The sequence below is a fragment of the Strix aluco genome, chromosome 5 (genome assembly GCF_031877795.1).
Source record: "Strix aluco isolate bStrAlu1 chromosome 5, bStrAlu1.hap1, whole genome shotgun sequence".
In the NCBI taxonomy this organism is placed as follows: domain Eukaryota; kingdom Metazoa; phylum Chordata; class Aves; order Strigiformes; family Strigidae; genus Strix; species Strix aluco.
In genome coordinates this window covers 33,001,444-33,115,075 of record NC_133935.1, presented here as the reverse complement: position 1 = coordinate 33,115,075, position 113,632 = coordinate 33,001,444, and the positions used below count along the sequence as shown (strand labels likewise).

At 39.8% G+C, this 113,632-nt stretch overlaps 3 protein-coding genes and 1 non-coding gene across 7 annotated transcripts; all 4 read left to right on the top strand.

The window, feature by feature from the left end:
* The first annotated feature begins 12,346 nt into the window (after positions 1-12,346).
* UBN2 (ubinuclein 2) lies at positions 12,347-67,469 on the top strand. The gene is made up of 17 exons (XM_074826833.1): positions 12,347-12,832; positions 17,462-17,554; positions 21,684-21,785; positions 32,995-33,132; positions 34,349-34,461; positions 35,473-35,971; positions 40,253-40,323; positions 41,059-41,188; positions 42,328-42,446; positions 43,093-43,206; positions 44,543-44,686; positions 48,443-48,493; positions 49,877-49,919; positions 50,552-52,090; positions 56,123-56,369; positions 57,105-57,194; positions 58,134-67,469. Exons 1-17 carry the CDS (start codon positions 12,365-12,367, stop codon positions 58,181-58,183), a joined length of 4,011 nt encoding a protein of 1,336 aa, XP_074682934.1. The 5' UTR covers positions 12,347-12,364; the 3' UTR covers positions 58,184-67,469.
* Positions 67,470-67,841: 372 nt separating this feature from the next.
* Positions 67,842-67,914, top strand: TRNAR-CCU (transfer RNA arginine (anticodon CCU)). Its single transcript has one exon. It is a non-coding gene; the product is annotated as a tRNA-Arg (tRNA).
* Positions 67,915-68,363: 449 nt separating this feature from the next.
* On the top strand, positions 68,364-69,016 carry FMC1 (formation of mitochondrial complex V assembly factor 1 homolog). Its single transcript, XM_074826832.1, has 2 exons — positions 68,364-68,609; positions 68,765-69,016. The coding sequence occupies exons 1-2, from the start codon at positions 68,472-68,474 to the stop codon at positions 68,957-68,959; spliced, it is 333 nt and encodes a 110-aa protein (XP_074682933.1). The 5' UTR covers positions 68,364-68,471; the 3' UTR covers positions 68,960-69,016.
* Positions 69,017-71,808: 2,792 nt separating this feature from the next.
* On the top strand, positions 71,809-107,219 carry LUC7L2 (LUC7 like 2, pre-mRNA splicing factor). 4 transcript variants are annotated; one of them, XM_074826830.1, is made up of 12 exons: positions 71,812-72,169; positions 80,288-80,358; positions 81,509-81,614; positions 82,038-82,132; positions 93,035-93,133; positions 93,997-94,107; positions 94,772-94,915; positions 95,975-96,151; positions 98,401-98,492; positions 99,351-99,380; positions 100,274-100,468; positions 106,279-107,219. In XM_074826830.1, exons 5-12 carry the CDS (start codon positions 93,038-93,040, stop codon positions 106,469-106,471), a joined length of 1,038 nt encoding a protein of 345 aa, XP_074682931.1. In that variant the 5' UTR covers positions 71,812-72,169; positions 80,288-80,358; positions 81,509-81,614; positions 82,038-82,132; positions 93,035-93,037; the 3' UTR covers positions 106,472-107,219. The 4 variants fall into 4 exon arrangements, with proteins under 4 accessions (XP_074682930.1, XP_074682929.1, XP_074682931.1 ...); XM_074826831.1 differs by lacking the exon at positions 81,509-81,614 and having other exon boundaries at positions 72,079-72,169; XM_074826829.1 differs by lacking the exons at positions 80,288-80,358; positions 81,509-81,614; positions 106,279-107,219 and adding an exon at positions 100,807-106,271 and having other exon boundaries at positions 71,809-72,169.
* Positions 107,220-113,632: the final 6,413 nt, after the last annotated feature.

Below are 113,632 nucleotides of genomic sequence, written 5' to 3'. Positions count from 1 at the left end.
GGGAAGTTAATAAAGAGTTTCTAAAGCTGTTTCTCCAGTAGAGTTAACAAAATCTTATCCCTGTCCATTTCCATATTTCCTTGAACTGTGGATATTTAAGGAGTCAAGGTACTCTAAATAGGACAGGTAGGAGTAAAGGTAGATGTGGAGAACAACAACAAAAGTGACCTATACAGAACGAGCAGGCAGTGAAGAATGCATGTGCAGAGTCAGGGAAACAGGTAAGTTTATTGTGTTGGGAGTAAGTGAATATAAAAGTGAAACAGTTGCATTTCAGATGTAGCGGAGGAAGAGACTAAGGCAGAAAGAAATTGCTGCATCATTAGAATTTCAGGGAAGAGCATGGAAAATACAGTTATTTCTTTTACTCTAAATAAGCATCTGATTCTGGAAGATAAGCTACAGAGAATCACAGAAGGTACTGTGCTAGCAGTCGTATCATAATACTGACTGGTAGAGAAAACCAAACCCAAACCAGCATATAACTGCTTTTAGTTGGGCGCTGACCCACTCCTGTTAGGTAAGGAGGGTGACCCTTAATTAAACTTGGTAATACCTGAACAACATTTATGCCAATAATATGTAAGAGAATTACACTGCAGGGGAGGCTGTTTATCTTGTCTGTTGCTGCAGGTGAGTTCCAGGATAATATCTGCTTTGACCAGCATCTGAATTGATCCAATATAGCAGCTTGGATTAATTCTGGAATCCAGCATATAACTTCTACATCTATCCAGCATGGATTAAAACAGCTGGAGCCAAGTAGCATACTAAACTGGAGGTGGCAAGTTCATTGTGAAGGAGAAGTCATGTCATGTTCCAACTCTGTGGACTGTAGCAGGCATTTAGGTTTATGCGGTTCCCTCAGCTTGAAGGTTGCTCATTGCTCTTCATAAGAGGGTTGTCTAAGGTTGAATAAGGAACTTGGCCATTGGCCACAAAATAAACAACTACATATATAACTGTTGTTACATGTAGCTTCGCTGCATGGGACCTATACATCCGTTGAGGAACACGTCTGTGTTTTGCCCATTGGTTTACTCTTCAACCAAATTTTCCCTGTATTATCTCTGGAATTTCCAGTCACTCTTTTCTGAGTTTCATTTCCAGACTTCCCTCTCCCCAATTCATCTGTTCATATGATCACTGATTAAGTAGATAATTGCATGGAAGTGTCACCAGTAACCATTAAAATCAAGTCATTAATCACATATTAGATAATCTAGCCTGACCCGACATAGCGCAAAATGGTGGATTTCATTGGCTAATCATTGTGCTGAATCCAATCCCTAACTTGGCTTTCCATAAAAATATTTGCCAGAAAAAATAAGAGTCTTAATTTGAAGGAGAATGAACAATGCATAGTTTTACTTTGCATTTTGTTCAGATGGTTAAATCACCAAATGGTTAAATCACAAAATTTGTTCACATGGTTAATTCTAAATTCAGCTTGTTTGGCCTTGTTTTCTAATATTTGATTCTTCCAATGTCCATCTTTTCCGTTAGTCATTAAAGCCTAGCATTCTTTGGTTTGGTTTGGTTTTTTGGTGGGTGCTTTTTTTCCGTCTTTAAGTATGCATAAACTGCAAGCAAGTCATTTCTGTCTGTATTAAAGACAGCATCCCTTGTAAGGATGTTTTTCAGGCTGGAAAACTGGTAATCGGTTTGTGAACAGATTTTTTTTTTTTTTTTTTTAAATGGGCCATGTAGCACTGGGCATAATTTATCACTGTATGTGACACTATGCTCCTCCATACTGCTGCTTACTATTCTCCTTCATGTGTACTCAAAGACTGCATTCACCCTTTTTGCCATATTATCACAGGGGGAGTTTGCATTAAATTGCTTCTTGACTGTGACATGACAACTAGGGTTTTTCCAGAATTGGTATTTTCAAGGATACGGTCTACCCTTCAGAAGAGACAGCCTATCTTTAGTTCTACAAAAAAATATAGTTTGTTCGAATGAGCTCACTTTTCCAGCTTATGCAGATCACTCTGTGTGACTGTCTTATCCTCACTGATTACCAGTCTTTCTCTGCAGCCTTGTATTAGTGCTGTTTTACATCTATATCTGGATCATCAAGGGATATGTTGGATCCTCCATCCTTCCAGGACCCTACTAAAGTAAACCCCCAAAACATTATATTAATGGTGATTGCTGGCTACTTTTCACTATTTGTTAATCTCAATTTATTTAACATGTACCTTACAGATACTGTATTATGCTATTCTTTTAAATTGGTATATGACATTAGAAATGTATGTATTGTATTTGTATAACTGCAATATTGTTGTATTCAGCTACACTTGTAAAAGACCCACGTCATGGGAGCTAGTACTTCCCATTCGTTCTTTATTAGATGAACTTTACAGCATCCCAGAAAGATTGATGGAGTCCAGTTACTCAAGACTGCTTTCAAAATTTGAAATGGGTTTTTTTTCCCCTATAATCACATTTAGAAGCCACACACTAAAAGTTTACTTTTGACTTTGTACAGTTTAACTTTAATTTGGAACAAATAAAGCAGGCATTTCACATCTCTGGGCAGGGGACAATTCCTAAATTCCTTACAGGTCTCGCTTAATTGATGAATTACACTAGCATCTATTTATAGATTTAAAAATAAAAATCTGTATTTAGTAACAGCTGTGACCTTTGAGACAAAACAGTGTATTCTTCAAATAAGCGAACTTCTGTTTCAGTTCACACTTACACATTGTATTGTGCTTAATTGCTCCACATTACATTATTCTTAGTAAATCCTTAAGAGAATTTAAAATAATGAATACAGTAAAATAAGTGATGGTCTTTAAAATGTTTTTGCAAGTAGATCTTCAAAGATGGTTGGACTGGATGATCTTCAAGGTCTTTTTCCAACATAGACAATTCTGTGATTCTATGATTCTGCGATTCAAGAACCTGGGACTTAAGTTATTTTGACAGGAACTATGCTATGGGATATTTTGTAGCAATTCTCAGATACAGCTAAATCTTAACTGAAAAGTGGGATGCTACCTGTGCTGTTGTCTCTGGATTGCACTTCCATGGACCTAGGAATTGCATTGCTTTTTTGGAATCCTCAAACCACAGTTAAAGCTGGTCCTTAACTAGGGAAGAGTGATGAGCCTCAGACTCCACCATCTGTCCCTTGATCACTGAAGCAGCTTCCGTGTGGTCAGTTCTGTGAAAAACCACACAGAACAATGCAGAATTATGTAACATACAATAATATATTTTAAGAATACATACAATAGTGTTGAGATGGTTTATGTCATGTAGAAAAGAACCACGCTTCAATTCTAACGGTTACATTGCACATTGTAACAGCTACAATTTTCTTTTGACAATTTTGTCCTTCCTAAGCATGATGGGATCATTATGCCCATCTACTCTAAAGCTATTGGTAATCTTTTTCTTGCCTCACATCAGTAAGTGGGGCCATTATATAGGTAGCTTTGCAGAACTGGTGAATTAATTCATACCGCATGAAGTAAATGTGTCCCTTGAATATCAATCCATGTGTGATAGGTGCGTTTAAGAAAACTTTATAAAAATTAAATTACAAAAAAAAAAAAAGATAAACCAGGTTTTAAACTGCCTGATATATTCCCAGTACTGATTATCATAATAGTGTGCTACAAGTTCAGTCTTACTTTTGTCTGACTTATTCGTGATGCCACATGTGCTGAACTTAGTCATTACTTAGCAAACTGGGAAGTTATTAGTTTATATAAAACAATGGTGGTTTTCCCCAACATTTAAAGGCAGAACAGCTATTTTCAGGTCACAGCAAAGTAATTTCTGAGGCAAGCTTTACAAGACTTCCCACTTAGTTTAGCTAGTTATTCCCAAACAGGTTCTATCGCTGTGTCCGCTTTTCACTTCTGCACATTCTCCTTCACTACTGAGTGTTTTCCCTTCCCATCTATCCACTACCGTGACTAGCCTTACAGGACTACCACAAAGTACTGCCAAAAGTACTGCTGTTTTCTACATATCTCTTCCTCCCCACCTCTGAGCATTACTTGTCTCGCTCTGCTTCACAGGCATTCAAGGCAAGATTTGTTCAGATTTGTAAAATATGCTAAGTCCTATAGAGGAGTAGAAATGAGCACGACACTAAGAAATAACTCAATCTCTTAAAACAGCGAGGAAGTATTCAGATAAGCACTCAATATAAGTTAAATCTGACTGCAAAATTACTTATCAGTGTAAGGGGTTTAAGGCTAGGAAAGTGGCATTGGAAATAGAGCTGTCATACAGAAAATGTACCTTGTTTTCACAAGCATTTCTTATGTGTAGCATCCACTTTATTCTTAAAATCGTCACTGCTATTGCTGCTATTCTGCACTTGTTTTAATATGCTCAGAAATCTTTAAATTTCATATGTCTTCTTAAAATACAACTTGAGGTGGAAAGAAAACAATAAAATTCCATTTGTCTATTTAAATTATTCATGTATGGAAAATCGTTTTTTAGTAAGTAATTTTTCAGATGCTATTTTTAATGCTGTGGCAACTCAGAAGCAGCTTTGTGTTGAATCTGCAAGCTCGGTATGTAGTTAATTCTCAGTGATGAATATGTGCTTTGCTTTTTGAAGGCAATTTGGCTTGGAAATAAAATCATGGAAGTATGAAAATGCTGAACAGCACATGCAAAGTATGCTTCTGACTATTCTGATCGTAAGCTTGTATGAATGTTAAAAATGTGGTAATTTGTTTATGCAATCACCCTCAGCTGTCTGTGATAATGTGCACTTATTTAGATATAGAACTTTTTATAAGTAAAAGCAGTTTCCAAAGTGCTGAGAGGCATTGAAAAAAAATGGTTAGGAAATTGGAGTTTTTGTAAAATCAGTCTGAAAGTCAAAAGCAGGAACCAGAGAAAAAATAAAGAAAATTTCTCCAACGTCACAGCCAAATATTATGTTGTATGTCTTCATGATTCCTAGAAGATTGCTTTGCAATCTACATATGTATTATATGTGAGTCTCCTTTTTGGGAGGGTGAACATTGCTTGACAGTTGTTTCCTGAACAGTAACTATACTCATCTTTAATATATTACAGTATCTAATAAATTAAATACATTTCTGATGATTATTAAAATATTTGTATTTCACTAAAAACCAGAAAATATCACAGTGGTGAGTGATCAAGGCTAGTCTGGCCTGCACTCTGACTGGCTCGGTTTTCATGGGCACTGAGGGCGTGTTTGTCTTGTCCTAGGTCAGCACTTGCAAGAGAAACCCTCAGCAAGAGCAAATCTATGGCACATTAGCTTTTGTATTGCTGGAATTACTTCCAGACCCTTCTACCTCATTAAACAGCATTACTACTGCTTTTAGTCTAGAAATTGCCATTCAAGCTGAGAATTCCCTACACCGCCAATTCTTCTTATTCACGTTACAGGTGGGTGGGGTAGCTGCTTGAAATTGTGACTCATATATTCTTGTGTGTTTTTAATTGGAAAAATAAAACCAGCAGACAACAATACAGAGATAAGACAATAACCTGACTCCAAAATTTCAGACAGTCTGGTAATCTTCGGCTGCCTCCAGGGGTGCTGGCCTGATGGAACAGGCTTTTCATCTGAGATAAGCATCCCATACTCCAAGTACCTTTAAAGAAATGGTGCAAATGAGGAAGAAAAATGAGGGACAGCTCCCCAGAGCACATAATCCCTCTCCATCTCTGTAAATATCTAGGTGTTTTTACACTGTCAAATGAGTAGGTGTGAATCATAAAAGACATACCATTAAGGAAATCTATTCTTCCCAAAGGCAGCTCCTCTTCAATTTTAAACTCGGCTTAAGTATGGTCTAAGTGACATTGTTAGTCACAGTCCATTGTTAGTCACAGTCAACAGGTGACAGACATGCTCCTCAGTTTAAATTTCTTCAACAGTGAAAAATCTGGTCCCTTTCTGTACATTTGTATTTTTGATGAAAAAAGCTTTTTTGTGTGTGTTACCAGGTACTCCTCTACAAAATCTCTTCTGTGTTTGATGTACCCCTTCTTGCTATTCTTTGTATCTACAAGAAAAATCCAGGATTTTTGCTAAGAGGCTATTTTATCTTTGGTAATTCAGTGGTTTTAATGTTCTTGTGACTGCTTAGAAGGTATCTAATTTTTTTTGCCTCTATTTCCTCCTCCTTCTTAGAAAAGTAAAGGGTAAACCTGCAAAGAGGAATTTCCTAGTGATTTTAGACCTCAAACTAATCTTCACTGCTTGGCAGAGGAAACCTCTCAGATGCTGACATTCCCAAATTAATTTCAGTTAAGACACAGAGTCCACACACCACTTCACCTAGAATCATTACTCCTGAACAAGTTTACAGTTTGTCAGCCGCAGCTGAGTTCACCCTTAACATTAGGAAAGCTTAAAGATGAATGTCGCATGCTTGCTCCAGCAAGAAATCTTGACATCAGAAGCAGAAATAATTATTAACAATTAAGTAAAAAATAAGATGTAACTAGAAAAGTGTTCTTATCTGATTAGTTACAACTGATTTTGCTACCGTTATCTGAGGGAACAAATTACTCACGTTTTGCTTGGTAAATGCACCCACTTAAGAGCTGTTGTTTAACGTCTTAATATCTCACCTCCTCTCCAGAATCGAAAGCTGTTCCCAACAGCAGCTTGTTCAAGCAGCTTGCTCTTCCTTGGCCACGATGTAGTTCTTCTTTCTGTTTTCTCTCATCCCTTTTTCTTCCTAACCTGTTATTCCATGTAAACTCAGCACTTGAGGCTTTGAATTTTCTCTGAGGTTCCTTTAACAATCGTACTCTATTTATTAGCTTAAAGAATGTCACAATGTTCTGTAGAGCATAAAAATCACCAGACATACAGAAGTTGTGTCAGTTTTGAAATTGCATGTGAACAGCACAGATGATAGATAACACACCCACCTTTGATTAAGGAACTCACATTGCCATGACACACACACTCCTGTAAATGCCTTCACTCTTTTAGCATGAAGATTTGCCCTGGTTTCTAGCTTATTGTTAATGTGAGATAAAAGCCAACATTCTGTTTTCGTCAGCTACCTACCAGATACCTAGTAGTGCCATTTATGTTGTCCTGGAACTCAACATGGTATTGGAAGACCATTCCTTATTTCAGGAAGTGAACAAAAGATGTACCTAAATCCACTTCTAAAGGCAAAAAGTGTTTCTAGTTCAGGAGCAGTAACTACCTTTTGCATAAAAATTGTTGCTACCCTTAAAACTTCTTATTGTTATTGAAACCTTGAACTTTTGATCAGGTTTGTTCAAAGCTTTCCTTGAAGTCTTGAAAGGAGTCCAGTGTCTCATAGGCTTCAACTTTCATTCTCCAAGAAGTAAGGTTTGACCAGTTCACAGGGACCAATATACCAATGCATGGGATAAAGTTCACAGTCCTGGTTCCTCTGCCTTGAAACTGTGATAAATGAGTATTACTGCCCTGGTAAAGTATATCCTAATTACCTGAAGGTAATGCACACTTTCTAGTCCCAACATCTGGCATTTCTCTACCTGCCTACAGTCCTAAACCACTGTTTACTTCACTGAATAGAGTTCTTTGGACTTTTTAAGGATGAGGCAGAGCAGCTGGTAAGTACATGTGCCTGAGGAGAGAAAGCTAGAGGTATGTTCTGCAGGAAACAGTATTTTTAATTAAATTAATTTAAAAAAAAAAAAAATGAGGGGGAAGGATCCTGTAGATAAAAGAAATTAGTTCTACAAATGGTTTGCAGGGCATTGGTGCTTGGTTTTGGAAAGAGGGGGGGTTTTATTCCTTGATTCTGGATCTGGCAGGAAGCAGCTTAGTAAAACTGTAGGAGGGAAGACAAGTTCAATAAAATGCACACTTGAATTCGGAGAGCCTCATTAAATAGAAAACCAGCAATGCCAGCCACATTGTTGGTGCAGTGGATTCTTGTGATGCAGCAGCAGTTCTAGTAAAAGCTACACAAACACCATCCTACCTGCAGCTGTATCACCCCCTGACACGGCAATGGAAGCTGCAGCTGCTGTGGCAGCAGTTTCAGTGAAAGGACCATGAGAATCAACAAGATGCATGGTTGGACCATAAGAAACCAAGATACCGGGAGGATATAGTGAGGAAGTAACCCATGGAAAATTAGGATATTCTCACAAAAAAAACAAAGCCCAAACCTGGTAGAAGTATCTCTTTGAGACATTTGAGTGGCTGATCTGACTGGCACAGGCATCAGCTGGCTACCCAATATAGCTCCTACCTCAATGTAGGTCCCAGTGCTCACCTTAAGCAAAGCAAAAGACAAACTGTCATCCTGTGCCACCTAAGCTTGAGTGGGGAAACTTATTATTGACATAAGCAGAACATGTTTTCCCCCACATTCCCATCCTAGGGCAACAGCCTCACAGCTCATGGAAGTAAAGTATTCAGCCTTTGAAACTGAAAGCAAGCTCCCCGGAGATAGACACGACTGATCATAAGGACAGCTCTGCCTTCTGATGGGACCCTGGGCCTGCTGCTATGGGGTGCCCAGCCCAGAGGAAGCTGTGCAGGCAGAACAACGGCTTCCATTAGGTCCAGGAGAGCAGCTAGCACTGGTCTGTAACAAAACAGGGTACGGCTTAACACAACAAACATTACCGACCCAAAAGGAAGAGAGAGTGCTAGAGGTTTGTCTCCCAGATAGAGAAGCCATCCCAAGGCAGAGCAGGAGGATCCCAGCTGCACCAGGGTAGAGGCCTCTGGTGGCTTACTGGGCTGTCTCCATCGTTTTCTGTATTTGAAACTGTCAGGTCAAGAAACTTCCTCTCACTGATGTGGCTGTAGCATGTATAGTTCTGAGCATCCACTTTGTATGATTTGCTCATACTGGCTTTCACCAATGAAATAAAAAGTTTCAAAATCACCTCAAAATTACTCTCTTTCTGCAGTTGTTACATTTTCTTTAAACTCTTAGTGTGCCTCTTTCAAGAGAAGCTTTCATTATTAAGTGTCCTTCATGTAACATACAAAAGGAAGAAATCTATATTCTATATTGAACTAATTTAGCATGGTCATATCCTCTGAGAGAATGCAAAATAATTGGTAAAACATATCTAATTACTTTTTTTTTTTTTAATATTGTGCTCCACTGACAAGTGCAGCACATTATACTATGTACAAACAATACCTGAGACAGAGCTTAACTCCAAAGAACAGAACAGGTAGCAGAACAGAAAAACAATGATGAAAAAAATACAAATCTAACTCCTCCTGAAACTGTTTGATATGGCACAAGCCTGGAACTCTTCTGGTGCCTTCTAAACTAAATCCCTGGAGAATTTAAGATCTAGTGGATTTGGTTTGTTTCTCGGGAGTCTTTCCTGACTGCTTCCAGTCTCTTAGACCAGATGTAATGATAACATATTACAGTAACTGCTACGCTTGGATCTGCTGCCAAGTTTCTTTCTGATTTAGTTCAGATACTCGGATCCAGAGCAAGCTGTCTTTAGTAACTTCACTTTAAATTCAAAGATCCAGAACTACTGCTTGTCTAGTTGCATAAACCAACATTGAACCTCATAAAAAAAGATGTGTGCTCCAAGATGCTCAGAGGTTAGATAACATATAAATATGAGGGTTTATTTGTCTAATTAAACTCCCAGAAGAGAGAGATGAAGAGGGGGTATATAAACAAATCAGTAAATATCTACGAAAACCTTAGATGTGAAAGACTGCTTCTACTATCAAAGTCTGCAATCTCATAACTTAGAACAAATGACTACCTGAAACTATTTCCAAGAACTACTTCTGTTTTTCTCTGTAACCCTATCATAGGTCAGATGAGTTATTCCTATCCAGCTTATTTTTTTCCTACTTAAAAGCGTGTTAAAAATCTGACCAGGAGGTGCTTCCATGTGTATCTACACTACAACTAAGAGAATTTAAAATACCAAATACAGATACTTGCAAAACTTGTTTTCTTGTGGAGCACCTGTCCTAAATTCATTACTTCTGAACATGTATCTTAGGGGACTGAAAGACAGAACTGAGTTTTAGGTTGGATACTTAAAATGCACAGCTTATCTTCACCCCTTTCCATGGATATGTCCAAGTATTACCTGAGAACAAAAACTGTTGTATTCCTGTTATTTTAATGTCTAGTCTCCCATCTGATAATGGAAAACAAGTATTCGGCAGAGCTGCAGAAGAGTCCATGGCTTCCACGTAAGGCTTTGTGTTTGCTAGGCAATAAATCGCTCTTTTGCTGAGGAAAGCCCCCTTTCTACCATCACAAGGTTTAATGGCATAGACTATATAGAAACTTTGATGAGAACTAGAATCTTCCTGGCAGGATCTGTAGGTCTGGAGCATAGCGATACTCAGAAATACATTGCTTATTATGTGCATCACCAGACAGCTGTAAGAAATTCTCAACGGGAGAACAAGTGGGATTTCCAAATAATTTTATTATGACGCTGAAAAGTAAAAACATATTTGAGGAATACCTCTCCCGAGCTTGCTAGTCATACTAGAACATGCAAGGTTTTAAGATAAAACAAATCCCTTTGACTATAAAGCTCAACAAAGCCTTTCAAGCTTCAAAAGGAGACAGCCTATGTTTCTCAGATCAGGTCAGTCATTCCACTAACTTCCTCCTGCAAGCAGTATTCTGGAACGTCCTCCACTCCCTGTTAGTGAAATCATAGCTTTCAATAACACTAGTGTCACAGATCTTCTCTGGAGTCTAGATGAAAGTAAGCAGTCAAGGCTAAAGACTTCATATGCAATGAGAGGAAAACATCAAGCACTGTGATGAATGCAGTGTGGAAAGTGAAGTGCTGCACAGAATGGCCTGCTACAATCATGCAAAATAATACACATATGCAAATTATGTTTGCTTTGCATAACATGAGTACATTTTTAAAAAGAGAACAAAACCCCTTCTACCTAGTATTTTTGAGGCTAAAAAAGAGCCAAAAAAGGGTCTTTCTCTCTGCTCCAATGAAGCTGGAGAATACAATGCACATGAAGATGTTCATAGCTTCCTGAAACTCAGCAGTGCCTTGGTGGCACACCTCCATCTGGAAATACCAGCCATCAGCCTGTCAAAGTAGGTGGTGACAGACTGAAGAAACACTTGCACTCTTTGCAGGCAGCTCTTGCTCATGAAGGAAGTGTCGCTGCTGCTCGTACCCTGCCTTCCTTGCGTTGTCCCCTGTCTCGAGGACAACTCTTCCTCACCAGTCCACAGCTGCTCCCTGCAACCAGGACTGGTGTCCTGCGAAGCAGGCATGGCCGCAGAACCAGCCACCTCTGCTCAGAGGGCAGCCGGGCGGCCAGGGCAGCGGCTGCTGTTCTGCGGGAGCAGGCTCTTCCCGGAGCAATGCTGTCAAACCCTGATCTTCCCAGCTGATCCCGCAGCGCTTCAGACAGGGCGTGTGTTGATGCCACTGTGACAGGATGCGTTCATACCGTCGCCCTTGCAGCCTCGAAGCAGTCAGTCTCCCCCGCAACCGAACTCTCGTTTAGGATTTAGGGGTGTTTTTTTTCTGGTGACTGACCTACAGCTGCTGAATTCAAGAGGCCTCAGAGCACCTTCCTCTAAGCAGGCCCGCGGCCCCGGCAGCCATCCCACGCCGCCCCGAGAGTACGAGCGTTGCACAGCCCCATCGACACCCGCTGCGGGCGGCGGGGGCAGCCCCGGTCCCGCCGAAGGCTCCCGCCGCCCCGTCAGCACGAAGCAGCCTGGGCCGGGGCTGCCCCTTCCGCCCCTGCCGCCTCAGCGGGGCCGCGCCGCGCCTCAGGGGAGAGGCGGAGGGGGGGGGGATATCCCCGCCGAGGCCGCTCCCCTGGCGCCCACGGCCGTCCTCGGGCAGCCGCGAGGTGGAGAGAGAGGGGGGCGGGCAGGCGGCGCGGCCGCCATTGCCCCGCGCCGCTGTGCCGGCGGGTGGGGGCGCCCCGGCGGGTGGCGGTCGGCCCGGCGGGCCGCGGGCCCTTTAAGGCGCCGACGGCGGGCAGCGTGCACATCGCCAAGGCAACTGGGGGCGGGCGCCGGCGGCCGCGGCGTGTAGGCGCCGGCGGCCGCGCTGACGTCGGGGGAAGCTGAGCAATAACAACAGCGACGCGGGGCGGCGCGCCGGCGTCGGCGGCCGCGGTGCGCCTGCGCGGCCTGCGGGCCTGCTTCTATTTATGTGGGGGGGCGCCAAGATGGCGGGGGTGGAGGCGGCGAGGAGAACGTAGGGGGCAGCTCCGACCGGGCGGCGGAGGGGGGGGGAGGGGAGAGGGAGGAGGAGGAGGAGCCGGTGGGAGGGAGCGCAGAGAGCGGTGTCACCGAACGCGTGAGGCGGGGGCCGGCGGACGGCGGGCGGGCGGGGGGTGGGTGGGGGGGGGCGGCGGAGGATGGCGGAGCCGCGCCGGGTGCCGTTCATTAGCCTGTCACCCGTGAGGCGCCGCGAGGGCGAGAGCCCGGCGCTGGAGCGGGAGGCGGGGGGCCGCGAGCCGGAGCCGCCACCGGCGGGCCGCGAGGCGCCGCTGTTGGCGCCGCCGGAGCCGCCGCACGAGCTCTCCCGGCCGGAGCCGCCGCCGCCGCCGCCCCGCGAGAGCACCGCCCGCCTGGAGCCGCCCCGCGAGCCCGGCCGGCCCGAGCAGCCGCCGCAGCGGGAGCCCCCCCGGCCCGAGCCGCCGCCGCTGCCGCCGCCGCAGCTACCGCCGCCGCCGCGCCAGAGCAGCCGGCAGGAGCCGCCGCCGCCGCAGGAGGCGCTCCCGCTCCGCCAGACGGTCCGCCTGGAGGTGGTGCTGAAGGACCCCACCGAGGAGGGCTGCGTGGAGTTCAGCTACCCGGAGCTGCTGCTGTGCGGGGACTCGCGGGTACGGGACCTCCCCTTCCCCCTCCCCCTCCCCTCCCGCCGGCCGGGCCCCGCCGCGCTTCTTCCTCCTCCTCCTCCTCCCCCGCCCCTTCCCCCCCCCTCCCTGCGGCGGGCAGTCCCCGGCCTCGCCGATAACGTTATCGAGTGGCCCCGTGCTGCTCGGGGGTGGTCCCGGCCCGGCGGGGCGGCGCCCTGGAGGGAAGTCCGGCGGCGTCGCCGTCGCTCCGGGCTCCTCCTGGTGCTGAGGCTGCGCTTGTGCTCACGGGGGGAAGGGGAGGCTTCGCACTTGTCCCTGAGCCGGCCGAGGGCTCCCGGGTGGTTTTTCCGGGAGCTCCTGGCATTTGCTGCGAGCAGGGGCGGGGGAGCGCCAGTGCCTTGTGCCCTGCTTACCCCAGCTGCCCTCCCTCCCGTTTGCCTGCCCGGGCAGCGGTAGTGTCGCATCCTCCCTTCCTGAGAGCTTTTTCCGGCAGCTGAACGAAACTGTTACCGTGCCGGTCTGTTTTCCGGATTGTCTGTAGGCTGTGTGCAGGTAAATCGAAGAGTTATTGGCCCGGCTCTGCTACAAGCCTTGAGAAGCAGTGAAGTGAGCGTTAGCAGACTCATTAGAGATGAGTTTCAGCAGCCTTGGCGGGGCAGGGATGAATGAGAGTTAATGTTGTGGAAACTATAACCTCACCTGTAACTGTTAAGAACTTAAAGAAAAAAAAAAAGCACTTTCCCTTTTCCTGTTCCTCCCAACCAGAAAATATTTGGTACTCCAACTGCTTTGGTTTTTGAGGAGAAAAAGTTCTCTGCATAAGCTTAAGAAGCAAGCAGCGTTAGCCAATCAACAGGACCCACTGTTCAAGTAGGAAGGAGAGACGCATGTCCTTAAGCTGATCACATTTAAGCCACTCAGTGAGTTGAGGATACCAGTGAAGTTGCACTTGATTTAAATAGTTGTGGTTCCTCTTAATTCTGATATACAGACAATTGTAGAGGAGGTTTATTTCTTGTTGGTAAGGGCAGGGGGCAAGGAAGTAACTACTGCAGAGGAGGCTGTGGTAGTTGTGGTGATAAAAGCGAATCTCAAGTACCAGTACTGATATTGCCATTGGATTTTTCATCCAGCACAAACTCGAGAATGGTTAAAACTGGTTTTACAAACCAAAATGTTTCTAGGTGATGATGATGCTGTAACTATATTTGGCAGCCTGCTCACTTTCTGTTCTGTAGTAGGAGGGATGTATACACTGGGTTGTGTTCAAATGTGGAAGACAGAAAAATCAATGACCAACTGTAATCCCTCTGAGATTTTCTCATGCAAGTTAAAAGGTTCCTTCTGTTCATCCTGTCCTACAACTGTTGTGGACAAACAGTGCCAGTTAATGACTCCTCTGAGTTGGTGTAGCATAAGCACGCTGCTCTGTGAAATGCCATCTTTCTGAGCAGTTCGTGTATGAAAGTGAAAACTGTGTTAGTAGTGTTTTAGAAGTGGCTTAAGTATGTGGAGGTTGACTTTTCCCTTTGGCAGTTCCCAGTTCCATAACTGCCTTTTTTTCTGTAGGCTGGTAGTATGTTAATTGCATAATTGGGGGAAAATGGCTTTTTATGTAGTTCTGATGCAAATTCCATGTCTTCTGGGGGGTAGCAGTGATTTAGGGGATTTTTGGTACAGTTGGGATCAGAGACTTTTTAAGGTAGAAATAGTGGTAGAAATACTTTAGAAGAAATTGTGTATGTTTTTCAGCTCTCTGTAGAGGCCATGATGGATTCTTGGATCCATCCATGGATGGATCATAATGGCCTGTCTATTACTGGACTGTGTAGAACAATCAGCTGATTATAAAGTGTCATAAATTGTCATCCTTTTAAAGTGATTCTGGACTCTTATTCTTGTTTAAAAACTGATGTGTACTTGGCCCTGGCCCTGTCAGTTTAACTTCTTGCTTGCTATATGGTAGAAGCTGGAAAAGCTACTCTGATATGGGAGGGAGAATTTAAAATCTTGTATGAATTGACATGAAGAGAGGGGAAACACGTGTTATCCAGCAACAAAATTAGCGCATGCTGGTTCCTTCACAGTTAAAGCAAATACAAGAGGAGAATTTGCTCTGCACAGTGCAGGAGGCTTAGGAAGACAGAAGTCTGACTTTTACCCTGGTATGTAACCTGTTCCAAGTCCTACAATAAAAAAAAGTGAAAGGAAAACTGATCCTGCTTGTGGAGTAGAATAGCTATGGTGATTTATATCAGTTAACGCAACAGAGAAAACTACCTTGTTAAAATGAAGCTTGACCAAGAAGCGCCTTGCCCTCTACCACTTTTCTGGAGATTCTGAGATTTGCTTTAAGTAGGTAGTATCTAGTTAGCAGTTGATGCTGTGGTTTTAAGTGGAGTTTTAGAATTCCAAATTTGTTGTTTTAGTAATGATTCAGTTTTAAATGAACAGTTCACATGAACTTAGCTATGCAAACTGTTTTTGTAGGGTGAAGATTGATTGGGTTTTCTGAAAGCTGTTGTTGACTCCTTATCCCTTATAAGAAGTAGCTCGACTTCCTTATAACTCTTCCCATTAAAATTCAACATTACAAAATTAGGAGCTTGTCCTGTAGCGTTGCTTGGAACTGGAGCAACCAAAAAAGGTTCTCCAGTGGCAGACTGTTCTGAGGAAGGCAAGGACTGGTGCCCAGGAATAACTTCAAACATTGCTTTAATAGGTCTCTTAATGAAACGGTAGAGAATCCCAGAATGTATTTGACAGGATGAGTGCAACTTCTTTTTTTTTTTTTTTTTTATTCCAAATTTGGGTTCCTAGCCTGAATCAGAAGCTAGTGGAAATATTAGAAACTTGTGCTGTCCTTGTCCTGCTCTTTTTGCCTTGATAAAGAACATCCTTTGATAGGGTTGTTGGTAGAGTTCATCTTTTGGAAGGAATTATTTATATAAGGTTTTTGGATGGGACTAATAAGAGTGTGGTTGAAGAGTTTATTTGCCTCTTAAAAACTGGCAGAAGTGAAAGCGCACTCCCTTTTCTGTTGGTGTAATTGAAGCTTGGTGCATAAAACTGAACTCAGAGCAGATGAGCCAGAAGCCCAAGCTGGCTTCTGTCAAGCAGGCTGTAAAGGTGCTGAAGTAATAATGTCTTAAAGTTACTGCAAAATCTAAGAGTTGTCTATGAGAGCCCTTGGAAACCATCAACACTAAAACTTGCTTGAATTCAAGATTTCAATAGTGCTTAACTGATCAAAGTGATAGTGAGCTACAGCTTTGAGGATTTGGTGAAGAGAGGCAAGTTAACACTTCAGTACTAAATTTTCCTTGACCTCTGGCTTCAACCTTGTCTCGTTTCACAGTTTAAAAAACTCACATTCGCCTAGCAGATGATGTGGAATAGGTTTTTGCAGCTAAAAATGGAGAAAATGGTGTTGCATGAACTGAACAGTATTTTATATTTAATTATGCATGCAGGAAATATGTATGTAACTTAAACTTATGTTTTAGGATTAACTATAACCTCTATTAATTTTTTCTCTAAATACTCAGTTTAGAAAATGTAAGATAATTATGTGGTGTTTGCAGTTTTGCTCAGCTTACCTTCCTCATTATACTGGTCTTGATACTATTGAGCTAGTCTGTTGTTATTTGGTCACCATTTAGTCAATATATTGGCTTTTCATACTGTGGAGGCAGAATCTTGCTTTTCTGAATTTAGTGTTGTGCTTTTGTTCTGTCTTAGTCTACCATAAGTCTTCATTTATTCATTGATGAGTGGTCCATGTGCAGTGAAGTTAGTTGCCATCCATAAAGTTCCATAAAATGGAACCCCATTCTACCATATTTTAGCATCCTAGTACCTTCCCCCGCTTCCAACAATTACTGTATTTTGTGTGAACTCTAATTTGAAGAAGTTAGCCCTGTTTTTCTGTCATACCTTATTTTCAAAAGAAAAGCACTTAATTGATTCTGTGTCAGTGAAAACCTCTTTCTCAAAAAAAACAAAAGGGGGGGGGGGGTACTTCCTGCTTATTTGTACAGCTGGGATATATAATCTCTGTTGTCCTCATGGCTGCCATAGTGGCAATTTTGTAGAATTCATGCTATGATTACTGAAATTATCTGAAGAAAAAAGTAACAGTACAGGAGTTAAAGGAGTTACATTAGTTATGGTTGTAACTTACTGAGGTTTTTGACTGGCTGCTTCCCTGCTGATTAGCATAGCAGGTACATCTTGTATCTAGATGTATTGTATCTGGAAGGATCACAGCACAAATAAGAGGCACCAGTGGAAGCAGGAATGAAAGGAGTTGTATTTAGAGAGAGTTCTTTCTCTTCAAACCTCAGATAGCCATAGTTCTCTCTTATGCTTATACTTTCAGTTGAGGTTGTAGTGGAATGCTTGGGAAAATATAAATCTGAGTCTTTCTGTTTGTGTTCTCATTAACTTTTCTGTTTGTGTTCTCATTAGAGGAAAAGTAACAATGATAATTGAACAGGTCAAACTAATTTTTAGAGAATAAAGTACTTGGACTCAGCATAAATTCCGAGTACTTAGTCATCAAAGCATTGTTTATCAACATTTAATAGGTTTTTATTAGATGCACTCTGTATGTTTCTTACGGAATGAATATTTAACTTCTGCATTTTTCAGAAGAAATCGGTTCACTCAGAAGATCCATTTAATGATGAACAACGTGAGCGGCATGAAGTAGAAATGCTAGCCAAGAAGTTCGAGGCAAAATACGTGAGTTACTGTACCTGTATTAAAATAACAAATATTTAATAGTGATGCTGTAGAGATGTTAACATCAGGGTTTTTTCCTGAATAGGGTTGCTAATGTGTTGTCAAATGACTTCTGTACACTTCAGAGCTGACTGTCTCATTATTTCATTTAAGCTGCTTGAAGCTGCTACAGGCTTATTAGACAAGTGTGCTAAATAGATTTGTCTAAAGGATGATATAGCATGTGAAGCTATTCTTGGAAAAGCTTCCTATATAAATACAACTGAGTAATAGATGCAGGTCAATATTCATGATAAATACTGTGCCAGAGGAAAGATTTTTATGTAATGCTGTGGTGCACTATTGAACAGCTTTTCTGTTTGGGCTAAATACTGATGAATCTTCATGAATTTCTGACTGGTTTGGAATGCTTCCATAGGAAGTTATTGTTGAATAATAAGTCATTGCTTGATGAGTTTATCTTGTAGCTGCCAGCTGCCTAAAGTTACTCTGCTGACTCCTGGAAGTGTAGCATGAATGACTTGAACAACACTAGGTAGTAACATAAAAAGGCTTTCACTAATAAATGAAGGTAGAAATTGGAAAATGTTGACTAAAACCACACCCAAACAGGTCTCTAAGAATTCATATGGGTAGGGTTGGATGATTAATTCTGAGCTGGCTATCAAAACCCATCATCATGCTTAGGCATGTTGATATTCTGGATTACAAATGGAGCACCTCAATAATAAAGAAGGGAAATGAGCAGTCATTTGTATCTTTTGCTATTAATATACATATTAAAATCTTTCTTGTCTGACTTGGGGTTTTTTTTACTGGCAAAGGCAGATTTTTCTGAGTACCCAGTCTACGCATTCTGTAGAACTAATTGCTATTTCAGGGCATGTTTGCTGTGATACATAACAAAAGAAACCCTTAAACTGAACAGAATCATTTTCATCTTTTGGAGGGATTGGTGGAACCAGTGAATTGAGAAGGCAGTTCCAGAATACTGTTTGCTTTTCATTTGAATGATAAATTATTTTTTGACCATGAGAGAAAAATGTTTCAACTGTACTTTTCTAGAAAACTCATTTCCATAACACAAGTTAAGGATTTTATAATGTCCCAGAACAAGTTGCTCAACTGCAGCAGATGAAAGTCAGAGTAGAGCATGTAAAGCAATATATGTAGGAGGGAGTGGTAGTGGAAGCAATCTAATTTTACATACACATTTAAGCATACATCAAAGCTAAACATGTACATTTATGGACAAAACATGGTGTTATTAGACTTTCAAAAACTTGAGTTCAGTGCTCAGTAGCCATAAAAAGGGGCAAATAGATACTTTTAACTGTTAGAAAGCAGTAAGTAACAAAAACTATAATTTTACAACAATGCCACACTTGTATCTTGATTACTATTTGCACTTCTGATTTCTTGCCTTTCTCTCATTCTCTGTCATAGCTTATGTCCTTCAGCCTACAAAATTCCTGGAAGGGGAATGTCTTCTGTATAAAGAATAACTTACTAGGTTAGGGCCGCTAGCATGGAGAGCAGCAAGGGATTAATAGTTCTTGTGTTAGATACTCCCTGTCCTTTCTCTCTTCTAGTGAGAACAATCAGTCTCTACTTACCATCCATGCTCAGAGGAATTGCATCTCTGTACAGTGACCCAGTACAATTGCTTGTGTTCTGACAACATCCAGCCATCTTCTGATTCTTGTAGTGAGATGTTTGCTCCTTAGCTTAAACTAGAACAGGGACCCCATGAAGTAGATACCCATTCTCTTCTCTTTAACAGTGGTTTGTAACAGTGTAAAAGTAATCACTGGTGGTATGAAAAAGTAGTAGAGGGTTTTTTCAGGTTTGCAGGAAGTATTAGATATTACTTATCTATATCCATTTAAAATGGAGTTGAACAATCTGTTTAATCATAGCATGTGTGGCAGTACTTCTCAAAAAATTGGTGCATGAAGAACAGTCTTCATTGAAGACTTTCTCCTTTTCAGATGAATTCCTGTAGTCATAATCAAATCAGTACAATACTGGATATATCTTGCAGATACTAAGAAAAAGCCTATGAATAAATACATTTTCATAAAACAAGATGCATAAAGTTAACGTACCATTTGTTTACTTGATTATTCAGAAATTTTTTGCAATTGCTGTACATTTTAAACACCAGCATAAAAATCTGTTCCAAATGGTTCCCACTTTCATTCTTTTGATTACTGTTATTCTCTAGATGAAATCAAACACTGTGTTGTAAAAACATAATATTAAATCTTGGATGATACTGTACATAACGTAAGAATTTTTACTGGAACAAAACAAAGGTCCATCTAATGGATGGTAGCCTAGTCGTCTGACACTAGTGGAATCTCACTCATACTTGAAAGTATAACATAGTAAGCGTTCATTGATATTACTTCACTGTGCCTGTCTAGCAATTTGGCTTAATTTCTCCCAAAGCCAAAGGCTGTGTGTTTAACTACCCTTTGTGTAGCTTTCTGCCATAAATTTGCCAGATCATTTTGAGTTCACTGAATTTCACATTGTGTTCATGGCACCGAGTACCATGATGATTATGTTGTATGAAAACATACCTTGTGTTTAAACCTGATGAGTTCACTTGGTGCTCTGTAGTTTCTGTATTGTAAAAAACAGAAAAATATTTCCTGTTCTTCTGCATGCTGCATGTGATTCTGATGCTATCATCTAAATTCAGCCTTTTTGCTCCTCAGGTGAAGTGTCTTAACATTCTGTTATTGCACAGAAGCAGTGTTTTTTACCTTTAAACATCCTTGTTGGCTTACCATTCCCTCTTTTTGTTCTAATTTCTTTCTTTAAATGAAAGGATATTAATGGTAGGGTGCCCTAATTTATCGGTGACATAATGATGACTTCTGGTTTTGTTCTCTGTTCCTTTTTTCATAAGTCCCAATTCTTTTCCTTTTTGACAACTCTTGGTTGTTGAGCAAATGTCATAGAACTGTGTGTAACAACTCCAGTGCTTCCTGAGCAGCATAACAAATTGGGAGCACCCTGTATTTTTTTCTCGTTTTGGTTGCACTTCCTTTATGTGGATTACCTTGCTTTTATTGATAGTGAATTCAACTGATGATTTATCATACAAAGTTCAGAGTAACTGTGAGGTCTTCCAGTGATTCTTCAGTTGTCTTTTTATTTACTATCCTGAGTAATTTGTCATATCACACCCCACCCCACCACACTGTTAGCCCTCTCTGTTGCTTCTAGAGACAAATGAATACACATTCCTTGGTGATTTCACTGCTCACTTTCTCTGCCAGAATTAAATATTTATTCCTATCCTTTCTTTCCTAGCCTTAAACTAGACATTAATTTGAGTAGACCTTCCCTCTTATCCCATGATAGTTTCTTGTCTTTAAAGATCTTTGGACCTTTTTTAAAGCATTTGAAGTATTGCTTCTTTCTACCAAAATTCTTTCCTGCTCTGGAATGTGTATTCTTGTGCCTGTTGGTTCTGTTCTATATCACTTCTATTAACTTGCCCAATACAGAGGTCAGGTTTACTGGTTTATAGACTCTGCTGTGGCCCTTGAAAAATTCTTCAAAAATTGGCATTGTATTTGCCACCTAGTCCTGTTGGGCAAAGGTTGTTTAAACCTTAGGTTACATGCCACAGTTAATTTGTGGAACTCATATTTGAGTTTTCTGAATACTTGCATGAGTACTATTTGCAGCCTCAGGAACTAGACATCTTAATTGTTGTAGTATCATGACTGCTTATGTTCTGGGACAAAGGTTGGAGGAACTCTATTGGGAAAGGTGAAAAGCTTCAGTAAACACTGATGCAGATAATCCCTTCCATTCTTCTGCTGTGTCCTTGCATCCTCAAGGAAGATCTCGGTCATGCAGAAACCAGGTGGCTAGTGAATACCTTTCAGGGATGATTCTGGTGAGGCTATAGTAAAGCATGTTTGACAGAACTCATTCCTGTGTGAAAGTTTTCATTAGTCATCAAACCATCTTCAGGGAAGCACCCAAGAAAGCAAAACTGTTAATTCCTTGACTGACCATCATCCCTCCAATGCCTTATGTTTTGTGGACTTTAGTACATTGGTTCCCCATTTCCCAAATGATATGATGCTTGCTTTGTTTTCAGGGTGGAAAGCCCCACAAACATCGGAAGGATCGCCTGCAGGATCTAATTGATATAGGTTATGGTTATGATGAAACAGACCCTTTCATTGATAATTCTGAAGCGGTAAGTCTCACCAAAGCAGCAAGAAGAAATAAGACAATACCTTTTTTTTTTGTTGAAGAGGAAAGGTAAGGGAAAATACTTTGTGCCCGTGTATAACTGGTATGGAGCTAAAGGGCATACTATGTTGGGAATCCCATGAATGATTGTATTTGTAATCTCATTCAGATATCATTATGCACTGCAAGAATTAAGAAAACTATTGCTATATCACATAATTTTCCAGCTTTAGAAATGAAATTATTTTTATTTGCGCCCTTCACTTACTGTAGACTGAAATTACACCAGCTCTGTTTAGTTTCTTGTACTAGCTATCTGGATTACTAGTAGATTACTGGTGTTAAATTTCCTGCATTAGATCAGGAAGGTATTCTGCTCTTAAAACCCAGTAAGAATAGGATGGTTATTCTAAACATTCACCAAATGTGCCTGAAAAATTGGAGATAAAACAGTTTGGTTAAACAGTAGGATATTACAGCTTATTTTGACTGAATATTTTTCAGAAATGAAAACACATCTTGAAGTAAAAGAAAAAGGTATTAGGTGCAGGCAACATCAGGAAGTTTATAAGAGGCATTTGAAGATATTTTAGAGGGGATATATGAAATTATAAAAATGAAGAAGTGAGTGGGTGATAAAAAAAGCTTGGAGAGCTCCTATAATTCTCCTTTATTAGATGTCAGCAATAAGTAGGTGTCCCGTTTAGTCAAGTAAAAATGAACAAAAACACCCAACAAAAAACACCTGACACTTTAGCCAGCCTTCAGTTTCTTCCACTGCTGAGTGACACTGGGCAAAGCAGCAATGATCTGCTACTCTGAAGAGGAGAGAGGTAAAAGTCTGAGTGGGAGAAGAAAGATGATGAAAAGGAGTTGTGAGAAAAGAGTAAGAAAAACACAGAAGTGCATTGCTTAGCATACATTATGTCAAGCCTCCTTTTGAATGTGGTAGTAGATCTGGGAAATTATAAAACTTTGTAAAGAGTTTCTGTGAACAGTGAGCTGTGAGGTTTCTAGCATATAGATGTTGCAATGAATATTAAGAACTGTATGAGGTGCACAGAAGGTGTACTGCAGAGCTGACACCTTGAGCGAAAGAAGTTCAGCTGTTGACCACAGTGGATAGCAGGCTGAGCTCAACTGTGTGTTGTTAGTTTTTGAAGTAGGTCTGAAAGCACGTGAACAAGTTGCGTGAAAAGTGAGTTTGCTGTAAATGCTTATTGTAGCTTGTATCAATTTGTCCTTTTTCTTGGTCTAGATTAAAATTTCAGTTGAACTTGCCAATATTAAACTGTCCTATCATTATCCCTCTACTTTTGGTTGTGCTGCTGGAACAATATTGAGGCCTAAGCCTTGGTATGCCCTTTCCAAAGGTCAGTAAGAACGTGCTTCACTCCTGCCGAAAAACCACTTGAGCCTATAGGCTTACCTAGTTTCTCACTGTTGTTTAAGCTAACCATCCTCGGTTTTGAAATTTTACAGACCCAAGTTGTATCTTGTTTTTTCTGGACTTATTGTGACCTATTACAGATCAGATACGTGCTTTGGATAACTTTCAGTACTCCATAGTACGGGTCTCTGTCAAAGATGTATGTGAGTCTAGCAGGGTTGAACACTCACTGGTGTGTTAGTACTTCTCATACTGTGCCTTCTTCCAGTGCTGTTCTTGTTACCAGCAGCAGATCTGTTAAGTTTGCAGGAGCATTTACTTCTGATATCTCTTGCCAGACTCCTTGCAAGAACATACAAAAGGCAGTTGTTAGAGGACCAGATGGTTGCATCATGTGGTAGCTGTGGAAGCTACTGGGGAGAATGGTGTATTCTCTAAAGATTGCTCTCCTGAGCAAATCATTATGCCTTGTGTCTGTTACAAATACAGACTAGTGAGAGGCCATCTCTGTTTTGCTTTTATCCTCGTTTCTGTATAGAAAAGAAAAAAAAAAATGCACTGTGTGCCAGCTGCAGTCTAAGTTACTGTTGCAGAGCTTAAGGGTCCTGTAATGTAGGAGTTAAGTTCAACAAAATCTCTCATTCCATCTCAGATGCAAATGGGAAGTGTTCAGAAAGAAAATCTATGTGTCTGACTTGCCCATCTTCTGTGTGGCCAGCTATTAAATCACCATGTACCCTGAGAAATGTCAGAACCAGGCCCAGCCTGGACTGACTTTCTTTTGGAATATACACTTTCTTACACAGAAAGGTATAATATCCTGGACACAAACACTTGAAAAATGAGTATGAGTGCCTCTTGAATTGCTCCAGGATTGGTGTCCTGTTGTCTTCCTCTGTATCCCAGAAAAAAATAATTGAAAGCTTTCTTACAATTTTAGTCCATTTTCTTGTCACAGGTGTGAAAGAAATACTGAGCTCTTTGGCACTGAAACAGATTTGTTCCATAGCTTTAGAGATATTTTCCTTCTAAAAACATATTTTGAGGTAATGCAATCAAATATTATTCAAGAAATCAAACAAATAAAACACTATGCCTGTTTTTAGCAGATATTGTAATTGAGTTAAGGAATCATGCTTCCTTTGGATCCGTTTCCAACTAAGCAATTTTGTACATATAACATAGGTGCATATATAACAAATAGCATATGTAACATTGTATTTGGGTCCTTCAAAGATCAAGGAAGGCAGTTGTTCTGCTTGTTTCCTTGAGGGCAGATATCAGGGTCAAGAGCAGGGAATCTGCTAATGGTGTAATTCTCAGGTAATGGATTTTAATGGGGCCGGAGTACAGACAGGTACAGAATATGTGTTTCTGGAGGAAAGTGCTGATAGAAGGGACCTTCTCCTAAGCAAAGAGATTTTTTTTTTCTGTCAGACTCCTCAAAGGGCACTGGTACTTGCCCTCATGAAGCAGTGTTAATTTGGGGCTGCTTAGTAGGTTAGATTGCCATTGTTTACCTTCTGTGAAAATGAAAACCATGCATGAGATTCTTAGATTTGCTTTTCATTGTTTACTCTGGAAAGAATTAGTACTTTCCTACAGCATAGTAAAGACTTCAGCAGCACGACTGCGTGAAGACCATCAAAGACCTTGTGGCTGCTGAAACACAGAAAAGTAAGGGCTCCTGAAGAGCAATTCAGTGAACTCAGACGTGAAGCCAACGAGAGGAAAATATTGCAGAAAGGTTCTTGGGTACTTTTTATCCCAAGTGACACTGTCAGTTCCTACCTCCCATCTTCCTTCAGACTTGTCTCCTGTTACAAGTACCTAGTTAAAGGTTGCTGTTTGCTTTGCATGTATCTGGTGTATATGCTGTTCACTTTTTAACCTTGCTGTCCTTAGAAAATTTTTAGCTGGTCCTGTTCGGAAGAAGTGGCTTTTCCTCTCTGAATTGAATTGCAGACAAGTGGGAAATCCATGCTTCAGTCTATACAGTGGATATTTTTGGATTGAGCATTTTGACTGTAGTCAGTGGGTTGTGAACTCTTCATTCCAGAAAAAAATGTAAATGAAGACCATCTTACTATTGTTTCTAACCTCTATGTAGTGGTTAGTCTGATGGCAAGTCCTAATGTTTGCTTATCTTAATGGACCTCTGTGGTAATAATACACACAATGTTCATAATCTGAAAAGAACATTATCCCTCCTCAGTGCTTCCACTGCTTTGGTGGTTTTGCTGTAGTGTAAACTGTCCAGAACTACATTCTTTTTTGAATGGCATTCCTGTAGATTTCTGCTCCCCCTCTATTTTTCCTGCATGCACATATATGCGTATACGTGCACATTGGCCTGGATTGGCTGGACTACTTGCTCTTGTGATGACCTCTGAATATTTGGTTGGTTGAATACCTTCCTGACAATGTAAGCTTTATATAGATAAGAGATTCCAGGGGAATACAGTGCATTCTGAGCTTTCTGCTATGTAATATAGAACAGGGATCTGAAGTAATACATGATGCTTAGTGAAAAAGTGGGCAGTTTTCTTATACTCGGAGGTAACAAGACTTGCACATCCAAAATAAAGACCAGTTAGCACCTTTCCCCATGTTGGGTAGATAAATGCTGAGGGAGAACCATCCACCTAGAAATCTGTAAGCAGTGCAAGCTGTCTTTTGAAGCAGTGATATCAGGTAGCCACACTGACAGGAACTGAAGCAAAACATGAATGCTAAGAGCAATGAGAAGCATGCAGTTCAGTACTTCAGACACCCAGGGCTGTATTTCAATATTTAATCCAGTCTACAATATTCATGGTTCCACAGCAGCCTTCTAAATACTGGTGTAAGAGGCCTGTGCTGCTGGGAAGAGAAAACTAGCCTACAAATGGTTTCTCATACATGGAAAGTTTCTCCAAAGCAGGTGCTTCAGCGTAAAGGAAAACCTTATTTTTCTTTAGCTACATCTTGCCTCAAGAGCTCAGACCTTCCTAAAAGACAGGCTTTCAATGGTTGTATGTTGATTCTAGTAATTCTAAACACAATGGTCAGCGTTGCTCTCTTTCTATCTGGGTTCCCTAGAATACTTTCTGTAGTTTAAGGGCTTAGTCTTTGCAAAATTTCTATGTCATGATACAGTTTTCATGATAAATTTCATTTACTTAATTTTGTAATCTCCAAGATTATTAAAGATGTGATAGATTTAATATCCTCTTCTCTCCCACCCTGGCTTCCCCTCAAATGTTCCTGCTGTTGTGATCTAAAACTTAAAGCTGATGGATTCCCAGTAACAGCATCTTGCTCAAGACTCTTGAGTATCTGGGATGCTTTTTCCCAGTGAGAATGGTATCTATTTGGGGAATGGCAGAGCTCAGTGTGCTGATGGTAATTTTTACTTTTTTTGTGGGGTTCTGGGCCAGATAATGTTTTAGGCCAACTTGATGTTTTTCTTTCATCCTTCCTCCTTAAAGGAGCTTGTTTTACGCATAGCTATGGAGACAGTGATGTTGAGAAAGATAAATGTCTCTTAAAGCAAAACAAAAAAACCCCTATCAACCTGCCAGTGTCTGAGGTGTATACAGAAAAATGCTACATAGGATCCATTATTAAACATGCTTTTCATGTTGGATTGAGAGATAAATTTAACACTGCTGCATTTTTCATGTGGAAAGAGCTGGCTTTGTAGACTTCTATCACAAACCTCATCCACACTGAGTACATGAGGATGCATTAAAGCTTCTTTTAAGAGATTCACTTACTAGCTGTTTCATTGGCTATGTATTTGTATGTTTATATTACTGGTCTGTCGTCTTTGTTCATGTCACTTTGCCCAGTCTTAGAAGTTCTATGGCTGGGGAATAGTGCTCACTTAGCTGAGTGCACCATGTCACCTTTAATAAAAGATGTCATGAATGCTTCTCAGGTGTCTTCAGGGTAGATCTGCTGGTTGGCACCTGACATGTCATATGCATTCAAGTGAATACAAGGGCAAATTTCAGTTAGGATATTCTTTCTTTGCTTTTTACCCCTTGTCACCCTAAGGTAAATAAGTAAAGGAGTACCAAAACAAATAAAGAAGGTACTGTTCTGTTAATGTAGAACAGTCGTGTTAAAACTATATATTCAGCAGTCCTCAAGTATGACTACCATTGTTTAGATTAGCATGCATCAAGAATGTAGGAGTAAGAAATAATTAAATAATAATGATAATAGCAACTTCTTGCTTTTTGATAAATTCATTTTTTTAAAGAGCACAAAATCACTTTTCAAAGTAATCTGAGCTACTAGAGGGGTAGATTATGGCCTAGGATCAACTATTCTTTATGAGTAGTTGAATTTACTTAAGCAGCACAAGGTACTTAAATGTTTTCCAAAAAATATACAAACAATATGATTATTAATATAAAAGGGGGGTTTATAACATGCCAAAATAACAGATCTTTGATAAAGCATTTGTCTTAAATGTCATATATGGTAAGTCTGCTCTTCATGTTAAATGAATGGAAAAGGAAAGTGTAACTCTTTTTTACAGAATCTTCTAGTGATTCTGTTACATGAAACCTGGAGAGGTTAAGTAATACATTGCATACTTATTTGTAATAAAAACACTGAACTATATTTTCAGTGTGGGTCTGAGCTCAATCTCTAAAAGAACTGAGTTGAACAGTTAAAGGTGGTCACATGAGCGGTCATATATTTTATAACTTAAGCTGAAATATTTTCAAGGCAATGACAATGTCACCTCTTTGCACTGAAGGTCGCTTAAGCTAATAGCCTGACTCTGGTGACTGGTGGAAGGGTATAAAAGGTGGTGGTCATGGTGAGAACAAAATAGGGCAATATATATACATATATATATCTATGTACTTTTCTCAAGGTGCTCTGGTAGGTTGACGGATAACAGTATACTGACTACCAAACTAGGATTCTCCTAGGAGACCATACTATGCTAGTCTAGACTACCCTGAGTCAGGTGGTATATCTTTATTTAATATTTATTTATAATTTATAAATATTTATTTTTTCTGTTGTGTTTTGTCAGCAGTCCTTTGCCCCAAAAAAACAAAACCAAAAACTTGCCTGTTCATTTTGGAAGAGGAACCTTCTTTACCATGGGAAGGCTCTTTCTGCATGCTTTTTGATGTCGTTTTGGATTAGAAAAGGAATGTATTGTTCCCCCTTAACCTTGGTCAGGAGTTCATTGCATATTCTCTTATGCTATTTTTTGGAAGGATAGTTCTGTTACTTTGTTTGAAAACTTATAAAGGATAGCAAAGCCAAAGAGTGCATTTCAGTTCTTTGTGTCTTTAAGAAGCATTCATTGAGATCAATCAACTATGTTTGTGTGAAGTATCTTGAAGTATGTAGTGAACTGTAGGGATATTCAGTCCATTTGACTGAAGCAGCCATATTTTACATAACTTCAGTAGCTTGACTTCATTCAGTGAGCTAATGATGATGACAAATAGCTCCCCACCCCTCCCAAGCTGGTTAGAGCTATCTCAAAATAAACTGAACAAGGAACAAAAATGATCCCTGCTTATCTTTTATCTAAATAATACCAGTTTGAGAACAAATAATGTTCAGGATACATTTTCTTAAAACACTTGGATGTATTTGCAGCAAATATCACTTCCAGAATTTAATACAGAAGTGTTAAAAAGTGTTGTCACGTGTGTACTTTTATAGTATGCGTTGTTCTCTGGAAGGGAGCTGAATGAGGAGAATCATGGTCAGAATATCTGAACACGAGAGTAGACAATGCAAGATACTGCTATGTACTGTGGATCTGGATTTCAGAACTAAATTGGTATAATCCATAAAATTTCACTGTTCTTGGTATAATAATGAAGTTGAAACTGGTTAACTTATTTTTGAGAGAACCTACATTCTTTCACACCTAAACATTTAATTAAATTAATGGCACTAGAAGCACAGTAATGTAGCTCAAGGACAATAGTTGAAAATAACTTAATGATCTGCTTTTAGATCATCAGACAATATATCAGTCTTATTTTGTTATCTGCAGAATGATTCCATAATCTTCCATGGGACAAATCCATGTTCATCGGAGTCAATCATATATGAAGTCCTGTCTGCTTGTACTTCTGAGAATTTTAATTCTCAACCTTGGAATGTACAAGGAAGAGCAGAACACTCTAAAGGGCTTACTGTTTTCCTTAATAGGATAATTTCTGTGATTTCATATGCCGAATAGCTAGTGCAAAGCAAAAGTCTTGAAACCGATTCGTCAGAAGATTTAGAAGTTGCAAGAGCAATGTTCCCTTTAACTGAGAGTCCTGAAGAAACTTTAAAATGAAGTTTAATCTAGCTGTTGGCAATATCTTATACAATCATATTCAAATTTTCTGTTCAATTAGCACACTAGTAAGCTTACCTTGAAGAAGGGGGTACTAGGTACATTGTGATCTGCAGGCCCCAGTTTTAGGTAAGTTGAAAATGAAATGAAACATTGAGTTATAAGTTAGACCTTGTTCAGTAGGCTGAGGATAAACCAAATTTTGGTAGGGAAAAGTAAACTCTCTCAAGGGTTAAGGAGAACTGAATGTCAAATAGGTTTTCAAATGTCTGACTAAACTCATAGTCCTCAGCAGAAGCTGTTGAAATCTCAACTGGTAAGTCGCACATTCACATCTTGCTGACTGTTTGCCTGCCAACTGTTACGGGATAGTTCATTCATCCGTATATTGAATGAATTCTGTATTTCTGGTTGCCTTGTTCGTATGGATCTGTACCACATAGCATGTTGATCATTCTAATAATCTGTTGTGATTTATGGCTTCCTCACTTGTGGACTGTCTTTAATACTTACTTTTTTTCTTGTGTGTTCTCTAGGACTTCCTTTACTGCTCTCCAGCCAAGTCTTTACTGTGTTTCCTTTTACTTGTTCTTCACTTATTAGATAATGGTCCCAGGTTTGACTGTGTGCTTTCTCCTTCAAACTTGGCAACTACTGTATTCATCTGTTTTGATCCTGTACTGCCCCAACCTCACCAATTCAGTTCACACCCTGCTTGGTTTATTAAGCACTGTGGATAATAATTTATTTTCTTTCCCTTTGATCTTCCTTGTACATAATGAAGCTGGTTCTTAGAGCTGTGGAAAAATATCAGATTTCTCTGAAATTCTTACCCAGCCTCCACTCTCAAGTTTACTTTGCACCTCCTACTTTGTGTGATTGTCCTGGTCTCTTAAGATTAATGACAAGTCCAAAACTAAGCCACTTTGCTTTCATTTTGTCCAATTAATAGATTCTCCTGCTTTTTTGTGCTAGTCTCTCATATGATCTTTCATAGATCCTGTCAACACTTTCCCTTTCTGTCTTTCTGTACTGCTTGTTAAGCCTTACATTCCAGGAAGATAAAAGGTGATGACTCGTGGATATTTCTAACTAATTATTCAGATCAAATCCTCATAGTTCTCCAGTTCTGGCTGTTTCACCAGCTTCCTTGTTGAAGTATACATTCACTGTTTTGCTTTCCTGGATAACTCTTCTTCCTGTCTTAATGCTTTTGTTAGCCCAGACTTTTTGGTTCTTAAACCATTTTATCTTAAGTATATTTTGCATGGTGTGCAGGGGGGAATGAAATAAGCTGGTAGCTGACGGTGTGTTCCCTTCATGTAAGTGATCTCAAGTCTTCAGTTAATGTTTGTGGCAGTTAAAACTGTCTACTAATTTATTCAGCCTGTTGAATTCTGTCTTAATAGACATGCAGTGGAAGGCTTGCAGGTTCAAACTTCAAAATAACAAACATATTGTTACCTTCTCAAGTATCTTAATTCTTAATTGTTTGGCTGTGCTACCAAACATTTACTGCTTGCAGCTGTAACTCAGAATTGACTCTTTCTTCTGCCAGAGTGCATAGCTCTGAGGTGTGTCAAAATCCTACCCTTTCTTTCAGAAGAAGGGCAGAAATGGATTCTTAATCATTGCACTGTTATTGTGTCTTTCTGGTACTTTTGTAACACTTTTCAGGTCCTGTAAGTGTTTTCTCCTTATCTTTGCTGGCAGGTATGTGTCTCAGGCTTCCAAGCAGACTAGCTTCCAGAATTGTATTTGTTGCTTTTTAAGTGCACCATCTTACAATTTTCAGTATGGTATTTGGAGTAGTTAAGGACAACATTGTCTTTTTGTGTAGTGATAACACCATTGTCAAGGCAACCATCCCTCAGTTCTCTTGCAAACACTTCCATGACTTGCTGCTTTGATACTTAAGCATAGAGCTAGAATGAATCTATTTATCCTCCCAGCCTTCTTGAGAGTTTGCTGTTAACAAGATATTTCTTAGAGATTGACAGTTTTCTGGTAATACTTGGGGAATAATATCATTCTGAGGAGGCTGCTGGGCATGAAATAATAGAAGTATTGTCTTCCACTATACTTAATGTTGACCACTTCTCCTACATGTTTGGATTTCAGTATTTTTGAGATACGACTTTGTAATTCTAACTTGGAAATTCCTTCATAAATAGTAAATGCTTTTCAAAATAAAGTATGTATAAGTGTTTGAAACCTTTTATGGTTTTCAAAACGCTCCAAACAGAAGTAGAATGTATGTGACTTTCAGTGAAACGAGTCTCCTGGATTTGTTGTATTTGTATAAGAGGCAGTGTCATATTCAACACCTAAAAATGGAAATAAGCTAACAGATACTGTGGCCAAGTTTGTCGTGTCTGGGATAGCATTTTTAACAAAAGAAAATTTCAGAGAATTTAAAAGTAGTTTTTTGAGCAGGGCACTGTGATTGGAGTTGGTACTGAATGTGGCATGTGTTGGAAGGTCTGAACATGTCAAGTGCACCATAGAGATTGGTATTAATGAAAACTGTGGCAATCTTAATGAAACAAAGTATATAACCTGAAAAGTTTTTCATTATTAATTTACATCTCTACTATCTAAAAAAAAATCTCTACTATCTTCAGTCCTATTTCCTGGATATAACATCCAGTTCTGTAAACTTCTGATACAGATTAGGCTTCTTCCACTAAAATATAGTGATTGTTCAGACTGTCATCTTTTTTGAAAATATGAAAGAAATAGGTTCCGGAAATAACTGTAGCTATCACTAACAGGTAGCTTAAAGGGCCTGTGATAAGTGTGTGTGACTGAGAAGGTTATTTGACCTACACATTGTCTCATAAAATTGAAGGGTATTCAATACAAGTATGAAACTTAAAATTTAAAATTGATAGAGGCAGCGTTTGTTGGTTTGTTTTGGGGTTTTTTTTACAAAATGTTTTCCACCAGTGATGCTGCTGGTATGCCTGTAAGGCTGTCATAGATGAAACCAATAAATCACTATGTGCCTGCCTACTTCCTGGACAAAAACAACCAGGGAACAATCAAGTGTAGTTGCTCATAGGCAGGTGGGGTATCATTGTTCATATGGCTTATGTATCTTGAGATTTAATGTCTAGCATAATGTAACATACTCTGAGACAGAATATTGGGGGAAAAATAGTTGAAAAGATTTTGGGCCTTTTTTTCCTCAGGGGTAGGGGGGAAGCCTCTGTGCCCATCCTCATTTCCTTCAGAAAGCAGTACTTTTAATGCTGTAACCCTGTCTTTTCTTCTTAAAAAAAAAAAAGCATTGTTTTGAAAGTAGAAAGGTCATTCTGTGATATTAATGTTCTGTGCCTTGACCAGTAAGTTTTCAACAACATAACTATCCTGTTTCTATTCTAGCAAGCTGTGCTGTGTACTTGTATATAATTTTTCATGTGTAAGGACTGGTAAATTAGTAAACTACATACTCATTTCATTAAGAAACACTGATAAACTCCTCTTCTTTTTCCTGTCCAGTATGATGAATTGGTTCCTGCATCTCTGACAACCAAATATGGAGGGTTTTATATCAACACTGGTACACTGCAGTTCCGCCAGGCATCTGACTCGGAGGATGAAGACTTTGCAGAAGACAAAAAGCATAGGCCACCTAAAGTGAGTGATCTTAATTATGGTTTTTATACAGAACTTACAGCTAGGTGGACGTTGGGAAATACTTGATACACTTAGAATGGCTCAGATGAAGAGGCTGAAAGCAGAATGATGCACGGTATTGTTTCACTGCATTATCTGTTTTGTGGCTCATGTACTAGCATTCTTGAAATAACTCAGGATGTCCACAGGCTGTCCAGTCTTATAAAACTAACCATCTGTTTAGGCAAGCTAACAATACGTGTCCATTTGTCATGAAGTCAAAGATGATTCAGTAATTTTATAAGAATTTTATTATGAGATGAGAACTTAAATTCTCCAACACTGCTTTTATGATTTTGAACAAAGCTTGCATGATTTGAAATTGTTCCCAGTATTCAGAATAACACTTAAAATATCTGTTAAAATAAACTCAGTGTGTAAGAATAGCTATATTAAAAACTATGCATACAGTCTTTCCCAAACAGTATGCTGTTCTGTGTACTTGGACAAGTTATGATCAATGCAAACATAATTGCTTGCATGTGATATTGACAAGTTCCATGCCATTCCAAGAACTTCCTGCTTTCTGATGTCCTTTCCTGCTCTATAATACTTTAAATTTTAACATAATTTTAAGGTTCTTGTATTGTGTCTGACTGGGATGGAGTTAACTTTCTTCATAGCAGCCCTTGTGGTGCTACGATTTGGATTTGTGACTAAAATAGTGTTGATAACACACCAAAGCTTTGTCTGCTGCTGAATAATGTTTGCACAGTGTGAAGGCTTTCTTTATCCCTGTGCTGCACCAGCAGATAAGCTAGGGATCAGCATGAACTTGGGAGGGAAGACAGCTGATCTGAATTGGCCAAAAAGATACTTCATACTATGTAACTTTATACTCAGCAATGAAACTGTGGTAGCAGAAGGAGGTGGTGGGATTCAGTCTTCCAAGGCAGCCATTGCTTATTCTGGCTGGACATCAGTCTGCATGTGCCTTCAGAGTTTTCAGCAAGAAAAATACTTTAATTCAGTAACTGTTTAAAAACTATTAATGATTGAGACTTGTCAGAAACTGCAATTGCTGCTAGGAATCCAGTGGTACTGTTTGCCTTTATGCACATTGAGGTATTTCATTCTGGCTTTGAATTGGAAAATGTAAGGAAAACTAAATGTTTCTTGCTGTAAAAGTCTTTTAGGGTAAAAGAATCATTGTCCTTTATTTGATCTCTTTGTCTAGATAGCAAAGTTAAAAGAAAGTGAAGATCGTGGAATGAAGAAGCGCAAGAGGAAAGATGAAGGCACAGAAAAGGAGAAGAAGCCTCGGAAAATGAAAGTTCCTAAGCAGTTGGGGTAGGTTTTTTTTCTTTAGATGAACCCTTGAAATCTACTTGAGGCTTGGTTTCAAGATTGTGTGCCATAGCAAGATTATCACAGCTGTTTAGAATATTGTATCTGTAAACTATAATAGCTAATAGATTTTGGGTTTAGAATTTGTGAGGGTTTTTGCATAAATAAGTCCTACAAACTAATTTTTTTGTCCTCCAAAATTTTGAACAAGGAATAATAAGGCATGACAAATTATAGAAAGAAATTTTGAGTCTATGATGAATAGCATTATCCATCATTGTTCTACCCAGTCTTACATAGCACTAAGAATTACATCTTCTAATGAAAAATAATTTTCTTCCTATCCCTTGGTTTCTCATCTGGAAAACTATAAGCATAGCTTAATTATTGTGCATGTTTCTTACTAACTTTGTGTGTGCTTTCCTGAGTTCTGAGTCTAGCATGGAAGGATTAAGGTGGTAGGTTTTATAATTGGCTTCTAGAAAACTGTCACTGGGTGAAAGTTGTGTTATGAATATTTGAGTAGGTATTGAGAATTTATTGATAGTATTTTTCATCCAGGTGATGAATTGGCAGAAAAATCCATGTAGATGTTGAGCCTGAATGTCAAAATTCTTAGCAGTGAAGATAATTTTTTTTAATGTACACAGTGTGCTTAAACTTAAAACAACCTGCCACCATTCAGGAGTCTGAAAGGCAAGTTTTTTAGTAGCATAGACCAGCTACGAGTTTAACAACTGTGCTGCCTTCTCCATAAATACATTGAGAAGTCAAAAGTAAATAACCTTTGCCTCAATGTGTACAAAACTTAACAAATCAGTTGGAGAGCATGAAATCACGTGAACAGCAAAGGTTTATGGTAATTGATAGAGTAGTCTGAAGATGGAAGCACAGACTATTTTCTTCTTCCCCCTGATAATTTTTTAATTGTACTAAACTCCCAGATTTTTGTTAAAGGTTGCTAAGGCCTCAAAAGTCATATGCATTCTAATGAAGGATTTCTTTTCTCTACAGAGTAATGGCCTTAAATTCACACAAGTCTGAAAAAAAGAAAAAGAAATTGTATAAAGACTCACTCTCTCTGGCTGCCATGATCCGTAAATTCCAAAAGGAGAAGGAAGCCATGAGGAAGAAGGAATCTAGTCCAAAACCTCCAGTGACTGTTGCAACCTCTACCCCTAGTAAAATTCCTTCCTCCTCTCTCAGTGCAGGAAATGATATCTCTGACTTGAATCTTAGGATCAATGATCCTGTCCTCTCCATTTTTGGTAGCACAAATGAAGGTGAGCTCCTGCAAGAAGCTGAAAGTGCCCTGGAGATGCTGGGAGACATTGACTTTGACAAGTTGCTTGATGGCACTTCTGATGGCAGCCCGGTATCTGAGCTGTCAGGAGAAAATGGCAATGTCACTCAGGCAACCTACACCTCTCAGGTCATGACACCCAAGCAGGTGCCTGCCCTCCCAGAAGGTCTGCCTATGCTACTTGAAAAGCGCATTGGAGACCTTCGAACAGTAAGTATGAATTCACTGGTAAGGGATTGCATTCAAGAATCTGAGAGAATGAGGAAGAATAATTAGGGCCTAAGTTGTCATCCTTGAATTGCAGGCTGAAACTCTAAAAAATGGTAGAAGTGATCTTAATGTCAGTCTTAATGGCTGTATTGTACTCAAATGAAAATGGGCACAGAGATGATGCAGGTCAGTTGTTAAAGCAGTGTTTGTTTCACGGTGGAGACAAGGTTTTCTAAATCTGCTGTGTACAAAAACTTGTAATGTTTGGGTTTTTCCATAATGGAAATATTAGTGTTACTCTAACTTGAATTATTAGTTTGTGAAATGGATGGGTGTTTTCTTACTTTGGAGGAAGAAACCTGAAATATGACTGCAGCTTACAAATCAATGTCTTGAATTTTTGTCTTTAACATAAATGCTAACTTGCCAGTTTTAAAAAAAAAAAAAGGGCAGCAAAAAAAACCCCACCAGAAACCACCCAACTACAAAGGAAAACCCCAAACACAGCCAACCACAAAACTGAGTATTTTTCTTTGAAAGGTTAGTATGGCGTCCAAACTCATCAAAAATATTAATGAAAAGTTTTAAATCCACAGGTTACAAACATCACAACAGCTTACTGAAAGGGATCAGAGCTACTAAGATGTTATATGCCCCTTGTTTCAGTTGTGGATGTTAACTTAAGTTGAGAATAAATTTGTTTGGTTGTCCAGATTCTGATATTAAAGCTTTTCCTTACTCGGGACACAGTGCAACTTTTCCTTACTCAGAGTAGGTTCTGAAAAAGCAGTTCAAGGTACTACCTTTTTTGGAAAAAAACTAAACAGTAGCAGAGCTTGCTTTGCTACAGGTTAGGGTAATGAAAAAACATGATGCTTATCTGTATGTAAATGTCTCAGTGTTCTTAGTTTTTTTTTAATATACTAAGCTAAATACAGCCAAGGGGTTAATATTTACTAAAGTGAGAGATACGATTTTTGTCTACCTTTGAATATTCAGGTTAATTTTGCTATGAATCAACAATAAGCGTCTAGCAAAACTGCAGAATGACTACATTAGGCCGAAAGTCAGGAAGTGTTAGTGGCCTGCCCCAAATTCATGCTGCTCCACTGTATAACAAGCCCCACCCAGTTGGAAGAAAGCTTTAATTCAGTGGCTCTTGGAAAACCTAACTCTTCTATCTTCTGCTTTTGATGTTTTCTGGAAGTTTGATGCTGGCTGAGCAGAGCAAGTCTACCCATATACTTGGGGAAAGCTAGACTGTGTGTCGACTTTAAAGATTGCAACTTCCTTAACTTCTGCAAATTGCAATCAACTGACACATCATCAGTGGGGAAAACATCTTCTAAAAAGCAGGAAAAAAGAAATGGGTCTTGACACATGCTTACCAGGCTCACAGCTTTAGTGCTCTTTAGTGCAAAGAACACTAAGAAATTTATAAAGCTGTAGGGAAAAGGCTATGTTCCGTGAACAGAGTATGATATATCTAGATTTAAAAAATACATATTTAGAAAGCCATTGACTAAATACAATAAAAACTTCTTGACTTCCTTTTGTAGATTAATGTCTTCTAGTTCCTTAAGTGGGCAATTCTGAACTACCATGACAGAAGACAGTATTATACATAAGCAGGAAAGTAATAAAATGGCTTTTTTCTGTTGTTAAGGTGACTGTCAAGATAATCTGTGGAAAAAAAGCCCCACACTTCAGTGATGGCGATGCAGTTTTTGAATCTGCCAATATCGTTCTCTTTAAAAGCCAGCAACACTATACAATATGACAATATAATGCTGAAATAGCCTTTTAAGGTCTACCAGGGTCTGAAATGTCAAAGCATAGCTTTCCTTCCACTTTATATAAACCAGAAGATGATGATGATCCTTGTGTTGATTATGCTTGAAGATACTGGATTTAAGATTTTCAAACTTGTCTTTTTGGTATCCTATCACTTGTAAGCATCTATAACCTTTCTAATTTTTTTTTTAGCAGGACAAATGCTTCAGTATTCTTAAACAGGTAGCACCATCCCCTCAGCAGCTGAATTTACAGTAGAAGGTAGTGAGCAGAATGCAGTCCTTACAGGAACTTAAACTCTGGTATCAATGTTTGACTGAAGTGGTAGAGCATTCAGACAATGGGCTACCTTATGGTTTCTGATAGCGTATCAGACTCCTATTTTCCTGTGCAGTGTAGAGTTCACAATTCCAGAAAATACTTTTCTTTCAAACTTAAATGGGTCAGTTACAAAAAGCAAGAACAGTAAGTATTTCATAGTAATAAATTTTATCAAGTTTACACTTGCATTTGAGCAACCTGGTCTAGTGGAAGGTGTCCCTGCCCATGGCAGGGGGGTTGGAACTAGCTGTTCTTTTTAATAAGGTCCCTTCCAACCCAAACCATTCTGTGATTCTACGTTGTTACAAGTCGCTAAAAATTTTAAAAGGCAGAATTAGAGATTTTTGATTTATTTGAATATTCAGCCTTGTAGCATGTTGGCTGCCTCTAATGTTTGCCAGCCACTATAATGATACCACACTTGTCTACTTTTCTGCATGCATATCCTTTTCTAGCTCCTTTAAGTATTTGCTGTGTGGTCCGAGTGACAGAATATAAGATGACAGTAGGCCTCTAAAAATTTTTAATTTTTTTTTCTTCCGTAAATCTGCAGAGTGGATGAACACTAGAGAGGTCTTACTGATTTTTGTAGAATGGTGCAGGGAATTCGCTTTCTCCTACAGGCTGTCATTGTTTGTCAAAATAAGAATCTAGGTGGTAAGAACAAAGATAAAGGGTAAAAGGATAAAGCAAAAACTTCTAATAAAAGGAAGTATGTATAAGAATAAGGCTTCCCCCCCCCCCCCCCCCCCCCCCCACTCCAAACACACTCAGGAAGAAACCAGCCCAAAATATTAGAGATACAGTCTAAACATGGTGAGAACATGGGACAACACCAGAAAAGAGGGATGAGGTACATAATCCCTTTGTAGGAATTGCAATGAAGGATTGAGATGGATTGAAGAAGGCTGGGAAGTTGTAACTGGGTGAGGCACATAAGAGGTAGAAAAGGAGTCTTTCATAGATTGAGAGTAAAATGTGTTGATGCTCTTGCCTGTTTGATTTGTCAGGCAGTGCTCCTCTTTTTAAACCAAGCAGTTGTAGTAGACTGTTGCTGATGGCGAGGCAATGAAACATCTCTACCATTTTCTTTCTTCATGGTTATTAAAAGATGAACATGTTAATATCAGTGATCCAAGTAGATTCTAAATAGAATGATTGTTTGCCCTAGAGCAAGGACTTTTTGAGTTAAGGGAGAAGCTGCTGCCCGAGCATTCACATACCAGTGAGGGAGTTGCATGCATACCACCCAAGACTTTAACTGCTAGGACTGGACTCCCTTTGCAGGGAGTTAGTCCAGGGAGCTGATGGGTGCACCTTTTGATTCCTCTCACACTCACAGTTCAGTACTTCTTCCCTCAGGCTCAACCCTAGGTTCCCCAAAGCAGAATCTCTAGTCAAGGCTTTAAAAATAAAAAGTGTAATTTATTTTCTCTATGGTGGACTAATTTAGACAGCTCAAGTTGGGTGCCTCGGAGAGGGACCCCAAACACTAAAGTCCCTGGGCAATTACACCCTTACAATCTAAGTTCTCATCCATCACACCATAGTCTGGTCCAATAGTAATATTTGAATCTGGGGTTGTCTTCTCTCTCACTGGGTCCTTTTTCTCCTCTCTAGGCAGGTTCTTTCTCTTTTCTGTTTTTTAGGCTAGTGGTTACTATGTCTCCTTATCCTGGCTCAAAGGGGCTCTGAGGCTTTCTGAATCTTATTCCTCCAATCACAGAATAGGTCAGCATTAAGCAAAAGCATTAAGCAAGCTATGAGTTCTGCTTTGTCATGATTGACTACTTTCAAGTGGCTAAACAAAGTCCTTAAAGCCTTCCAAAACATATTAACAGCCTCTATAACTTGTATACATTCCTGTGCTATTGTAGCTTCACAGTCCTACTCCATTATTGCCATGTGCTGTTTATGTCTTGTTCAGGTGTGGTCCACAGGCTCATGTAGCTCAGTTTTGCCCCCTTCCATAGCAGAGTATAGTAATAACAATCCTCACCTTTTTTTTTTTTTTGAACAGCTGAGTATAGTTTGGTTTTATTTTTTCCAAGTGATGCTGTTATCTGGAAAATAATATGTGATACAACTGTAAAAGTAAAGATACAAAGGTTGTTGGGATAAAATGCTCTATGAACTTTCGGATACTCTTTATTGCTGTATTTTCAGGCTGCCAAGATGTTTGATGAAGAAGGCAGGAAGAAGTTTTTCACACAAGACATGAATAATATTCTGCTGGAGTAAGTGCTTATCTGTACAACCTTCCCTTTTTGGAAAGGGGGTGAAAGGAAAAGTACAGAAGAGGAAATAATATTGAGGTTGTTCCAACAAAGCCCTTAAAAGTCAATGAAGGTAGATCAGTCTAAGCTAGTTATTAGCTAAAGAGATTTATATATGAATACAATTCTTGTCATGACTATCTGTCTGTCTTTATTCAGTGTAAAGTGTTTTGTAGTGCCCTGTGTCCTTGACTTCATGTGCAAAATTCAACAAAACTACCATTATTTCTTCCTGTCTCCCACTTTAATAACTCAAAACACCTTCAGCTTTCATGAAGGAAAATGCCATCTCCTTCTACTCTGTAATCCTTCAACTAAGAGTTTAATATAGAAGGTTCTATGTTTGTGTTCTAAGAAGCAAAAAGTAATCTCTAGAAGTCTGTAGCAGTCAAAATTGTATCAAGATTGATGTGCAATGGTGGGAGTAAATGAAATTTGAATGATCATGTTCAGCATTGCTGGAGAAGTATGTATATGAATGGTTTCATGCCATTGATTAAGACTACTTCCTTTTGTAAAAAAGCTTATCTGAAAATGTCCCAAACTGCTATTTTTAGCATGCTATTTTCTAGATTCTATTTTAGCTGCTGTTTTCTAGAATGTGTTATGAATACAAAGCTTCCTTAGGTTCTTGTTCAGTTGTCATCTTCATTTTAGAGTGCCTCACTGGTTGACTGTCTCTTGTTTATTTGTCAGTATTGAGCTACAGTTACAGGAGATAAATCCTGCCATCCGCAATGGAGTGTACTCTCACCTTGAGGCTTTTGTGCCATGCAATAAGGACACACTGATAAAGCGTCTGAAGAAGTTACACCTCAATGTTCAGGTAATGACAAAGGGATTAGCTCCAGCATGAGTCAATTATGTAACAGTGGTGAGGACAGAATGCAGGAGAGTAGAGCAACAGACACACAGTCTCCAATAAAGCAAAAGAGTTTGGATCAGTTGCTAGATCCGCTTAAAAGCTTTTCTTTTCCTGTGTACCTGCTATTGTCACTACTTTAGGAACAAATATTTTAAGTATTTCAGACCCTTTATTTGAGAATGAAGTGCTTTCATCTTGAAAGCTGGGTACAGGGTAGGTCTTACAAATACTTTATATATAGTCACTTGCAGTTGCTTTTCTCTTAAAGAATATGTTTTCCTATTGAATAAAAAAATTATCTGTCATCAGAAATATTCTGACCCGCTTCTTTTAGATGAAATCCAAGATTAAATCTTGCAGAGGATCTGAGGATCATGAATGCAGAGATCTCGGAACTTGCTAAGAAAGCAAACACATTCATATGCTATTTCTAAGCAGTAAGACATAGTAGCACATAATCTTAGTTCTTCTCAGTAAGCAGTTATGATGCAGAATGTAAAGTTAGAAGATGTAGGAAGATAAAACATGTAGGGAAGGATACAGTATGTTAATGTTTGAAGTTCTTAATATTTGGAGATAATTGGAGATAATAGCTCTTACCTTTTGAGGTACATAATTTACATATAATTATCTAATACATATATTTTGTTTATTACCTAGGATGTTTTTGTACCACAGAGTTTTTGGAGGCTTGATTAATTTGGATACTTATTTACAAGTGTTGAGATACTCATCGGTCAAGTCATCTTGCTTTTTCCCCTGAGGTTTTCTTCCTTTCCCTATTTTGATTAAATAATGCTTTTTAATGAGATCATGACATAATGTTTTGGGATATTCATGATATGTTTCCTTGTGACTATCTTTCATTATTTCTGCTCTCAAGACCTACATGAGTTGTATGAGGAATTTCAAGTATGTGCATTTCTATAATGCTGTTGCACCTGACAGGATTCAAGTGCCATGTAGGAAATGGCTGTTGCAGTCAATAGTTAGTACTGGGAATACTGCCTCTGTTAGCGGGAAATAGTTTCACAAAAATTATCTGAAACACTCTTTACATTGCATCTAATGGGACTGCTTTGGTGTTTCTCTCTTCACAGGATGACCGCTTGAGAGAACCGCTGCAAAAGCTGAAACTGGCTGTCAGTAATGTCATGCCTGAACAGTTATGCAAGTATCAAGAGGACTGTCAGGCCCGCAATCAAGCCAAGAATGCCAAGTAGGTATTTGGAGTCTGTGCATGCCCGTTCTAGAGTCCAGCTGGAAGTCTGTCTCCATGTTGTTCTTTCCCTCAGCTCAGCAAAAGTACTCTGCTTCAATTTACAGGTGTTTGTAAGTTTTGAATTGTACAAAGTACTTAGTTTTATGTAAGTGATGTTATCATCTGACTCTAGAAAGAAATTCCGTTAATTGAATGAAATAGGTCTTTAGAGAAAGAAATTGTAAACTCTGAGGGTACTGGAGATCCTCAAAATGCTTAATGGAGGAGGATGTTGTGTTCAGGTTATCAGGTTGATATATTTTTGTCCTTGTTCATTGTAATTGTTTCCCTCATAGTTAACTAATTTTAGACTTGGAGAAGCATTAATAGATTGATAAGCATCCTGCCATTTTCCAGTAGAGGCACTACATGAAGCTTATAGCCAGCATCCTTGATAGCATCCATACCTTTTCACTTGTCTCTGAGGACCATGAAGTGTTGGGGAGAGGAAGATGAACTATTTACTCTTTCAGGAAGGGTATAATGAGAATCTGAAGACAGGTCACTTTTTTTTTCCCGTAATACCTAAAATGACACTTCTTTCTCAAGGAAACATTTTGTCTGTGTTTTATACCTATAAACAAAACAATCATCCTAACTGTAGGTCGCAAGCGGAAGATGAACGAGAGAAAAATGGATCAGAGGAAGATGACGATGAGAAACCTGGAAAGAGGGTTGTGGGACCCAGAAAGAAGTTTCATTGGGATGACACAGTGAGGTGAGGCAAAACTACCTTTTCCACCAAGAATTTTCTCTGACTTCATAAAGGGATCTCCAACAGAATGTTATTACTTGATACTCTTTAATAATCATTCTTAGAAAGACACCTCAGAATTTTTGGAGAGTGGCGTTTAAATAAGCAAGCTAGAATGCCACAATGGTAAAACACCCTTTTCTTTAAGCTGAAAGGCAAGATCTTCCTATGTCCAACACATTTTTTCACTGCTTGTTTATCTGCTCTATCCAAATACATGACAGTTTTCCTGGTCCTAGGACTTAGAGCTTCTTTAAGCAAAGAACAGAAGTGTAAGCAGAGTTATACCTGCTTCCCACCATTCTAGGAATATGTCACAAAACACTGTCACCCAATGAGTGGTAAAGATTTCTGCCACAATAGGGCAAACCGCCAAAATCGGTGATGCTGGCTTGGCAAGCCTCCCAGTCCTTGGGCAAGCCAGGATCTAGAATGTGTGAATCTTAACCCCTCCCATCCCCTCTGAACACAAATTCTATGTTATCTCTCAAGAGCAACACAGATTCTTGTCTGAAATTATGAATTCTCACTGTTCTGCTTCCTAGAATAGATTTTACTGAAAACTGAGATTACTGTTATTTAAATAATGTAGACAGGCTTTTAAGCAAGCAGATTCTTCTAAACTAGTAATTTCCCATGGAAGACCTAAGCTAATTTTAGTACAAGTATACATATTAAAAAGTGTTGGTGGACTTCTCGTGATGAGACTTTTTAGTATGTTAAGACAACAGGGAAGCAAGCTTCATGGAATATATACAACCAGTATAGCTTGGACTGACCTGGAGGGAGCCATACTGAAGAAGAGATATTTAAATCTGTTGTTTTCGTTGTTCAAGAGGCTCTGAAAGTCCAGTGTTACTTAACTGTGTGCACTTTATATTTTTAAGGACAGTAAAAGACAGCATATCCCTGTCAGAAAGAATCTTCTGTTGAAATACTTAGTGTAGAATGTATTTCACTTGCTTTCAGACATTCTCCATCTTAAATGAGATAGAGGTCACTGAGCAAGGTGAGAGTAGATGTTTCAGCTCCGATGAAACCACAAAGAAAATGTAAAACCAATTACAAAATGATAGTAAGGATGAAAGAGACATACAGTCCATTGAAAATGGAGAAGTGACAGTGGCAGATTATATCAGTTTTAGCAAACTTGTGCGGTGGCAAACTTCCAAAAAACACATTTGAAACTGAGCTCTTGTTGCAGCAGCTGTATGGCATCAGTGCTTCCATTTCTCAGCCTTTTTCTGCTGAGCTTTTTAAGGGATTGTTTCTTTCAATATAGTTCTGTTTGTTTCTGCAGGTCTCTGTTGTGTAACCTTGTCAAGATCAAGCTGGGATGCTATGAGCTAGAGCCAAATAGAAGTCAGTCTGCTGAAGATTACCTCAAAACCTTTATGGAAACCGAAGTGAAACCACTTTGGCCTAAAGGCTGGATGCAGGCAAGGTAAGATACCGGCTCTATATATGTATTCATTTTGCTGTTAACTATTTCTTGGATCTTATTTCTTGTCATACATTTGACTCAACCATGTACTATTAATATTGGTTAAAACTTCAAAATCTATCAGTAGAATTGGAATATTTTAGAAGACTGCATGTTTTTCAGAAGTTAATTTTCTGTCTTGTTTGCAAATCTGACAGCTAAAAAACCCACTGTGTTCCTTGGAGAACTATGTGCTTTTGCTTGAATTAAAGTTCATAACACAGTGCATGATGCTTCATTTGAGGGGGAAGTGTGAGGCAGGGGGTAACTGCTTGGGAAGTTCTTTCTGTAGTATAGGAAGTGGTAGTGATATAGAAAACAGTTTTGCTGATGGAAGTAGTCTGATAATGCAGTGTGACACAGACTTAGAAAGCTGAAATTTCAACACCAGAGTTAGCAAAACACTAAGGTTGTGCTCTTTATTTCCTGTATACAGTTGGGATGCTCTGTGATGCTGCAGTTAAAAATATACCAGTTTCTTAATGGAAACTTACACTTGCTTCCTACTGACTTATTAAGTGGAAGCAACCACACAAAGGGGAAAAAAATAAAATGAGAGCAATAGTAATCATTGTGAAATACAAATTTGTCAAAGTTTTCAAACACTTTGAAGTGGAAGAAGAGAAGCAAATATAGATGACATGAGTTCTTTCCTTCTGTAGCACTCATTGCACAAGACAATTTCCCATCAAATCTTGACCTAACTGTAAATGCTAGATGGTACAACAGTGCTTATCAATTTGCTTAAGAATACCTTGATTGTAGATTAGTCAAATCTGTATCAAGCTGTAAAAATAACTGTACTGAGGTATTTCCTAGAATAGTCAGTGTAGAAAGTGAGGGTGTAACAAACTGCTTGTGAAATAGTACTGAAAGGAACAAATGAAACTTTACACTTCTTGGTATGTAGCTGACTTATTTCTAGTCAGAAACTATGGATCTAGTTCTGTATAGTAAGTGTGCTGGTGAGTGAGATGTTATCTCTTGTGAAGATTTAGCTGAAGTAGACAAGGCAAGGAGTACCAGTTTAGCTTAAGAACAGATATGGAGATCACTGCTGATAGTGGTGAAACAGTCAACTGATAGTGTGAGGTCATCCAAGAATACATAGAAGTGAAGCATGTTAGTACTTCGTGTTTGATAGCCATATAACATATATGGTTCTCTCCTTTCCATATAAGTGTGCTGAAAATTTCCATAAGCTCTTAAACTATCTATAAAAGTGGTTTCAATAAAAAGACAACCCCAAACCAAACAAAAACCAAAACAACCCCTCCCCCTCCAAAAACAAAAACCTGAAACCAACCAAACAAAACCCACCAACAAACCAAATAAACATCAAGAGCTGTCTGATCATAACTTCCTGTTGACCAGCAAGACCTCACTTATCAACTGGGCAGTTTTGGTACCACAATGATTTACAAGTTGTCCTGTATTTATGGGGAGGTGCTTTCCTGCTTTCTATTTAGGAAGTGATGTATTATAATTTGTAGGGAAACAGTTATGCATGGAAAGAGGAAAAGCAAGTATTTCCTGGAGTCTGACAGTGATAACTCCTAATATAGCATGCTACTCATATGCTGGATGCTCATCTTGTTCGCGTGTTAGGGTAGGGATTATCATGCTGAAGGCTTAAAATTATTTTTACCTTTGTATGTGGCCTCAAGTGAGAAGGAGCTATGTAAACTGGAAAAAAATTTTAGGCATTTAATGTTAAAAATGGCCTACTGACTGTTTTCATAAGGAATTCTTACTAAACAGAGTAGGTCAATGGTACCAAAACTTTGTGGGTTCAGCCCGGAGGAAAAAATTCTTGCTTTTTAAAAGTTAACTACATCTAATATTCCTTATAGCTTAGTATGGAAGCATGAAGTAGGGTATCAATCATAACTTTAAATTGCACCTCATTCATTTGTCCATGTGTATCACAACTACCTTTGTCACATGAATTTTCTATGTGTGTAACTTCCATGTTCTGCATCAGAAAGTTGCTTTATTAATATTCATGGATGTAGAGAAATACTTTTTGTCCTAAAGGATCCCAAAGCCTTTTCAAATAATGTAATCCACTTTTTTGTAACTGGGTTGCATATTAATTCCATGTATGTCTGAAAAAAGCATGCAACCTAAATATGTGTTTGTCAAAAAAGAAGTGTAAGGAACAGGAAGTCAATTTCCTTTAATTCCAAGAGTTTCATAATCTTTGGAGGTGGTCATGCATGTAGGCTTGCAGCACACTTATTTTGCACAGGTCAAACAACATGCTTGGCTTGAAATCATGATCAGAGAGAAACAATCTCATACTGATCTCTCTCATCAACTTTCACATCTAAACATATATGCAATGGTGGGATTGTTTTCCAAGCACGTTCTTGCTTTGGAACATGTACTGCACTGTCCTTCCTTTGTACTAACTTCTGTTTCTGTAGTAGTTACACTTTTGTCTTGAACCCTTAAGGATGATACTACAAATTATGACAAATTACTACAAATTACTGGGGCCTGGGATTAATTTTGGATTTTAATTTCCAAATGAAAAAGATTAAGGAATAGACAAAGCACCAGGAAGGAGGTGAGAGGGAAATGTTCTGGAGAAGCTGGGTAGGTCAAAAAGTGGCACATTGAACTTGCAATGAGGAACGTTCCTTTTGCTCCGTGATGTTCTTCGTAGGCATTCAGTAGTCTCTGGGGAGCAATGTAATACTGATTTGGAGATTAGTATGGTGAAGAAAATGTGAAGATGGATCTGAGATGTCAGGTATTGGAACTGTAGCGAGAGGATGTCAGTGTTTTCTTACCAGATCACATGAGATTTGTGGATACTTGGATTTTTCATAACTGCTTCAGCTCTACAGGATGTGTTATCAGTGGTGAAAAGCTCTTGTTTAGACAGCTGTTCATGATGTGGCCAGTGTTAGTGTGATGGCAATGGTGTAGGAAAACCTCGTCTGTTCTAGTTTGCCTACCAGGAAACAGGGAAGGGGACCAAGTTTTTATTAATGGTCTATTTGTAACTGCATTTGGGTAGCAAGCTGTAGTACAGGTCAGGAGTTGTTTTCACTTCCCATTTGTCAGCTCAGGAGTTGATAACATGGAAATAAAAAGCATGTGAAGTGTTGAGATTTGTCATACAAACTCTTTCCATTCATTCTCTGTAGTAAAATGTATGTGTAAGTCCAGTGTAATTGAAGTCACAGAAATGGTACACAATGGTCTATACAAAATACTGAAGAAAATTAGAAACAAGCTCGGCTACTGTATTTTGACTTTTTTCCTCTGTGCTTTAAAAAAATCCCAAACAACAGACTAACCACAAAACCCAAACCTATGATTGATGTGTGGACACATAGTGTGAAGAGTTTACAATAATCCTTAATCTAGTATTTAAAATATTTTGTTAGCCTTTGAGGAGAAGAGTATTCAAAAAGTGTTTCTTCTGTCCAGCTGAAGGAGGTAATATTCCATTATGCTGACTTCTGCTTGGCCATTTACTGAGGTGTTTTGAATGTAAACTTGAAATGCAGTATTTTTTTAGCATTCTGTTGTTTATGGCTGCCTGAAACTACATCATGATAGCAATACAGACAAGCTATCTACTAGCTGCTTTGTGGACAGATAATCAAAGGGTTCTTCTGAAAATTCAAGGTTACTTGTCTATTTGGTCATACACTGCCCCTGTAGAATCACCTTGTATTTCTTTTCTTGCCACTCTTTTAGGATGCTCTTTAAAGAAAGCCGAAGTGTTCACAATCACCTCACTTCTGCTCCGTGAGTATAATATTGACAACTTTAGGTTGTTCATAGCATCTTTTCCCATCTTCATGATACCTTTTTTTGGACAGAGAGGAGGAAAGGGAGATATTTTGGGATTTATTTGAAGAAACTTGCAATGTTGGGGGTTTTTTTGATGCTTTAATTCAGGCACATAACTGTAATGTTCTTGTGGCATTGTATTTTAACTCAGTTATGAAGTGGCTAGATAACTCAAGTGGATATTCATTCTTGGATTAATGCCTTTTACTCGAAGTATTTCAATGCACTATATGCTGCCTAAATTTTGCTGTGCAGCATATTAAATTGAACTCTAAGACTCCAGTACTTCCTGCTCTTTTCTTTTTCTCATATCTCTGTAACCACAGAGGGCTGTGTATCTTAGCAGAATTTTACCACCTTGATTTGCAGACAATGCTGTGTCACTCTCAGGAGCTGCCTGTGTTCAGCCAGAATTCAAATAAACAATTATGATTTTGAGTAACACCCAAATTGCAACCTTTGTGATAAATATGATTAACGTAGGATATTTTTCTACATAATAGCAAAACTGAGTCATGGTCCACCTACAGTAAGGTCTTTTTTTAACCAGACATATTTCTAGTTGCTTAGGAAAGGATAATAAATGACCTATAAGATGTAAATCTGCTGAACCTCCTGAAGAAATACAAATGAGAAGAGGTGTGAAATGCTTAAGTTCTAAGTTGAAGGTGGTGACTGATAATCTTCAGTGCTGTCCTTGCTCATGTAACTGCAGTTGGTGCTATGGTGTTCGTTTATACTGCAAAAGTACCTGGAAGTTTTGTTAAATTGTGTCCTGCAACTAACAAGTTAGATACAACTATTTTATAGTTGATAAGCAACAAAATGCTTTTTTTGGGGGGAAAAAAAGCAACTGTTTTTATGTAGTTTGAAATATAAATGAGAAGACGAAGTATACTCAGTGACAAAAACATCAACGTAAAGTGAAATTACATATAACTATTATATAACTGTATAGGTGACCAGTTCAGACAAAGCTCTGCTAAGCACACAAACTCTCAAGATTATAAGAGGCTGAAATGACTTGATGTTTTGAAGTTTCTCTAAATCAGAAAAGTAAATAAATAGCTCTCCTGATATATATCAGGTTATATCAGCAGTTCAGTGCATTTTGCATCTAACTTACTTAGAGATACATGACAAGAAAATGAATGAAAATTGTGCTTGTTCTCTTCCCTCTTTATATTTTAAGCCATTTACTATTTCAAGGATGTTCTATTATTAAAGCTGGACTCCAGTAGTCTTCCTCCTAGTGGGATATAATCAGGGTAGCAGTTAAAACTAAAATTACTTGTCTGTCTTTTGTCTTCTGATGCATGTGCATCTCCTCTGTTTCAGGGCAAAGAAGAAGGTAATTCTGGCCCCTAAACCCAAAGTGAAGGTAAATGCCTATTTAGATATCTGAATTTTATGACCATCTGATACAACCTCTTTCCAGCCTCTGATCCAGAAAAATTCTGGCAGAAGGGTTCCATCAGAAAATGCTATAAGAGCTTATTGACTTGGTGGTGTATTACTTTAGTACAAGACTTAATGTGTAGCTTTGTAACTTTAAGATATACTAGTTTTTTGAAAATTGACTACAAAGAGGTACTAGTAACATTTCACTTTTTTGTGTGTGTGCTTTGTGTTTGTTTTCAGCTTGTATTAAATTTGGCAACACTGGAAAAATGTATGATTGGGAGGATAACGTAGTTGATAGAGGTTCTTGTTAGTCTTAGTTCAGTAGCAATTTTACCTAACGATCTGATTAGCTATCCTGTTCTTCACAGCATTGATTATTAACTGGGGCACTTTTATGTGGAGCAACAGCACTAAGCTTTTAACTACAAATACTGAATTAGCACACAGGACTGCAACACCTAGACCTCATAGATATCTTAATATGAAAATTTCAACAGTAGATCTTCAGTTCATTTGAATTTACAGAAAAATAATATTGCACTAAAGAAAACTTTAGATCTACTCCAGCAAGGCTATTAAACCTGTCTTTTCTTATCTCTCCATTCTCAGGACTCCAGTCCAAAGAAAGAACAGAAAACCTGTATGTCTTCAGTCAATTCAAACTGTGCTACTGTACTGAGTTCCAGCACACCTGTCTGCACCCCAGCCAGCTCTAGCTGCACACCAGCGCCAGAGACGATCTGCTTGGATGACTCACTGGATGAAGATCTCTCTTTCCACCCACCCTCACTGGACTCTATTTCTGATGCTCTGGCTGTTATCAATAATGGTGCCAAGGGATCGCCTCTTGGGTCCACCATAGACACACCAACATCCAGACCTCGCCCGGGGCTGAGGGAAGAGAAACTAGCAAGCATTATGAGTAAGTTGCCCCTGGCAACTTCAAAGAAAGTAGAGCCCACTCAAACACCCCATTCATCAAGTCTTATTGCTGGTCACACAGGGCCAGTACCAAAGAAACCCCAGGACCTAGTTCACACTGGTATCTCTTCAGGCCTTATTGCTGGATCTTCAATTCAAAATCCTAAGGTTTCCTTAGAGCCGTTGCCAGCCAAACTACTTCAGCAAGGACTACAGAGGTCAAGCCAGATCCAAGCTGCTTCCTCTTCTTCACAGACTCATGTTTCTTCCTCTAAGACCCAAGCAGCTATTTCCACCTCCTCTCAAAGAACCAAGGATGCTAATATCCTGGTATCATCTTCTGAGGCTCAGGGTGGTTCTTCCTCAACATCACAAGTGACAAAGGTGCACCAGCATTCAGCTGTACAGCAGAAATACGTTTCTCCCTTACAAGCAACTATTAGTAAATCACAGACCAATCCAGTGGTGAAATTGAGTAGTAATCCCAAACTGTCTTGCTCATCACCAGTCATCAAGGCTCAAGATAAGTCTGTAGTATATCGCCTGCCTTTGTCTAATCCCTCATCTGGAAGCGGCTCTCAAGTGTCTCACCCACTGGTTTCTCGGACAACATCCAGCACCTCTACCTCTAGTAACTATTTAGCCAAGGCTATGGTGTCACAAGTTTCTTCCCAGGGTTTCAAGCCTCCCTTCTCCATGGCTGCCTCTCCCAAACCTGCTGCCTCTCCCAAGCCCACTGCATCTAAGCCCTCTGTGACACCCAAGCCCAATGCATCACCTAAATTTTCATCCAAGTCCACCTCATCCCCCAGGCCTGCAACAACACCCAGTTCTTCCAGTTCAAGTGCACTAGTTTCCCAGAGTAGTCACTCCAGCAACAACCCCCTTCACAAACAGACCAGTGGTGTAAATATCAGTAGGCAGTCTCCCACAATGAATTTGCTGCCCTCTAATCGCACCTCAGGCCTTCAGCCTGCAAAGAACCCTCAGGCTTCTTCAAAATTGCCCAACTCTTCTCCTTCTGGAACTGTTGGTAAAAATAATTTGGGTGGAGTTGGAATGAATGTACCTGCCAGCAGAGGCAGTAACCTTAACTCAAGTGGAGCTAGTAGGACTAGTCTGTCTGGGGGAGCAGGAAGTGGAACACAGGGTGCTACTAAACAATTGTCAACTCCACACAGACCATCTTCTGCCTCAGGGTCTCCAGTTGTAGCAGCCAGTGTGCAGGTATGCATCTAATGAGTTTATGTTGAAACCTTACATTAATATTTATCACATTTATTTTGTAAACATTATTTCTTGCAATGTCTTGGTTAGAAAATGTGTCAAAAGTTTAACGTTTATACTAAGCATAAATGCTAATACTGATGAAACTTTTGCACTAGTGAATAGGTATTTCTAGCTGATGTGAAATGCAAGGAACAGTGTGGAACAAATCCTCACTATAAAATGTTGGTTGGTCTATACTGTGGAACAGAATTCACTTTTGTTTCCTTTTTTTTAAGAGCACTAGAAGAGGTAAGCTTTGTGTGACCATATTTTCAGGGGATGTGGTATTCTCTTGCATTATTGGATTTGTGCATTCTTGCGTATCTACTTATTTGTAATGATGGTGGTCATATGAAAGGGTGTCGTGGTACATTTGTTGCCAAGCTTCATGAAGAACTTGCAAAACTAGAGTTCAGTTGCTTGTGGTTGGAGTATAATGCAAGACTTGTATTTAAAATTAACACTTGCAAGGGCTTTTCTTTAGTATTTGTGATTATGTATTTTATTTTGTAGGACCTAGTCAAACTGAATGAGACCTCATTAATATAAAAATATTCTAGAAATTGTTTGAGAGAGCACTTATGCAGAATTTTACCACTGGAGATAAAACAAGTGATACAAATCAAATATTTTGAAAAATATGTTGTTCTAAAACCCATGCAAACCTATTATTTACTCAGAAGACAACCTGCTTTTCCAAGTTGTCTGTTCTTGTTACTGAGAAAGATTTAATTACTGAGATGATTTGAGGTCTTCCTCTGTATTGCTCTCTCTATCCTGAAGTCTTCACTACTTAAGTAAAGTTAAGAAAAACAATATTGCTGTAAATCAGAGTCTTGGTGTACAGTAAATGGAAAAGCTTTGTATTTTTCTGAACAATATACATAGCTATTGCATGGCAGTGATGTACTCAGCTTTTAGCAATGGTTTACAATCTTTTAGCTTGCTATCAAATTTTTCTTAATGCAACTGAAAAACAGGAAGATAGTTTTTACAGGGCATTTTTGTGGTCTTTCATCCTACTGTATCTTAAGTCTATGTCTGTTACAGTGAACAACAAATGTTTGGCAGGCTCTGACACAGCCTTCTCATTATTTTGGGTACTTTGAATGGAAAAAAAAAAAATAAACCAACCAACCCATATGCTGTGCAAGGGCCACTGAGGCACCACATAGGGCTTAGAGAAGAGCTGAGCTAGATACAGTGCAGTTTCAGTACTCTGGAAGGTGCCTGGAGGAGACAAAAAGGCTACAGTGAATGGACTGGGAACAGAGTTGTTTCTTCCTGGTGCAGTCAACAGAATCCAGTGGATACAATTGCTGCAATATAGAAGAAAATGTGAAGTGGGTGTGGTAGTCCTTAAAGATGACGGATGAGGGAAGTAAGTAGTATTTTGTTGGATGATGAGATGAATTCTGGCAAACCTTTCTGTAGTTAAAGGCAAGTAATTTTTTTTAGAAACACTGGTCACGTGGGGAGCAAAATGGATTTTGGCAGGCAGTGATGTTGAAGAGGACTGGAGGGGGTGTGGTGGATAATCAAGTAAAATGAGTACATACTGTAATACAGCAAAATAAGGTGTGTTGGTATATAGAAGGGCATAAATCAGCTAGAGGTACTGAGCAGCATATGGTATCACTACAATAATTATTGTGACTTTTCATGTGGGTTTTTTCGACACTTCAGAAGTTACTTTGATAACCTAGAAATGGTTCAGAAGAATGGTGCAAGGAAGATAAACCGTGGAATAAGGCTGTTGCTACTGTGCAGACTGAGGCTTAGTCAGTGGAGTATGTTAAAGGGAAGATTAGAATCATATTACCTCCCAGTCCAAGTACACTGAAGGGGAAGAGATTTGTGATGAGAGGGCTTTATTTAGCCTTAAAGATCTAATGGCTGGCTGCTGACATGAATCAATTCCAGACTAGTTGTTAGGTACAATGTACTAAGGAGTTAGTTAGCCCTCTTAAAACTTTGCATAAGACTGAAAGTGAATCTCTTTTCCATTAAGGGTTTAGAGATTTAATTCCTATCTGAGATGCTATTAATCAGTCAGAAGATGAGAATGGTACCTGAGTTGCTCAGTAGAATATACTGGTCTTCTTACATTGAAGATCAGGCTAGATGATTTCATGTGATAATAAAGATGTTCCTTACTAGTAGGAGTTTCCAAATAGTGTTTCCCTCCTTTCCCCTTTTTGTTTGACACAGTTATTTACCAGAATATAAGCTTACATCTGCTGTAGCTGCACAGAAATTTTACTCTGAAATACTCTAAAGTTACATCTTAAGAACCTAAAGCCAAAGTAGACTAAAATTCAGCAATTATCACATGTGATTTCCTTAAATAGCTCTACCTGCCTTGAGCAGAATCTGGTTTAGACTTTTAAGGATCTTAGTGACTCAGACTTACATGAGCAGGATGAACCCTTTTATGAAGCGTTATCATAGGTGAGATAAATAGAAACATCTGAAATGCAATTTTTTTAGGGCATTCTCTGTAACTCTTTCCATCACTGAACTTCTCTCTCCTCCTTTTTGAGAGAGTAAGCAAGGTGTTGCCAGAGCACATTACAAAGCTGCTTTCTGTTCTCAGGCGTTTTACAAATCCACAATTGCAAGAGATTACTGTATGGCTTTTTTCTTGCATGGTAAAAATTGCATAGCCAGTGAACAGCTGTCACTTTTTATACATAGGCTTATTGTGAAATTAGTACTTTTAAAGGCAAAAGAGAATAATCATGTATGTTGAAGTTTTTAATCCTTTTTTTTTACTTGTGGGATGGAGTATGTCTTACAAGCTGTCACTCCTAAAATGACGAATACAAACACTTGCTGCAAATATCGCATCTGTGGTTGTTTACACTTACAGGGTTATTGTTTTCAAATTTTGTGTTTTCTTGTAAGCAACAACTAACCTTCCTTCAGCTGCTTTCATCTGAACACCTTAAGACCAAAACTTGTAATAGAAACTTTATCCCTGCTAGGAGTTTTCATCACTTTGCTGTTTCTGTAAATTGATGTTACAGAACTTAAGGAGCTTTCATTTTCATTTTAAGCTCATATGTTCATTAAAATGATTCTAAGTTTTCATTTTAGTTAAGGCTTACTTGTATAGATGCACAGGTTTGAAGTCCTCTTCAGTCTGAGTCTTAAGTATCTAAAATATCTGAGCTTGAGTCTGATTCAAAATGCTTTCTATACCAGCTGTTTTGTAGTAGATCATTAGAGAATTGAACAGTAGCATAGAAAATTACTATATGCGTAATGAAGGAAAGATTTTTAAACAAGAATGAGCTGTTCTAACATTAGAGGAATTGATGCAATTTGGGAAATGTTGTAGCTAGAATGTTCTGGCTAATCTTGCATTTTCATTTTTAAACTACAGTGAATTTAACTTCACTGTGACACATGTAGAGTGGAGAGATTGTTTTCCTTTGCCTTTTGCTTTGACATGTGCGTACACACCTATACATACATATGTATGTCTACATCTTCACTCGAACTGTGGGGGTTGTTATTTATTAATCCTAATTTTCAAAAATCATTGTTTCTGAGTAATCTGTTTAGAAATAAAGTTAGTGTTCAGTGAAGACCCTGATTTGGAGAGGGGAGAGTAATATTGTGCTTTTAAAGAACTTCAGAGCTGGATCTGATAATTTCATATTATTAATCTAATAGAATAAATTGCATTAGATTTTGACTGTAGACCCAGTTCATAATTAGAAAGGAGATGGAGGAAATGACCTACAAGGCTGATGAGAAAAACATGAGATGAACCATACTGTCATGTCTGAATTTGAGATATAATTGTACTTGCTTAACAGATGAACAGTGGGAAGACCTCCTAGGTGGATAAGTGGATATTTATTAACAGTTTAATACACTTCTTAATAGGGCCACAGTTAACAGAAAATAGTTGATTCTTATCTCCTTAAAGAATACAACTCAAAGCTTTAAAATCTTGAAGTACTCCTTTTCTTTGTACAGTCAACAGCAGGAGCATCATTACTGGCTAACGCCTCACCTCTGACTCTCATGGCATCACCCCTGTCTGTAACCAGTCAGAACGTGACGTCTGCACCATTAACTCCTTTTGGGATGCTGGGTGGCCTTGTTCCTGTGACCGTGCCCTTCCAGTTTCCCTTGGAGCTGCTTGGCTTTGGGACGGACACAGCTGGAGTGACAACCACCTCGGGATCTACCTCAGCGGCTTTCCACCACAGCCTAACTCAGAGTGAGTGGTATTAGTTATCACACTGAAAATAGAAATTAAGAAGGGAAGCAATAAAGTTCTGAGAAACTCAGGTTTGGTTCATGAAAATTCTTACAGGAGAGTAAATGTGATTTATTTACTGGTAAAACTTTGTTTATATAATTATCCAAATGTTATGAATCACCTTTGATAAGATTAACTTAATTGTTACATTCACAGTATATACTTACTTTCAAACATGCTTTTCTGGGTTAACTTGCAATGCCTTAGCTTTGAAAGGAGTATAGCTTAAAAGTCTCCAAATGTCACAACACAAATAAGAGACTTAATATGGTAATTCCTCAAAATATCCTTAGCTCAGTAATCTCAGATATCAAACACTTCTCTTACGAGGAAGTATCAACCAAGATGGCATTTATTTTTTCCGATTGCTTAAAAAGAAATTCTTCAGGTTTTTAACCTATATCAATTTTTGATATTTCTACTGAAGGAAATAATACAAAGAGTTGCATCTGAATAGTGAGGCATGGTCCTTGCTCAGACTTTTGGTTAATTATATCTGAATCGGTCTGACGTATTCCAGCCATGAGAATGCTATCAGGCATTTTTTTGTTGTTGAGATGCATCTTCAGAAATCTGTGCAAATTAGTATGCTGCTATAGCTACACTAAAATTAAAACAACTTCCTGTTTCACAAAGGCTGCCTTTGTTCTTAAGATTTATTTTTCATCTTTGTTGCTCTCCTTTTTGTCCCAGACTTACTGAAGGGTTTACAGCCAGGTGCTCAGCACGCAGCAACGCTGTCTCACTCACCTCTGCCTGCTCACTTGCAGCAAGCTTATACAGGTAAAGACATAAATTCAAAAATTCCAGTACTTCATTGCAGCAGTTCTAGAAACCAAAGTGTACAATTTCAGCTAGTGGGGTTAAAAAGGAATACTACTTACTGGATGCTAACATGATTGTTTACAGGCTTCATAAAGTTTGTATTGGCAAGATTGTTTTTTTCCCACTCAATTTTAATTTCTCCTTTGGAGGAGAAACTGACCTTCCAGCCAGGAGCTTCTTCATGTTTCCTGTAAGTGTATACATGTGCGAACAGTGTGATGGTTTCCTAATGGAAGATCTCCCTTCCCTGGGAATTTTATCCTTGGTAGGGGTTGCATATTTTGATTGAGAAGAGAGAACCCGGAAGTAGAACATCTCCTTTTTCTGTTTGTAAGGTGTAGAGCTGAAAATCTATCATAAGGCTTTAGAAGGTGCAGTTTAGAGTGTACTCCTTTCTTTGCCACCTGTATGTTTGGGTTTTTTTGCCAGGAGAAGGAACAGAAAGGGTGGCAGTGGCTTGGTGGGGGTTCTTCATCCTGTTTTCAGAGTCCTCAGCACCAAAAAAACTGGGCAGTGTTGCTTTAAGAGGCTATGAAAACAACCCAATTGGCTATATTTGGTACAGCCTTAATTTTCTGTCACAGTGAGTGCCATGGGTTGAATACTAAAAATTCTTTATTAAAATGTAATTTTTTCAGTATTCCAAGCTGCAACTTAATCTTTAGAAAGAAGATAGTTTTTGATATGAAGCCTGATATCTCAGGTTTCAACAGTGCTATTTCTAATAAATGAAGAACAGAGAAGATGCAAAGTCTTCTACCCTGTAAAGACAATGTACTTTTTGGTGATGCTAAAGCTGAACGTGCCAAATTCCTGTCTCTTTTGCTGTAAGTTATTAAAATAAAAGTTCACTCATGCTTTTAATCTTCCTTTTCTTTTCCTGTCTCTAAACTACAGATGGAGGCCAAAGTAAAGGGGACACTAAGTTACAGCGGAAAAACCAGTGACTTCTGGACAAGCAAGGGAGCTGAAGCAGTTCTGGTTGGCTGACAGAATCTGCCCAGTTGGGAAAGTGCTTATTGTCACAGGGCTGCTGTTTCTGTCGATGTTTACATATTCTGATCCCAAGCACTGTGGTGAGAGGAAGAAGAAAAATAAAACAATACTTGATCAAAGAGAGAAGGAAAAGGAGGACTGGTCCTCCTGGTCATGCAGACTGGTCATAGTTTGATCTTGCCTAAAGAAACAAGCTTTTTTTTATTGCTCTGATTGGCTTTTAAAAGAAATTGATCGTCAAACCCACAGCAGCACAAACATTTTTTTTTTTTTCTGGGTGATGTCCAATGAAGAGTTGAAAGCATGAGAGGAGCTAGAATAGGTTTCTCCATCCATTGTGTAAGGTGGAATCATCCACTTCATTAGTGCTCAAAGTGCCCAGTATAAGATAATGTGTAGGTCCTGAGTGTACTACATGGTTGTGGACCAAAGGTTATGTAGAGTAGAGATGGTGCTGGGATACTTTGCATTATAATTAAACCCTTACACAAATACAGTTTCTGATATGGGCATTTTTCCAGCTTTACAAGGCTGTTTGGCTTTAGGGAGCCTACAGATGTATGCAGTCTCATTGGAGTTGTCTTCAAAAACAGATCTCCTGGTACATTGAGATGTGAGACACAGACTACTGGGAAATACCTTCCTCCTTGTTTGATTTTTTTTTTTAATATAAAGATTCTTATTTAAGGGAGGAAGGAGATGGAAATTTCTCAATTTACATGAAAAGGAAACCCACATTTTATTGGTCAGACTAGCATTTCTTTCCCACATCTTTTTTTTTTAAAGGCGCACTGATTTTTTTCAGTCCTCTGATTTGTTAAACTTTCTTTTTCCTTTGCCTTGTGCTTATCCGCTACTGAAATTAAGTAATGTTCTACTCATGTCTTCTATAAAACACAACCAGTTCTTTACTCATTCTAGATCTTCCTCATCTTTCATCTAACTCCTCCCAAAAGTCATGCATTACATTGATTTGCTAGTTAAAGAAAGCTGATTGTGACCTGTTCCAGAGCCAGGTTAATACTACTTCAGGCGTTAGCCAAAGAGGAGTCGTTCAAAAGCGACCAGAGGTGCCTTCTCTTCTGGGGGCTGAATGGGTTGTCTCCAGCATTTCCAGCCCCTGCTAGCCTGGGGAGTTCCTGACCTGAACTCTTCCTTACATGGTAGCACAAGACTGCAAAGCTGGCTTTTTAAATTTTTTTTTTAGATAGCAATACATCGACCAGTTCATTTGTAAGGTTAGGAAGTATCCAGCACGTGTTGCACTTTCGACACTAGGACGGAACTTTGCTGTTGAGTCCCTTGTACTGTCAGATGAAAAGTGAGAATGGCAGAAACTGAAATAAGTCATAGGAGAAAGGAGCAAATAAAATAGTATGATGCCCTTCTTCAGCCCCGAAACATTCCTTTGATCAGAGATGCTGAAATTCCTAGTAACTAGTCTTTCCAGTAGTTTGATTTGGGATTGAACCAGTGACTACTGGTTATCTCACACCTTCCAGAGAGACTTTGACCCATGGATAATGAATCTTCAATGGTTTTTGCTAGATTAACTTATAGCTTTCAGGTTTCTTTTACATGTGATTTATTTTTCTTAGACCAGACAACAATTTCTTTTCTATTTAGAGCTCATTTTAATTTTATATAAATATATATACGTGAATTTAAAATAATATATATTGTGTATTTAGTATAAAAATGTTGGGTTGAGCTCAGCAATAAATGTTTTTGCACAACACTTCTGTGAAAGACAGATTGAATTAAAATAAGATGCATTAGTTCATTAATTTCACTCCACAGCATCTGCCAATTAAATGCTTTTTAGCTAGTGCTAATGTTTTGTATGTGGTGTGTTGATTAGATAAGCTTGCATCTCCATCAGCGAGGTTATTTAGGGTTGAAACATACAGCTACATAGACTCTGGCATTCTTAATACTGTGCAAACGCTGTCAAAATACCATAAACTATTTAGAATGCAAGCTTTATCTGATTTTTTTTTTTTCTCAAGGAAGGGTTGAAGGAAGACAACTTTTGGTTTTTGAGGCCTAACAGTTCTGGCAGGATGCTAGTTCTCTGAACTGTGTCTAACCTGATACTTTTAAACAATGCATGTAGCTAAGGGAGCTGCAGCAGGGAGCCATCAAGCAGCAATATATTTAAAAGACCCTATCCTGAGAGTTCTACCTCTTCTATGTTTTCCTCATCAAGGCATCTCATTCAAATTGCCATCTTTTGTCTTCATACTTAATGAAATTTTAGATTGGGAGATTTGGAGCCCTTTATCTACAGCACAAATTGCCTTTCAGCATTCCTCTCTTCCTGGAAGTATGCCTCATCTTCAGTCGAGGAGTATCTTCTCTAAATCTTAAGGAGGGTAGGAGTAGTTCTGTCTGTGTGGCCTATTGAGCTTCTCAGTCTTGGGGAAACAAGTAAACTAATACTTACTGTGGAAATAGGTAGTAGGATGATGAGAATAAAGACAACCATACATTGTTTGTGAAGCCAGTTCAAACAGCCCCCCAGAGGGTAACTGTTTTCAGTCATTACATTCCTGAGCTTCTTTGGAATCGGCAGCATAGCAATGAAAGGGTGTACCTTCCCTGTTCCCTATTCTCTGATTAAACCTAGCAAGGCCAGATCAAAGGAAATAATAGGGTGGCTCCCAGAGACCTTTGCAGGTAGCATAAACTGGATGGGGAAGTGAAAGATTTCTGCAACGTCCAAATGCAAATTAGGTTAATGTTTTACTATTTTCTGCACAGCAGCTCTTCTAAAGATGTTCTCCCCTAAGTTTTTACTACTTTTTAAGGGCCTTTGTTAATAAATAAACTGTAGTTGTACATACTAAATAACCCTCAGTATTCACAAGCAATAAGAAAGCCAAGTAGAGCTGTCTTTTCCAGGCAGCAGGGCTGACCTTGGTTTGGGGACTGTATATGAGCTAACATGTGAAGCTCACCGAAAGCCCCGAACAAATGCAAGCAATAATTTCAAACACAGGTTTTAGATGTTAAAACCGTCTGGGTAATATTTTCTGCTACATGATCCAAAGTCCCAAAAGTCATGGTAGCTATTTTAAATCCTTGCGAGACACTTGCAAAGAGAGAAAGCAGGCTAGATTAAAAACAGGCTGCAAAGTTTCCTGGTACCTTGGACTATAACTGCAGTGTTCTCCCACTCCAAGATGCAAATGGCCAAATCACTTTGTCCAGCCTTCTCTGTTGATTTGAGATACATGACTAATACAGATAACTAAGTCACAAGTGTGGATGCTGTGGGTTTCACATCTGTTTTCTGCTAATCAGAAGTAACTTTTAATTACTTGGGTTCTGCTTCTTGTTTGAATCCGATCAAAGTTGTCTGATGCACAGATTTGGGGGTGGGACAGGTGTCAAGAGCCTGTTTCCTTCCTGCAGTCCCATCACCTGACCCTTCCTCCACACTCCTTCTCCACTTGGTGCAAGACCCTTGAGGACATGAAAACAGAGAAATCCTGCAACTCTCCCAAGCTGCCATCAGTTGTGTGAACCATTAACCCTCTGGGAGTCATCTTGGACTCCGGTTAACTTTATCACATTTGCTGCTACATTCATAAAATGAACTTTTGGCTGTATTTATTAGCAAATTTTAATCTAGTTTACAATTTTTTGTTTTCTTTTGAGTAGTTTTTGCCCACAGATGGTTTAGAAGTGTTGGGGTGTTTGGGTTGGGGTTTTTTTTGTTTTGGGGGTTGGGGGTTTTTTTTGAGTGAATTGGTGAAGGCACAGTGGTCCCTCTTCTGCTTTTGTTTTGGATTTTGAAGATGGCATTGCAGGGGAAACCTGCAGCCAAGCCAAGCTGTGGAAGGCTTCCTCCCACACCTAACTTTCATCTTTTGCTGAATTTGGGGGGAAATCATTAAAGGGACACTTGCTTTTTGTTTGGGTTTGGTGTTTTTTTTTTTTCCATAAAATGAACCAGAAGGTGAAAGCAGTAGGTAAATGACTGATTAATTAACACTTTATGCAATTTTAATTTTATAGAAATTAAAAAAAGGTTGGTAGATTTTGATTGGTCCTAGCTCTGGTGAAATGGCTGTTACCCTCCATGACTTACTTGATTCAGGCCTTTGTCCTTTGTTTAAGTGCCTTTTTTTTTTTAATTTTATTTCCCTACCCTCTTTAAACTGTTCTCAGAGATCCTGAAGTGCTGGAAGGCATTTTGGAAGAAATCTTAAGCTTGCCAAGATGGCTTTATGCTGTTATACTATTTTTTTCCCTTTTGTAAAGAAAAAGTGTGTAACGCGTGTAACTTCATAGCTGCTGTACCATGGCGTTGGTTCTGTGTGCTTGTGCATTCTTTCTCTCTCACACTCACACACGTGCACACACACACATACAGCAATATTCCTGAGAAACCTCTTCATCCTTCTACATTCTGCTGTCTCTGTTAAACACTTAAAAGGTGAACATTTGTGCAAAGATGGCAGTACAATAAAAGAGTGTGTGTGTGAGTGTGCGTAAATGTGTATGAGAGAAATGAAGTGGCTAGTGGGAATGAAACTTCTTGCATTTTTCTCTGAAGGTTTTAGATTTGGATATTAATTAGATTATGAGTAAAACATTATGGGCCTTGTCTGGCAACCTTATTAAATACTGGACCACTTCACACAGTTACTGAGTCTGAGGCAAAGACGTGTGGCTGACAACCCCAAGGAGGTGGGGGGAAAATAAGGTTAAAATAGCAGCTTGCAACAAGTTTGAGTTGAGATGAATTGCAAGGAATCTTGTGTGCAGCTAGTCACATCTGCTTGACACCAGTTATTGCAAGGATTCTCACATTTACCAAAGCTGTCACTTTCTACCATGCATCATATGTAAGAAGGAATTTGGTAAAACCTGCAAGAGTGCAGCTGCTAATTGAAGTTAAACCTGGCTGTGCTTCACATGCTGCCTAAATCATTCACCATTAAGTACTTTTCTAGTTGTACTTTTTCTCAATTCATTTAGATTTCATTAACGGTTTGTTCTCTTAATATAAAACAAACAGTAAGTTCATGTGTTGTTAGCTGCAAGTGAGCCATCATAATATGTCTGCTTGTTTCCTTGTTATCTAGCAAAATTAGCAATCTGCAATAGATCATCTAGTGATTTTTAACAATCTGTGCCTAGGATCTAACTTATTATAAACATGCATACCTGAAATTAGGAATTCACTTGTTGGCCAAGTGTTAAACTTAAGGTAATGTATGTATGTGTCATTAGACTGTGCTAGTTCTGTGGTGTGCTTCCCCTGGGAAAGATCTAATTTTGAGTTGCAATATGAAAAGGAAGCATTTACTTTCTAGAATGGGAATGGAATGAGAAGTCCTTCATAGGTGGAGAACCCATCTAGAGAGCAGAATATAAGATATCAAATACAACATGTTCCCGCGGCAGAGAACAGCATAACTATTTCAGTTCTTAGCTTGTCTTCACATGTTTGAGTGAACCTGTTTATGTAAACTAGGCCATAGGCGGATTTCTTCTACGAATCTAATGGTGCCAGTTAAAGATAGGATTATTGCTGGTAGCTCAGCCAGTTGGAGTGATGGTGAGGGTGCTTCTTAATCTGCCTTAGGTGCATCAGTGACGTTACTTCAGTGGAGTTTGCCACATCCACCTGTGGCAGTCAGCTGAGCTAACTTGGCTCTTCTGTTGCTGTTTAATTCATTTTGGGCACACATGCTCTTTATCCTAGGCTGATCTGTGAGATAGGGAATCTGCAGCTGGTGATGATGGTTGACTGTTGCAGTCTTTTTTTACCAAATTCAGCTGTTGTGAAAATCTGTCTCTGTCTACTGCTTAAGAAATCACTGCCAAAATAAGCAGCCAGAAGTATGCTTACTGGGCCACTGGAAAGATAACCATTGTGTAGGGAAATGCTTTGTTTGTGGAAACTTCTGGTGTGGCTTCATCATCCTTTTTCTATGACCTGGTGATCCCTTGCTGCTGTAATAGCCTTTTGGGGCCATAGAAAGCCCTGCTGCTGCTATGAGTTATGCTGAGAGATCAGCATGGCCTGGAACTGGCCCAAAACTGGGGAAGTACAAAGATTCCCTACAGCTGTTTTTGCACACTCCTCATAAATAAAACTGTGCTAATCTTGTCAGTAGTCAAGGATATAGGTCTGTATTTTGTAGCCATTTTTGACAGCTATAATTCTACAGAGCAACTCTGGAAAAAAAATAATACATGTTTCGTATCTAGAAGCGAATTTCAGTCTCTTCCCTTGCCGTCATCTCCTGCTTAAATAATGACCATTAACTAGTAAGTTTTTCTTTATGGTGAAGTAATCCAAAGCAAGCAGTGTACACTGTTTGACTCCTATCATGCTCAATACTAAGGGGTTTCGGGTTGCGGGTTTTTTTTCTGCCCAGCAGATGTATTTTATCAACAGATAGTTATGATTGTTACTGTCTAGTACCAAGAGAAGAAGGGAGGGAGAGAATCAACCAAAACTAGTCAGGAGATACCACCATCGTAGGCCAAACCAAGTAGCTGCTAAGGCAGCCAGAGTTTTTTTTGAGACTTACCAGATTTCACGAGAGGAGCGGGGAGTGGGGGAAGAAACTTTCTTGTGTTCTCAGCTTTTTCCAGATAAGGCCTTAGTTTGATTAGTAGTCACTAATATCAACTATGCAGATAAGTATTTACGTGTTTCAGTGTTACATGCATTCCTTCCCCCAGCTACCCCTCTTAACACGTTGGAAGTTTTACCCAAAGAAAATGGAATATTTTTTGAATGTCTGTACTGCAGAAGTCTTTTTTGCTAATGTGAAGAAAGAAATTTGTATTTAAAAAAAAAAAAACCCTTTCACTGGTACAACACCTAGGGTCAAGTGTCATGAAGTTGCTTCAAGAGGGAAACTAAAATCACTTCTTGTGACAGGTTTTACTCTGAGAGTTTTTTAGAATATTCAGCTCTCAAAAATGGGTTAAGAAGCCGCAGCAATGTTTTGGGGTTTTTTTAATGTACAGATTGGATTTGGGGAGAAACTAATGAGACATGCCAGGTTTCCTTCCGGTATCAGAAGTGAATTAAATCAATTTCTCACTTAAATGAAGTTGCTTCTAAACAAGGGGAGTTATCAGCTACACCGTAGCTGGATCTTTAAATAAAAGCTAAATCGTGATCCCCAGGTATTTCTCGCTGATCTTTTTAGTCTTGTTGTATGTAACTACAAATGACAATTTAGCTCAGAGGTGAGAACTGTAGTGTGTGTTTTATTGCCGGTGATTCCATCATGTAGCAATTAGTACCATGTTCTTGCATAGTTCTCAAGATCCATACTGAAAATAGATGAAGAAATTTTTATTTTTGGACTACTGCTTAAAAAACCTACAAAATTAACTACTAGTTTTTACCCCAAAAGTCTACTGAGCAGCATTATATTTTAGCAGTTAAACTAGTACCCTTGTTATGTGATTTGTCTCTTGTAGTCGTCTTTTACTGAGGGTTAGAAGCATTTCATAAGTAATCCTTAAAATGTTGGCATTCTCTATAAGTCAAATGCTTGTAATAAAAGGGCATCTGTGATAACTTCTGATGTTACAAAAGCACTATGTTCAGAATATTTCATTGGGAAAACAACCAGGTGTGGGTGCAAGTCCCTTTAGTTCTGCCTGATAGGCTCAGTCAAGAGCAGAGCTTCCAAATACCTGCCTGCACAGCTAATGGTAGTGGGCGTCATCCCCTCGACAGGAGTTTGGCCTCAGTATCCTTTGTTTGATGTCACTTTTAGTATATATACATATGTATTTTAGCAAGTTTGGATATAGCCAGCTTAACTGTACCTGACTTGCTGTGATCCCCAAGACAATGAAAGGCTGAGAAACAGTTGGACAAAGTGTTCTCCTGCCTTTCACTAGGTAGCTCAGAACAAAGAGCTGGCCAAGTCTTTAGTTATAAACGTTAAGTCACAGCTAGAATTCTTTGCATTCCTCAGCTTCAAGCAAAGGAGTGCACAGTTACTACAAGATGGCAAACCTGTTTGAGTTGGTGATTCCTGTGATGCTTTTACTCAGTCCAGCATGAATTTGTACAAGGTCACCTTCCTCTTTTTAATACTCACGTATTTCAGATCATAGGGCTTAGTGATGGAGAGAGGATCTTAACAGCCGTGTGCTTACCTGATGAGCTCTCCAGAGAAACTCCCCTGTGAAATGCTTCCCTCTTGTGACAACAAGCCTGAGCAACCAAATGCAGCTACATTTGGGTGGTTAACACCACTTTCATTTGAATTTTTAGGGAGGTATGTTCCAATAACTTCAAGGGATACTGTGTTTTAAATGTGTGATTTCTTTCCTCTCTCCTTATAAAACTGGACCTGAACACAAGTTTTGAGTTGTTGGGTTTTTTTGTAATAATCTCAGGACCTGAAAGATTGTAGCATTTAGTGTGTCTTAAAAATGATGTACTGTACCAGCCATGGATTTTGTAAATACACCTGTCTCCCTTTTTTGTATTTTAATTTTTTAAAAGTGTGTAAGGCTCATTGCCAGAGGAACTGGTGCCTGCTTAATTTCCATCCTGAACTGAAGCAGGAAAAGGAAGAAGCTGCTGCCACAAAAGCCTGCATCAGTTCCAAATGTGTATATTGTTCTGGTCAGTTTAATGGCTGTTAGTCTTTTGTTAGCTGGGAAGCTGGTCTGTTCCCCTGCACGTTCCAGTTGTGGCTAGCAGAGCCCTATCAGGGAGACTAGTTTTAACTCTCTTCCATGTGACTACTTGATGTTTTCACTCCTTCCAGATACTCAGGTTTGCTATCCCTGAGAAGTCTGATGTTTTCAGAGGTCAGGACTATTTGCCCTCTGCAAGAATAGCTGGAGAGCATTTCTCGTTTTATCAGTGCTTTGGTCCAAACACAGTCATAGGATTTTTATCCTGTGAACCCTGCAGATAACGCCGCCTCCACCTGTTCCGAGAGGGACTTGCCCTTTTTATTTTCTGCTTTCCTGAAAGGAGTGCAAAGATTTTTTTGGCAGCAGACTTTGCTCTGGGATCCAACCTTGCTGGCAGACCCCTGTTCTGCAGTAGGAGCCTTACTCAATTCGGCGTAGCTGTTCCCTGTCCCTAACTGCGACAGGCTTTTTCATGAGTGTACTTTTTTTTATGTGTCATGTGTCTGTGCTGTATTAAATAAAGAGGAATGTACATATTAGCTCCATCTCTGTGATTTCTCACAAAAATAAAGATGCAAAAAGGTTTCAGTTGAAGGGTTGTCGCTTGGGGCTTTTTGTTGGGTTTTTCACTGTGTTTTGGGGGTGGGGGTGGTGAGGTGCTGGCTTTCTTCAGTCAGGGTGACCATACAGGCAAGGGCAGTACTGTGACAAGGAGCAGCACTTCAAAGCTATCAGAGGAGTAGCACAGAAGGGAGCTTTTCCCTTTCGGAGTGCGTTATTCCAAGGCACAGTCTGGCGCCCAGGCCGCGCTCCCTCCCCGCACTCCCAGTGGGCCACGCGGCAGGAGCCTTCCGGCCCGCGCGTGGGGAGGCGCTGCCCAGTTCGCGGCCTCCGATGCTTTCCATAAAAGGAAGCGGGGCGGGGACAGCAGAGAAGTACCAACACAGAAAAACCTCTCTCGCGGCAGCCCCAGTGGCCTAATGGATAAGGCATTGGCCTCCTAAGCCAGGGATTGTGGGTTCGAGTCCCATCTGGGGTGGGCGTTTTTTTTTCACCTTGTCCCGCTGAGCCGAGACGGCCGCGACCCCCCAGCGGCTCTGCAACGCTCAAACCGCGCCGGCTTTCCTGAGCCGCGGGTCTGCGTCTCCTGGGGTTTCTGAGCGTCCCCCGTTGGTTCTAAGGAGCTGCAGATCGTTTTAAGACCGGAGGCCTCAGAAACAAGCGTGGTACGGGAAGGGCCCACGGCCCAATTCGGCTTGCCGCAGCGGGACGGGCCCGTCGGGGGCGCAGGCCGCTGGCGGGTCGCTCCTCCCCTCCTAGCGCGAGGCGGGGGGCCGGGGCGCGCGCACGGCCGCCGGCGGTCGACCTCCGGCACTTGACCTCCACTGATGGCGGGGGAAGAGGAGCCGGCGATCGTTCGACTCGGCGCTCGACTGCCCGCGCTGGCGGAGCCGCGCCCTGAGGGAGCGTGCGCAGCCTCGCGCCCCCCGGCCGAGGGCGTGCGGACGAAGGCGGCTCGCGCCGGCCGCTTCGTTATTGGCCGTCGCAAGCGAGGCGGCGGCGCTCGATTGGTCGGCGGACGGGTAGGGGCGGAAGATGGCGGCGCTGGGCTCTCCGCTGCGGACCTTGCGCGGGCTCCTGCGGGAGCTCCGCCACGCCAGCGGCCGGGCGGGCCGCCCCTACCGCGACACGGCCGCCTACCAGCACATTGTCGCGGCCTTCCGCGCCCACCGGGTACGCGCGAGCTCCCCCGCCCCTCCCGTCTGACACCCCATGGGGAGGTGAGGCGAGGCGGGGGCGCCTCTACCGCGGCCGCGCAAGCGCAGCGCGGGAGCCCGTGGCTTCGGCGGGAGGTGAACTCTCCGGGGCTTGTTCCCTTCTCTCGGCAGGTCACCAGCGAGAAGCTGTGCCGGGCCCAGCAGGAGCTGCACTTCCAGGCTGCCACCTACCTCTGCCTGCTCCGCAGCGTCCGGGAGCACACTGCCCTTCATCAGGAGTATCACGGCAAGGGCGAGCGCTCGCCTGAGGAGGTCGCCGGCCTGGTGGGCTTCAGGCTGCCTCAGCAGCCGGGAGGGAAGGGTTGAGATGATTCTGCTGCGTTACCTATTTATTCCTGAATAAACATCTTAGAATTATCGGAACGGGGTGGGTTTTCCAGCTTGTGTTTTCTGTCAGTTTGAGGTTGCCAGTATGGTGTGAAAGAGCCATAACTGGGAATCCCTCTCAGTTTATCAAGCATACCAGACCCAGCCCGTTGATCTGGACGTGTGGTATGACAGGCAGCCTCCACGGAGTGAGAGAAAGGCTGTAGTGGAAAAACGTGACAGCCTTCACTGCTAAACTAAGAAGTTGCAAGGGTTCTTGGTTTCCCCCCTCAAAATCTGTAGGTAAGAGAATTTGCCCATTTAATGTAGGATTTTTCCAGCCACATTCTGTATGTGGGGAATTTTCTACTTCCCAAGAGCAAAGACACTTTCTTTGGAACGTTCTGGCAAGCACTGCAGTAGCACAAATCTCTTTCATGTTGAAGGGTGTTTTTTTTTTTTCCATGGCAGTGAGCTAGTAGTAACAGCAGAGATGAATACTACTTAAGGAATTAATTACATGTTTCTCAGCATCTCTGAGCAGTTGACTCTGTGACTGTAGGCTTCCTGTGCTGTTCTTACACACTGTGAATGTCAGAAAAATTTAATTAGGCAGTGAACTGATTACTGCCAGTTACGCTAGATATACAAAGCAGGCTGCCATTTTCTTGCTTGTCATGCAATCTGGAACAGCAAGAAAAGAAATACTGGCTTGAATTGTTGGTGCTCTCTTCTCAGAGATGCAAGATATGTGAGAAAGCTGTAATAAGGATGACTTAATAGTAGCTAAAAATGTGAGGCTTGTTTACATGGAGGAGGAGCTATAAGCAAGGCTAACAAAAGAGTGCTTGTTTGGGTTTTTTTTCTAGCAGGGAAAACAAAGTATTCTGTCAGAAAAGCACTGCAAATATAATTATTTTATCTAAATTTATACATTTTCCTTCCCCTGTATTTAAAACTCAGGGATAGCTTAATCCCCAAAGTATAGTGGATAGGCACAATAGCTCCTTAAAACTGGGGAGATCTGGGCTACTTAGGTAAAGCAAGGAGATGTGAACTACAAGTTTTAAGATACTGTAGACCAAAAATCTGGTTTGCAATTCTTGCAGTGTCTCACTTGTTAAACTGGTGAGGTTTTGGAAAAGTGTTGGTATCACAGATGGGAAAGTACCAACCTATTTGCAGCTCAGTAGATGAAAGTTATGGGAAGTCACCATACCCTGAGAATGGCTGTGACGTATTTGTTGTTCTGAGTTATTTAGTCCAGCTGCTATATTCTGCAGTTTACTTTCCAGATCAGCTAGATGTTGGCTCCATCCAAAGCCTGTAGTATATTGCTCCAGAAGAAAAATAAATGGCTCACTGAAACCAGTTCTGGAAAAACTGAAATTTGGCCAGAAATAGATGGAAAAAGCAATCTTTGTTCTTTAGAAAGTACCTAGAGCTAAATGTTGTATGGCATGGGTACAAATAATAGCTAAAATGTTTCCATAGAGAAAGTTTTAATCTGTATCTGTATCTCTTCCAGTTACTTCCCCTACAATCCAAAGTAACGTAATGACTAACAAAAGTAAATTTAAATGCTAAAGAAAAAACAAAGCCAGGACATGTTCTGAATGGCTGAGGAGCACTGGATAGGGTATCTTTTCCTGAACTTGTTAGCGAAGATTCCTGTCTGAGCATTGCATCTTCCCTTGTGAAATCGAGATAATTGAGGGAGATTGTTGGGGGGGGGGTTAATGGCTTTTTACGTTGCCTTTTCTCTCTCATGTTAAGCTCACCTTAAAAGTTGAACATGACCCTGGGTGTGGACAGCTAGATCTGATTCTTTTGACAGTCATTGACAGCTTTTGGGCACTAGATGGCAACACGGTGGTTAAGAAAGGGATAGTCACAAAATGTAGGAGTTGGGATAGAAAATTGTGAAAATATTTTTTCTGAGACTGGATCTTGGTGCTCTGTAAGTTGGATTAGCTACAACACGTTAACAGTAACTTCAATTTGAAGGCAGGTTCTCTAAAAAGCGGGTATTAAAGTAGCTTTTCTCACCAGTGCAACCATAACTGCACTTGACAGTTTAAGACGAGAACGCAGCCATTAAAATGGTGCTGAATGTCAGTCAGATAAAGGGAATTGTGTTTTAAAAAGCGTATCCCATCCGTGCTGGCTCAGACGCACATATCCACTCACGCCTGTGTCTGCCTAGCCCTGATGTGTTCGTGCCCTCACACGTTTAATAACTCGCTGCTGTCGCTCAGCAAGCGTCCCAGTGAAGAGAAGACGTGCCTGTCCCGGGATTAAGTAAGCGGGACCAGGCTGCTGGGCCGGGGGTAACACATCCGTTACACGGCCCAGGTTGCCTTTCTGCTTTGTATTAATTTGAGCTCAGCCACGTGCTTTGGCACGTTAGAATTAACCGTCCTGAAGCTGTTCCGGTTGGGTTTCCCCTCAGAGGCAAGAACCCGGGACGGACCCACCGGACCGGGTGCTGCCCGACTTCTTCCTGGGAGCGGAGCGGAGTGGGGTCCCCACCGCCACCTCCCGGAGCGCCCCGCCCGGCTCCGGGCAGGCGCAGCCACTGCGCACCAGGCCGCGACGCCACCGCCGCTGACCCGGAGACCGGGACGTCACGGTGGCTCCGCGGGGCCGCCCGACCAATCAGCGCGCCCCAGGGACCCAGCCCGGCGAAAGGCTGGACGGCCCAATCAGGGGCCCCGCTGCGCCGTGCGTCACCGGCCGAACGCCGCACGCCGTGGCCAATCAGCGGTCGGCAAGGCGCTGACGTCGCGGAGCGGACGAGAGGGTGTAGGGCGCGTGCGCGTGGGTTTCCGTTACCGCTGGCGCGCGCGCGTGGCAGGCGTGAGAGGAAGCGGGAGGAGCGGAGGGGGGAGGGGAGGCGGCGGCGGCAGCAGCAGCAGCAGCACCACCACCGAGGCCGGCGCGAGGCAGGTTTCCCGCTCCACCTTCCACCGGGAGCGCGAGACAGAGGCAGCGCCCGCTTTACCCCCCCCGCGGCGTCGGGGAGCGGCTCCGCCCGGGCCCGCCAGTGACGCGAGGGGGAGGGCTGAGCGCCGCGCCGGGCCTCGGGCCTTGTAGGCCGCTGTCGGCGTGACTCGGCCGGGCCGGGCCGGCCCTCCCGCGCGCTCAAGATGTCGGCGCAGGCCCAGATGCGCGCCATGCTGGACCAGCTCATGGGCACGTCCCGGGACGGTAAGTGCCCCCCAGCCGGGGCGGGGGAGGGAAGGAGGGGGTGGAGCCGCCGAAGCCCCTGAGGTCACGTCGGTACCGGGCAGGCCGGCCAGCCGTTCACCGTGATTGGCAGGGCTGGGGCCCGCTCCCTGCGCGGGGTTGGGCCTGCCGAGGCCGTAGGTCAACGGCAGGGTGAGGGCTTTCGGCGCTGCCGCCCCCGGGGCTCGGAGGAGCCGGGCTCCGCCTCCCCCCGCGGAGCTGCCAGCGCCAGCCGTTGTGCGGGCGGCAGGAGGCCGTGCTGCTGTTTCAGCTGCTGTTTAAGGGCTCGCAGCGGAACTGCGCCGCTAAAGGCGCGCTGGCGGAGCCTTCCCGCGCGGATCACCTCTGAGGGAGGCAGCAGTTGACTAAGATTCAGGTCATGGAGGGGAACAAACCAAAAAATCCCCCCAAACCAACAGCGGCTTCAGTAGAGCAGGGTTTTTTTGTGTGCTATTACAGTTTTGTCTAAAGTCTGACCCAAACCATCATTTCAGTCAGCAGGTGGGTATGGCTGTTGCTTTCAGAAAGAGTGTAGTTAACTCGAGTGGATGAACTCTTTTAAAAACAAACAAGCCCCGAACAGCTAACTAAAAACTTAACACCTAGAGGCAGTAATCCCGAGAGGGAGATACTAGATGTACTGTGAGGTTTCAGATCACTCTGCGGTCGCATAGTGAACTGAAGATTATCGCTGCGTAAAGCTGCTCAGAATTTTTATCAGGGTGTGTGGTGATCAACGTGAAAGTTTGAACTGGTAGTTGCCCATAAATCCATGTGGTTTGAGGGCTGCTAGAAAAGAGCAGTTCCTGTTGTGCTGTGTAGTATTTTATTTACAAACAAGAGAATACTGCACCTGAGGGAAGACAGCAATTAGAGATTATTTAAATGTTCTGCATGTTGTACTCCCTCTTACAGATGTGTTACATGTTTGTTTAAGCTTCATGATGAATTAATGGTTACCTGTTTTCCCATGCACTGAGTAGGATGTATGAGCTGGGTTGTACCTTGTATGTACCGGTTATCTGTTGGTACAGGGTAACGTGATCTGAGAGCTTTTTTTAGTACAATGTAGGATTTTAAGTAAATGTAACTACTTTTCACGTACCCAGTATATCATGAATGCTTTCTACTAAATGCCTGTAGTTGTTTTAAACAGGGATGTGATAATCTCATTGGAAAATTACTGGTTTTTCAGAGCAAGGCTGCTTAGGTAGCAGTCATTGTGCAGGATCTGACTTAGGGTGTTTTTGTCTTGCCCCGGAAGATTTTTGAATACCTCCTGTTGTGGCTGCACATGTCGAAGTGCTTGGCAAAGTAACATTGTGCTCATGAAACTAGGGTTTCCCGGTGTTGGCACCTAGATTGCTGCCTCAGAGCTGCCAAAGACTACACAGAAGGTTTACAGCAGGGGGCTGTTTCAATTTGTAAATGTATTTTGTATTGGGTTGTGGGAGAAGAGTGTGATTTACCTGTGACAGCTGCTTAAAAATGATAAGTGGCTAAGATCTAAACCAGGAAAAGCAATTTCGTACTAGATTTCCATTAGCTTTGTGAAAAAGCAGTTATTTTATTGATAATTATATTCCCCCCTTCCACCTGCCCAGTAATTCCCAAACCACATGTGCTGAACTGTTTAGAAACTGTCTAGAGAGGAGGCATTTAAACAAAATTGGCAGGATGGGGAAGAATAAGGAGAAATTACTGCAAAACTGGCTTCCGTTATTGGATTAAGTGGGGAACTGAGGGTGTCAGTGTAACACTATTCTAGGTTTTTTTAAAAATTTAAAATCCAGTGGGGCATTATTTAAATTGAAGTGTGAACAGGGATTGAAAAATCATCCTTTTCTCTAGAGCTGGTACTTATTAAATTCAAGGCCAGGCTCAAGGTCATTGAAATACTGTTAACATTGAGAGCAGTGGGGATTGGGGTCGTTTGGTTTTTTTATGTTCCTATCACCTTTGACAAATTATTCTATTTCTAGTAATATGCAAATAGTTGCTTTTCATTAGAAAGTGGCATTTTTTTAATTTCTTGGTAGATCGTAAGTCTCATTTCACCACTTGTCCCCATTGCCTTTGGTTTTGCTCTGCCAGGCAGCAGAACAGAGTTTAAAACGTTTGTAAAAAAAAAAAAAAAAAAAAAATAATCTTTCTTGGGTGATGTTTGTGTTTTATATTGTTGAGAATTACCAAAGTGCTTTTTAATTTCCTGATTACAGTATTTTATACTTTACACAGTTTGGGGTTTTTTGTTTGGTGGGGGTTTTTTTGGAGGAGCCTAGAACGTGCAAGTTGAAAATTCTTACCTATATTAAACGCAGATCAAACATTTGATCTTTTAAGTGGGAATAGAACAAACACAGAGGTAAATTCAAAATCAGTGGTGGTGCCTGAACATGTAGTCTGTATTGTTCGGAATTTACAGTATTATTTGTAGAGAACAGAAATGTGGTCTAAAAATGGCTTTGAAAATTTTGCAATGAGATGCTCAAGTATGGCTTTAGGAGATGAGCTGTAGGTTGTAATTTGTGCACACTCATAACTGGTGTCTCAGGGGCCAGAATGGAGAAGCTCAGAGGGCATAGTTATAAAATGTTTTTATGGATTTGCCGTTAAGCACTGAGAACACCTAGAAAGCACAGTTCTGTATTGGTCAAATTGATTCAGAAAATACCCACTGAGCTGTAGGAATATTTATGATAAATAAGCTCTGTTAGTAAGGTGCCTTCTAATATCAAACGGGGTTGCCCAACATGTGGCTGTCTGGAAGTAGGTATGTGGCTCCTGGCCTACCCCTTCCTCTATCCTTTCCCAGAGGGCCCTATGCCTGCAGGCAAGGAGAACTGAGAGCTTTGTGACTTGCTTTGGCAACCTGCTTCCTCCTTTGTCTGAATTTTGGCGGTGGGATTGGTGCACTTGTAGTCGCACACTCAGCGGGTGATGAACTGCTGCCTGGTACCTGCCAGGCTGTGATGTTCAGGCGGCACAGTGCCGTGCTGCTCTGTGCTTGTCTTTGCTTATGTGACAGACACCTGACAGAGAAGTGAAACAGAAGGGACTGGGCAGATACTCTTCAGCAGTTTCCAGTGAGTTGCAGTTCTTAGAATTCATATGGGATATATAAAAATCAGTTGTATTGTTTATGTCAATACAATGAAATCATTCTGAAAATGGCAGGTATAGTCCTGTTACACACCTGGAAGAGCACATTATTTAAAAACAAGTGTTTTTTTTAAAAATGTTAAATATACCTAACTTAAACTACTCTTGCATGCTTCTCTGATGATAGATGGAAAACCAGATTGGATGTGGACCATGCCAAAAATGAAAAAAAAAAAAAGTGGCTTAAATTTTGATGTTAGTAAAAAGCTGGACTAATTTAATATAGTCATGACTGCAGATTGAAAAAAAATCTTCTCTGAAGTATGCTATGCCAAGTACTGATAACCTGACATACTTAGAGAGGCTTAAATATAAACTACTGCATACACAGCGTGGGTTTCCCAAATACTGAGAAATAAGGAGTGCTGAAGACCGGGTGATATTCTTATGTACTTACATACGAATGTTTTCGTCATCCTGTTTTTTTTAATGTCAGCAGTTAAACTAAAGGACTTTTTATTACACATATCAATAGTTAAAAGTTTAGTTCGAGTTGTATTTATTGTTGATGACCAGAGCTGTGGGAACTGTTGCTCAGAAGTATTAGGAATAAGCTGATAGAAAAGTATGATTTTTATTTTTTAAAATACTGGTTTTCAACTGTAAAATTGATTAAACATTTTTTTATAGTATGCTTATGTAAGCCCCGTTTTTTTGCCATCCCTATTCTGTAGAAAACAGGAGTGATCCTTACAAATAGGATCATGACTGTTTTAAATAGATAGTCATTTGCAAATTGAAAGGTTAACAATTGATATTAGTACCCCAGGAATTTTTCTTTTTTTGGAATGTAGCTGAAATGAGCAAAGATCACCAAGTTTTCTTTAAAAGGCCTGATTGTAAAGATTCCGTTTTATCTTAAATCAGCTTATCTTGTTCAGCTGGTTCATTTTCTGCCAGGTCAGTTACCTGCTCTGCCTTGCCGCATGAGTGCTAGAGTCAGTGTGAAGAATCGGTTAGAAGCAGAAGGTGGAGCAGGATCATTACTTCTGACAGTAGTGCAGACACAGAGCAGGTCCAAATGGGCCTGGAACAACACAGCCTCTTGAAACTGCTGAGTTGATTGTTGCAAAGAAATGTGGTGGTGGTTTTGGTGGTGTTTAGTAATTGCCACTACATCAAAATCAGGTTATAGTCAAGAAATGTGGGAAGAAAAAAAAGAAAGCGCAAAGTTAATTACATTGTTCTTAAGGGGGGTACATTTGTGCCTGCTTCTGAGACTTACATGTCATGAAAACGTATTTCCAAGCTTCCTAACAAATATTATGCTCTGTTACTAGCAGAAAAATCTTTGGATGCTTTAGATACACAGAACCCTTATGTATGAAGTGCCAATCAGCACCTCTTTCGCTTCACCTGCTGGCTTTTTGAGTTGAACTGCTGCATTTGGAGTCTTTAACTCAGTTCCTTAGCTGTTACTAGTAAAGCACTTTTCTTGTTGTAGATCATCATCTTCTGGCATTGAAACTTAAAATATCCTTTTTGCATCTATTCATGTCTTAATCAGTTCTTCTGTTTTATACTAGCCACTTCAGTTATCTTCAGTAGTGGTTACTAATGTGTGGCTTTTCTGTCCTTGTTTTGAAGTGACGCCCCTGTGCTTATCTTAGTCATCCCGTGTTTGGTGACATGCTTTATATGGTAACATAGGTGTAATCTAGAATTTGTAACCCATTTTTTAATTTCTTTGTTTCCATGTAGGATTATTGAAGAGTTCTCTGTGTACTTGAGGATGGGTGCTGGGTTGATGTTGGTATTTTAAGGGTACATAGATTTTGTTTTCTGCTTTGCTTTATGCTTGGAGGTGGAAGGTAGCATGTGCTTTTGAAGTTCCGATATGTTGTTGTCCATTACTGGAGGACTGCTAGCCGTTTGGGTAGCTTCAGGCTGAGAGGCAGCTTAGGGAACCAAGAGCTTCCTTTGGGAGCTCTTCTTTCAAATATGGATCAGCAGCAAAATAAAGGCAGAAGAAACTACCTTGTATACATGAATTTCTGCAAAACCTACCCAGATTGTTGAATTGATAGCAGCTCAGAAATCTGAAAATAGTAGCAACACTTAAACTTCATGAAAAGATTCTTTGTTTGTCAATTAGGAATGATCAGAAGGCTTTAAGAGCAATGATCATGTTTAGTGAATTGTGTATATTTGCTGGCTTCATTACAAAGTTCTGGTACTTTAGCCCTTAAAAATGAGAAGAACAGTGAAGGACTTGAGGAATTTTTCTACTCTAGATTTGGGACACTGTCTGAAGTGGCATTTATGAAGAAGCAAGTGGGCATATTCATACCTCATAGAAAATCATCCCTGTATTTGTTCCACTTGTAATCCATTATCTAAAAAATGGTTTCATTATATTCTGCATTCACAAGTGTTAATTCAGTCAGTGTAAACCAGAAGCAATTCTGCTTAGAAATGTGTTACTCTAAAGGTGTTGTGGTAAAGATGTGTCCAGTATTAGTGAGAAGAATATCAGAATTAGCTGCTAGTTCAGTGTGCAGCAGGAACAGGATCTTCTGTGACTGCATAACCCTCAATTAATGATATTGAATACTTGTTATACAGGGCTTTCTTTGCTGGTGAAATTTGATATGCAGTCTTTAACCTGATATTCCACCTAGTTAGTAGCTCTTCATGAGGAAAGCTTTCAGAGTCCCTTGCCAGCATGTTGGGACTCCTGCTTCAAAAATTTGGAGGAAAGCTAACCGGTTTTGGTTGATGTAGATTAATGCAGGAAGTCAACAGCATGAAAATGAAAATACACCTTGTTGTCTTTGCATGGATTGCACCATTAGTATGCGACTAGAGGTTACAGTTGGATTATAAAGGGTAATTCTCATCAATGCACTGGAATTGTTGTTAGTAGTGTATTAGGATACATCAGAATAGTAGATGCTGGATCAAATAAGTCATTGTTATAAGTATGTTATAATGCTAAGCATTGTTGATACATAAGTGTTCATTCTGCTGGTTTGTGATTAAAATATACTGAACAGGAATGATGACATTGTGGAGGCTTGCTAATAGGTTAGACTTGGGAGTTCAAAGTGAGCTGTGTAGTACAAGTGCACATTGTGAGCTTAACCTCTGGATGTTCCTTAATCAGCAGTATGCATTGGTCTTGAATATTGATGTTACTTCTGTAGTCAGCATGTTTAATACAAACTAGAAAACTTCCTTTAGAAAACTTACATTACTGCTGTCATCTCTTTAGTATTTGTGTCTCTAGCGTGCATTTGTCTTATGCTTATAAAGGATATAAGATGTGCAAATGTAGAAATTTCCATGATTTTTTTTTTGCTTGAATGGTTTTGATTCTGTTTCAAAGTTCTCCATTCGTCTGGAAAGTAATCTTTTACAGAAATGTGGTTTGGGCCAGGTACTTTAAGTAAAACTAAAGCTGCTGCTGCTTGAGGAAAAATTATTTTTTCTGTATCTCCATATAAATTTTATCAACCATGATTTTTTTTTTAATGGAGAAAATCTAATTGGAAACACAGGGATGACTTACAGTAATAGATGTTGACTCCTGTAATGCCCTGGTAAATTACTTTGATTTCTTTAATGAGCATGAGTCCTAAGGGTCAAGTAGTTGAATACTCTGCTGTTCTTCAGAGGCAGGGTTAAATAAGTTGCTATTCTGAGCTAATTTAGTTATTTACCTATTAAAATAGAACTTGTAATAAGGTATAAAATATCAGTGATAGTGTCCCCTTTATAAATGTTTAAGGATACTTCTGAAATTTAGATGACTGCAGCTACTTGGTACCTAGATGTATTATCTCCTTACAGAATACATAAAGCCTTTTTTTTTTAAAAATACTCATTAATATTGTTTACATTCACTTGATTGTTTAACCATACAAAGAATGTATCAACCTAAGTACAGTTTGACAAAGAAGTAGCATCTTGGTTATCTGAGATACCACTGAAGTCCTCAGCTTAACACAACTACTTGTGTTTTAATTCTTAGAAGGCATCTGCAAAAGCTTCTTTTGCTCTAGGCTGGATGTCAGGTATATAGTGGATCCATAGATTTTATTCTGCCTTCCCCTCCTATGTAGACCCCAGGTCATCACCTACTCAAGATGATTCATCTGTAGGTCAGCAGCAGAATGCATCTTCTGTCTTTGCCGACAGGTCTGCACTGTTTATGGTCATTGGAGCTCACAAAATTCATGAAGAAATAAAATCATTTTCTTCTGAGGCTGTCAAGAGGGACACAAAATTCACTCATTATTAGGACATAGTGTGTGACACCTTTTCTTTTTGATAAACCTCTCCTTCTGAAACAGCATAAATTAAAAAGAAATGAAAATGTATGAAACTGCTTTTCATAGGAAGGAAAAGGTAAATATCTGAATGTTCTGTGTATGGGGAGCCTTTCTGAAAGTCTCTTAAATCCTAGACCAAAGGCACAGTGCAGAAAGAATAAACGTTTAAAATGTAAATGTGGAACGTGTTCTTGAGGCTGTCCTTGATCGGTTTTGCTGCTTTTTTCCTCCCCCACCCGCTTTCTTTTCCCCTATGTTGTTTTATCTCAGGTTGGTAATTGTGATTATCATGCTAGCCAATTAGATGAGAAGGAACTGATGCTACAGCTGCAATACAGTCTTAGTTGTGGTAGAGGTGTGAAAAAAGCTACGTCTAGATGTTGAGGTAACGTCTGTGAAAGTACTACTTGCCAATTTTACTTAAGGAACCATGCGTCTTTCAGCAATTTTCTGGTCTTAATAACTCCTTGACTCCTGATAGGTTAGTGTTATTAGGCCATCAGCTGTATTTTTTTAAAATACTTTTCTTGGTTTTGTTCATGTGTCTTTATATAGAAGAATCTTTACAGTCAACATGTATTTCTAGATGCTGTGTTAAAATTGCTGGCAGAGTCTATTATTCTATACAAACTGAACAATCTGGCCCCTTGTTTTATTTATAAAGGTTCAATGTATCTTTGCCTGCCTACATCAATCTGCAAGGGAGTGTCAGAAAGGCCCCGCATTCGCCGAGCCGTGAGTTATCAATAACTTTTCAGATGTGTTAATGAATGTGGAACAAACGCAGTTATGTGTTTAAAAAAAAAAAATATGGATCCACCTCCTAAAAAGAAAAGCGAAACTCAAAACTCTTTACTCCAGTAGCAGGCATGATTATAAAGGGATTGCTCTAAATTTTTAGTAGTGTGAGTATAACTAAGCAGTAAGGTCACCCTCTAGAAAACCTATTGTTGAACTGCTTTGAAGCTGTCTTTACCCTGTGGATTACAGGTTTTAACAGTTGTATCTTGCAGGCAAATTAAGCATGTGATGTTTTTGAAAACTTTTGTTTGATTAATAATCTGAAACTTGGCCCATCTGAAAATGTTATATATTAGCATTGTATGCATGGAACTGATATTTAAAAATCTGATTGCATAATAGTAAGAAAGGCTTGACTAATAAGATATGGGTTTTTTATTCCCCTCTGTTGTAGTTACCTCAGTAATGAATTTGGCTTCTTGAATTGTTTAATAGATTCAAAATTCTGTGTTTCAGGTCATGAAGCCATAAAATAACTCTAATAATGGCAAAATGTATCTATACTCTTTAAAATATTTGATGAAATGGAAAAGGCTGCCATCTGAACTCATTTTATGTCTTTTTTTAACTCCAGCAGCCCTCCTTGCTTCAGTAATTCACCAGTAGGTTTTCAGTCATTAGAGATCTTAACAAGTTGTTGTGTTTTAAAAAATTAGTAAATAGATACATCCTGAGAGAGATTAAGGTGTTTTATCATGCCTGTGTCTTAACAACAAGAGAGCCATAGCAGTGATCTCTCTTCCAAATCTCAAATAGTGATAATTGTGTTATGACTCAAAGGAAAACATATTCCTGCCCTCATCCCCAAAACAGCAGCTGGTTACTTTGTTACGAAGACTTCAGGTCTTGCTTCAAGATGGGGTTATTTAAACTTGCAATTGGACCTCAGTGTGTGGGCAGGTTGATGCTTCTGCTGATGCAGGAACTACAACCTGCCATGATGAAGATGTAATTAAGATGTTCCTAGCCCAATAAACAGCATGTAGAAAAAAAAAATATGGCTTATGATACGGAGATATGCAAACATCTGTAAAATAATTTTGCATATAGGCTATGTCCATATGTTTGACTGACTTTTTTTCAGGTTTGTAAGCATTTCAAAACATTCTTCTGCCAACTCTTTGTGCTACTCCCATGAGAAGTAAGAGGGTGCATTGCATCCAAGAGCAAAATCATAAAATGAGTATCAGGTGGGATTCGGTGAAGACTCTATGTGTATCATTTTGTGTTTATGAGGCTGCTTTTATATGCTAATTGTTGCATACAAATACATCAGTATTTCATGCAAAATCTGAATAGAACATTATATAGTTCATTTAACAAATGCTGTTGTAGTTTTTAAGCTAATGCTGTCTTTCTGGTTTCAAGCACTTTTCATGCTGCATTTTTGAAGGGGAAGTGTGCGAGGATTTTTAAATAACATTATAGAGCATTAAAACATGTATTTGTGTTTTTGGTGTTATTTGGCAAAGAAGCATACAGTGTTTTAAATTCTAGTTTCCATAGACCTTTACTGTGTGACAGGGCAGTGTTAATATTTTGCATGTAACCTGCAGAACATGTCTGGCTTCCCCAGATTTCTAACCTGGAATGTGCTGATTTCTATATTGCAGGTGACACAACCCGTCAGCGAATCAAATTCAGTGATGACAGAGTGTGCAAGAGCCACCTTCTCAACTGCTGCCCTCATGATGTGCTCTCTGGAACTGTATGTAGCTAAATCTTATGTTTTATTTAGATAAGAATGGAGAAATTGAATTATATTTCTTCTTTGCAATATCTTAGTTGCAAGGTTTTCAGCAAGTATCTAGTGCTCTCTGGCAGTTCAGAGGAACTCATATAAACAAATAATTCATGGGTTATGAAGTTAATTCCTAGAAGCTTCCTGCTCTGTATGCTAATTATTACTTATAAATTCAACATTGTTTGCTATAACATAAAAAATTAAATAATTAAATAAAATACATAATGTTACCTATGTGAATTGCACTATAGCAAAGCGGTTTTAAGCTGGTACAGTTGCAACTAGTAGAAAAAAGGAAATATAATTTATGCATAAATTATGAAGTTACTTTCTTAAAACTTTTATGTTTTAGTGACAAAGTACGCCACACAAATATTTGTACAGGGAAGAGAGGTGATTTTTCTTTGGATATACTTTAGTGAAAGCACTTGAAAGTTCAAATAACTACATTTCTAGAAACTGAGATGTATTTAACATGATAGTGACACTTACTGTACAATATGCAGTTACTGTGCTGTTTTCACAAATTCTAAGGCAATTTGAAAATCTCCGTTTGTGACATGTTAGTAACTTGTTTGACTTGTGTTTTTGTGTACTCTATAGTAGAGGTTCCTCTGTCTGAGCATAGCAAACAAGGGGCTTTGACACATGCCAGTAGCTTTGTGAGTGTGCTGTGCTTTACCTTGTGTTGCCTGAGTAAGGTACCTTATGCTTTGTGAAACGCAGGTGAGTTACACTGCATTGATTATTTAACCTACTGTTCCATGGTGTTAGAATAATTAACAGTAGAGAGATGTAGTATGATGATGTGCAGAGTCTTGTGTGCCTGCCATTCTTAATACTGCAGTTGGGTAGCTTTTCTTACTCACGTTGGCATGTTTTCTTACCCTGTGGTAGAGGGGAAAATAAGTGCTGGAAAACCTGTCTTAAGGATTATTTGAAGCATTATTGGTTCTCTGTGCTGTATCATTCCAAACGGCTAACTTGACTGGAGCCTTTAATGAAATACAGAATGAAATTAATTTGCAAAATGGAAAACTGGAATATATATACTTGGTAACTGACTCACCTGTCACCTGGCCTCTAATACGCTTTCCAAGTAGCTATGATTTTTAAATTACCAGAACTTTTTTGGTTGATTAAAGGACTTCAAACGTGCATGCACACACTAATTTTGTTTATTAATTTTGGTGTTTGTGCTGACAGACCAACAGTTAAAAGTCTGTCCTTCCCTCTTGAGTCCCTGCAAAAATAGGCGCAACTGTAATTGCTAAGAAGCACAGGAAGAAGAGGCAAAAAAAATAGTAGAACTGAACTAGAGAACTTAACATTTGTCTTAATAAAAAAGGCAATGGAATAGAAAAGGTCTGTTTGAGCTTCTTCGTAAGTCTTGTGGCCTCCTAAATTTTTTTCTGTCTCCTTAAATACACTCTTTCCTTTTTCTTTTGTATCACAAAGTATCGTGCAATGATGCCTTGTGTGCAGACCAAGCATATAGGTTGGGCCTGCTTACCCAGTTCATTAAGTCCTTATTGAGAGTTCTCATCTGTCTCATACAGGATTCTGCTGCTGCTCTTGGAGTACTGTACTAAACTTACTCAGTGAATATCAATCTCCTTTTTTTTTTTTTTCCTTCCTCATAATGCAGTTAGTCATCATACCACAAAATATGTTCCTTCTTTCAGTGGGAGTAGTAGAAAGGGACTCATAAGAGACAGGCTATGTCTGACCATGTGATGTTCTGCTGTTTACCTAGTCATGGGTCTGAAGAAATGGACTTTCTCTCTTAATAGCACAGTTTTTAAAAGGGCAAGAAGCATGTAGTGTGACTAAACAGTTGATTTGGGAAATGGCTGTGGAGTTTTCTCCAGAGTTTTGATAGGAAAGTTTTGATGCATCTTTGTTCAAGATCTGTAGGTAATAAAGATTGAGTGACTTTTTTTTTTTTAATTCAAATCCAGAATCGTATGCTTCTGAAAGAATAGGTTCTCTGGTGACATTTTACAAGGTTCGATCTTCTGACTAGATTATCAGTAAAATATTAGACATGAATTGCCTTTTTTTGTGTGTCACAAGATAATCTGTGCAATTCTTATGAACTGCATATTACCGTTCCCATCTGCAAACTGCAGACTTCTATGCTATTCCAATCCACCCACTCTTTCATAAGCACTCAAGGAGGACGTTCACAGATAACACAAGACAAACAAAATGACTCATATGAGTAGGCTCTCTTAATTTACTGTGTTCTTTTCCTTAATGGCCAAATACCCAAAAATCTGACAAGGAATTGATTTCCCTTGACAATAAAATCATGTTCCCCAGGCTACAGTATGTATAGGTAAAAGCAGTGTGTGTATACTTTTCTTAGAAGATTGGAGACTTTGTTGTCCAGATTTCTGTGTATGTTCTCTTCTCTTGTTAAAGTGTGTGCTTCTTTTTAAGAATACTCTATGAAGTCTTTTTGTTATTTCTAGACTTCTCCAGAACACTTGCAGTAGGTAACTTCTGCAAGTTTCTTTGATCAGATTTGTCTTTTGGTAAACATTAGAAACGTTTCAGGAAAAAAGCATCCATACAAATTCGTAAAGTTTTGAGTTTTACTAGGAAACTTCCATTGTCTAGATTGGCAACAGTGCACAGCTTCCTACTTTTCTGAGCTTTCTTTTGCACTTCCCAGTGTCTTGTTTCCTCAGAGTAGTTTATATTTAAAGGAACAATAAAGTTGTCTTTAAAGGAACCCTAAATATTTTACTTAGGAGTGTAAAGCCATAAGAATTAGCTGTATTTTGAAATTCAATTCTTTCTTATGGCTGCTGTTGCCAACTGAACAGTTTGTTCTGTATCAGCTTCCCTCTTCTTCCACCTTTTTGGATAGACTTGTCTAAAAATCAGGAGATTTTGATTACATTCTGATTTTATTTAGTTTCATTTTATTTAGAGGTGTTTTTCTGATACTAGGTTTCTGGTTTTGTAGACTTGAAAATTCTAAGTCAAGTAGTTGGGTGTCAGTGTCTGCAGGAGATGATTTTGTGTCACTTTTTGGGGAGAGACAGGGAGACTATAGGTTTTGATTTTTTTTTTTTTTTGTGGTCTGCTTCTAAGGGCAATGGGAATAATGGGCTATGTGGAAGACAGAATAGTGAGTCTCAAGAGCAAAAATGTAAACAAAGATAAAATTGTAGCATCTTCTTTCAGTTTATTAAATTTAATTCCAAATCTGTTGTGCTCTGTGATTATCTTTTTATATGAAATTTGTTTTGAAGTTTGTGTGAGGCACACAGTAAAACTAATTGTTAAGATTACAGAAGTGACATTGTATTAAAGGTTGTAGAACAGTGTCTGTTTTGAACCTGCTTTTGACAGTGCCTCTCACTTTTAACTGACATTTTTTCATGTTTTCCTGCTCTGCTTTTTCATAATGATCACTTGGGCACTGGTTCACATGCATAAGTCAGTGGTTTAAAATTTCGTTTCAAGTTGAGAATTTTATAATGAGAGATTAAGATTTTTGTAAACCCTGGCTATTGGGATACTGAATAATTTACCACTTAAAGTCAGCAATTTGTATTCAAATTTGTCTTAAAGGGCTAACACTTTAGGTTTTTTATCCTTAATAGTCACTGATGATCAGGCTTGGGGATTTGGTTTGTGGGTTTTTTTTCCAAACTGTGGTTCTCGAGTTATTTTTCATTAGCATTACAAAAATGTTTGTTTATATTTAATGATACTATGAGGACTGAAGCTGCATATGTAGGAGTCAGATGACTCCCCTGTAATGGTACAAACCTATTAAGCAATGTTCTCTGTATGCAAGCTCTGTGCTGTCTCCAGCAGGTTTTACAAGCTGTATAAGAATGTGTTTTCTCTGTCTTTGTATATTTCTGAATGAATAGCTGAGACTAATGAAAATGACAAGGTGGGAAGATTTAAAGCAAGTACCTTTTAATAAGGTTAAAAGTAGTAATGTCCTGAATATTTATATTAACTCACTAGCTCTCTTTGAAGAGCCCAAGCAGTTCAACACTTATGCAGCAATCTGGCTTTCTTATTAGCTTGATTGTGCTTCCCTGTTGAAAAAATTTCACAAATACTGTATGGGGTCTTGCAAATCGTGGTTGAAAAACTCCTTTCTGCTCAGTGGATTAACTTTGTATTTATGTGTATTTGTTGAGGAACATTGCTTCTTGCGTTTTATTTATATAGACCTCACAGTATGCTCTGTCAGCTTAGTCCTGCAGTTAATTGTATCTTTAGGTGCTCGTGAATTTATTGCACTCAGCTCTTCAGGACTCTTGCTGAGTGAAACCATATTGATTAAGACCTTGGTTTAGCAAGATACTTTAATACGTGACTAATTTTAAGCTTATTAGGGGTGGAATTTGGCTCCAGATTAAGACATCTAAATTTAGGTTTCAGCTGAGGAGCTTGGTGTCGAAGCTTGTACTGGAGTCAGAAGGGATCTAGGCAGTGGAGCCTAGAGAAAGTTTCAGTTCACCTGCCACTGGGTATCCCTCTCGAGGTGGGCTGAATCCATTTAGGCTCACTGACTGTACTGTCTAATCTCCTTTTACTGTAGAAGAGAAGTTTGGATAGTTCACACATCTGCAGATAGGTGTTAGTGAGGTGTTTTAATCTGGAGTTGATTTCTTTGCCGGTAGTCTTATTGGCTCAGTGCAACTATTTCCATGCTTAAAACTTTGGTGTATCAGTGAGATTATTTGCTATGGTGTTACAAAAAGCAGGCATTCTGCTGGAGGGTATCAGCTTTTCAGTTCAGGACTGATTTGATCATGTGAACTGCTTTAGCTTTGCAAATCAAATTAAATTAGGCTTGCATAAGCTACCTCAATTTGTAGCCTTCAGACCAGTGGTGATGAATTGTAAAGTGCTATGTTGTCCTGGCAAGTGATCCTGTCAGTCTCTTGAAATGTATTCTTAATTTCTTTGACCAGTGCCAGGAAAGTGAACTGATTGTACCATATTCCGTTTTAACAGGTTTAATTTATCTATATGAAGGGTTTTTTTGTTACTCTCTGTATGGTTATCTAACTTCAATGTTAATATATAGTCAGACTATAAGACCAAATACTATGTAAACACTGAAACATCTCATTTAAAAATAAGACTCCTGCTAGCTTTGTCTTTCAGTGAAGATCTGTTCTAACAACTTGAAAGTCTTCAGAAGTGAGAGTACGGTTAAATGTCTTTAAAGTATTACACTTCTGAAGATACCTGGAATTTTCGGTGGTTGCTAAGGACTTTAATAACTTAATTTCTGCCTCTCTTCAGCTCAGCATTTCTTTCCTGCTAGTGAAGTCCTACAAAAGTTAACCCCATCAGTGGAATCAGAGGGCTTAAATAATGCATTATTATGTCATAGAGTCATAGCATGGTTTGAGTTGGAAGGGACCTTAAAGATCACCTAGTTCCAACCCCCCTGCCATGGGCAGGGACACCTTCCACTAGACCAGGTTGCTCAAATCCCTGTCCAACCTGGCCTTGAACATTTCCAGGGAGGGGGCATCCACAGCTTCTCTGGGCAACCTGTTCCAGTGCCTCACCACCCTCACAGTGAAGAATTTCTTCCTTATATCTAACCTAAATCTACCCTCTTTCAGTTTAAAGCCATTGCCCCTTGTCCTATCGCTACATGCCCTTGTGTAAAGTCTGTTCCCATCTTTCCTGTAGGCCCCCCTTCAGGTACTGGAAGGCTGTTGTAAGGTCTCCCTGGAGCCTTCTCGTCTCCATTCCGAACAACCCCAACTCTCTCAGCCTGTCCTCATAAAAGAGGTGCTCCAGCCCCCTGATCATCTTCGTGGCCTCCTCTGCACTCACTTGAGCAGGTCTATGCCCTTATGTTGGGGGCCCCACAGCTGGACACAGTAACTCCAGGTGGGGTCTCACAAGAGCAGAGTAGAGGGGGAGAATCCCCTCCCTCAACCTGCTGGTCACGCTTCTCTTGATGCAGCCCAGGATGCTGTTGACTTTCTGGGCTACAAGTGCATATTGCTGGGGCATGCTGAGCTTCTTATCAACCAGCACTCCCCAGTCCTTCTCCTCAGGGCTACTAAATGCTCCCTTTCTGAGTGTGTGTTGCTTACAAGAAAGGATGGGCTTTTTCACAAGTCTAGAAGTCTGTCAGAAACAAAGTTAGTGCAGACGAAAAGTGAGTTCCATAATAGGGAAGATCTCAGCAAAGAGTCTACCTGCAGCTGCTTCTTAGCAGTACCAAGAGTTTTCTCATACAGACAGACCCCAGTAGTTACCTTGACAATCTGATAAAGGGAGAGACGTGGTTTCTCCAATATAAATTTTTCAGTAATGTCAGATCTTTCTAACAAGCAAGCAAATAAAAAGTCCTTCTCTTGCTGAATGTGAACTGCTTTGGTATGGGTATCTTTATAGTTAGAAAGAGTTCTCTACCTAAACATTGCCTAGAGTATCTTTTTTCAAAGCCTATCAAAGATGCATGCTGGTTTTGGCAGCACTGGTACCGTATGCTACTATGTCACGCTTGGCTCAACATCAGCCTGCTGTGTTTCAAGTACCTTTGGCTTTTCTGTGCTCTTTTTGCACTTAATATAAAGTACATTCAATAATCTAATCTCTGATGTCAAAGGAATTTGTAGTAGTTTTAAAAGTGGCAAAATGGAAACTTTGCTGTAGCTCAAGATCTGAAAAGAAAGCCTTTTTAATTTCATGTTCCAGAAACAGTATTACATCAGTTTAGTCTCCAATTCAGTTATTAGTGTCAGCTACTCTGTTTTGCAGATCAACTCTTCAGATTCTCTATTGCCCAAGTTCTCAGCCAGCTCTTCCTTGTCTATTCATATTTAACTAATGCGATTCTCTTGTTTTGGTACTTGATTTGATCAAAGCAGAGTTTTGCATCATTGTTAAACTAAATGTAAGTAATCCATATTTCTGTATTAATAACAAAGGCATTCTATCCATTTTGTGGATGGGATGACAAAAATGATTACTAAATCATTTCAATATGAGTTGCTTGGGATGGAAGACCAGTTGTCTAAACCTCAGCTCTGGGAAATCAAGTAGCATTAATTGCCCATCTAACACTAAGAAATAAAAAGAAGTATTACAGAAAACAGCAAGTTGTTAGTAGAAGGCACTAGTTTCTTAAGCGATAGCAAAAGGACTCCTGATATCCTGCTTTGCATGTGGTTGCCTAGATTATTTTCTAGACTAATCTTCAGCAACAGCTTTCAGTTGTAAGAAAGATTCTCCAAATATGTGGGGGGTTTCTGGTTTTAATCTTCAGTAAAATGCAGTAACTGCAAAAAGCCCCACAGCATGGCTTCACATATTCAATAAACTTTTAAGTATATCTAGCCTGGGGACTTAGGTGTCCTCACCTTTCTTGATTTGCCTTACTCATCAGGACTCTTCTGTAAATCACTCTTTAAGTAGTGTAAAATCTGTCTGAAAGTCAGTGTATCAACAGTGAAAAACAGTTTATGTGCATTCTTTTTAAGCCTTCATTAGTAGTTCAGTGTCTGAATATAAGTCTCCCTCATAGCTGTCTTCTGTTTCAAAGGTGATTGATCCTAAAATGGCTGACTACCAAAGCTTGGGTTTTGCCTTTTGGGGAGGGCATGTCTTGGCACCAGATCGCAAGGTGAACACATGCAAAATGAAAATAATGTGTCTTACTGTATGTTCTGTCCATTTCCACTTGCTGTCCATCTACTTTGCAGCTAGTCATGAGTCAAATTACAATAAGAGCTGCTCTGTGCTTATTAAGGTCCTTGGCAATCCTGATCCAGCGTAGACTTTTAACAGTAACAAATCGTCCCCAAGATGAATTGACTTTGCCTGATGTTGCATAACTTACACCAGCAGAAATGCTTTTCAGCCAGATTTTGCATATAATATGCAAACTGGTTTAAGAGTTTTAAATGGGTTTTTTATGTCTCTCTACATTGGGATTTACTAATAGAGAAAGAGATTTAGTAGTAATATTTCTGTGAAGGTGCTTTCAAAGGATTAGCCAAGACTAGTACAGGCTGTATTGAGGAACACTTCTAGTGACGATGTAATTTCTTTAGCAGCAAAGCTAATGAAACGAATCCTTCTCTCTTGTAACTGCTTGTTCTTGCTCCCTGTCTGTTATGCCACATGTGTATTTATAAGGCTGTGCTCTGTTGGATCAAAGAGGGCAAAGGGAGCCAAAATTCACTGCCCTCTGATTGAGACATCTAACAGAAAGAAATCCTCTATAACACTCCCTGTCATACCCCAAAATTGCTGCTAATAATACTGAAGTTATTAAAGAGTTTCTGAAGTGGCATCTTGATACCGGAAGAGATCTTGGCTGCTTACATCCACTGTTATGTTGCCCCCTACATACTGTCAGCACATCTGTTTGTGTGGCTGCCTGACAAGCTGGACAGAGGAACACTGCTGAAAAATTGCTTCTCTTTTTTGTTTCCTAAGATACATTTTACACAGTCAGTACCCAGATTGTGTTCAACTGCATAGGCAGATGTGCTGGCATGGGGTGGGCACAGAGCAGTGATAAAGGGAGGACAGAAAATTTTTCAGTAGCATTGCTAGCTCAGTGTAATTGCCCTCCTTTCAGGTTATGGATTTACAATTCCCAGTAAGAAGAAAAGACATGAGAAAATGTACTGTATTGAGGAGGGCAAATCCAACCCTAATAGAGGGAAAAGTATAAAGCACATGTGAACAGCATTTCATGGTAGTGTTGTGTGAATTCTGGTTTTTTTAGAGTGTGACAGAAGTTTTATTTCATGCAATTAGTTAAAGTGTATGTAGATTGCGTATCAAAACTGTTTTTCTGATGCTATGGTGGATATGTTTCAGGCTTTTTGTCACTGTATTCAGATCTATTAAAGTGTGTCACTAGCCTTATCTATACATTTAGAACTGGAGTGCTTCACTTAAAACAGGATTGACCTTGAGTTTTACAGTTTAACCTTAAATAAATACCTTATCAGTACAAGTGATGAATCAGCATAAAGACAAGCTTTTTAAGTGTCCAATTTTCAGATAATTTTAATATGCTCTTTCATAGTGCTTTCCTAGTACTGAAGTACTTTCCTGAAAGAATGCCTCAGTTTAGATAGTGTCAGCATCTAATGAATTGGAAATAGACATGTGTAATACATTGCTCAGCTTCAAGGTCTTTGTGGATTTGCATCAGTTAACAAAATTGCTGAAGTCTTGTGTAGTTGCAAAGAGAAAAGCTAATCTTTTTCTTTAGCATTGCAATCATAAGTTCTCTATTGCAATCAGATGTTTTCCGGAAAACAGATTTATAGTGGCTGAAGGGTATTTAAATAATGACAGTTTATCAAAAACTTCCAAGTTCAAAATTCTGTATTTTAACAATGTTTTTTCGGTCTTTAACATTTGAAATAAACCAACTTCCGTAAAAATTGTTTTAATGGATTTGTTGGAACATCTAACTGATGATTGGAGAAGTTGACAGCAATTGCTGTTTAAGTTTTTTTACTAAACTTGTGAGACTTGAATTGCTACTTAAATGCAAGTATTTGTTGTTTTTTGGTGTTTTTTTTTTTTTTAAAAAAAAAAAAGCCCTTGTTAGGCTCAGATCCAAATGACTTGCAGCAGTTTCTGAATTAAAGCTCATATTTTCTTTACAAAACTCACAACACAGGTTATTAATTATTTTAGTTTTGGTTCTAAAACTGTTACTAAACTACAACAGTATCAGCTTTTACCCTCAGAGTTCAACTTTCATTATGTGCTTTCAGTGTTAAGAAAGGATTCATTTCTCATAGTATTAAGTGAGCAGTACCAAGAGCAGACTTAACTGAAACTGTGCTGTTTTAAAGTGATGCAAATAATAATCACTTTCAAATATTATGTATCAGCTTGTGCTTTTGCAGAGACAGTGCCTTGGTTTTGTTCAATTTTGTTTCCATTATAAATTGTTGTGGGGGCTGTTTTGTGCTTTGTTTTGTTTGGGGGTTGGTTTGTTGTTCTTTGGGGGTTGTGGAGTGGTGTGGGTTTTTTGGTTTTGCTTTTTTTGTCAAGTCTATGTTGCTCTGTCTTGATCATAAAACAAATTTTCAGGGAATTTGAATTAGAATTTCTTGTGTGGTATGCAAATTTAAATTTAAAACCAATATTTGTTGCCTAATAAGGTTCTGGGCACTCTTCTCAGTGGCATTGTATGCAAGATTAGCAATGCAACCTACTTGCTTTCTTACGTTCATGCTTCCTTCCTGCCCTTTCTAGAATGGTTTTATATTACAAGTAAAATACCTATACATTTTCTTCCCTGATTCTTGAACATAGTCTGACACTCAGCTCATCTACACTCATCTGCAGAATGTTTTGCTGGGATTTGATTTTTGGCTATCTTACTTGAAATGCTTCAAGAACAGTTTTTAAGCAGCACTTACAGTGGTGTGCTGTGGTTGTAGCTATTTCAGGTCATGAATGTAACTGGAACGCATATAGAGTGTGCATACAGTTCAGACCAAGCATTTCACCAGTTAATTGCCAATTATTTGTGGGGAACTTGGTTTTCCTAAGCTGTTTTAATTCAACACAGGATGTCCTACTTCAGTCACTTTTTTGAACTTTCAGTAAAACAACGTTTTTGCAGGGCATTAAAGATCCTTTGTAATGCAAACAGCCATTGTGATAAGCTGTTCATTCTGTCTGCTTTTATTATTTCCTGATGTTTATTAAAGATTGGTATTGTCTTATAGCTTTATTAAACTGTCCTATTGTTCCCACAGGACAGATGATATGCTTCAGACTATTTGACAGTTAAAGACAATCGCGCTAACTTCATTCCTTGTTAACACTTCTGAAAAGTTAAACCACTTTCCTTCTGTCTCTTTTCAGAGGATGGATCTTGGAGAATGCCTGAAGGTACATGACCTGGCGTTAAGGGCAGACTATGAAATAGCATCCAAAGATCAAGACTTCTTCTTTGAGCTTGATGTATGTATTTTGTCTTAATGCTAGAAAGCATATTTTGTGTACCTAGGTGGATAAACCAAGCAACAAAAGTTAAGTTTTGGTAGACACAGAAGGAAGACTTTTCGAAAGTAGTTTTCTAGAAAGAGGCAGAGAAACCCTTGCCACAGTTACATAAGATACATGCCTCTTTATGATTATATGTGGGTATTTAATTTGTATTGGTGGTCATCTCTAGGTAGAACTGTTAACAGCCTTCTACAGAACAAATCATAAAACTGGGTGCTTAGTGTTATCAAATAGCAAGCAAACGTTAAGGCTGTGTATGCTTTGGAGAGAGCCTTAAATTCTGTGCTTATTGAAGAAAGTAATTTTGTATTGGGGATTACAAATCACATGCTATGTCTCAGTACACTATAGTTTGAGTAATACAGTTTTGAACTCCCAACTAGGAAGTTAGTCTTCACTAGGACAAAAAGGGTTGGGGGTTTTTTGTTGTTTGGAGGGCTGGTGTTAATATGCTTAATAGCTTAAACCCCTAGTGAAAAAAATTACAGTATTACATGTATTGGCTGGGTGAGCTGAACCTGAATATCCTTTGAAGAATTTTAATGCATGTTAGAAATGCTCTCTTCTTAGAGAAGACTGAAGACAGATGCACTTCCAAATTTCTGCAAATACTTATAACAATGTGTAGGCTATGATTTTTAAAATGTTGTGTATTAATATATGTGACTAGTCACCATAAACTGCTAGACTATTGTTTTACAAAGGTTTCACTAGTAAAAACTTATAAAAGTTAAGTCTTCATTAGCCTTAACACTTAAGATTTATTAAATATTCATGTTCTTGACAGCATTGATCAGTGTCCTTTATTGATGTTTCAGGCAATGGACCACCTGCAGTCATTTATTGCAGACTGTGACAGGAGAACAGAAGTGGCGAAGAAAAGACTAGCAGAAACCCAAGAAGAGATCAGTGCTGAAGTTGCAGCTAAAGTAAGCATGTAAAACTAGTTACTGAAGTATCTTTGAAGGCCTTTTTTTCTAAGGAGCCAACTTAAGGCTTTGACAAGCTATCCAATCTGAGAATTAATACTGAGGAGGGGGAAAAATAAGATGTTTTCTGTATCCTTCCCAAAACTGCCTTTAAAGCATGGAGAGGTGGACACATGGAAGAGACCTCTCTGATGTTTTTGAGCTCAGGAAGCTTGACTTTCTGTGATACCACGTCATAAAAACGTTAGTAATTCTTACACTTTTTGACCAAAACTTCATCTGCAAACAAAATTCAATGTGCTTTTCTCTAGATCTTCTAACAGAAAAAAAACTTTTTTCTGCACATAAATGCTCATGCTAGGAGGAATGGTTGTGCAGGTATTACTTTGCAAGACTGTGGTATAGGCAACAGTGTGAATTACTTGAAGTTTCTGAACAAAATGCGGCTCTGGAGTCGGTACATAGACTTGATAACTCAGCCTTTCTCTGTTTTTTCCTGACACAACTTCTGTTTCACTTTTACCTGGAGAGATTATCTCTACCGGTTTCTTTTAATTCTGTCCTACCAATTTTGCGTATAATAACTTACAACTCAGTAGTAGTTCAGATTGTTTTCCATGATTAAAAGCATTTCCTATATTAAGCCTTTTCTTGTCTTTTCAAGGCTGAAAGAGTTCATGAATTGAATGAAGAAATTGGGAAACTGCTGGCCAAAGTAGAACAGCTTGGAGCTGATGGGAATGTGGAAGAATCTCAAAAAGTAATGGATGAAGTGGAGAAAGCTCGGGTAAAGAAGAGAGAAGCAGAAGTAAGTTGACTGTGTAAGAGTTGGGGGATGGAGAGGGCAGGGTCCAGTATTAAATTGGTTGGCATCTGTGTAATGCAGAATGTCTTATCTGCTGTCACTTCCTTAACTAATTGCCTCATATAAAACTAAGGAATTTGCTTTGTGACATCCTGTACAATTAAAGTTTCTACCTTTAAATACACTCCTATACTATTAAAATTATACTTGCTTCCACAGATGATGCATTTATCTTAGTTCAGCTGCGTTGGCCAGTTGTATCTGAGGACACTACAGTTGTGTCTGTGTTTGTTGGAGGGACTTATCTCATTCAGTTTCACGGCTCTTGATTATGGCAACCCTGTTGTGTCTCATGATGTGCTGATGTGGTTCGTACTGGAAAGCTTCAGTGAAGTGAACCATTGTCTTAATTAAAAGATAATTAGTCAATGGCTTGTGTATCAGGCAAGTCAAAACGGTCCTTGAAATGTTCAGGTGACAGAACTCACCAAGAGCTTTTCCATATCATTTCACCAAGATACTTAAATTTATAGAAACGAACATCTGCAGTTGTTTTAATGGTACCAGAGGTGTTGCTGGCAGTCTTTCTTGTCTGTCATCTGAGTGTCTGTAGATAAATTTTGCTCAGATAACTTGTTTAATTAGTGTCTAAAATGCAGGTAGATTTCTCAGGAAACTACTGCTGTTTTAACCTGGGTTCAGAATTGAAACTGGTGTAATAACACAGTAATTGTAGTGTTAACATGTATTCATTGTTGCATATGAAGAAGTTGTTCATCCTTCTAAGTATTATGATCTTAAGTAAAGGTAATAATCACCCCACTTTGTTAAATTTGCAAAACCCGTTGCTGATGTCCTGCTTTTAAATATGTCCAATCTTCAAAATAAGGAATCTGCCTTGTATCTTAATGAGACAGTTTATTTATGAATAGTGTGAATTAACTAAAGGGTGTGCTTGTGTACATTGAATTTGGTTATCAATTTGTAGTATATCTTTGGTAAAGTGTTATTTTTGTACTTCTGTGCACTGAGAAGTAATAGCAAATTGGGTTTTTGTTCTAGGAAGTATACAGGAATTCTATGCCTGCCTCCAGCTTTCAACAGCAGAAGCTACGGGTTTGTGAAGTGTGCTCAGCTTATCTTGGTCTCCATGACAATGACCGACGACTTGCTGACCACTTTGGAGGAAAACTACACTTAGGATTTATCGAAATAAGAGAGAAGCTCGAGGAACTCAGGGTAAATCATTCTTACATTTTTGTGTGTTGTGTATAGGTGTGTGCTCCTACTTAATTATTTGCCAGGCAACCTTAATGGAGTACTTCTGGGCATGTGCATTTTTTTCATATTACTTTAAAATTTGGGATTTCATTAGTCTACAAAACACTAAACATTCTAATTTAATATGAATTATCTGCATAATTTTTATAAGATGACCTTTTTTGCACTGAAATATATTAAAACACATGTTCAAAGTAATGCATCTTGGGAACAGAGTGCTATTCCACTTGTAAAATGGAGAACTGTATTTTGAACAAAAATGATGTTGAAATGTATTTAGCAGTTGTAGGAGATAGCTAAATGAACTTTACTTTTAGCCAACTGATTGGTTACAAGTAATAATGAGACTCTTGGAAATACAAGAACATATAGTGGACCTAAGTGATATTCTGATTATTTAATTAGGATAAAATGTTAATAGGGCTGGTGTTGAAATCCTCATTTTTGGTACCAGCATGTAAGGAGGACAGTAACACATGGCAAGGTTTTCAAAAAAGATCTACAGAAATTCTTGGGGATCAAACAGCATGCTGCATGGTGAAAGACTGAAACTCAATTTGTTTATTTTATCTGTATAAAGATTAGGAGGTGACTTTCATCCTATAGGTACCAGCAACTACAGAAGAAATTTTTTTTTAAGTAATTTTTGAAGGCTTTTCAGCTTAACTGAAAATAGATGAAATAAATAAGTTCCAAAAGCTCAAAGCTGTAGCTATCCAAAGTCAGAATACAAAAATATGTATGTCTTGAAGTCAGGCTAGCTATTAAAATAATTGTTACAGAGAGGTTGCATGTTCTCTGTAGCTTGAAGATTTGAAATCCAGTTGGAATATTATACTCAACAACACTACATTGAAATTGTGTGCTGAAAGAAAGACTTACTATAATTTTATTCTAGACTTCTGATACTCAAGAGAATGGATTGGGACACTGATGACATTTATGATCCCAATATACAGATTATGGAGTTCAAGGCTCAATTAAACATTTAACTGTAGAAATCACTAAAGACAATAGCTAAATGGTTTGACCTAAAAGCAAAAAAATGCTGCTTCTGAGTTTGAGTAAATTGACTTCGTTTATATTTCATAATATTCCAGCTGTCTTGCATGGATACTGTGACTTACCCTTTGGAAAGCCCAACTCCTTCCATTGACTATATTGGCAATTTAGGCTCCTAAATATAGCTGCTGTAACTTAGATGCCTTGAATAGATCATGTGTGCTTCCTCTCATCCCTCCATGAAATCATGCAGAGAGTCACTTGAACAAGAAACCTTGCTTGTAGTTAAACTACTGATATTGTACAAGGAAGTGTAGATATAATTTGATGTAAAGGGTTGAAATAACTGATCATTTACACCATTTGGAAAAAAATGCATGGATAATTATTTCGCATTCCCAAAGCATCAATAAAATAATCTTTTGAAGTACTTCGCTAACAAAAAAAGAAAACAATAACTATCCCCTCCTTCCTCAGAGCTCTTCTCAGAGATTTAATCAAGATGCTGCTGGGGCAATTCCACATCTCAGAAGAAGGTCTTTACAAAGAATTGAATTTCTTGCATCATGTCCAGAAGGTGGCGAGACTTGGGTTTGGCCAGATCTCCAGTTGTGAGTTCCACATCTGAGGGCCCTCTACTGAGCGTGCCTTGTCCCCAGTAGTAGTGAGTTCAACCTGGGGGCTATCAGCTGAAGCATCCTCTCTAATTATACATCTTATGTTCACAACACAGAAAGAGGTAGTCTCAAAACTAGGTTTCAGCCCCACCAAGTCCTTTAAGACTAAGGATTTCTGTATGTCACAGCGTAGCTGAAGGAGTTAATAAAACAATTAACCCTCCCAGTTCTGATTCCTTTCTACCTTTCCCCAGTGGCCAAAATATGATAGGACTGACATGGAAACTCTCACGTTAAAGGTGTGACTTGTTGTTCTGAATTCCCCTTCATGGAAAACTTAATATAACTCAACATATTTCAGGTCTTCATGTAACACCCATCTATTTGCTGCAGCTCTTCTGCAATAACTTCTGTTTCTTGGAGAAAAAAAAAATATACACTGAGGAAGAGAGAGGGAATAATATACACAAGGGAAAGGGAATATACATGAGGGAAAGAACTGAATATTAACTGCCTAGATTATTTTTGTAGCACCTTCATCTGAGAAATTTGAAATGTGACTTAATGAATATATTTCTTTGCTTTCAGAGGATTGTGGCTGATAAACAGGAGAAACGAAACCAGGAACGTCTGAAACGTAGAGAGGAGAGGGAAAGAGAAGAAAGGGAGAAACTAAGGAGGTAGGGATCTATTTTAATTGCATATATGTAATTAGCTATTTATGTTTAGTGGGAAGACTATGGTGTAGATCATAAACATTTCTAAAGCTGCAGAATCACAATAGTCTGCATTCCTTGGAAACTTAAAAGGGTTGAGAGTGAATTTCATGTCTAACTCTTAAAACCTGAATTGTTTTCATAGAAAGTCTTTTCAAAAACTACAGATAGAAGTGTGTCTACGTATTTGAACAAATGGCCTTTAAATGAGAATTTTCAGGTGTGTACCTTGTTTTGAGATCTGACAGATGTGAGCTTACGCACATGTGAGTTTCTAACATCTACAGATATTTTCTTCATAGATGTTAGAAATTTTCCTTATTGGAAGCAGTTGAATGTCTGACTGAGGAAAGTGGCCTGTTCTTCTATGAAATAGTTGCTTCCAGGCCTCATGGGGCAGCTAGAGTGGAATGGAATCTGAACTGCAGTTCTCTTAACATGTCAGCTTCAGAGGTTAACAGTGTAAACTTGAAATCTGTTGCAGTCTGATAATACGTGCCTGACGAGAAATAAGGGAGCACTGACTTGAACTGTGAGCTTTTTCTGTGAGAGGGGTGGGAATAAAAAAGCAGATTAGGTATTCTTTTGGGTTTGTAGGGTTGTGGGCTCAAAAATAAATAAAAATGGCAAACACAAAACAGTTGTCAGAGGGGTGTGTTTCCTGGTAAATGTTACAAAGATGTTAGCATCAAATAAAAGGCCTTAAAATAATTGCTAGTAAAATAAGAAATACAACAATAGGTTTATTGTTGCTAAATTGTACTTTATTTGATAGTAAGATTCTGTAAGAAAAATTGACTTACTGTTTTCTATTTATTTCAGGTCCAGATCCCACAGCAAGCATACCAAAAGGTATATAAATCTGCAGACAAGGAATACCATCAGTGAAGCCAGTCTTTCACAAGCTGGAACATTTTAAGTTTGTGTAGCACTATTAGTTTAAGACGTCCATCTTTACAGACTAAGCATTCTGTTACATAGTCATCTCTCTGTGTGTTTATGCAGTATATATCACCATGCTACTGAGTTTATACATATACATCTGTTTTGTGGCTACTACAATGCAACTTTTTGTCCCAAACAACATTAGAACACAGAGAATTTCTTTTTTCAAAACAGAACCTTGTGGCTAATACCTTCTGGTGAAAACCCATGTTCTTAAAATCCTGAGCACCAGGTTAACTCATCAATAGTACAAGTTTTCTTCCTAATCTACACAGTTGAAGGTCAGCAGTGAGGTATTACTGCAAAGTGATTAAAAAAAAAAATCATTAATTTGTATGGTGTTTAGAACCTTCCAGACTAGTTTTCTTGTAGTAGCTATGGAGAAAGATATAGTTCTGTTTTCTCAGAACATCATAATACATAGGTTCTGGCAGATGATCCCTATCACTGTGTCATGAAGTTCCACAACTTTGCCTGATAAAGACAAGATCTTAAAATTTTTAAAAGTACACTTTTTCCATATTTTTAATTTCTTTCAGAAGCCTGATTGGCTAGGCTGTAACTGTACGTACAGTCATGCATTAACTGTAAAATTGTCTGCATTAGTCACAGAGGAGTTTGTAGGGTTTCTAATGTTGCTTTCCTCTCTGTTTGCCTGTGATAGGACAATGCAGTAGCTCTGAACACTGCAGACCATTCTCTATACAGATTTGCTTATGCATAAAGAGCATAATATTCACAGTACACTGACAGAGTAGCTAGATGAATGCAGTGTCTGGTTAAGTTCTTTCGGTTCCCAGATCTAGGTCCCGAGATCGCCGCAGACATCGGTCTCGCTCGGCCTCCCGGGAACGAAAGAGAAGAACTCGCTCCAAATCCCGTGAGAAACGCCATCGTCACAGGTCTCGCTCTAACAGCCGCAGCAGGAGTCGCAGCCATCATAGAAGCAGGCATAGTTCCAGGGAGAGAAGCCGAGAACGCAGCTCCAAAAAGAGGTAGATGTTGGCCTAGAAATAAATGGCTTTTCCTAGATGCATAATGAGTATTTTCATGCTAAATAAAGTTTACATTTACCAGTTGGTAATTTAAACACATACTGAGACTGTCTGATTTCAGTTACACCTTTTGCGTATTTATGGTTTGACATACTGTAGTGATTATTTTTTTAAATAAAAATAATAGGGTTAGGTATTATTTCTTTTTTGGATGAGTGATAGAAGGGATTTGTATCAAGTTGATAAAGTGAAACACTTGATCTCAGCTTGAACCCAGCGATATCAGCAATCATCGTACTGTCATATGTTTGGTTTTTCCCTTGGGGTCTTGTTCCCAGCACTGGAGCCCATCTGTGGTGTACTGCACCAGATAAAAACAAGTTTAGATACGCCTGAAAATAAACTTGTTGCGTTGCATCTGAAGATGTTGCTTTGCACAGAAAGTGGCTCAACCTTTCATTGAAGGATTACTGCAAAGAGCAGTCGGGGCTGTTGCTTTTGAATGACTCGGTTGCTGTTTGCTCCTGAGGATTTGCTGGCTTATTTTAGATGTGAGGTAAGCGAAGTGAAGAGAGTTAGAATTGCATGACGAGAGTCTGGTAGGGAGGTCTGCTCATAACCAGGATTCCTTTCTTGTATAGGTCAGCCACTGTGGCATAGATGTGAGTGCGGTGCAGTGGATGAGGTGCTCAGTCTTAAAACTGACAGACTGTTGGCTTGCAAGAAAAGATCTGGTTTTGAAGTGGCCGCACATGCAGAGTTTGTAATCCAAATGATTGTAGGAGTTAAATCACCAAGGACGGAGAAATATGAGTTGAATGTGTTCAAGTATCTCATGGGCTCTTTGCCCTGAAAATAATCTTTTTTCTTCCTGAAGTAGGTAGGTGACTGTAGTCCCATTGTGCTCTGTAAGAGAGCATGGAAGACAGGGTTGGTCCAAGTCTTCTGTTTCCTCCTTTTTGTTACAGATGGATAAAACTTAAATGTCCAGCGCTCTACTTGATATAATCAGTAGTGTCTGGTATTTAAAATCATTTGGGGTGTTCTTTAGTGTCCTAAAGTCAGCATTTTGAACTCAGCATGACATTTCCATCTTGACTGTAGCCTGTCATCACAGTTACCCTAAAGACCCTGCCTCTTCAAGGCATTCACAATGGCAGAGAAGCAGATCTTCAAATCTGTAGTTTTTCAGTCTTAAAATAGACATTTTCCTTTGAATCAACACATCTGTTTACTTGGATGAACTAATGTTTTTAGAGCATATGCTCAAATTGTCTTTAATTCTTCAACTTTGAAGTCCAGCCTTGCAAGACTCAACTTCAGTCCTTCAGAGAAAACTATACTGATTGATTGTTCCAGGATTCTTATCGTAGTTGTTCAAACTCTCCAATATGGTATACACAACGCAAATGATACATTGTCTTCTGTATGTTGGCAGGGAAATATGTAAGAGCAAGGAAATGGTGTGGACCACTGGTGCTATCCATATAACAGTAAACCTGTCAGTCTCGGCTGCCAAAGGTGAATTGGAAAAGCACAAGGTGATTTGAAGATGAAGCCAGTGTCCTTTTGCAAGATGATATCAAAGGATAAACCCTTGAAGCCTTGTTCAGTGTGAATGAATTAAAAAACAGAATGTATTTCAGGGCACAAGATTTCAACCTTACAATATTCAGTACTGGAAATACTTCTGATGTCGGTTCCTGCCCTGAAGGAATAAGACACACCTATGTTGGAAGAATCCTTGGTACAAATAGGGGTTTGCATTACTGTTAACTTGAGGGGAAAAAATTGCTGTGCCATCATGAGCAGCTCATACCTCTTATTTCTGAGGTCAATCAAAATTTTTACTCTTGAAAACACAATATATATACTTTAAGAGACTGAAGAATCCTTAGAGCTATGATCTTGCTGCACTGGGACCCAGATAGCTATTGAACTTGCAGCGAGGCTGGATACCTCCATTTTAAAAATGCCCTTCTAGCATTACAGCTGCTTTTCACATGAATGTGCGAGAAGTCTTTGTTGAATACCGTACCACAGTTGATGCCAGAATCCAAAATAAACCTGAACTTGCAGGCTCATATATACTATACTTCCTTGACTCCAAAGAACTCTTCTTCTAGTCCAGGGAAGTACTCATTGCCAAATCCTATTTTTTAATTATTGGGGGGGGGGGATTTCTTAAAATACTGATATGAAGTACTTTCATTCAATCCTGTCTTCCTTAAGCTCAAAACATTCGGTTGTCCAAGGAATTCTGGCTAAGAATACTCTGGAAAATAAAAGATACACTCCAACAGGTTAACTTCTTCGGGAAGGAGTCATAGCCTTTTGGTTTTGAATAACTAAATAAATTCAGATCTGGGGAACATAGTGCTTTTGCCAAACTCTTGCAGAAAGCAGAGTGTGACAGCAGAAGCAACAGTAAGACAGCTGAAAGCTGCAGCAGTGGCAGCCCATGGTGACACTAATTCTAGGGCCTTAAGAGAAGTGTGGAGTTGTGGTTGCTGTGTGGGAAGAGTTGCATCATTTTATGTTTACCTAAAGCCTTCAGTGTGATTTTTGGACTTTGTTAAAGTCCCATAAAATACATTTATTGTAGGCTGCTGAATCCTGCTGTAAAAGCTATTTATGTGTCTGGGTTTTTTCAGTTTTGATTACATCCATTATAGCTTCAACATGTAAGCATACTAGACAATTAGACTCCGTAGTGGAGAAACTCTTGATGCGCTTCTGGAAGTCATTTTCCCATTTTGTTCTGTCTAACAGCATTATCACAGGCAAACATGTGCTGAGTATTATCATTTGCAGCAAACCATGCAGTTCCATCTGTTTTTCCTGTCCACCCTTCTTCAGAAAGCATTTTCCAAAGAGCCTGTCACATAAAATGCAAAGCTGCCACCTCTTAGATATTTCATACTGAAAGGGATGTTTATTGTGTGCTGTATCTGAGGAAGTCCTGCAAATACATAAATTTATCTTGACAAACACATTTTCTTTACTCTGTCATCATTCACCCTATGAACAGGTGGATAGGTTTAAATCTCTTAATGACTGGGATCTCACTTCAAACTTATCAATATAAGGAGCAGAAGACCTCCACGCTCTGTGGGCACAACTGAATGTATACAAAGTATCTGTCAATGGTAGCAGTGTGTCTAAGATAATAGGAACCTGTCTGGTAATAATAGCGGTGTGCCTAAGGTAATAGGAACCCTAGGTCTACCCAGGCTTATCAAGAGTAGGTCTAAATAAAGTCCTACTTTTCCTTGCTGTTAGCTGTTGTTCCAAATAACTAATATTGTTCTAGATAACTAAAATGAATCGTCTTTCATCTCATTCAAAACAATATGTAATTTGTGCTTCTCAGTTTGCAATGAGAAAGTCAATATTCGCAGTTAGATGTTGAGATGCATACTCAATGATGAGATCAATCATGATAGCAGACCTAAATGTGGGTAAATTAAGAGATGGTTGTGTCAGTATTCCTGAGCCCACTTACAAGAATTCATGTGACAAGGGCTAATGTACTCCCGTACAGACACTGTATGGACAAATAGAGTACCTGAAGTTGTAGGATGGGGCCTCACTTCACCTGGCTTTAGATGACTAGGTCAGCTGTAAATCTCGTGAGTCTCATTGCAGACTCCTCTGACATAATTTTGTGTCTATTTTAAGATGAGACAAATCATGCCTTAAAGTGTCTATTTCTTCTGCTGACTGTTAAGGAAATCTGGCTGATCAGCTTCAGTGTCTACACGGCAGATGTTTAAAGCCTGGGTGAGATAAATCTAAATGCTAAGAGTGGGATCTTTTTTTTGTTTTTTAAATATCCTTCAGATCCTGCTTGACAACAGAATATTCTAGCCCTATGCTAATTCTCTGCTGTGGTAGAGAAGTACAGACTTCACTACTTTTTTTTTAAATTTATTTCCTTTTGAGGAGAAAGCTGTACAGGGAGCACAGGCCCATTTAGTCAAAGCTTCTACTCCTTGGAAGGTTTGAAACTGTAGCTACATCTTTCCTTGCTTTCCTAGATCTCGCTGGCTCCTCTGGGATTTTCCCAGACTGCCAAGGCTGCCCTATAATTTCTGTCCAAGGCTATTTATGTTTTGTTTTTTTTCTCAGACCCAATGCAGGCGTCCACTGATACTGTCTTGGAACCAGTATCACATATAACATGATTCATAGTTGGTGAATGTGACAGTGTGGATGCTGCCCGATTATGTGGTGAAGGGGTCAGTTTCTGCTGAAGATCCACTCAATCAGTTAGGAAGTAATGCTTTCCAAGCATTCTAGGTAATATAAGTCTAGTAGATGTTCTGATTCTGCCCTTGAGAAAGGCAGGAAGGGTATTTTTAATTCTGAATCTCCTGGTAGTAATACTGCTTCCTAAAGCAACTGCATAAACTTTCACATCACTATGCTGTGATTCATTAAGGCCAGTCTTCCTTCTTGTCAGCTGATTAGAGACTCACTTGTAGAGAGATGGGATGGCTCCTCCAAAAATGTGTTGAATTAGAAGCCAGAGCTGTGGATGGCATCACATCCTATCTGTCTGCCTGTTCTAGGATTAGTTTCTAGATTTAGCCTGAGTCAACCAGTTTGTAAGCAGTGTTACTTCTGCAGGGGACTTGCATCACGAAATACTTGTGAAACAGCTGTCTGTATTAACGCCAGTATTAACTTCTTATTTGGCATGTAGCTCCTCTTCTTATTTGACATGTAGTTTGTGAAATCTCACTGTTTGAATCTCAGTGTTTGAAAATACTAAGTCTTGCAAAACACTACATTGTAGGGAAAGTAGTATTTCCAGCTGAGGAACTAAAATGAAAGGTCACTTCAAGGTAAGCTTATAAAAGGAAATCAGTGCAGGAGCGTTTTGCAGACTTTAGTTTTGAAGCAATGAAGGTAACTGTGTAAATGGAGACAGTACAGTCTCACTGTCCAGTACACCAGATCTTTTGACTAAGAAATTACTGGCTAGCTTTATAGCATGCTGTTAGATTTTTTTGGTGAAAGTATGTATTAAAATATTTTACAATCTCAGTACATCTTAAAATGTGATGTTTCTCACCAACAAGCTCATGTGTACTCTGTGAGGGAATATGGAGGAGTATGTCTAATGCAGTTTTTTTCCAGTACAGGTAGCTCATCTAATTTAAAACTACATGGATTGTTTAACAGGACAGCTCTTTTCTGGCTCCATTGTAAAGGTTTTGGAAATGCCTGTCATCGGAGTAAAATAACTAAAAACACCACCACCTCTACACTGCAAAAATCACAGAAGGGATAATTCTTCTAAAAAAACCTAATTGTAGCACAGATTCCAGATTTGTTTTATATTTGTCATGTAATAGTCTCATTCCAGAATTATGTAAGTTAATGTCCCCCTGCTTTTAATCAAATTCCCATTTTTAAACGTTTTTTACATTTGTGATTTATATGAGATAAGCTAGACATTCTTCTCAAGCTAGAGACTACAGACTAGAAATTTCAGTTAAACTTCTGTTAATGCAAGCTTGAGGGCAGAGGTTGAAAATAAGAGATTTAGTGAAGCACATTGGCCTTAATCTGGGGTTTGTAATAAATGTAGATTAAATTCTGTTTCTAACAATATTTGTCTTTTGAAATTGGAAGTAGGAAAGGGAGAAGAGTAGAATGGTTTCTGATGTCTTCTCATACACTTCTATTTATATAAATCTAAAGTTGGGTTGGTAAAAGAAGAAAAACATAAAATCAAAATGCTGTTTGATAACTACAGATTTATGACTAACTTGAATTCTCAAATTTACTGCACTTTTCAGATCCTCAAAAGAAAGATCTTCCAGAGACAAAGAACGTTCAAGAGATCGTGATAGAACATCACGTGATAAAGATAGAAGCTCAAGAGAGAGGTCCCCACGAGATTTCAAAGACAAGAAACGCTCTTACGAAAGTGCTAATGGCCGATCGGAAGACCCGAGGAGCTCAGAAGAGCGTGAAGCAGGGGAGATATAACTGGCTGTATATTCACCTGATCTCTAGCTTCCTATGGAGTTGCATACTATGGTTTAGTTTACAGTTGTTCAAAGGGACACCAGTGAGCAGTTCCAGACACTGATCCAACTAGGGTAGATGTACAGTATATAAAAGTGGTTATAACCAAGTCAGAATTAAACCCCCTGAATTAATGATGCCTAAAGCTGGGTCCTGGACTTCCACCAAGTTGTAAAACTTTTCTGAAAGATTTCTCTTTATTCAGGACAACAGTTTTATGTACCAAGATGCAGATCTCAATGTTTTTAATCTCCTTTCCAATACAAGTTAGTGAACAAATTATATTGTACTACTTGCCTTGGGTGCTTTTGAACCTTTATAAATTCTCCAATTCTGCTCCAGTCAAAACAGCAGCGTTGAAAGGTTGTATTTTGGGGGATTTTTTTTGTTTGCTTTTTTTGTAAGAGGGTGGGTGGATGGATATTAACTTTTACTCTAAGGTTATGTTCCCAGTGATTATTTTTTTGTTGTTGTTTGGGAACCTAGGAGTTGATTACAGTGGGAGCATTTAGACAGGAATGTGTGCTGGAGAAAGCTGAAATGTCTTTTTACAGTGCCTATTTAGACTTGGAAACTGAACAGCTGTTGCATTACATCTTTTTTATTTCTACTTAAATTTTGAAATCAAAGCCAGTCCCATATCTGTACCATTTGATTGGTATGTGTTCAATATATTTGTTTTTTTCCATAAAGACTCTTTCTGCTTTTTCTTGTGGGGTACATCCTTAATTGTATGATAAACAAACAAAACCAGCAACAACAAACAAAAATTAAGAACAAAAAATAAAAAAAATAAAAAAGAAAACCACATTGTCCAATAACTTAACAAGGATATACTGGCGTCTCAAGGTGGTTAGTTAGCAGTTCAGTCATTTAAAAACTAACATTTAGTTATGAGCTCTAGGAGCAGCAGTCCTTCTGGTTACAATCCTGACCATCCTAAGATCTTTAAAGGCAAAAATGTGTGGAATCATAATGATCGTGGCCCAGCCACTAACTTCTCTGCCTTTACATAGAATTATAGAATAGTTCAAGTTAGAAGGATCATCTAGATGCAACCCCCCTGCCATGGGCAGGGACACCTTCCACTAGACCAGCTTACTCAAAGCCCCGTCCAACCTGGCCTTGAACATTTCCAGGGAGGGGGCATCCACAGCCTCTCTGGGTAACCTGTTCCAGTGCCTCACCACCCTCATAGTAAAGAATGTCTTCCTTATATCTAACCTAAATCTACCCTCTTTCAGTTTAAAACCGTTACTCCTTGTCCTATCACTATATTCCATCATAGAGTCCCTCCCCATGTTTCCTGTAGGTCCCCTTTAGGTACTGGAAGGCCACTACAAGGTGTCCCTGAAGCCTGTCCTCGTAAGGGAGGTGGCTCCAGCCCCCTGATCATCTTTGTGGCTTGAGCAGGTCCATGCCCTTCTTATGTTGGGGACCCCAGAGTTGGACACAGCACTGCAGGTGGGGTCTCACGAGAGCAGAGTAGAGGGGGAGAATCCCCTCCTTCGACCTGCTGGCCACACTTCTCTTGATGCAGCCCAGGATGCAATGGGCTTTCTGGGCTGCGAGCGCACAGTGCTGGCTCATAGCTGATTTTCCATCCATTACTACGCCTAAGTAATTCTCCTCAGGGCTGCTCTCAATCCACTCATCCCCCAGCTGGTATTGATACTGTGGATTGCCCCGACCCATGTGCAGGACCTTGCACTTGTTGAACTTCATGAGATTTGCACAGGCCCACCTCTCCAGCCTGTCCAGGTCCCTCTGGATGGCACATCCCTTCCCTCCAACGTGTCAACTGCACCACACAGCTTGGTGGTGTCAGCCAACTTGCTGAGGGTGCACTCAATGCTGCTGTCCATGTCACCAACAAAACGTAAAGGGACTGCTGTCAGTTCTATTGGATTGAAAGTGCTTTGGCGCATAAAAATTACTCAGATACACCCTACTCCCACACAGAAGAATTTAGATTGGTTAATTCTGTTCCTTGAGATGGCACCACTGAGTTACTTAAGCTTAAGAGTACTGTTTGTAATGGTTTATTGGCATTTTCAGCAGGTTCTGCAGACTCCTCTGTGTCTCCCTAGGCCAAGTTCCTCTGTAGGCCTGCTAATCATGGGTGTGTAATAATCATGGGTGTGTAATACCACTACAAATTCTGCATTTATAGTGCACTATAAATTTCTGCGTTTTTCCTCTGTCTTTTCTGTAGCCTCTTCAGTATGGTCAGAACACATGGGTGATAATTCTAACACAGTACATAATTCAGCAATATTTTGACTGGCAGTGAAAGCTAGAACAGGACCTTGACATCTTGGAAAGGACTTGTATCCAACATGGCACGTACTCTCCACTTTGAATTCACGTTGTTTTAAGCTCCTAAAGAAATGCTGTAATAATGATGGGTAACTGCTTAACACTTTTTTCATTTACCCATTTGAAATTTGAACATGAGTTTCTTACCTGGGAATGCTTTATGATTTCCTGCATGGCCCAGCTGTGTGATGGATGTGTTACCAGTGTTTTTATACCCCTGGTATGAGCACGCTGTATATGTGCTTGCTAACATCTATTGTCACACCTTTGTTAATGGAATTCTAGTGGTGTGACAAAATGTGAACAGTCATTTCTAGATACATCTTGCATAGCGGAATTGCCAGTGAGTGGATTGCTAACTGTCTTGGAATTCCTTTACGGAATAAAAATATTCCAGAAATACTGAGGACCTGTTGCCCTCCGCATCCAGCAACTAGAAAATTTGCATTGTAAGGGAGAGGGCAGTGAGATTTGCATACTGTGACAAAACACTGCTTAGACTCCTTACTAACAAATTCTGGATAACATGCCATTGATTTTACAAATGGCTTTTAAATTTAATTATGAAAGGGTGATTGGATTTGGGCTTTCCCTTATTTATAGGTTTTGTGGGATAGTGAGCTTCATAGTATCCAAGTACCCCCACCAATGTTAAACAGCAAGAAGGTAAGTCTTACCTCTGGTTTCCTGATAAAATAATCTGAATTACATGTGGAAATACATGCCTCATATCCGAAATGAGGTCTGGAGTGCAGTTAGGAAGAGAACTGAATTAAGGCAATTGATGAAACACACTTCCGATGCAAGAGATCTGGAACATCTATCAGAAAGGGAGTCTGCCTTCTTAGTTGTGCCTAGCAAGGATCTTCCATCCTTCCATCAGAACCAAGCTACCTTAATTTCCAGAAGGGTGAAACTGAGGTATTCGTCACCTGTGTATTTCTCGCTGGACAGCTGGAGTGGTATCAACTGACATTAGTTTGCATGGTCAAAATAATTATGAAGGGGATCGGGGGGAAATAAATCTCCATCCATCTCTGCTGCATCATATAAGGGAAAGAGCTTTGACACCAGTCAAGTATTTTGGGCTTCATTACTTGTGGTCTTTAATTTCCCAGTCTTCAGTAAACAGTTCAGCAATTGTTAAATCTGACTTATGGTCTAGAACCAGATCAGAAATACAATGGCGAGATCATTCAGAAGATCAAGCCACTCAACCCACTAACCCAGATCCAATACGTCCTACAGGTGTGGATGTACTAGCTTCACGTCACATTAAGTATCATCTGTCCATGTTGTAGTTAGGACGTTAGCACTGACCCCGTTTGTCCAGCTTTTCTCCCTGCAGTTGCTTGCTTAGCCATTGATTCTATTGAGAGAGACGGAGGCAGCCTGCTAGACCCACAGGAGATCCGTGGGGGATGCTGCTCTGTGGTAATCTGTACTGATGCTACTTCTTCACTGAGAGATCTCGCAGGTCTGCAGGTCCTTGAGAGGGCCTGAGATCTGAGAGTGCTCTAGGCCGTTCCTGTTCATCTTCCCTCTCTTGCAAGGAGACTTAGTGCAGCCCAGGAAGGGAATGATGCTCCTGAGGGAACCTGAGGATGCTGTAGTGGAGCATCTCTTCTTTCAAGTTTTGCCTAATGCAGTTGTAGCTCCATAGCAATTTTTATCAGACTGCAGGTGTACAAATTGAGCAAAAAGAGTAGATTTCATTTATTTAAAGTGTTTGAAATGCAGTGGACCTGCAAGCATTATTCCTGTATCTCAGAAAGCTCTCACTCTAGATTAGTCAGGGGAGCATAAAACAGAAGAACATTAAGATGGTAAGCAGTTAGAGGATGGCACATTACCAGAAATTAGGTCCTCTCCTGGACATATCTGAGTTGCTTTTCCCACTGGAGCAGGAGGAACCATACAGTAAAATAGTGACATTTCCAAGCAAAGAGGCGCTTGGCCTAGTCCAGCCATATCGCATTATCCACCATCAGACTTGCCAATGAAGCTGGCGGAGGGGGCTGTTCCTATCTGTCCTCTTGCCTTCTGTCAGGTAGCAAATCTGGGATTTATCCTCCTGTTGCTACAGCGAAAATCCTGACCCTGGAGCCCATTTGTTTGTCCAACCTATCTTGCACCAGTGAGTGTCTTTGAGGCACCTTCCATCCTGCCCCAGGGGTAGCAGGAGAAAATAGGTGAACCAACTCCCTAAATCAATGCAAATGGGATGATTGTGCAAGCCTTAAATAGCCTTGGGGCAGGGATTATCTACTGAGTTGAAGGGAGAATGGTAGCAACTTGTTTTAAGACACTGGGGCCAATGCAAGATAGCTAAAGGCATGGGTGGGTACATCCAGATGAATGGTTTTAGCTATAGGAACGAGAAACTCCTGTGGTGCTGAAGATGATTCAGTGAGAGTGTGTGCTGTCTCCTCCAGGACTGTTACGGATTCAAGCAGATTGCAGTTGCAGTCAGCAGTAAACAAACTATAAATACAGAATGAGCTACACACCAGAGGTGATGGCAGTGTGTTGTATAAGGGTCTGCAGCACCTGATAACCCCCCTGGTTTACTATTCTCCATCTCATATTTCACATGCCACCTTCCTCGGTATAGTTATCCTTTGTTCAGCAAACAGTAGAGGTTAGTTTCTCCTGATACAGTGGCTTATAAAAAGTGTTAATGCGATCTTCATTTAGTCCTGTGTGGTTCTTGCTCTTTGTTTTTTTGCTTTGGTTACTTTTTTTCTACTTGCTTCTTAATAAATTCTAGCACTGTTACTGCTGATGCAATTCTTTAATTCTCCTTTTCAGTAAGACCTGAGATGTTGTCTTTGGTGGACAGCCTGGGGAGGCTGGATGGAGATCAGCAGCACCATCATCACCAGCAGCATGTCCCTGATTCATCCACTCCCATGTGGTTGTGCAGGGGGAGGTGGAGTACCATGTTGCTGCCTTCGAGAGAGAGACACCACAGCAGTGCTTCCTCCTGGGGAAGTGCTTCCAGGAATGTCAGAAGCAGAAGCCTGGGCTCTCCAAGGTGAGCATACAAAATGCTCTCATGGTACAACAGGACTGCTATTTTTACTGCCCACTGAGTAAGCAAACAATTCAGTCTAGGATGCTGCTGGCTCACACCAGGAAAAAAATCACTCCTGTGTGTGTTTTAGTCTTATTTGCTACTGACCATGAGCAATCTGACCAGTTGTCCTGGTTTGAGTGAGTGGCAGGGTTTTTTTGGTAGCAGGGGAGGGGATGACACTGGTGGTCCCCTGTGAGAAGCTTTTCGAAGCTCCCCTGGCTCCAAGTTGGACCCGCCTTTGCACCAAGGCTGGGCCAATTAGTTGTGCCAACATATTTAAGAAGGGGAACCTGGGAGGAGTTGTGGGAGTCATGAGGAGAAGTTGCTCAGAGAACATTCCACCGAGGTCAGTGGAAGAAAGGAGGAGAAGCAGGGGAGGTGCGCCGGTGCAAAGACTCCCCTGTATCCCATGGTGAGATGTCGGGGCCACCCACCCCTGTCACCTGTCAGGGTCTACAGTGCAGCAGATACTAATTTGTGGCCTGTGGGGGGCCCCACGCTGACCAGGTGACTGCACCCAAAGTTGGCCAGAACCCTGTCGGAAGAAGCCCCCGCTGTTGTAGTTTGGTGCTGGGAGGACTGCAACATGCAGGAGTGACCCACATGCCCATGGGAGTGACTCATGTTGGAGTCAGTTTGTGGAGGACTGACTCCTGTGAGAGGGGGACCACACTGGAACAGGGGAGGGATACCGGCATTTCACCCACCCCAAGGTGGAAGAAGCAGCGGGACTGACTGCACCCTCCCATTCCCTGCCCCCTGTGCTGCTGGGAGGGGAGGAGGTAGAGATAAGGTGAGGGTGGGAAAAAGGGAGGGATGGGGGAAGGTGTTTTCAAGATGTGGTAATGCTTCTCACGGTCCTACTCTGTCTGTTACCTGTTGTTGTTGTTAGTGTTTGTATTAAATTTTATGTTCTTTTTTTCTTCCCCTAATGAGTCTGGTTTTTGCCTGTGCCTTAAAAGATAATGTCATCCCTCTCCGTCCTTATCTCTAGTTCCTGGATCTTTTGCTTTCTTCCTTCTCAGCGCTGGGGGGAAGAAGGGAGTGAGTGGCTGCGTGGTGCTCAGTTGCCCTCTGAGCTTAAAACCATGCCCTGAACTGGCTCAAACCTACCTCACTGCATAAGCCAGAAGTGCTCTGGTATGGCATATAAGGTTAACTGAGCCTTCGTTCACTTACAAATATTCAGTATCTCAGTATTAGCTTTAGCAAAGGTAAAGGAAAAAAAGCATCTTTCCCTAAAGCAGGATGTTGTAATGAAAGAAAAATAAGATTTTGCAATGTTGAAAACTGAGAAGGTTAAAATAGGTCTGGGGGCTTGTTTGGTTTGGTTTGCAGTGTCAGTCACACCTGTGCTTTTATGAGATGCCTGAGTGCCACACCTGATGAGTTTGAGTTCAGTGGTTGTTCTTTTCTTCCAGGGACCACTGGCTCCTAGTGCCAGTTCAGATGTTACTTGTCATATCTCAGTATGATCTTCTGTAGGCAGCAATCCATTCTCGTCACACACTGTGCCATTACAAGCCTTGTGGTACCTTCTGTTTAACTAGGAAGGTGAACTGAAGGTCTAACAGGGTTCCCCTGCTCCTCTTCAGCTCTAACAGAAGCGACCACCCTGGCATCAAGCACAGGGTAGAAACATTGCTGCTCCCAGCATGTTCCCATCTGGGTCATACCCTCACCACCTTTTACCCATCACTAGCTGTTTTAAACAGCATCTAGAA

Excerpts from the sequence above, each read along its gene's own strand:
- UBN2 (XM_074826833.1), top strand. The coding sequence starts at position 12,365 with ATGGCGGAGCCGCGCCGGGTGCCGTTCATTAGCCTGTCACCCGTGAGG. Across the intron at positions 34,462-35,472 it reads AAAGTTCCTAAGCAGTTGGG|AGTAATGGCCTTAAATTCAC; the intron begins GTAGGTTTTTTT and ends TTTTCTCTACAG. Across the intron at positions 57,195-58,133 it reads CTTGCAGCAAGCTTATACAG|ATGGAGGCCAAAGTAAAGGG; the intron begins GTAAAGACATAA and ends TCTAAACTACAG.
- FMC1 (XM_074826832.1), top strand. The coding sequence starts at position 68,472 with ATGGCGGCGCTGGGCTCTCCGCTGCGGACCTTGCGCGGGCTCCTGCGG. Across the intron at positions 68,610-68,764 it reads CGGCCTTCCGCGCCCACCGG|GTCACCAGCGAGAAGCTGTG; the intron begins GTACGCGCGAGC and ends TTCTCTCGGCAG.
- LUC7L2 (XM_074826828.1), top strand. The coding sequence starts at position 72,109 with ATGTCGGCGCAGGCCCAGATGCGCGCCATGCTGGACCAGCTCATGGGC. Across the intron at positions 98,493-99,350 it reads GAAAGGGAGAAACTAAGGAG|GTCCAGATCCCACAGCAAGC; the intron begins GTAGGGATCTAT and ends TATTTATTTCAG. Across the intron at positions 99,381-100,273 it reads CACAGCAAGCATACCAAAAG|ATCTAGGTCCCGAGATCGCC; the intron begins GTATATAAATCT and ends TTCGGTTCCCAG.